Source organism: Syngnathoides biaculeatus, chromosome 23, assembly GCF_019802595.1.
Source record: "Syngnathoides biaculeatus isolate LvHL_M chromosome 23, ASM1980259v1, whole genome shotgun sequence".
Taxonomy (NCBI): domain Eukaryota; kingdom Metazoa; phylum Chordata; class Actinopteri; order Syngnathiformes; family Syngnathidae; genus Syngnathoides; species Syngnathoides biaculeatus.
This window is the reverse complement of record NC_084662.1, coordinates 15,248,885-15,381,830: the sequence shown is the minus strand read 5'-3', so window position 1 is coordinate 15,381,830 and position 132,946 is coordinate 15,248,885. Positions and strand designations below refer to the sequence as shown.

Here is a 132,946-nt window from a genome sequence, read left to right as displayed (position 1 = left end):
GGCCCCGCCTGCGTGGAGTTTGCATGTTCTCCCCATGCCTGCGTGGGTTTTCTACGGGCACTCCGGCTTCCTCCCACATCCCAAATTGCCCCTATGTGTGATTGTGAGTGCGACTCTTTGTCTCCGTGTGGCCTGCGATTGGCTGGCGACCAGTTCAGGGTGGACCCCACTTCCTGCCCGTTGACAGCTGGGATAGGCTCCACCACTCCCCGTGACCCTCGTGCGGATAAGCGGCAAAGAAAATGGATGGCTGGATGTATACATGAAACGAAGTACTTGCTTGAAAATTGACCTCATGCACTTCTCGCTGGGGAAGTAATATAAAGTAAAGTATATTCGGATGTAGCGAGAATCGATATGCTAACAAGATAATAAAACCATCATCATTTGACAACAGAGAGCTTGCGCACTTCGGGGATGAGGTGACTGGTAGCAGGTAAGCAAAAGAAAAAGCAAAATGAGTGACTTCCGTTATGAGATTTCTGAATAAAGCGTACCATTTTGTAACTAAGGTAGATGGTTTGCGCAGTGTACTTGAAAACAAATAAATATTAGAAACGTATATAGATAAAACTCCCACGTTTTTATAATGTAGCTATTTTCATGTGCGCCTTGATTGTTTTGGAGGCGGTAAAATGTTTTACTGTGAAGGCGTACGACTCGTTTCCGCCACATCAGCATAAACGCGGTGCTCTTCACTGTCTTGTGAGTCCCGATTTAAAGCAGATAACGGGTCCGGCCAGCTTGCGAGCGAAACATCACCGTTCACGCCACTGGATTGTTTTATCTGTGTCCCGTTGAACGCTCGTCGTCGCGACGCCTTCGTCTGAATTGGGGCTTCTCTTGCGCACGGAAGACGGGATCTCGACCGGAGTCTCAAGCCGGCGACTATCACGGTGATGATGCGCCGGTGAAATGATCACCCCGGCGTCTGACTGCGATGGAGCCGACCGCGCTCAAGTGGAGCTTCTCGCCCGCTCGCTGGCTAGCTAGTGAGCTAGCTAGCTAACGGTGCCCGCCGGGATTCGGTCGACCCCCTTGAGCGAGCAGCCCTGGATAACGTCGCCCGCCTCGATGGGTGTGATTGCTGTTTTCGGACACCGGGAGTGCAGCGACGACACAAGACCAACTGAGAGATGTCCCTAGTTTTGACCAGATCTGCGCGAAAATGTGCTAACCTATTGGTTTAGGTTTCCCCCCCACCCGCGCATGACTGCGTTTGCCTGGCTTCGACTCGTTCGCTTTTTGCTCCATCTTTAATGCTCTTTGGATGCTTCCGTGACATTAATTCGGTAAGTAACCACCTACCAGCAGTCAAGTCAAAAAGTGGGTCTGACTACATCCTGGAAGGGAAGTGCACATACGAGATAGCGCAATGGCTCAGCCTCGGCGCTTCCATTTCACGTCCAGTCAAGTATTTGCGCTTTGTTTTGAAGAGCCTACATGCCCATTTATCACGTGTATGTCCGCATTTGCACACACGGGATTCTTGCTCAGATTTTCCGCTATGCTAGCACGCTGGGAGCTAGCTAGCGTATGGTGAAGTCCTGTCCTTCTATGGGTCCAATCTTCTTTTCACGCATTACGCAGGCGCCAAGGCAGCTAGCGCGAACACAGTCTTAAATCATTCTCATTCATTTGCATTACCACGGAATCTTATCTATTATTGATGCCGCTTTTCCCACGAATCATTTATTCAATTTTTTTCCCCACTTTATTTCAATATTCGTTTTTTTTAATCGATCATTCATCCACTAATCAAATAACTGGATTTGTCATTTTATTTCATTTTTTTAATTTCCATTACTGTTTAATAACCCATTATTTATTTAGTATTGTTTCGAGATTAAATAAAACCGCAAAAACAAGCAATATATCATAAGAGGGAGCAATGTTGTACTCACCCACCTTTTTATTTTTGTAATAGATTAAGTTGACTACTTTTCCATACATCTATTGAACCACTTTATCAATAAAACTAGTGCTTTTTCCTATAGGAAATGAAAATTCTTAACATGAATCACAGCCATAAAAAGAAATCAAAAGAACAATGAATTCTAAAAATATTTGATCGTGGCAGCCCTAATCTTAAAATAGCATGGTTAGTTATAATGACAAAAATGTTAAATAGAAAGGAAATCTTTCTTACTGATGTTTACTTGGGAGCAAATGCAATTTCAAGAAGTTATTTGAGGCTAAGTGGCTCAAATAAGTGGAAGGATGTATAATTGTGTATAAGCGGTGACAGTATATAAGTTTTAACTCTTCTTTTCAAAAGTGGATTTCCTTTTTATGCGATTTGGCGTTTGTTCCCCTCATTTGTTGTACTGGTACAATTTTTTTTTATGTGAATTGTTATCGAAATGGTTGATTAATTTAATGATGTCGTTTAATCAGGTGTTTGTGACATCTATTTGAAGATAAATGTGAAATTATCAAGTTATTTATCAGATAAGCACACAGCTTGAAATGATAGAAGAGGTGTTAAGCAAGAAGGTCATTAACACGCTAAAATTTTATTCTGTCATGATTTGCTTGACACGTTGAAAGTGCGGTTATTGAGCACTGTGGATGGGATTCTTTTAAGTATGAGTAATCTTTTTAAAATGCATGGGGTTGTATGGTAGAAAAATGTATCCGAACCACTTGAGCTGAGGCATCAAGTTTAATCATACAGGGAGCCAAAATTAAATGTCCACTCAATTCGGTCGCAGACTGTGCTGGAGAAGCATTTATTGAACAGAGGTTTTTGGACTTAAACATGAATCGAAAAAGAGATGATACAGTATTATTCAAAATAAACAAACTTAAACGTCCATCCATTTCATATCTTAGAATAATGTGATAAATTTACTGTGCAATGTGGAAACAGAAGTTGTTATAACAATGGTGTGGCATCAATACGCTTCATTACATTCCAGTACATACAACTTCCCAAGTGCACAAATTGCTCAGTCCATGTGCAAACTCACACACTCGCACACCTCTCAATGTGTCCTTTTCTCTCGCCCAGACGCTGTGGATCACGATGGCCCAGCTGTTGGACGGGGCCGGCAAACTGGGCTGGACTCTGCTCAAGGCTGCGCTCCGTTTCGTATTTATGTTCATTAACAACTGTGTAGCCATCCCGTCCTACTGCCTGTACCTACTCGTGCTGCAGCCCCTGAGAATATGGCACAGCTCCACGTTCTGGCACGTTGAGGGAGTCATGTTTAAATGGCTGCTGGCCATGGTGTCGTCGTGGGGCTGGATCGCCGGTTACACGGGTAAGACCACAAATTCAGTGGAGATTTCCAGTCTGATGAAATATTTATTTTTTTTTTCCAATTTGTATATCTTGTATGAATAGGATATACTGTACGAGGCTTTACACATCGGGAATTTTGGGGCCCCCATCACAGATCAGGGATTTTGACAAAACGATAACCGCTTACCAATCCATTTACAAGATGGAGCAATCTGTCCATTTAAATGACTTCAGTTCTCTTGATTTTTAAATTTAAAATGATGAATAACTATTTTATGCTATATCTCCCCAATGAAGTAGTACTCAGTCAGTATTTAGGAACAAATGTCTGAATTCACTTTATATGGACTCTAACCAGCATTATATTTAGCAATTATGCATGTAACTCCTGTATCAGATAGAATAGTGAATGTTTTGTTTGGAAGACATGTCAGTGTTAACACTTTCACACCATCCCATGCTTTTTTAATGCAGTATCTGTTCCTATGTGATCATTGCACTTTTATTACATCTCCTTCTACTTGAACATTCAATAACTAGAGCCTTACTCGAGGCACTAGGCACAGCCCAACCATAGGAGCACTTTTAATTGTTACTCTAACCACCAACAAAATTAATTGGTGCGTACTAGGAGAGGAAAAATCACCAGGGTCCGTCTGTATTAATTCCCACCTCGACTGGGCTGAATGTCTTGGATTTGTTTCGTGCAGTCTGTGGTGTTTGGTTGCACGGGGGCTGTGAGCAAAATGCTTACTAATTGTAAGTGGTGTTCATAGGGAGTAACAAGATGTACTGATCAATAATGGATACTTGTTGGGTCTATAGAACACCTGGTTTTGTGTTCTGCTACGTTTGCAGGACAGGCTACGGAGGTTTAGACATCGGAGGGTCACAGGGTACCAATGGACACACTCAAGCTTAGGATCAAATGACTTTCTTTGGAAGACATTTTAAAATTGTGAAACACGGCAGAACCATGACCTGTTATAGTCTTCTTCTTTTTCTTTCGGCTTGTCCTGTTAGGGGTCGCAACAGCGTGTCATCTTTTTCCATCTAAGCCTATGTCGTGCATCCTCCTCTCTAACACTAACTGTCCTCATGTACTCCCTCACAACATCCAGTAATTGGAAGCAATTCCAAATGTATAATGTCTGTGATGTGGTTCCAACCTACTGTAGTAAAAAGAAGACAGAAGTTGTGGTTTTAACTATACAATGTCACCTCCAGACTCGAACACAATTTGTACAAGGATACGAGTGGACCTCCTGATTTGTTTGGATTTAGAATCTATTTCTCTGGAGATAATGTCAATTGAATTAAACTATTCTGTTGTGGGCGGCACGGTGGATCAGCTGGTAAAGCGTTGGCCTCACAGTTCTGAGGTCCTGGGTTCGATCACGAACCCGCCCGTGTGTAGTTTGCATGTTCTCCCCGTGCCTGCGTGGGTTTTCTCCGAGCACTCCGGTTTCCTCCCACATCCCAAAAACATGCAACATTAATTGGACACTCTAAATTGCCCCTAGGTGTGATTGCGAGTGTGACTGTTGTCCGTCTTGATGTGGTCTGCGATTGGCTAGCAACCAGTTCCGGATGTCCCCTGCTTCCTGCCCTTTGACCACTGGGATAGGCTCCAGCACTCCCTGGGACCCTCGTGGGGATAAGTGGGAAAACAAAATGGATGGATGGATATTCTGTTGTTATTTTCTTGAAACGTACAAGATTTTAACTTTTCGATCATAAGTTGTATCTTTGTGGTCCTCGTCCTCTGTCTGTTTTCGCTCCATTCTGCCAGGGGATGCGGGACTTCCATGCTGGAGGTGGGCCATAGCCAGCCGACTCGCAGGCCGAGCTGAGGGACTTATTAGGGTATAAAACTAAAATGAAACATCACTGCTCAACCTTTGACATGTCGTGTTTAAGTGATGACTTAATCGATAGTACTGTTTGACCTTGTAAACTGTCTTGAAGGTGTAAAATATTGACAAAGGTTTACACACTAGATACTGCAGTATCATAAAACGTAAACAATAGGTGTGTTCTTGTATTATCTCTGACTCTAGGTGAGGTACCCGTGAATGTGATTTGTACAGTCAGTGTTCCTGGGAGTTAGGTCGCTTCCAATAAATTAATATAACAAAATCAGCTGAGCTTCTGTTGAATATTGATTTTTATTTATTTAAAAAAAAAAATTAAAAATGGAACCATGTTCAAGTGAGCATCCAGGACAGTGATACTGATTTAATGTGTCGCAACAAGAAATATAGTTGCATATTAGTGGTTGATTTAGAGGATCGCCTAGTTTAAGTCCCACGGCATTGTCTGAAGACGATTGGCTGACACATCATCATGCATATCCACTGTTAAAGTGGTGTTTGTTTTGTGTGACTTTATTGGTTGCGAAGGAATCTGGTCCTCCAGTAATAACATCAGTAACCTCTTCATCTCGACAAGTATCAAAGAAAGTTGTTTGGTGATCACTGTATCCAACATAGGAACGGAAACCTTCACATGCCCTAAAATACAGGCTTCGTCTTTAATAATTATCACCACGTTCGACCAACTGAAGCCTAGCTCGTGCCCGATGTTCGTCGGTGTCTCTCCTTTTTACGTTTGTTTTATGATCTATGGCTTTGTTTCCATGGTAATTGATTTTTGTTTGGCTGCAGAAGCATTGCTTTAAGATAAGGTTTCTTCTTTGGTGCCGTAATGTCTAAAAAGGAGAGCAGAAAATGCGAAGATAATCTCTCCTAACAAACACGGATGAGCACTATGCGCACATTCGCTAGACAAAATGGCAGACGGGGGGCGGGCGTTGTTAAGTCAAAACGTTTTAGGTTGAGACAGTTTTAACCCGAGGACTCTGTGTAATTTCCTGGTTTCCAGATCATATGACCTAAAGTGTGTTATAATGAGGCCACTATCCAAGGGGCAGTTCTCAATTTGAAAAAAACAAAAAACAAAACAAAACCGTTTTTGTTGTACTTGTTAAAAAAGTCATCACGACTCACAGTGATAGGAAAAACAACCAAATCAGAAACACTAAGCATGGCTTATTGGGTGTCAGTAATTTGTCGCGCACTCGTAGGCACAACCGTGTGGGCTCGCGTCGACCTGTTACCCCGGACAAGCACCTTTTAGTTAATATGGCATGTACCATAACTAAATGTTGTAAGATTGAACGTTGAACATTAGGTTCAACGGGGGACGATTTCACTCATACTGCATAGTGTCTGCAGTGTCTGGTCAGTTGAAAGATGGTTGAGTCTCCTGCCAACTGATTCACTCGTGAAGATCTGTTGATGAAGTGTTGATGCTACAATTTGAGAAAGGAGCAACCAAAAAGGTAAACATTGCTCTTCACGCCCTTGTCTGAGAGGTGGACGCCCTAATCTAGTTGGTAAAAGCATGCAAAGGTGTCTCTGGAATGTTGGGTCCTGCTACGAAGTAAAAATAGTGCCTTTGAGTTTTCCTCTAAATTCTAGACTCCCTAAAGGCTTTGGAGACCTGTATTGCCTTCGTGGTGGGTTGGAAGTCATTAGACCTGCTGTTGATAAAAGCAGGGAAAATGTTTGAGGTCTCAGTTGTCTCTCTCTCGCTCTCTCACTCACGCGCACACACATTGGACACAAACAGATCCACCAAAGCCTGTGGGATTGAGTTTTTGCTGCATGTTACCTAAGCTTAGAGTGGTCTGTTTGAACATCAAAGATGCAGATGTAACATGATTTGTGTCACAAGACATAATTTGACTATGTGCTTATGACAGAATAGACTGATAACAGTAGTTTTTGCCCCAAGGTTTTATTGATTCAAGGCACATATTTTATCTATACATACAAGACTGAATAAATCCCATGCCATGCCACCAAACAAAAATATCATAAAAACTATATAATGTATGGTGAATTAATTCTGAGCTTGTCTCAACAAGTTCACTTGCGGTACTCTGTGTGAAGTCTGGGCCTGTTTAGTTGAACACAAAGCTATTGTTCGTAGGCTATGTATAGCTTGTATCACATGCAACAGGAATATACATAGGTTAATTGTGCCATCTCTTATTTCGTGGGAGAGTATTAATTGTTCACTGAATTACTGATACAAATGAACGAAGATGCATTTTCCATCCATCCATCCATCCATCTTCTTAGTCGTTTATCCTCACAAGGGGGCGCTGGACCCTATCCCGACTGTCAACGGACAGGAGGCAGGCTACACTCCTCAACTGGTTGCCAGCCAATCGCAGGGCGCATGGAGACAGACAACAGGCGCTCTCAAAATCACACCTAGGATCAATTTAGAGTACCGTATTTTCTGCACTCTAAGGTGCACCTAAAAGCCTTTAATTTTTTCAAAAGCCGACAGTGCGCCTTATATTCCGGTGCGCCTTATAATGCGGTGCGCCTTATATATGGAAAAAGTATTAAATATGCCATTCATTGGAGGTGCGCCTTATAATGCGGTGCGGCTTATAGTACGGAAAATACGGATGTGAGAGGAAGCCGGCGTGCCCGGAGAAAACCCACACAGGCACAGGGAGAACATGCAAACTCCACACAAGCGGGGGTTGGATTTAAACCCTGGTCCTCAGAACTGGGAGGCCAACGTTTTACAGCCACCATGCTGCCCAAAGATCCATTATTCATAGTAAATACTTTTTGGGACCAGTTAAGTATGTAGTGTTGTGTGGTGTGTACTTTGGTATGGACGGTAGTGTGCACACTTGACTAATCAAAAAGCGCTATCTGAGCACTGGGGCTAGAGATGTGAAAGGTGAGCACAACCAGTTACCAGTCCTCTGTGGTTTCTAGTGAGCTGTCAACCAGTGATCAATCCCACTGGATAGTACCAGAGCCTTGTTGGGTAAAAATGAATTAAAATATAGTTTTGTTTTTTTTTCCACCTTGCGGTGTTACCAAATGGTGACCACAAACTGGCCCACCAATGGGGATCTAGCACTTGGCTTGGCAAAATTTTGCGTGTGAAAAATGAATGCAGATGAGTTCCACCACTCGTCATTTGTTAATGCATCTGTGCAGTCATGCAACACCCACATGCATGTCATCAGTTACTTGGCTCGGATCTATTCTCTGGATTGTGTGAGTGTATACAGACTGTACTTGACAGACATTGCCCTCTTTATACAGCGTTTGCTGCACCTGATTCTTAATATGGCGATATCCATCCATTTTCTTTGCTGCTTATCCTCACAAGGGTCGCGGGGATTGGTGGAGCCTAGCCCAGCTTTCAACGGGCAGGAGGTTAGGTACAGCCTGAACTGGTTGCCAGCCAATCGGAGGGCAGATTGAGACAAACAGCTGCACTCACAATCACACCTAGGAGCAATTTAGAGTCCAATCCAATTAATGTTGCATGTTTTTGGGATGTGAGAGTAAACCGGAGTGCCAGAAGAAAACCTACGCAGCCATTGGGAGAACATGCAAACTCCACACAGGGGGGGCCAGGATCGAACCTTGGTCCTCAGAACTGTGAGGCCAACGCTTTACCAGCTGAGCCCACCGTGCCGCCAATATAGAGATAAATTATCAACTATGGATAATCTCTCCATAACTTCCCATTACCTGTATGATCAAACATGCAGATTTTGTATATGAGAATTTTAGACAAACAATTAAACAATAATACAATATTAAAGTCAAAATATTTAGCAATTAGTTCAGAATTTTACCACAATAAACTCATAAATATTGAGGGAAAAATATATCATTTGTAATTGACAATTTCACGAGAATATATTTGTAATTTATTGATCACTGATCACTGTAGTGGTACATTATGCGTGACTTTGATGTGGGGAGGGTGGGTTCGATTCCCGCTCCAGTGATGGTATGGATATGTGCCCTGCGATTGACTGGCGACCATTTCATGGTGTAGTCCGCCTTTCGCCTGAAATTAGCTGGAATAGGCTCCAGCACTGCTGTGACCTTTGTGAGGATAAGTGACTTGGAAAACGGACATCGTTGTGATTTATGAGAGCTTAATTGTATATTTCCAACCATTAACAGGGCAGGATGACTGTGAAGCATCTCGTCAAATTAAACTTTAATTGCACTGTTCCAAGAACAAATATTGTTGCGTCTATACACACGTTTTTACTTTTTATTTAGACCTTTTTTACACTGAAGTTCTATTTTAAGCAACTTTTTTTTGGGACACATCAACACCATCATCACTATGATCAGTTGTAATAACATTATCAATGTGTGTATGTTGCTCAGTAAGAACTACACATTCTGATCTAAAAGACGCTTGCTGTGCACCGATTTAGTGCCTGTATAAAAGGAGCGTTTATTTTTGGCACATCACTACTACACTTTGGTAAAACTGTATACTGTGACCTGCGTGTGAAAACAATCCGAAAGCTCAAATGTGTGAAGTCACTTGTTTTCTGGAGATGAGTAAAAATGTAAATGAGGTGGGGAAAAAAATTACATTACCCAGTAAAATGATCACAGCATTTTTTTTTTAAAGGCAAGAAAAACAACCAAAAAAAAAGGCAATTTGGCTCAGTCTTGAGTACAAAATCTCAAGCGCAAGTGGAATAATTAACATGGAAGGGCTTGATCCATTCAAGTGAAAGGTGCCTTTCATTTACTCACTGAATATCTATGATTCTGCTTTATTTAGAACATTTAGCTGTCACGCTGTTATTTACTCGTAAGGTTTTTTTGTTCTCCAGCAAGACTCCACAAAGAGTTGAATATTAATGACAATTTTGCCCTGGATCTCCGGCTTGCCAGACAAGTCACAACTGGGGTGAGGAGAGATTAATTTGAAGGGTCAGTAGCCAAATACTTATCTGCCTCTAGAGAGGGAGGAACGAGTGCCTGCGTAGGTTTAACTGACCACCACTATTGGATTAGACACTGTGCCTGTAGCACGGTTGTCACCCTGCTATGCTAACTGTGTCATCTCTCAAAGACAATTTCCCTAATGTATTCTATCTGACAGATGACCCATCTCGGTGATAGCGTAAATGCTCGTCCCCGGCGACATTGGGGACATCAGCGAGTAGGAGAGCACACTCCTTATGAAATGACATCGCCTTCAGGGCACACACACACTTATGCCGAGTGTCGCAGTTGTCATTTTTTCCCTCGCGTGAGATCTCGATTTTGTTTTCTCAGGAGATTTGGTCAGAGGGACAAAAGGTGAACGCTGGCCTTCCATCTCATTTTCACATCAGATTTTACCTTGCATTGTGTTCTTCTGGAGTGTGTTTGTCACAAAGCTGCTCGCCCTTTTCAAACTGCATGGTGCCTACTCTGTTTGCCATGGCTTTAGTTGCTGCTGTGCCAATGGAAAAATCAGCTACTATTTCGACTCCCTGGTCATTTGGGGCTCCAACCATGACCCATGAATACTGTATGGGTACTGTAAACCACTGTTGGTCGCTTATTGTAACACATGCTAATGTTCAATAAGCCTGTTGCTGCACCACAAGTCTAGGTGCTGCAGTTTTATCAGAATAATCTGTATTCCTGTTAAAACATACGAGGAATGTCTGTGGTAAATCGACTCAATGTTGTCTTAGCTTGTTCTTTGGTAAAATGAGTCTCTTTAACCTAACCGACAACCATGTTGGGTAGACTTTGACAGTAAAACCAATTGACCTTTCCGATGACAATCTTAATCTCCGCCCCCTTAGCCATGTCTCACAAGCTTTAAAAATGGCGATTGAACCGAACATGTTTGAAGTGGATTCTCTATTGCGTATTCCAGATAATATTGGGGTATGTTTTTTTCTAAATGCGTCAGACCTGTCCAAGAGAGTTCTACAGAGAGGTCTCAACTATTTCACACAAGGATATGTGCACGGAATTAAGATTTTGGACGGAGCAGGACGCATTGTCAGAGTTAAAGCGAAATGTTGGCGATTGATGCAAAAAAAGTTTGACGCCTCACAAACTTCATATTGAAATGCAACAGGAAAAAATAGTGGAATCGTACTAGGCATGTAAAGCAGGGTGAGTACTTTTTACTTGGAAAGATCACGAGTAATATCATTGTAGTTTTTCTAAGTGAGTGGGTGTATTCATTTGACTTTGCTCGTAATGGAACCCAGTGCTCTGTCTTAAAAATCTGATACGATACAAATAAGCAAATAGACATTTTTCTTGCATGACATGGCGCATTTAAATATCCCTAACTCGACGCTTCGCCATAAAACATTACAAACTTCATTCAGCAAGTCAGTGATACACTAACAAAGTGAAAGCTGTTCTCCTGCAATGTATAAAGCACTGATAATAATGAAATCAAACTCAGAGAAGATACTTCTTCCTCATTTACCTTCAAACATACAGCCTATTGTTTGTTGATATTGTCCACATTTAGTTGTACGTGCGCTCTTCCGCGAGGCTTAATGCATCGTCGACACTTCGTCAACTGTGTTTTAGGCTTTGGAAAATGAATCAACCGGGCCCCTTGTAACCTAGCCGGATATCTTTCATCAGAATTGCACGTTCACCAAGCACTTCTGAGGGCCATTTTCTTCGTAACATTAACTTTTCCAAGGGCACGACACTCACAACCAGCAATGCTTGATTGGCTATTATTGTACGAGTGATTGACAGGTCGGAAAGGTCCATTGAAAACGATTACTCAAATTTGAGCAAATTTGTTCCCGTACAAGTGCCATGTGTCCCGTAAAGCATGAAGCACAAATTTTGGTGTTATTTCTACTGAAAACCATGCTCTAAATAAGTTTATCCTATTTTGCCAGTCTTTTTGCACTGTTGTGTATCATCTTATGCGCTCACATCATTTAATGTGAAACTTGCTGACTAGAAAACGCAATTTTCTTCCAAGTACTGGTAATCCAAACTTTTACCTTCCCGTTTTAGTGAACATACTGTTTGCTGTTTGCTTAACCGCTGCAACATTCGCGTCACGCAACTTGAGCTGACCCACCCATGACCGTGGGGATTCCCCGCACATGACTGCATCTCAGCTGAATCCTTTCACCCTCGGGCTTTTAGCGGATCTCCATGGTTCTGTATGGTTCCATGGTAATATTCTGAGCTGCTGAAGTGTACTTTAAAATGCAAATGGCTCCGCGTGCTCTCCAGCAGAGCTATTGTTTCTGACCCCCGTCAGACATGAGCCACGTTTCCGCTTTTGTTTAAGGTCTTGCCTGTGTTGTCAACAATCACACACAGGCAATTTGCTTGTAAAATAGCACGTATGCTATGAATACATGCTTGACAATGTAAATTAGAAAAAGGCCACTTCAAATTTACTCCTTTAGGTGGTAATTCTTGTGAGTTATCATGTCAAAAGCTCTTTGTCACAAGGGAACACTGTTGCATGTTAATAATGGGTGCATGTTTTTCTCGTTGGCAAAGTCTTTGTTGGGGCACTGTGCCATTTCGCCTGAGGAAAAGAAGTTTTGAGCTGTATTTTTCATATTATTTTTATCAATTTGACAACAAATCACAGTGTGGGTTCTGTACTGTTGTTTTAAATGAGTATCAAATGCGGGGAATGGTTAGTATTTGACTGGTAACATGCAATGACACGCAGCTTTTTGCATGTGAAAATAAAATGTTCCAGGCAATGACAACTGACAAATCTAACATGTACACACAAAGCCCCTGTTGGAGCAGTTGCTATAATTATTAATAAAGATTAATATAGGACTGTGGTTAATTGAAATTGTATTTTTCACTTTCTTTAGCATTAAAACACAAATATGTACTCTTTATTTTGATTTCATATTATTTGGGCCTGGATCATTAGCACACTCGGCTTGCTGCTTCATTTGATTGAACAATTTCCCTGTTGACATTGAATGCTTCAATTGAATTCCATGCAAAATCTGAATAAAACAGCGATACGTTTATTCATTTTATCCCTAGTTGCAACAAGCCTTTAGAATAGGCTCCGTTATATGAATCGGTTTACCTCCAGAATTTCAAAAATGTTGGTAATTATTTGGAAAATATTCTTTTCTTAATAACTGTTTTGTTTTACTGATTGTCCTGTTCTGAAATGTCTTATGTCAACAAGGATAAAATATGGGTTTCCCGTGTCCTCTCATCTTTTTGTTAAAGACTGATACACATCTTACAAACTCTGCAAATAAAAATCAAAGTCACTTCTTAGTTCTTTGTCATGTTCTCAGATTTTGGTATGCAACAAGATTTAATGTAATTCAAAGACTATTAGGAAAGGCATTGATGTTGATATTGATTGCTCTTGATAGTAATGGGGAGTTTCTGTTTTCCTGCCATATTTGAAACAGAGTCCATGGGGCACCTGTCATAAAAGATGTAAGGTGAACACTTTGTATCTCATTTGCTTCCCAGTAACTGAGTGGGGTGATGATGTGCGGCCCATCTCCGAAGATGAAGCCATGGTCATTGTAAACCATCAATCTACAGGAGACGTGTGCACCCTCATGATGTGCCTGCAAGACAAGGGCATGGTAAGAAGACAGATGCTGCACTGAATGTTACCTTTATACAATTATAATGTTGGGGATGAAGGGAGTGGCAACAAAATACCGTAAATCATTCTGAAAACAAGAAATTAAAATTTGCATTAAATGGCATCACATACCGAGTGTTTACTGAGATGCTCCATCTATTTATTCAATCCGGTATTGTTAGAGCAGAGGCAACTATTTGTAGAAATACAGTAAAAAGATGCGTCTTGCGTCTTACGTATTTAGATTCTGAAAGTTTTTTTTTTTTTTTTTTTTTATTATTATTGTGGAGCAATTAAGGGGGCAAAGAGCAAAGCAGTTATTTTCAGTCAGTTAACAGCGGTTTCTATTTGATTTGCACAAGAAATGATAAGGGAGAGGTTAGCATCTACGAACTGTTACATGTTCAGTCTGTAGGACATACAGTATGGCATTTTCCAGTACTCTATATACTTTATCAGAACTGATAAGGACTGTTCAATCGAGTAGGGTGTACAGAATACATGAAATTATTGCACTGACCTTGCTGGGTCGTAAAGGACTGCAAGTGTACTGTATAAGGGCTTTAATTGTTTGTTTGTTTGTTTGTTTGTTTTATAGTTGCCTATAATAGTTTGTCTTCCTTTTCAGGTGGTACGAAAAATGATGTGGTTAATGGACCATGTGTTCAAATACACAAACTTTGGCCTAGTGTCCCTCATACATGGTGACTTCTTCATCAGACAGGTAAAAGCTCGTAATACTGTGTGAAAGGTGAACCTTCTAGTTTACTCCACCAACCCCTCCATAACGTACTACCACACCCTTGTTCACATATCATACCTTTGTTTATGGATAGAATTTTACCCAAACTAAAGGCTTCTTTATACTTGCACTGACTGTGACTGGGCTGAGATCACTGCGGCTCTCTCTGTTTACTTCCATACCGGAGTCCAACCCACGTGTGCAGTTTTGAAAATGAACTGCAGTTCTCCTCCAAGTTGGGGGTGTCACTACAGTTGGTGTAGGCTTGGACGTCACAGGATGGAGATTCCTCTACATTGTTCGGTCATTTCTGGTAGCTTTTTTTGCTTCCCTTCCCGTAATAAGGAACGAAGCAAACCATAATAAGGAACGAAGCAAACAATGGCGACCGTGGAACTGTGTTTGCTCGGACAAATGGATCTGCATGACCAGATGATACATTTACCATAATTTCTTGAAAATAATTTGCAATTTTTTCCAAAAATATTTTCAAAAAGTCAATTGAGCGCATTATATTTAGGTATGGATGAAAAATAAAAAAATACAGTCACATTGTATAGTTGTATAGTATACAGGTACATAGAGTGGTTAAAAAAAAAAGATATGCATCTAAATTTCTACAAGATATTCGATGTCTTATGTTACAGATTTATATATATTATGGTAATGTTCTCCACCAACCTGACCTCTGCACGCTGACCTCCTGTGGGGCGAGATTTGCATTTTACGATCGTTAGCGTAGCATATTTGTTGCTGCCGCACCACACATCAGAAACGACTGCTCATGAGATTTTAACTTTTACGTTTTTACGGTTGTTACAGTTTTAACTTGAACGACGACAAAAAATGTCGACTACCATGGTTAGTTGTGCAGCCGCTTTAAAAAGAAATGTTTCACCACTCCGGCCGATGAAGCGGCCAAACCGGAAGCAAAACAACGTGAGCTGAAACAATGTAGTACGATCGTATAATCATTTTAAAAAAAAGGATAGTGCACACAATTTAAATGCTCACTTTTTTTAAAAAGTGCCCATTCCGCTCATTTGTATATAGTTTGAGCTTTTGTTTTGATCGTGACCTGACGCTAAGAAAAGAGATTGTAGCCGAACAGGGGCAAGGTCTTTATGATTGTTTTTTTTTTTTTTTTTTTTTTTTTTTAGCTCAACTTTGGGGGTGCGCATTATTATTCAGGACACATTATACTCAAGAAATTACGGTAAATCTGCTGCAAAATCGATCTACAAGTTGGCAGGGTAGGTGGTTATATGGAGCCAGAAGGAATGGTGACTCCGTCATCATAGCATGTGACTACAACAGACCAATCACGAGAGGTTACCTCGGGTATTTGATGCACAACAATTTTTGTGCGCGTCGACCGACGCAGAGGGGCTCCCCGGCACAATGCGTCCCTCACGTGATGGAATTTTGTGCGTTGTTGGCTGCTGGAGTATGAAGAGGCCTTAAGATCTCTTCTCATCTGCCTACATACCAATTGTCCTAGCAGGCTCCAGGACTAAAAACAATAGTCCATAAGGCCATTGCAAAATTCCTTTTAACATCCCGGCTGCTATGAGTTTTTTTTTTTTTTTTTTTTTATTACACTCCACAAAAGTGTAGTCACTACCATCTGCTTGTCCCAGTTGGAATGCCTACACACGTTAAGGCTTCTGAAGGCGGTGGCGTCCTCTGTGAAGGTCATCCACTATGGAGGGTAGCGTGTGGAGTGGGGGGGGGGGGGGCTGTTCAACCCTGCTGGGTGAGACGAACCCTTTGTTGTGGGGGCCTCTGGAACAGAGCAGCAGGCCTTGACCACCCAACACACAGACACCCACTGGGAATATACTGTGTACGATATCTTCCCTGACATCCTGGAACATGACGTGTGTTTCAAGGCTTTATCGATTCATTTTTAGGAACAGTCTAGCATTCATTTACTTTAAATGATATTCTCTATTGCCAGTGCAATGCTTTCCCTCAAAGGCCCTCGTAGAGCACTGTGTCAAGGCCGAAGCATCTTGTGCCCACTACCGTGGGCAAGCCTGAATGGCTTTGGTCATTTCTGTGATCACTTTTGGCACCCGAGTGTGGATTGTTAACATCCTTCCCTAAAATATCTCACATAGAGACTGGCAGGCAAGCATCTGCTGTGCATGAGTGCTCACAAACTTGTCTCGCCACCATGTGCACAGCAGAATTGGGTGCACACTCACACGTGGGACAGAATCTTAATTTAAACACATTAGCTTGGTGTTTATGAATATCACATATGCCACTGGCTGTGATATAATATCCTAGTCAGTAACCTCCTTTTCACAGATAGTAGCCTGTATTGTTACAAAGACATTTTAGGGCTACTTTTATGCAAGATGACTGGTATACTATAATTTATGCCAAGTTGAACTGTAATTAATGAAACAAAATCAGTGCTATGAAGGAATGCGTGAAAACATTGAAAAGTGAGGTGGACTGGGCAGAAGTCTCTTCGCATCACCCACAACACGCAAGGAGTGATCACATCGGACTCTACTCAAATGATAATCGCTGCTAGACGCCACCTGAACAAAACATAACAATTTCTTAACCATTACACAGTGAACTCATAAACAACATGCTGTGAGTTTCCACACAAAAATTAATCTAGGAGACTTTAAATGCTTCAATGCTGCTGTTTTGGTTAGCAACAGAGTTCTCACTGTCACATCAGTTAACTACTAAGTCTCCATGTGTGAACAATTGCAAGTATGACATGAACTATAAACGCCTGTAGAGAATTAAAGAATATGCATTATATTATAACTAATAATAATACTTGGACTGCCTGGGCACATTTCAACCAAATACAATGTCAACATTGTAAAATGTATTTTTAGCCATAGGACCTGTAGGCCTAGGGTGTGTTTGTTGATGTGTCACCTAATGTTCCAGTGCGAGTGGACTTAGTAGGTGCTCCAGCCCTGACACAAAAATGATGCAGCGATCTCACGCAAGTTCATATTACAGTAAAAAGACTGTATGCTGATGCATTTTTTTTTGACCAACTGAATTTAGCTGGAGATAAATCGTCTCTTTTCCTTCCTGTCATCCGTAATGTTCCTAATCAGATCAGGAACTGATCAGAGTCCTCTGCAGTAGTGCTGGCACAAACTTTTGGTTATTGGTTGCTCCTTTGTATGCACACATAAATAAGTCCAAGTATGCATTCACACTAACACAATTGTTTTGATTGAGCGCTAGTTCATTTTCCACATTGCTACAGTTTCTTTGGATCTAGTGAGCAAAGCAGTTAAATTCAGTACAGGTATGCACAAACTATGACCTGGTACAGTGTAAAAGTATTTGCCCCCATCCTGATTTTTGTTTCAGTTTTTTTTTTGGTTTGTTTTTTGTTTTTTGCACATCTATTGCACACAAAGGTCTCAAATCATCAAACAAATTTTAATACCACTCAGAGAAAACCCAAGGAAATAAAAAATCGGTTTCTAAATGATAATTCAATTTATTAAGGCACAAGAAAAAAAAACCTTTCTGACCATCTCTGTGATAAAGCAATTGCCCCCCAATCACAAAGTCACTGTGACAAACTACAAATTTGGGAAAGGTGAGTTCAATTTCTCAAGCCACACCTAAACCTTCCTACCACTGTACTTGTTGAATCAAGATATCACTCAAACAGAATCTGTCAGAGAAAGTGAAGTTGGGTACAAGATCTCAAGAAGCAGTGGATCATGCCACGATCCAAAGAAATTCAAGAAGAAATCCATCAATCTGGGAAATGTTACAAAGCCATTTCCAAGGCTTTAATGATCCAGCGAACTACAGTCAGAGCCATCATCCACAAATGGAGAAAACTGGGAACAGTGGCAAACCTTCCCAGGAGTGAATGACCAACTAAAATTACTCAAGAGTGTAACGACGACTGATCCAGAAGGTCACAAAAGAACCTTAAACAACATCTAAAGAATTGCACATATTTCTGGCCTCAGTTAAGGTCAGTGTTCATGACTTTACCATAACAACGACACTGGCCAAAAATGGCATTGATGGGAGAGTTGCCAGGCGAAAATCCTGCTGTCAGAAAAGAATACAAAGGCTCGTCCCACATTTGCCAAAAAACATCTTGATGAGCCTCAAGCCTTTCGGAAGAACAGTGTGATGGTTTGGGACCGCTTTGCTGCCTCAGGACCAGGACAACTTGCTGTTATTGATGGAACAATTCTGAATACCAGAAAATCCTGAAGGAGACTGTCCGGCCATCAGTTCATGGCCTCAAACTCAAGCGGTCTTGGATCATGCAGCAGCACTATGATCCGAAACACACCAGCAATAAATGTCTTTTGAAAACTGCATTTTGCATTTCCTTGGGTTGTCTCTGACTGATTTTAAAATTGGTTTGGTGATTTGAAACCTTCGTGTGCGAATATGCTGGAAAAAACAGAAATGAGGAAGGAGGCGAATGCTTTTTTTACGGCACTGAATGATTGAGAAGAGCGTAAACTTGATCCGATCCAACTGACAAATGAACGAGGTTTCATCTTAAATATTATAATGATGATAAAGAAAGGAATAGGCATTGATAATCAATTTAAACAATTGTGTCAGATGTGTGCAGTTGATATGAATGAAATGTGAACTAGTTGGCTGCAAACGACAGGCGGTTGATTTAGAAGGTGGGGGGAAGCATTACCTATGAAAATTTGAAGTTATTTCACAGAGACATCCTCTGTTGTAACTTGTTCAGGAAGTATGAGTCTGCTCTTTACAACACTGCTATAGAAACAGAATTTCAAAACTCTGAGATGATGCCTTTCCCTTTGTATTAAAAACAAAACAAAACAAAACAAAACGCAGAACAAGATATTAGATCATGGTTAAATTTCCCAATAGAGTGAACCCCACTTCTCTGCGTTTTGTGAACAAATTTGCATACTTTTCTGTGAAACCTATCCTTGGCTATTTAATAAAAACAACTCACTGGTTCTGAATCTTTGCACATTTTTATGCTCTTTCTGGATGTCACCTAAAACCCTCGATAACAAGAAGAAATTGATATTAAAGAAGTTTTGTTCGGGTCATCTGTCTCTACTTTTTAAGGTCATTGTATGTCATGCAGGAGCTTATCCAAGTTTAACCTGGGTTGTTAGTGGAGGAGGTTCTTGAGAGTCTTTGGATGTGGTTTTACGCGTAGATTTTAGGTGGATTATTTAACAGTCAAGTCATTTGCAAGCTGTTTAGTTTTAAATGTAATCTTGTAAGGTGACTTTGAAATTATATTTTGTGTTTTGGAATTGTAGTTTGCGGTATGGGTATGGTACAGACTATTAATATAAGCAGTTATAACCCTTTTTAGGTGGATGTCAATTACTCGTGGTTTTTGGCGATTCACAGCAGGGCTCATTCCCTATCCCCCTCAAACCAGTGGGTGATCGTAGTGGATTAATTTCATTTTGTTTTAAGAACCAAAATTACAAACCCAGGTGAAATTGAGAAATCAAATGACCGATGCAACATTCCCGTGTGTCAAGTCATGTATTTGTTCCTCTTAGGGTAAAGCCCACCGAGACAAGCAGCTGGTCTATTTGAAGGAACACCTAGACAAGTATTACCACAGTCGTGACAGGAAGTGGATAGTGCTGTTTCCCGAGGGTGGCTTCCTGCGCAAGCGGAGGGAAACCAGCCAGATGTTTGCCAAAAAGCATTCTCTACCCCACCTGACCCACGTTACGCTGCCTCGCCTTGGTGCCACCCACGTCATACTGAAAACTCTATCAGCCCAACATGAAAATGGCAGCGTGGGCAATGAGAGCGGGACAACCAACCAGACAGGTAACTAACACGTACTGTAAATGTGCATATTAATACCACAGTGATTTCAATTTGAACCGACCTTGTGTGAATGGTTGGATTTGTTATGGATTACGTGATTTCTGTCCTCTGCGACTTTCAAACATTCAAACTGTGACATAAAGAAGTGGCAGAAATGACATCAATGTCTATGAAAGCTGTATGGCGTTTCCATGACCTAATAAGGACACTTACAAGAAAAGATGGATGAATGGATAGAAGATTTTATTCTTATTGAAGACATTTTAATCAACATAAACATTCATTTCTGTACAGGAATAGGTTTTGATGAAAGTCTGTAAGAAGAATGCAAGAATCTGTTTCTGTATCCTCTCCCGCATACTGTATGTGTGAAGCAATTAGCTCTCCTGCAAATAGGTTCATGACATTCTCCTGATTGACAGGTGGCACTACTGAGACAGAATGTGCTGGGCTAGGCTGTAGGCCAAAAAAAAAGAAAAAAAAAAAAAAGATGATGAGCACAAAAATAGATGCACCTTTTTATTTGACTTTATTTTTATTTTATATTTTCATTATTTTATAGAGCATTTTTCCCCCCTTCGGAAGTAATGGATATTGATATTTTCCGGAGTATAAGGCACACCATACTAGTGTCCCTATAAGGTGCACCACCAATGAAAGGCCTATTTAAAAACTATTTCCATATATAAGGCGCACCACATTATAAGGCACACCGGATTGTAAGGCGCATAGAATAGACGGCACCGTAGAGGCTGGGTTTACGTTATGCATCCATTAGATGGAACTGCACTAAAGGCTCAATATTGATCCATATATGAGGCGCACCGGATTATAAGGCGCACTGTCGGCTTTTGAGAAAGTTAAAGGCTTTTAGGTGTGCCTTATAGTGTGGAAAATACGCTAATCAAAATGGCGTCCAACATTAAACCTTTATTGACAGCACATTTCAATGTCTTTAGCAAACTGTTCATGTTTTTTTTCCTGTGAGTAGACGTGAAAACAGGCCAACACAGTAGCTTACAGGATAGCACGTCTTCCACACAGTTTTGGCATTTGAAGTTCGGATCTCTGTTATGCCTCTCCTGTTGTTGTTTTTTTGCATGTGCGTTTTTAGGTACTCCAGCTTCCTCCCACATCCAAAAACATGCATGCTTAGTCCATTTAAAGAGTAAATTTCCCTAGGGTGTGAAGGCTTGTTTGTATGTGTCCCCTCTAGTTGCACCCTGCCTGTGGCACAAACTCAGCTGGGGTAGCCTTCAGCTCACCCAAAACCCTGTTGCGATAGGTGGCGTAGGTTTGGATGGATGCACATGAAAGGAATAAAACAGGTTCTCAGGCTCAACTTTTGACATGCAGTGAAGAGGAGCCATCTGGATGATGTTAGTGCCATCCTTTTTTTGGGGGCGTGGGGGTGGGATTTAATATCGACCTTATTGTACTGTACTGCATGCTTCATATGCAAAGGAAATCTATGTAAAAGATGATTAGTTTTTGTTTAGTCTCGAGATTGGTTTGGCCAGCATTGTTAAAAAAGTTACTCCTGTTTGTGCCTTATAATCTTGACGCTTGATGCAAACCACAGTCAGTTCATTCCGTTTTAGTAAGAGAGTGTCACAACAAAGGAGATGTATTGTTTAATTGGCCACATGTGCATGTTCTTGTTTGGAGGCAGCAAGCAGGTTGGCGCTGGAGGGTCTGTCCTTCCGCTTGAATGTGGCTAATGGCATTTAAACATAAGGACAGGAAATAAAAAAACATACCCTAAAGCGTAGTATGTCCCTGTGTCCTGCGTGTGTGTTAATTTGTGCAAGTGTCGACTCATTCTGACCCACCCTGATGCTCTGCAGAGGTGCCCATGTTTTTGCTGACTCACTCGGAGACAAATGGGCCGCTTGCAGAAAAAAGGATTTAATGTAAATATGTGTTCCGCTGTGTAATGGGCATTCAATGTCTTAGTTTAACACACTGATAAGGGATATGTGATGGAGAAAAGATAGTGGGCACGTGGGCAAAGTTCATAGCATGGATTAGTTCATGATAAACCAAATGACCCTCCCAAACATATGCGTGCTTCTAGAGAGTGTTTCAATCTACTTTCGTGGTGTTCGGTAATTTCAACCAAAGTACCTTCCGCTACATTTGTCTCCCTGGAAGTGTTTGCTGAAGGACACACCTTTGTCGTTTATTACGGTGGTGTGGTTTGTCACTGTATCGACGCCTTGGCTCAGCGCCTCATACTTTGGCGCACCTTACACACAAGACCGTGGCTGCCTCTCCACGGACTAGGACAAAGCTCAGGATCCTATTACCCACGCTGTAATGGCTATACCCGTTCCCATCAATACCAAGGATGCCCGGCAAGTCACTTTATAGCTGGTCTAAATGAGCCAGCAACATGTGCCTTGGTTTTTAACTTTCCATTCTTATTCTTGGACACACAGGCTCAGTGATCACAGGTTTGCATACAATCCATAAAGTGTTGTGTAGCCCCAAAAATGACTGTATATAATATTCCATAGTCCAAATTGTCTATAGATGTGAATGTGAGTGCAAATGATAGTTGCGCTATATATGTGACCTATGACTGGCAGGGAACCAAATTCAGGGTGTACCCAATCTTTTGCCTAAAGTCAGCTGAGATAAGCTCCAGCTCAACGGCTAACCTCTTGAGGATAAGTAATATTGAAAACAGTTCCCAAGTGTCTTCATAACATTTCTGTTACATGCTTTTGTCAAAATATCACTGGAATTGCCTTGTCTGTGGCTGGTGTTATCCAGGAAAACAACACTCACCTCAGTCATGTTTTCATATTTCAAATCACACCCAATACTTGTTATATAAAGCTCTGCCTCTTCTCTGATGAGACCATTCGCCCATATTTCCCTTTTTCACGTTCTGCTTAACATTTCAGTTTTTATAAAACGCTGGGTTAGACTGACGCCGTAAAACGTTTCAGATCACAGGATCAGATCTTATTATGGCAATCTGACATTAATGTTCAACATTGAACAGTATTTGTTCTGGAGTTGTGGTTGCAAGTTTTAAAATTTCCTTACGTAAATAATAAATCAAGTTCATGATGATCATACAAGCAATGTTTTAACATTAATGGTCTGTATGTAAAACTGGTTAATCACTGTCCTATCTTTTATTTCATCACAAATGATATATTCAGAAGGTATACAGTATATAAAATTCACACATACATGTCAGTAGCTAGCTGAAGAAAAACATCAGCTAGCCACACCGTAATGCTGTTATGTTTTTGTTCTTGTGTGTCAGTTGCCAAGGCAGCTCTTCCACATGTTTGGAATTGCTTTGTTTGGTCTTTGACAGCAGTGGGGAACCTTGCTACTTTTGCCAAAACTAAAGGGATACTACCATTTTTTTTTTTCACCAGTGATGCAAATTCACTAGTATTGTGTAGCTCTTTCATACTAGCTCATTTAGAATCTTCATCGTTATGGTGTTTATGTCCGATCTGTTTCAGGCAAAAAGCGCAAAGGCCTGCAGTGGGTGATAGACGTGACCATAGCTTATCCCAAAGCACGGCCCATGGACATCCAGACGTGGATTTTTGGATACAGGTCTGCTACAGTCACACATGTCCACTACAGGCAAGTATTAAAAGAAAATCATTAAAATCATTAAAGCTGCACAGTTGGTATGTAGACTTAGAGACTGTTATTAGTGTCACTCTCCTAAAGTTTTCACTTCTATCGAGAGAGAACTTGAGTACTTTCATTGGAAAAATTACAAAAGGAAGTCCCCCACCAGCTTCCTTTCATACTTTGTGAGTCAGTTGAACGCACTCGTGCTAAAGAAGCTATTAGATGACTAAATGCACCCAGATGATCTTTTTTCCGTCATCTGTGTTTGTGTGGAAAATAATTGATAGGACGTATATATGGCTGCAGTGATTATTTGAATAACTCTAATATTTTGACCACCATCTCTTCCTCAAAGCATCACATCCAAATAAACTGTCGCTACAGACTCGTAGAAATAAGATGGTGTAATTACGTCATTCCAGGAGAAAAGAGTGCGTAACACGCACAAAATGTCCAGCGTTTGGGACCATTTTCACCCTTAAAAAGGAATGTGCGTGTGTGTGTACTGGAAACTCAACAGAACGTCTATGGTTGGTGGCACAAGGTGATGTAAACATTGTCAGCTCTTTTAAAATAGCCTACCACTAATAGCACGTATGGTAATGCCTGCACAGATGGTCATCCATAGATACAGCCGCCGGCGCACTTTCCGTGACATTATTGGAATAAACGGCTATAAATACACATTATTATGAACCTCACATCAATATTTTTTGATTGGCGTTGTTATTAATGCAAAATCAGTTGTTATCCAATTACTCAATCACTAGAATAATGGATTATAAAATATTTCATAGCCATGGCCCTAGTTCAATTTCAAAATCAGCTGTAAGTTTTGCTCTCTAGTCTTTTTTCAATGTGCTTTAAAGTTTTTTTTTTTTTTTTCTACAGTGCATTTTTAGTTACTCCTTTTGCGGTTAGCAAAAAGATACAAATGGGACTATATTGTCACTTCACACACTGCAGTTTGCTTGTGACCACCAGAGTAAAGATGTTTACTGCCGTTGTTAATAATACTGCTCCTCTTGGCAGAGAAAATGTCCTCTCGCTGTCCTTAAGGTCTCCTTCTGTAGTTAACCATTCACTTAAGGATATTATAAAGGTGCATCTGGATTACCTTTATCGCAGGTTCAAGATAAATGTCTTTTTACTGTGCATAATATCCAAGTGGTAAATTACAGTGGATGCATTCAGGGTCAAGCGGCAGCTGATAGAAGCCATGCTGTGAACACTTCAATGTGCCGGGTGGAAGTGGGCAAAGTAAAAGATGGTTTATGGGGCTTCGCTTGCGGATGCCTCTCCAGAGGTTTTTGTCCACCTACGTGGACTAAAGCCAAGCGCTCATTCAGTCTGTAATAAGAGGGTCAGAGATTCCATAAGTCCCACTCCTACCCCTGAGGCCCCCTGATCAGACATCGAAACAGTCAACTTTCATTGCATCGTCAGCGCCTCTCCAGACAGGCAAAAAAGGACTGTACTAAGCTCACGGCACAACTGTTAAATCTGCACACACACTCACAGTTCCAACCACAGTAGTCATAAACTATTTAGACCCATGCTGGTACAGGTGCAGAGAGAAGAGGATTAATGTGCCTTCTGATCAACTAAACATTGTGTGGGAGTGAGTCGCCTGATGCACTTTGGAATGCCACATTTCCACTAAGCAGAAGCGTTCAGATTCGCAGTTGACAATTTCAACCGCATTGAAAATACCGAAAATAACTTAAAGTGAATATTTGGTGCAGGAGTGAATGAGGTCTGACTACTGTCTGAGTTGTTTGGAGGGTAAATATAAGGTTTTTCAATTGTTTGAGCGGTCTGAGGGCATCTTTTAGCAAGATGTTTTTCAAGTGCAGAAAAAGGATAAACCCATTACCTCTGGAATAATCTTTTAAGTTTACAGCAATGCTGCTCTCAAATAAAGTGATTTTTAAAGGTCAGGTGTCATGAAATGTATGATTTTTAGTATGTTATTAATGAAAAAACGGCAGCGAGTATGGACCCATCTGTTTTTTCACCACAAAAGATGATTTTAATGTATATGGCTTTTTGTAACTCCCGCCATGAAAATCCTCTCGAGGGATTTATTTTCGACAAGAAGGAGGAAGTGACGTTCGAGGCAGTAGCGCGCTCAAGCGGATTCGTTTGTTTCTATTAGTTTTACCTGCGGGAACATGTATCGTTGTTTCTTCTTCGTGTTAGCCAAAATGCCGGTTCGTTGTATTGCTGGATATTACTCGAACACTCGGGAGGATGAATTTACCCTTCATAAGTTTCTAAGAGACCCGGTTCGTCGTGAAAAATGGATTGGACGGGTGCAAAGGACGAGAGCTTCGTGGGTTCCAAGTGACAGGTAGTTGTGTATACGGTGACTAAAAAAAAATAATAGTTTGGGGGGGACCATGTAATCCATCTCTCATAACGTAACAAAAAGGTCCGTGTATGTGTGACAGGGGTGCTAAATGTGTCGATCTGCGGGTCGGTGGCGAAGGCTGCCGCGTTGTGCCCCGCGGACGAGCACTGCTTTTCGTTTCTTATGAATGTCAGTGCTGGCTCATACATACTGTCTGGGACTCTGTTGTTAGTTAGTAGTGATCCGCATATCATTTAAATATGGCTCAAAACAATAGGGTAATATTGCCCCGGTAACTTCAGTCGATTGTGAGATTTTCTCTTCTTTGAAAAGAGCTTCAGTGTCTGAAGGGGCGTGTCCCATAGTCGGGGCCACAGCGTGTTTTCAATGGCGAATGTCTGGGGTGACGTCACGGGCAGTAGATGCAGCCAATATGGTGACCACTTGGATGCCAAATGACACTTCCACAACATTGCACATGGATGACGCGCTCTCCGATCATATTTATTTTTTCGTATAGACATTAAAGTAAATAATGTTATGTGTTTTTCATTTTAATATCTATTTTAGAAAATTTTTTAAATAGGGATGACACTTGTCCTTTAATGACAAAAAAAAACACTGAATTGAAAAAAAAATACAAGTGACTCATACTCTGATGAGTACCATGTTTCACATTTCAGTGGTTGTATATTTTTCACTTGAGCTAAAAGTTGGTTCTCTCAGATAAAGCAGCAGGAAAGACCTCAGTCCCTGTCTGTTGTGAGTGGTTCGCCCTGCCAAGTAAATCACCCACTTGCTGTGGGGGCTCCTTATTTTTATGCATCCGAGCATGTGGGTTTAAACACATTTAGAGTAGGATTAAAACGGTTTGTCTTTCGATCATAAACATTGCGCTCATGTCAGAAGTGGGTGGAACATTGTTCTTCCCTGCCACCCCTCCATTTTATAACTTCATTACATTATTTCATCAATGCTGACTCCTTCCTGTGCCTTTTGCCTAATGAAGCACTGAATCCTTTATCAGATGCCTTTGTGACGGGACTGGGATTATTGTCGGGCTGTAAATTAGAATCATCAATAGATCGTAATTAATGTTATGTAGTGCAATCATTGAAGCTCTGTTGTGGTGATTCAAGGGCCTAGAATCCACCTGCTCCAGCCTGTTTCTATGTGAGATTACTGGGGCTGCGTCTCTAAACAGCCAGCTGAGCATTGTGTAATATTCTTGATAAATCTGTGCTCTGCACATTTTTTTTTTTTAAATTCCTCTACCTTTTTCCTGAACCAGCTACCAGTTGTCACCCGGCCTTTGTCTCAAGCCCTCTCACCATATAATCACACTTTCACGGATCCTAAACCTACTGAATGTCACATGGGAGTGTTAGGTGGGTGTACAGAGGCAAAGCAAGGGCGATGGTAGGTGTTGAAGATGTTGCTTTTTTTTTTCCTTGCCTCCTTCTTCGTTGTTGAATGCTACTGTCTGCTTTTCTGAAAGCTACTCTTTGGAAAATAGCTGCAAGGTGACGTGATTTATGGAGGCTGTGTCTTGCCAGGTCATCACATAGGTGCTTTAAAGCTGCTCACCTGGCTGTTTATGACAAGACCCTGGACACATTCAAAATAGTTGAGTTTGCACTTGTAATGTTTTCTAAAGCTGTCTTTAAATATTTTTTTTTTCCTCCTGCGAAAAATTTAGCTGTCTGGGGCTCACTGTTTATGTGCGACACACTATATTTCCTACTTGGATTGACTTGGCTTTAGCGCTCCCACAATCAAGCTGTTACACCTTTTGAGTATAATGAGATCCTTGGGGTTTTTGTTTTGTTTTCTTATGTCCAAGCACAAGAAGCATCCCCTTTGTTAATTTCTTCTGAGCATCAGCATGGCTTTGGGTTCAGGCTAGTGACACAGTCGTATGAATTAAGACATTCAAAAGCATATCTGGAAAAGTATTTAATTAATTAATATCAGTGATTAATAAAACACAAACTAAATTTGCAACAACAACAAAAAATTAACATACAAAGTTCATGTTGAACAATGCAATCAGACTAAAATGCACGTATCGTAATTTCCGCCATACAGAGTGCACCTGATTATAAGCCTCACCCTGTACATTTGGTACATACATAAGACGCACCTGTGTAAAAGCTGCAAATGCCCACCTTGAAACATGAGATATTTACAAATAAATATGGTACACACAGTTTTCAAAGTTTTTATACCTTACCTTAGCACAAACGGGGCTGGTAAAAACAAAAACATACCAGTTACACAGTAGCAACATGGTAGGATAGCGCTAACAAGGCCAGTTAAAAAAAAACAACATACTGGTAAAAATCACTGAGACACAGCAGTAACACAGAAGCAACAGGCTAGCGCAACATATCGTTAAAAGTCATTCCTCCACACATATTCCACCGGTGTCACTCTTAACTTTTCCGCTCGAGTATCCCCTTGCGACAACGTTAGAAAAATTACACAAATTAGCCGCTCCACCTTATAAGCCACAGGGTTGAAAGCGTGTAAAAATAGTTGCGGCTTATAGGCCGGAAATTACGGTATTTCTGTCCTGTCTGCTCAGTGCCATATGTTTAAGTTAACAATAATAATATTAGAAGAATGTGAGTGAAGTATAATCTTTATATGAAGCAACGACACAGAAAGGTTAATGCTATTTCTTTGCTTGAGTTCTGTATCCATCCATTTTCTGAGCCACTTATCCTCACAAGGGTCACGGAAGTGCTGGAGCCTATCCCAGTTACCTTCAGGCGGGAGGCACACCCTGAACTGGTTGCCAGCCAATCGCAGGGCACATAGAAACAAACGAGCAATCACACATAAGGGAAATTTAGAGTCTCCAAACAATGCATGCTTTTGGGATGTGGGAGGAAACCCGAGTGCCTGGAGAAAACCCATGCGGGCATGGCAGAACATGTGAATTCCACACAGGTGGGCCAGGACTTGAACCCAAGTCCCCAGGACTGTGAGGCAGACGCTCTAACCAGTCGCGCCAGCATGCCGGAGTTCTGTATCTTGTATATAGATGTATCTGACCTTGAACTTTTACCTCAACAACTAGAAGTTTGGATTGATATTTCGACTATCAACTGTGTACATGGCATAAAGTTCATGACCACCTGTGACAATGACTTTTTAGTTTTTTACTCACGACCTCCACTGATAAGACGGTAAGACGATAACTTAGGCATTCATTAACGTTATTCCCACGGATGAGGTTAGATACATGTGGTCACAGTGACAAAGCGGTCATGGTCCAAAGACAAATACACTATGAAGGAATAATTGTGTAGTATCTTACTAGTGCAGTGTCAGTGCGCCCTTAAGGCAATAGCAAGATCTTAAGTTACAAGATGTTAGTAGCTCACTAAGCCGTTTCCTCCAGATGAGTCCTTTTACATCTGTCATGTCCATTATTTCTGAACAAACCATTTCCTGTTACATCGACAAGCTTGAGCCATAGAGGAAGCACATTATAGAGTTAATGGCGCAATTATTATGCATACATTCCTAGAAGTGTCCTTCAACTTCTTCCCCGTGATTGCAGTGCTGCCAAAGAATCAGCATGGATGACTTTTGGGGTTTATTAATGTACCCATTCCCTCAAAAGCAGAGTGGAAACTGAGATACACTTCAACAAAACATGTTTTTTTAAATATCTCTCACACCTTTAAGATTTTCAAATGTGTTGTAGTTTTACGAGAAAAAAAACACACTAGTAAGACTGATCGATGGGCAGAGTAAGATTAAGAAAAAGCTTTGAGTTTTTGGGACCTCATTGCACATGGGGTTTGGTGGGGGATCCTTATCTGAGCGGGACAAGTGACTTTGTGGTGCCACATCCCAATTTCTAATCTACATGTTTGGCTTTTATCACACTGTCATGTGGGTCAACACAAGTACAGTGATTAACATCTGTTACCTTACTTGGGCCTCAAAACAACCAGCATAATGATGTTACTTACAAAAGTTAATATATCACCCGGTTCACACGAAGAACGTTAGATCACCGTTATAGATCTTGTGTCCTAAATTCCAGCTTCTGTAAAACCCCCTTTGCCAATACCCAACAGAATTGGATTCAATTCTGTTTAACTATAAAAGTCAAATTCAATATGTTCCATGTGTCTGGTCAACTGCCTTTGCCAATCCAACTGATTTATTTATTTCAAGTGTAAATGGTGGAAACTGAAATAATCTGTTCGAGTGAGACTCTCAGCATCATCACTTCTTTAATGTCACGAGCCTCCGGTGCGGGGCTGGACCCAAATGCAGGACTCCGAGATGAGGCCATGTTGTTAGGTGTAGTTTTATTCAAAGCTGAGGTCATACACGGTGTGAGCAGTCCGAGAAGGCAGAGGCAGAATAACACTAGGCTATAAGCAAAATCCAAAAACATGAGGTGAGGTCTGATGGCTAGGAGGCAGACTTGGAAACATGAACTAAGACGGGACTAAACTCTGGTGGCACAGAATCACTGTGACGAGGATAGCTCACACTACACTTTCTCTCGCTTTTGGAGATTCTTGCTAGCAGTGAACGCAACTCACTAACTCAAGGCAATGAATTGGCAAATGCCAGTGACAAAACTCTTAACTTAAATACTTGGTCTAATCACAGTGCCTCATGAGAAACAGCTCTGACCGTTGACAGGTGTCAGAGATGAGACCGCCCAAAGCGGCGGCCAGGCCATGCCCCTCTTGGCTGTGGTCCATTCTTGGTCCATTTGCAAGCGACCCGACCAAGGAGTTTTTCACCACTGGCCATCGCTCAGTATTTTATCATGTGGTCTGAGCAATTGTTTTGGAGTTATGGGTTTTCCTCCTTGCCAGTGCTAGTACTTTTTTTTTTGTGGTGACAGATTTAGTTTAGACCTAGGGTTAGGGTTAACCTCTGACTGATCTGGTCTTCAACGTTATCGAAGATCGGCTGTAGTTGAGTGCATTGACCCTTGCCTCTTTTTGAATCATGTGCTTCACTTTTCTTCTGAAGCAAACCATTGTGAAATCTGAGTTGCAGAAGTATATTTTTGTGTGCTGTATATTGCTAAAATTACTCAATTGAACTATACTCGTTTCACTGGCTGTCCTCAATGAACTGATCACCCGTAAACTACCATGTGAAATGGTCGTTACCATAAAGTGACGTTACTGGAATCAGATTATTGTTGTCTGATCTGCACCGCAAGCTGGTCAAACCTTTCCCTGGAATGCTCATTGGCATTCCGCTTACTGACTCAGTATTTACTGTCCATCTGCTCTGCTGGGCTTAGGGTTAGGCAGCAACAGTATTTTGCTGCTGCTGCTGCTGCTACCAGTTTTTTTTTTCATGCCTATGAATGATTAATCGAGTAGTTATTTTCTAATTGATCATCCCATCCATTTTCTACCGCTTTTTCGGGTTGGGTCATGGGAGCAGTGGCTTTCGTAGGGATGGCCAGACTTCCCTTTCCCCAGCCATGGCATACAGCTCTTCTGGGGGAGATCCCGAGGCGTCACCAGGCCAGCCAGCGTTTCCTGGGTCATCCTTGATGTGTCCGGAACACCCAACGCCCCACCCCTGGCCACCTCATCTGGCTCCTCTCAATGTGGAGGAGCAGCAGCTAGACACTGAGCCCCTCCCTGATGACTGAGCTTCTCACCCTATCTCTAAGGGAGAGTCCGGAGGCGCTGCTGAGGAAACTCATTTTGGCCCGCTTGTATCTGGGATCTTTTTCTTTCGGTCACGACCCACAGCTTGTGAGGATAGGAATTTAGATCGACTGGTAAATTGATAACTTTAGCTTTGCCTTTTGACTGAGCTTTACCACAACGGACCAATACAAAGTTCTCATCACTGCAGACGCTGCACTAAACCAGTCGATCTCCTGCTCCATTTTTTCTCAGTCATGAACAAGACCCCAAAATACTTGGACTCCTCCACTTGAGGCAGGATCACATTCCCAACCTGGAGAGGGCACACCACCCTTTTTTGACCGAGGACCATGTTTTTTTTTTTTTTTTTTTTTTTTTTGAGACACGATTGTTTGTCTAACCAAGCAATTCCCAACCAGATTGCCATGACACCCAAGTGCGAGGTAATCATTGGCGCAGGAAATGATCCAATTTCAATTATTTTGTCCAAAGTTAATGATTAACTTTGAATGTACAGTATCTGTCTTCATCTAGCTATGCCCGACAGGACAAGGAAATGCTCTTCTAATAGATAGCAGAATATCCTCATACAATAAAGTTGTGCATCCACCTGTTGCCATTAATATAACAAAATAAGACACAACTTCCTGCAACTTTATCGGCTTTATGCTCAAACAGGATTCCCACTTGGTAATAAAATTAATTATTAAATTAAGACGCTATCATTGTTATTCAAATTTTTTTACTTTTTTTAACTGATTTGTTTGGTGGTCAGTAACCTATTTATTTATGTAAAATGGTTGCCTTGCCTCAATAAAAGTTGAGAAATACTAGTTTAACACTGCTTAGTTGCACAATGTGCATAATGCAAGACTTCTTATTTCTTCAACTGTACATCAGTGACTCATGTCCATATTCAGTAAGATTTTTTTTTTTTTTTTTTTTTTTTACATTTGGTGGCTCATTTTAGTAGCTAGTAAACTTGCACTGACACAGACTCAAGAGTGTTCTTCTTGGGTCAACAGTCATAACCGCCTTATCACAGCAGAGATTAAGAAACGTATTCAAGAGTCATTCTCCGATATAAATGGTTTAACCAAGGGGGTCAATGCTGTCTCGCCCGTTGCCTTCCTCTTCCCGATCCACTGCCCAGATGTCCTTTTACAATGGATATTAAATGGTCAGGAATATTAAAGTAACGCTGAGTGCAGAGGAAATCTCCTCTGAGGGGAGGAGACTGTCACCTCTATTTGAAGGTGACCAGGGGCTCCGCAAATGGTAGCTCACCGAGGCCCTCTTGTGGCTAGACTTTCATGGCCTAAAATGACACACACCCTCACTGACTGCTCATGTGAGTAGCATCACAATCCGCTTGTGACACTTTGCTAATGACCTACCCAAACAAGCCCAAGCTACATCCAGAGGCTCTCGTTTTAAATTGATTAGATTCTGTGCTAGATCTATTCACAGTTGCTTTTGTGTCTACCATCAGGATGTACCCCATTAAGGAGGTTCCTATAGAGGAGCAAGCACTGACCGACTGGCTGTATCAGAGGTTTGTGGAGAAGGAGGACTTGCTGTCCCACTTCTATGACACAGGTTTGTTTGCTTTCTTTTGATGCTCGTCTACTTTTGTGATAAAATGGGTTATGCTTGCGTAATAATGTCTGGTACACACGAGAAATTTTGAAATCACCTGCGATACAAATTTCGGATCACAACAGAACTGTTGGTCGTCAATTGGCTACTCATGAAAGTTAGTTGCACAACCCCGCACGGCTCAGTCACCTTCACCTGCGTTAATGAGATCTGAAAGATTAACAATAGACCAGATTGCTGTCAAAGAAAGCAAAAATGTGGGCAACGTTACGCCCCGTTTCCCGAGTCAAAAGACAACACAGCTTTTAATAATAGCTGAAAAAAAGCCTTAATAGAAGGCCAATGAAGATTACCATCCCAGATTGAATCCTTTGCTGCATTTGAATGAAATTATGCATAATGGAAGTTTTCCACTCTCATAATAGTTTCCCCCCGTTATTCGCGGGGGTTACGTTCCTTACACCCCCCACAAATACTGAAAATGGATGCCAGTATTAATATACCTACGTATGATATGTACCATATTTGTGCAATCATAAGATACACTTAAGTCTTAAAATTTTCTCCAAAATGGACAGCATGCTCTGTGTTCACAATTGTTGTGTAACTTGTCCAACAATGTATGATACACATAAACTCACTGGTAGCATGCATGCTACCAGGTGTTTTCGTGCGTATGTAAGCTACCATATGATGGCGCTCACGAGGCAGTAAGGAATAATTGCGTTTCCCATCTGTAAGCAGAAGAGGCTTGTTTGAGCCAGTGTAGGCAGGTCATTCGAGACGTTCACAGTCGGTGTCACAGCGAAACTAAAATTATCACGCCACAGCAAACAGAATAGCATATCGAGTAGATAATAAAACGAAAGTGATCCTAGAAATGTTCTTCTTTTCCTTTGAGCTTGTCTCGTTAGTGGTCGCCACAGCGTGTAATCTTTTTCCATCTAAGCCTATCTCGTGCATTTTCCTCTCTAAGAAATAGTCGATGAAAAAAAAACGTGCCGTTTAAATGCTATTTACACACTCCCAGCATGCTTTGTGGCACTCCCAGCTAGGCTAAGGACCTCCTTAGTGCTGCAAAGCATGCAGGGAGCATGTCAATAGCATTTAAAGTGCATGTTTTTTGTCAATTATTTTTGGACTCATTCTTTTATTATTTGCTAGTTGTGTTATTCAGTTTGCTGTGAAGTGATCATTTTAGTTTCGAATGACCTGCCTACACGGGGGTCAATGTAAGCGTCTTCTGCTTACAGATCCATCCATCCATTTTCTTTGACGCTTATCCTCACGAGGGTCGCGGGGAGTGCCGAAGCCTATCCCAGCTGTCAACGGGCAGGAGGCGGGGTACACCCTGAACTGGTTGCCAGCCAATCGCAGGCCACATAGAGACTAACAACCAATTTCACTGACAATTACACCCAAGGGCAACTTAGAGTCCAATTAATGTTGCATGTTTTTGGGATGTGGGAAGAAACCGGAGTGGCTGGAGAAAACCCACGCAGCCTCGGGGAAAACATGCAAACTCCACACAGGCGGGGTCGGGCTTGAACCTGAGTTCTCAGAACAGTGAGCCCAACGCTTTACAGCTGACCCACCGTGCCGCCCTGCTTAGATGAGGCAGTGTCAACAAATGCTGCAGCAACACGTGTAGAAAGACAAAAAAAAAAAACCCAAAAACTAATACTACTGCAAATTTGTAAATTATTTACAATAGTTGTGAATCTCTTGTTTATCTGGACGACTATAATATACTGCCTTGGAAGTGCCATGAAATAATCATAATGCACAAATTGTTTTGGGCACCACTGTTTCCCTAACAGGGCGGCACGGTGGATCAGATGGTAAAGCGTTGGCCTCTCAGTCCCAGACCCGCCTTTCTGGAGTTTGCATGTTCTCCCTGCGCCTGCGTGGGTTTCCTCCGGGCACTCCGGTTTCCTCCCACATTCCAAAAACATGCATCATTAATTGGACACTCTAAATTGCCCCTAGGTGTGATTAGGAGTGCGGCTGTTTGTCTCTACGTGCCCTGCGATTGGCTGGCAACCAGTTCAGGCTGTGCCCCGCCTCCTGCCCGTTGACAGCTGGGATAGGCTCCAGCACTCCCTGCGACCCTTGTGAGGATAAGCGGTGAAGAAAATGGATGGATAGATGCCTCGTGAGCACCATCATATGACGGCCTCAGTACACGCTAAAACACGTGCTAACAGTGAAACCAGTGTTTTTGAGTGTACTTTATTGAATAAGTTACACAACATTTGTAAACGTTGGAACTCAGTGTGCATATAAGTTGCACCACATTGCAAGGCGCCATTTCTAAAGTAGAAAAGAATTTAAGAAAAAAAAAAAACTTGGAGAGCAAAATCTGTGAATATGCGGGGATGCGAACGGTGAACTGCGAATGGGCAATCCAGGTCTAGATTACTGATCATGATTATATTTGTATTGGGAGTCTCTGATGTATCTCATCTTATACACAAGTGAGTATTTGTGGAGTTCCCTCAAGATTGCGTCACTGGCGCTCCTTGCTTCCGTGCTTCCCAACAGGAGCGTTCCCGCCTCCCGACGGCCAGAAGGAAGCGGTCTCCCGGCAAATGACCCTGGACCCTGTGTGGCTGTGCGTCATCCAGTCGTTCGCGTTCGTCTCCGGCTACATGTGGTACAGCCTCTTGCGGCACCTCTACCGCGGTATGTTTTGAGCACGCCGACGAGGGCGAGCGGGGAGAAAAAAAACGCCTCTCCGAGTCCACTGGCGTCATGCAACGGATGAATGTACATTTACAATTTGCGTGGCGAGACTAAAGACGGAGGGGCAAAAAAAAAAAAAAAACAATTATGTATACGACGTGTAGACAAACAGAATTCCAGCCCTGATGCTACACATGATCTCACACATCACAGCTCTCATGTTGATGTTTACACATAGCCCCCCCCCCCCCCCCCCCCCCCCCACGCCGTCATACATTCAAAGAGGCTCAGGACCAAGGACCACTGTAGTTTCATGGAGTGCGTATGGACGTGTGTGTCTGTGAATACTGTGAGAGTAGAAGCATCGAGTCCGCCCTTTAGCCTGCCCTCTTTCTGACGCCCAGCGGACATTTCGAAGCAGCTGTGTGGACCCGCTCCCCCCCGCCCCCCTTCCCTTTTTCCCTTAGCCCACATTGCACTAAAGATCCAAACTGCTCCCTGTCCCAGGATAAATTCCTGAATGGTAGCTGCCCATATGTGTTTTTTTTTCGTGTATGTTTTTATTTTTATTTTAATTTTTCGCCCGCGCATCTCAACAACGACAGCCAGCACATTTATCTTTTCGTTGTCGCCTGGACTGTTTACACCGGCGACGGCGCCTCAAGGTAAACGGCGTCAAACTTGATCACTTGAAAAGCAACTTGTGTGGACTCCTGTTTGCTCATATACACGCGCGCGCACACATCCTCATTTCAACAAGATGGACCCTCCCACCCACCACAAAAACAAAACAAAAAAGAGACAGCATAGTTTTACAATTATTTAAGCCATACGCTCATTGTTGTCCACAACACACAAGGGAACATAATTGTTTGTGTTGAGTGCTTTCCGTGGCATTCAAAAAAAAAAAAACAAGACTGTTCACTTTGGCTTTAAGAAGTGTAAGCATTGATACAATAAAATGAAGCGATGAAGTATGGGTGCCCCATTTTTTTGTTTTTAATCCCCTCTCGTGTCATTATGTATTGTTACCATGTGACGTTGGAAAATGAAGATTATTCTTTTTAAATGTTTTTTTTTTTTTTAATGACAAAATCCTCTGTACATAACAAACCTCAAAGTAATGTCCTTGACCTGTCTGCGATTGTTCTTTTTTTTTTTTTTTAAGAAGAAAAATTACCATAATTTTATGTTTTCTTCTCATTTGTGTACTGTCGTTTTGTTGTTATTATTTCTGGGTAATGCTACCCAAGCCCGATGTCATCCCAGAACATATTCGGTCATAAAGAGCCGCCGGTGTGAATCCTGTTTGTTTTAAACTTTTGCATCGAGCCGAAAATTTTGTTTCTTGGGCACGAAAGTGGGCTAAAAAATTTAATTTACAATATTCATCATGCCAACAGTAAAGATCCCTACGTACAAAAATATACTACAGCAATCACTCATTGCCAGGAAGTGTTCATATTGAATGTTTTTTTTTTTTTTTTTTTTTTTGTAACATTTTACTTTGACAATTGGCAACCTAAATAGAACTGAACAGAACACTATTTTTGGGAAACCCGGAAGAAGAACACCACATTCCCCAGTGATGGTGTTTTCCTAAGGATAAACATGATGTGTTCACGGAAATAGTTTTGGAGGGGTTGATCTAAAATTTGGCCTGCGGGGAACCCTATGGCAAAAAAAATGTTCTTTTGATTCCGAGTGCCCTTTTCTTAAATTTCCTTTTATCTAGATAATTCCTAGGCTTGCACCATCTAAGAAAACGTTTTAAAAAATGCATTTTAGGGGTTGCCAACACCAGTTCTTTCTCACTGTTGGTAGAAACTGTGTACGATGCAAAAAAAGAAAAAAAAAGTGCTACCAAACAATAGCTAGTCAAACATTTTGAATGTGTCATTCAGTGGCCCGGTTCAGATTTTTATTTTTTATTTTTCCCCAACTATGTTTCCAAAGAAAGGAGGGGATGTGATGTTTTAGGAAATGAACACAATAGGGGTGGAAGCAAATGATACTAGAATTTCCTGTAATTTCCCCATTTTGTACTTCTTTAAATTCCTAGTTAACACAGCCATTTTACAACACGATAACATGTGCTGGAATAAAACTTCAAAGACCCAAAACTCCTTGTTCTCCTTGTCCTTAATACTCTTTTAACCAAGTGGGATTTAATGATCTGGCACGGTGGGGAAAATGGTTAGAACATTAGCCTCACAGTTCTGAGGACTTGGGTTGAAATCCGACACCTGCCTGCGTGGGTTTTCTCCGAGCACTCTGGTTTCCTCCCACATCCCCAAAACATGCATTAATTGCCCGTAGGTGTGATTAGGAGTGCAATTGGGTGTTAGTCTCTATGTGCCCTGCGATCGGCTGGCGACCAGTTCAGGGTGTACCCCGCCTCCTGCTCGTTGACAGCTGGGATAGGCTCCAGCACTCCTGCGATCCTCGTGAGGATAAGCGACTCAGAAAATGGATGGATAGGTTTTTATTTCCGAATGCTGTGTTCATAACCATCAATTTGAATGTCATCTTGCCTCATGATTTTTTTTTTTTTTTCATTTTAATGACAAATAAGACAGACTTGAGTGTATTCACCACATCTCAGTAGATGACAGGTGTCATACTCAAGGCCCGGGGGGCCAGATCCGGCCCACCACACGATTTTATGTGGCCTGCGAACGCAAATCATGGGTGTCAAAATCTGTGATTCTTATGAAAATATGTCCCAACGTTTCAAATTGTCCTAAATCATAACCCTTTCCGGGCAGGGAAGGTTTAATATAATCAAAATTTTTAAGTCTAGAGTATCATTTTCTGAAAGTATCAGATTTTTCTCAAATCTCAAATTTTATTTGGTCCAGAGAGGGTTAAATGATACTGTTGAGATATTTTTGTGACCAAACATGAACAGTGGTGGAAAAACACATTACACTTGATTTCTGATTCCAAAAGGAGTTCATAGATTTCACGTGTGAATATGATGAGGCGATTTCAGGATTTCTGTGGTTTCACCATAACGGCCCTCTGAGGGAAATCCTAACGACAATGCGGCCCGCGACAAAAGTGAGTTTGACACCCCCACGGTAGATGGCGCTAAGTGTAGTGGAGCCACACTCCTCAAACAGCCACTGCAAATCCAAAAATCTAATCTGAAAAAAAAATATATAAAAGGGCCACACAACACAGGTGAAATGTGAACCCCCCCAAAAAACATTTTACAGATAAAGTTATCACCAGAGAAAAATCTCCTGTTATTGTTCTGAAGTGACACATTGAACCAGGTAAGGGCCCCCAAGGTCCTCAATATCAAAGTTTAGTGGGCACTAAAACATGCTTGTACCCTTTGCAGGGCCAATAAAGTACCAGTCTATCCATCCATTGTCAAGATTTGCAGTGAGGAAGAAAACTAGCCTGAATCCAATACTTTTACTAGCATCATTTTCTACGTACCCATCTCGGTGTGTGTATATCAGAATCATAATCTGCTTTATTGCGTACCGTGCAGCTGAGGCGGGGCCCTGTGAATTCAATCCCTGTATACACTCCAGTCCTCCACGAGTGGGACGTCTCTGTTGTTTCCGAGCTGCCTGTTCTGCCCCCCCCCCCCCCCCCCCCCCCCCTCTGCAGGAGTTACCTTTGAAGAGCCGGACTGACAGATCTGACCCCGGATGCTCTCCTTCCCTGCGCTGTGAGCGATGTGGGTTACGGACCGTCGCGGCCTGGCAGGGGGCCCGATGAATGAATCATTTGCACAAATGTAAGTGATGCGGCAGAGTGAACTGACAATGGTGTGGTATCAGTTTATTGTCACTTTGTGGAATGTACAGAGGGCCAAAATGCTCACAAATATAAATATATCGACCCTGTGTGGGTTCTCTCCGGGCACTCCGGTTTCCTCCCACATCCCAAAAACATGCAACATTAATTTGACACTCTAAATTGCCCCTAGGTGTGATTGTGAGTGCGACCGGTGTTTGTCTCTTTGTGTCCTCCGATTGGCTGCCAACCGGTTCAGGATGCACCTCACCTAGTGCCCAAAGATAGCTGGGATCACTGATCCAAAACAACAACAACAAAAAAGACTGGATGGCTTATTGGCCACCAAAACTGAAGTCGCCATCCGCCATCTTGATACCCCCATAACAACCATGCCGACCTGTGCAGCGGCACAGAAAACATTCCACAGGTAAGTTAGAAAGATTTACTTTGACACTGTTAAAGTTTGTTTGTAAAGGGTTTTTTTTTTCTGATGAGCTTAATTTACTTGAACAAAGTTTTGTTTACAGTTGTTGTTTACTGTTCACTCTGGTTCACCTTTATAGGCTGACGGTGTTTTGCGAAAAAGCAATGTAAATATTTTCCCAAACTTCATCAGTGGATAAGTGAGAAAACACATTTTCTGTGAAGTTTTTCATTATATGGAACTCTGCAAATTGAATTTGATTGACTTGAAATTTCATATTTTAATGACAAAAAATGCTTAGTTTTTCTTTGCTATGTTATGATGATCGTGCTTTACAGCATATTTTGGGAAAAGTTAACGTCACAGAAATCGGGCCCGAGGTAATATGCAAGGTTTCTTGGTAGTCACTGTTATGTCTTTCCCTTGCATTTAGCCTTTTTTGGCTTACCAAGTTGAATTAAAAATCATTCATGTTACCACACCTGAAAAATTGTCAAGCTCACAGGACCTATTTTAATTCTACTTGGCAAACGTTGAGAAATACCCCACCAAAATCCAACCTGTAAACTGTGTCAGCTACACGTTTTGGGAGTACCAAGATGGCGGCCAACTGGGTTCAACCGATCGACATACCACTCGATATGTATGCGCTATCCAGTTTTTATGTATTTATTTTTTAGATCAGTGAAAGGATATGCTCAAGCACTCCCGTGATCCTTGTGAGGTTAAGCGGCTCAGAGGTTTAATGGATGGAAGTAGAGAAGTACTGTATAACGACTTGACTTCAGTTACTCAAGTTAAATGCACGCTGGGTCTAGATCAATATTTGGCGTCCCCTAGTGGATACCCATTGGGTTTACCGCTATATTCTCGCGGGTCTAGGGCGCCTGGCAACGTCACCGCAGCGAAATCTCTAACCAATCACCACTCGTCCTGCCCAGGGACTCGACCAATCACAATGGAGATGTCTTTGTAACACGAGTTTAAATTGGCCAAGCCAGTTTCTGTTTACCAAGCTACACGGACACGCGGATAGCTTTCGACTTTTGTTCCGTAAACAGATGAAAGGACACCCTCTGAAAAAGTGCTAATGTAAGAGTTTAAGTTCGCGAAGGGGAACATTTTACCCGCACGTGAGCATAGTTCTCTAGTGTGGACAAAAGCAAGATGCCGTCCCAGGTTCGTGACTACGAAGTGCTGCACACCATTGGGTCCGGTTCTTACGGAAGATGTCAGAAAATAAGGCGGAAGTGTGACGGCAAAGTGAGCAACTATGGTTTATTTTTGTTTTAAGCACATTAAAATGTTGATAGTGCGTCGTTAACAGGTGCTCGATACACACGTGCTCGTAATTCTATGATAGTTGTGTGTTTAATGCCTACAAGTATGGATTTAACTCACAAAAAAAACTTTAAAACTTCAGTTGTGTTGATTGGAGCACGTCCCACTCTACTCGTGTATTTTTTAAAAGTACTGTACTATACAGTACGTACATAGGTTCTGTTGATGTACAACAGAGTCCCGGCGACAAATGTGTACCCAAATGTGACATTTCATTGTCTAACGTCAGCTTTTATGAAGTTATTTTTGTGTGTTGATCCGATTGGACCCAATGTACATCCACAATGAATTGTACTGCATTACCGGCGTACCGTTCCCCTCTCTGACTACAGTACTGTTTGTCTTTTCGTGATCGAACCCAAGGTTCTGGTGTGGAAGGAGCTGGATTACGGCACGATGGCCGAGAGCGAGAAGCAGATGCTGGTGTCGGAGGTCAACCTCCTCAGGGAGTTGAAGCACCCCAACATCGTGAGATACTACGACCGCATCATCGACCGCACCAACACCACACTGTACATCGTCATGGAGTACTGCGAGGGTGGCGACCTGGCCAGCCTCATAGCCCGATGCATCAGGGAAAGGTGACCTTGCGACCCTCACGACCATGAATATTACTGATTTGGAGATATGCAGTATTATTATTTATTTACTGAGTGTTGAAAAACTCACCTATTTGCTGCTTTGGTGCTGAGGCCAAAGTAACAAAAGTATTACTGTAATTTCTGGCCTACAGAGCGCACCTGATTATAAGCCTCACCCAGCACATTTATAGAGGAAATACCATTTGGTAAATACATAAGCTGCACCTGTGTAAAAGCCGCAAGTGCCCACATTGAAACATGAGATATTTACAAAGAAAGACGGTACACAGAAAGAGTTTTCAAAGTTTGAATACCTCATCTTATCTTAACATAGCAACAGCAAGGTAGCATGAACAGGGCTGGTTTTAAAAAAAAAAAAAAAAAAAAAAAACACAGCCACAGGAACTCCACAGTTGCAACACGGAAGCACAGGACTAACAGGACCGGTTGAAAAGAAAAAAAAAAAAAAAACCCATACCTAAATCATTGAGACGCCGCAGCAACACGCTAGCGTGACTAACAGGGCCGTTTAAAAAAAAAATATATATATACTGGTAAAAATCACAAAGACACGACAGTAACACAGCAGCAACACGCTAGAGTGGCGCTAATGCTCACGCAGCGCTAACAGGGCCGGTAAAAAAAAAAAAATACCGGTGAAAATCACTGAGACACGGCAGCAACACGCTAGCGTGGTGCTAACGCTAGCGCAGTGCTAACAGGGCCAAGTATGTAATTTTTTCCCATTGCATTTTCCCCCTTTGAAGTTAAGTCAAACTTAATTTTGTATTTTAAAAATGACACAGAGAAGGAAATATAGTAGCAAGTTCACTTTTCTTTGAAAATTTATGATTCTAAATGTCTTTTCTTTAAAAAAAACATGATAAATAATAATATATTTTTTAAACTTCTGCTGCTGGCATTCTTTTTCATGTATTTACTGTATTTATCATTTAATTTTGATATTTAGATTGACATCCTATGTTAAATATAAAAACTGTGCAAAAAAAGCACATTTCAAATATTATATACAGTACACACAAACTTAAACGTTTGCTTTTGAAATGCTAGATCTCTAAAAATTATGCCTGAGGTATTTATTTACTCAACTGGAAGGGGGTACAAGGTGTTTAGTACAAATGTGGTCTTATTCATGTTTAATATATTTGAAATAAATAATCATACTTAATTTGGTAACTTAAATTTGTTCTACAATTGCCAGGAATATTTGACATCTCAATACGACGCTCAGTGTTGCAAGAGCATTTTCCGAAGTACTCGATTACTCTGCGAACTCATTTTGTTCCCGTTTGCTCAGACGTCATTTGGACGAGAAGTTCATCGTGCGCGTCACGGCGCAGCTGGCGTTGGCGCTGAAGGAGTGCCACAGGCGGAGCGACGCCGGCCCCACCGTCCTCCACCGCGACCTGAAACCGGCCAACATTTTCCTGGACGTCAAGCGCAACGTGAAGCTGGGCGACTTCGGCCTGGCCCGGATCCTCAACCACGACACCAGCTTCGCCAAGACCTTCGTCGGAACGCCGTACTACATGTCTCCTGTGAGTTGCCGGAAATTGGGGAGCGGCGCCGCTTTTTGGTCAGGTTGATGGCAACGTTTTGATTTCAGGAGCAAATGAACCAGATGTCGTACAACGAAAAGTCCGATATCTGGTCTCTGGGCTGTTTGCTGTACGAACTTTGTGCCCTATCGTAAGTGCAATTGAGCACGTTCTCTCTTGGGCTGCCGAGTTTTTCATAAAGCGCTGCCGATGTCGTTTTTATAGCCCCCCCTTTACCGCCTCCAACCCAAAAGAGCTGGCCGTCAAGATCCGAGAGGGCAAATTCAACAGAATCCCGCAGCGGTACTCCGAAGAGATAAATGCCCTCCTCAAGAAAATGCTCAACGTCAAGGTTTGAAATGTAATTTTTTTTACATTTTCCTCCATGTATCATTCATGATGCTGCGTGTCGCCAACAGGACTACATGCGGCCGTCGGTGGAGTCCATCCTGCGGAGCGCCTTGCTGGCCGAAGCGGTCAGGAAAGAGCAGAGGGAGGCGCGGCGGCAGCTTCGGAGGCGGTCGGCAGCCTCCGACGGCGCCGCCGCCGAAAAGCCCGCAGAAGCGTCGGCCTCCGCGGAGGAGCTCAAACTCCGAGAGCGGGCGCTGCGAGAGCGCGAAAAGGCGCTGGAGGAACGCGCCGAGATGCTAGAACGTGAGTTTGGTTCCCGCTTGGGGTTCGCTCGCAGTTAAGACATGAGACTTGGCGCCAAACCCGTCTTGCCTTTTGTTTTTTTCCATTATTCAGTCAAACTTATCAATTTCAATTAATTTGCCTCTATTTTTAGGACGGGAATATGAGATGTGCGTGCGCGAACGCCTTGCAGCAGAGAAGCTATTGAGGTAATTTACTGAAGAATTTTTTAAAAAATGGCAGAAATGACTTTTGATCTGGCAGCACAGTGTGATAGTGGATAGAAGGCGGCACTGTGGCTCAGCTGGAAAAGCGTCGGCCTCACAGTTCTGAGGTCCCGGGTTCAATCCCGGGCCCACCCGTGCGGAGTTTGCATGTTCTCCCCGTGCCTGCGTGGGTTTCCTCCCACATCCCAAAAACATGCAACATTAATTGGACACTCTAAATTGCCCGTAGGTGCGATTGTGAATGCGACTGTTTGTCTCTATGTGCCCTGCGATTGGCTGGCGAGCAGTTCAGGGTGTAACCCGCCTCCTGCCCGTTGACCTGCGACCCTCGTGAGGATAAGCGGCAAAGAAAATGGATGAATGGAATTTGACACTCTAAATTGCCCCGAGGTGTGATTGTGAGTGTAGTTTTGTCTCTGTGCCCTGCGATTGGCTGGCGACCAGTTCAGGGTGTACCCAGTCTCCTGCCTGTTGACAGCTGGGATGGGCTCCAGCACTCCCCGCGACCCTCGTGAGGATAAGCGGCTAAGAAAATAGATGGATGGATGGTCTGCCCCACAGTTCTGAGGTTCGGCGTTCAAATCTGGGGTCTTCCTGTGTGCATGCTCTCATGTTCTTTTCTGCACACACAATAGAAAATGGATGGATTGTTGGACTTTTGATTTCATAATCTACATGTTTCTGTTTCAGAGCGGAGAGTTTATTAAAGAAATTCCACATGGAACATCTCAGGGAGCAGAACCCGCTTCACAATCAAAGCATAGGTATGCACGTTCGATGAAGACTCTTTGGACTTTCTTTACGAATTCATACTTTTAGGATAAGGGGTGTATAGATGGATTCATTGATAAGGATGTCAATAAAGATTTTAATCCAACTTTGAAAACTACCTCCTCCTGCGTTTAAATAAATTTGGTCGTGAATTTTCTTTTGGTCCCATAGAGGACAAGAAGAGGGTCCGTTTTGGAGGCGCCAACAAGGAGAACAGCCACCTGAATCGCTCCGCGACGATGCCGCCGTGTGACGACTTAGTCAGTCGACACGTTCAAGTCCTGACTGAGGTGGAAAAGGCCTGTCAAATCCTCGGAGTCCGCATCTGACTGCTGTGTTGTGACTGTGTGGAAAATTGAGATTTTTTTCCGTCTGCGTGTGTAATTTATAAGACTGAGTGCGGATGATATTCACAATATATTGGAGAAGTCTCAAAAAATGGATAGAAAATACAATACATGCCCAAAAATCAGGGCATTAATACCATCCAAGCAATACAGTTATTATAACGGCACCAAAAGCTAATGCTGTGACCCTGAGAGCTATTAGAAATTAAAGATGAAAATGTAGCGAAGTGATTAATAGAAATTTAAAATAAATCTAAATTACCATAGCAACGACAGTAAAATGACCCAAATGTGCCACAAGAGTTCGCTCGTTTTCCAAAAGCCTAATTTCCCTTCCTAAATCTGCCACACGGTGTCGCCAGTTCACCATAATGATCTGTTTCACATCAATAGTGCTTATTGGCACTTTAAATGTAATTTTGAAAAAAATAAAGCAAGACTTTCAATCGTGTATTATACTAGAGTAAATTTCCTGGCAACCTATTGATGAATCCCTCTTTTTTTTTTTAGATTACACTGAGTGGAATAAAAATAAATGAACAAATAAAAAAAGATGGACACCCTCAAACGTCTGCCAGCATGTTGTAGCGTCGTATGAATACCCAGAATGCCGAGCGGCTGAGCGAATAATTTGTAAAGTGTTATATAAACTGTGTGTTCTTGTTGGGGTCAGTTATCCCTGATAATGTGTTCATAAGCATTTTTTGTGTGTTCATTTCCCCACTTGTTGCTGTTTTGTTACGTTTCCGCCATGAGTCAGACAGTCGGATCGTGACCCTGATCGACTTTTCAAACCGAGTGACTGATGTAACTATTTATTATTTTATTGAAGCCATATCGCCACTTTTGAGCCGTCTCTGTGACTCACCGTCGGCGCAAAGTATGACTTTTGGTAACAGGGGACTTGGAAACGAAATCAATGTCTGCGTGCGTGACGTCATCGTATCGAAACAGTCACGTGCAACCGATGCACACATTCAAAGGACCCTTTTTTAAAAAATCAGTGTGCATGTCCTCTCCTGTGTATTAAAATAAAATGAAAAAGGGGGGGGGGAATCATAAGCCCCATTTTCTAGTGAGAAATCTTTATCCGGCTTTTATTCGTAGATCACATTTCCCATAAGGAAAACTAATGCGGCCAGGTTTGCTCCAGTCATCATACATTTTTATATTTTGCTTTTTTAAAAATTTGTATTTATATATTGCCCTAAGGGGGAATTCGCTTATTACGAAAATGAACATATCAATCATCGCGAGACTACGCTCGTGTGGCGTGCGTAGCAACCAGTGTTGCCCGGTTACGCCATCCCGCCCGTTTACGAGTGTAGCGACAAGCAACCAATCAGCGCGGACCTTTTGTCCCGTCGTCTAATCGGAACCCGTATTGGGCGTGGCGTGTTCCTCGTCGTTCTGGGTTCCGTGTGGAAAGTTTACCGGCTCGGGTGCAAAGTTTCAGCCCCGTCTGCAAACTGCAACTGGGGCGAGCGGACGTCGGATATGTGGCTGTCCTCCGACTGAGCAATTCTCGGATGAATTTTCTCCCAGTCGACGTGCCGTTGCCATTACGGGACGACCGTAGTGTGTGTGGGGGGGGAGGGCACGCATTGTCTTCTCTCGGGGAGCCAGTGTGCTTGGAGTTCTTCCTAGCTAGCTCGCTAGCTAGGGGGAGCTAGTTTTCTTCTTCTTCTTCTTCCTCCTACCTTTTAGAAGCTCGACAGCAAAAATGGCTTGCGAACCCAATCGGGTCCGGCTCCTATGCATGCTCTCGCTGACTTTTGTCTTCTTCATCGTTGAGGTGGTGGTGAGCCGGATCACCGCATCCCTCTCGATGCTCTCGGACTCCTTTCACATGCTGTCGGACGTCATCGCCCTGGTCGTGGCTCTGGTGGCGGTGCGCTTCGCCGAGAAGACCCAAGCGACCGACAAGAACACGTTCGGCTGGATCCGGGCCGAGGTGATGGGGGCGCTGGTGAACGCCGTGTTCCTCACGGCGCTGTGCTGCACCATCGTGCTGGAGGCCATCGAGCGCTTCACCGAGGCCCACGAGATCGAGCGGCCGCAGGTGCTCGCCGCCGTGGGCTTCGCGGGGCTGCTGGTCAACCTGCTCGGGCTCTGCCTGTTCCACGGCCACGCCGGCGGGGGGCACGGGCACTCGCACGGAGGGAAGAAGGGCAAAAGTGGCAAGGCTCACCGGGCTGGCAACGGAACGCCCGGGGAGACCAACAATCTGGTGGGCAACCACAGCGGCAGCGGGGAAGCCTCGCAAACTACCGGTATGGAACATTTTTTTTTTTCCCACCTTTCTTTTCAAATTGAATATAGGTGGAGTAAGTGGTTAGAGCGTTGGCCTCACAGTTCAGAGGATCAGGGTTCAAATCCCGGCCCCGCCCGTGTCTGCCTGGGTTTTCTCCAGTTTCATCCCACACCCCCCAAAAACACGCATTAATCGAACAGTCTAAATTGCCCCTCGGTGTGATTGTGAACGCGACTGTTGTCTGTCTCCATGTGCCCTGCGACTGGAGGGGGGGCAACCAGTTCAGGGTGTACCCTGCCACCTGCCCGAAGGCAGCTGGGATTGGCTCCAGCACTCCCGCCACCCACGTGAGGATAAGCCGTTGAGAAGATGGATGGATGGAAAAGATAGTATTTTATTGAATTAAAGTAAATTGAGAAGTTAATTAATGCTGTGAAAGACTACAAAATAAATAACTACATTGTAATGAACTAATTTTAAAGCTTACTAGTAATAATTTAATGCCATACAGAACATTTAAGTTTATGACGAGAAATATTATAAAAACCAAACAATGTGTTGCATTATTGCGAGGTTGATATGTCTGAAATCTGATTTTTCTCCTTGACAAAGCTCTAACTCATTTGATCTGATTTGTTCAATCGAGAGTCCTGTAATATTTCTCAATAATTGAGACATGATTTTTCAAAATATATGAAAAATCTGGGTCAATTACACCTTTTCAAACATATGTATTATCATGTGTATGACTTTTTTTGTGGGTCAAATGTTCCTCCTCCCTATGTGGCAGCCTGTTCCACGCCATTTTCATAGTCAGCAGTTCACATTGCATAATAGTACAATCTATTTCCCGCTAGCCTCTGAAGAAGCAAGCAGTCACCTGACAATTTTCCGTCTTATGGCTGTGTGTCGTTCTCACTTCTTTGGGCCTCGAAGGGTTAAAGGCGTTCTGAAGGCCCGGGGTTTCTCCCCCACGCTCACTGCTTGGCCTTGGCATTTTCAATAAATGGAGACTGTGTGTAGCCCCGGATCGTACATCAGTGTAATGGCGGCGTCAATGACCAAAACCACACCATTGGCCGCTGACGAACGGGCGACCCGCCATTTTCTTGCCTTCGTGCACAGACCCTAATCAATGATTGGATATTGCCCAATGTGGTCTGACTGTTATATATAAATTCCTCTTTAAAAGGTTAAAGGTTGTGGGATTATTTCAACACACCAGATACGATCACTAATGTCAATTGGTTAATGTCAATTGATTGTTGGAAAACGTGACGTTTTCCAGCAAACTCATTTTCTTTAACTCATGGTTCGAAATTCAGATTGGCATTATAATCGGTTCTTACTCATTCCATTGATTATATGGAAATGACTGAGCTAAAATTAGCATTGGAGCGAAACCCTCCTTTTATGTCGAGGGTTCAAGTGACCCATTTTGGGGGGGGATTTTCATTATGAAACTTGTTTAACTTCGCTTTATAGTGTGATGCGAAGCTAGTCATTCGAGCGCCCAAGGCAAACGCGGTCATGGGGCCCTCCGCAATCCGTGTTAGGACTGACAAATTTATTTTAACCTTAACATACCGTTGTTTGACATCTTAAGTTACTCCTTACATAATCATTCTTTCCCCTCTCCAGTGGATAATATTCGTCACCTGATAGTTTGAATATTATCATTGACTAACAAACGTCAAATGAAGAAAATTGGCCGATTTACTGAGCGAGATAAAGTCCTTAGTCATTGAAAGTACATTCAAATGATCATTTTGTTCTATTAACCCTACCTCTAGTCGCAAGTTAAATATATATATATATTTTTTTTTCGTTACGTATTTTCTGTACAAATAAAAAACAATTTGTCTTCCCCCCCCCCCCCCCCCATTATTGCTTGGTTAAAGGTACTCTGAACTTTTGTTAGTAAAAAAAAGGTTTACAAAGCTGGGGGCCGAGTCGCTGCAGGTATGGCAATGCACTCCCAGCCTAGCATACTCTACTAGGCTAAAGCATACATTTTAAGCAAAAAAATAAGTATTTCTTAAATGATTTAATTATATAAAGTATTTAAACTATACGGTGGCACGGTAGATCAGCTGGTAAAGCCTTGGCCTCACAGTTCATAGGTCTCAGGTTCAATCCCAGACCCGCCTATATGGAGTTTGTGTGTTTTCCCCGTTCCTGCGTGGGTTTTCTCCGGGCACTCTGGTTTCCTCCCACATTCCAAAAACATGCAACATTAATTGGACACTCTACATTGCCTGTAGGTGTGATTGTGAGTGCGACTGTTGTCTGTCTCCATGTGCCCTGCGATTGGCTGGCGACCAATTCAGGGTGTACCCCACCTCCTGCCCGTTGACAGCTGGGATAGGCTCCAGCACTCCCCGCGACCCTCGTGAGGATAAGCGGTGAAGAAAATGGATGGATTTAAACTATATACCTGTATTACTACAATCCAGTTTATTGTCAGGAAAAGCTAAAAAAGAATTGATTAAAAAACATTTTTTTTTTTAGACTTGGAACGCATTATTTCATTTTCCATTCATTGTAATGGGAAAACGTGCTTCGGTTTTGGAACGTTTTGGTTTTCAACTGGCCTCTGGAACGGATTGTGTTTGAGAACCGAGCCATCGCTGTATTTCAGGGAAAAAAAGGTCCTTTTGTTCACAATTATACGTCGTTGTGGTAGTTGAAATTTTATCTATCAAGTATTGTTCTTGTACTGGTGTCAGTCTGAAAAGTAAATTAATATCAAACATCCCTGAGCATATTTGTTTCCACTTATGGACTGTTTTTAACTTATTCCTTTGGATATATTCAATGTGATTGTTGCGTACGTGGGCCTCGGAGGAAAATGTTTCCACGCCCCCGATCGAACTTTCACTGAGGTCTCCGCTTTCCTTGGCAGACGCCAGTCCGAAAGAGAGCGCCGAGGTGCAGATCAACGGCGACGCCCAGTACGAGGAGCTGGAGCACGAGTCGTCCTCGCAGCTCAACATGCGCGGCGTCTTCCTGCACGTGCTGGGCGACGCCCTGGGCTCCGTCATCGTGGTGATCAACGCCCTCATCTTCATCTTCGTGTGGAAGCCCTGCAACAAAGACGAAATCTGCATCAACCCTTGCATCGAAAGCCACGCCACTGACCACTATCACAGGAACCACACGCTGCTGGACCTCCTGGAGGGCCCCACGGTGCCCAGCACCAAGGTGGCGGGGCCCTGCTGGGTGCTCTACTTGGACCCCACGCTCTGCCTCATCATGGTGTGCATCCTGCTGTACACCACGTACCCGCTGCTCAAGGAGTCGGCCCTCATCCTGCTGCAGACGGTCCCCAAGCAGATCAACATCCACCGCCTGAACGAGCGCCTGCTGAACCTGGACGGGGTCCTGGCCATCCACGAGCTGCACGTGTGGCAACTGGCGGGCAGCCGCATCATTGCCACCGCGCACATCAAGTGCCACGACCCCACGTCTTACATGGAGGTGGCCAAGCGCATCAAAGACTTCTTCCACAACGAGGGCATCCACGCCACCACCATCCAGCCCGAGTTCGTCACGTTCAGCTCCGATTCCCAGGACTCCCTGTGCGAGCTCTCCTGCCGGACTCAGTGCGCCCCCAAGCTGTGCTGCGGCGCCGGCGACAAGCCCAACCCGGCGGGCGACAAGAAGGCGGGCGTCGACCTCAGGGCCGTCGGCGAGAGTCCGGAGCCGGCCGCCGTGCCCCTGGTGCAGCAGCAGGTGGTGGTCATGTCGGAAGTGGAGTCGTCTCTGTGAGATACCGGACGGGAAGGTGGAATAACTGCTGTCGGTCAGTATTGGAGGGGGGGGGGGGGGGGGGGGGGGGGGGGGAACCGGCGCCGAGCAAGCATCCGTTCAGCCTCAGTCTTTTTTTTCAAGAGCCTCCTCAATCTGCATATCATTTTGGAAAAATGAAAAAGCGGCAGATGTTTTTTTTTTTTTTTTTTTGGGGAAAAGTTGACTTTTACAGTTTTACATTTTCAACCCTAGTTGAAAAATAAAAAAATTGAAAATAAGTAAATGGGACTGAGCTTGATGGTAATATGAATTGAAAAGTTTGGTAACATGCACCTGTAAAAAAAAAAAAAATAGTTTATGAGAATCCACCGTTGGTAAAGAGCAATCAAATGATGCTGTCAAAATTTATTTAACCAACAAAATGAAAACCCATCAAGACCGAAGTCTCTTTATTTTTTCCACCAGTGATGTGGCCAGTTATGTGTACGTCCGTGGCCAAATGCTTCGAGAATGACACAAAAATTAATTTTCACAAAAAATGTACTGCCCCATTTTCAATGATGGAAATTCAAATGTACTCCGGATGAATTGAAATGAATTGCAAAAGTCCCTATTGGTCCTGAAAATGAACTTCACCCCCTGCACCCGCAAATATTGATTCTTTGCATAAATGTCATTTGTCAATAAAAGCCTTTGACAGATGAAATTCTTGTAATTATACTTCAGTATATCAGAGTAACGTCTACCAAAAAGTATGAAAAACACTTGGGCTGCAAACTGTGAAAAACAATACTTGTCATTGTCAAAACGTTTGGCCACAAATGTATTTTTGAGCAGTGTTTCCCAACCGTTATGAAACCAAGGCACATGTTTTACTTTAGAAAGATGTCGCGACGCTTGGGAAACGTTTGAAATTGAAATGAAATGCTTCCCGTGGCGCACTGGTTAGGGCTCGCTGGTTTACACTGAAGTCATTTTCATTGCGGGCCATAAAGCTATATCCATAATATAAATGTAAGCTAATATTATTTTGTCATCTGTGTATGTAATAGATAGTGGTCATAGGGAGGATTGATTGTGGCGGCCATAAACTGGCATATCTTTTACTCATGCTCCTTACCAAACAAATGGTTGTGGGCCATTTTTGAATTTTATATTTTTAAACTTTACCCCAAAATTTATATCTGGAAACTCGCTGAAGTTTGTATGTTGGTCACAAATTTGAGTTCATCCATCCATCCATCCATCAAATATCTAAGCCGCTTATCCTCACAAGGGTCGCAGGAGTGCTGGAGGCAATCCCAGGTGTCTTGAGGCAGGAGGCGGGTTACACCCTGAACTGGTCGCCAGCCAATTGGAGGGCACACGGAGACAAGACAACAGTCGCACTCACAATCACACCTAGGGGCAATTTAGAGTGTCCAATTAATGTTGCATGTTTTTGGAATGTGGGAGGAAACCGGAATGCCCGGAGGAAACCCCGCATAGGCGGGGCCGGGATTTCAACCTCCATCTTCGGAACTGTGAGGCAGTCGCACAAACGTGCCGCCAAATTTGCGTCGCTTTTTCATTTTTCGATTACTAATTGTAAACGGAAAGAACAACTAATACACAGATTCTTATCGTCTGTGGCATGCCGGGGGGTCCCCGACTTTACAACCTTTGTCTCTGGTGTTGCTGTGCGAAAGCTTCTCTCTTTAGGACCTCAAAATGTCCTCGTTCGCAGCCAGTGGACTATTTGTGTTTTCTCTTTCTCTCTTCACCTAAAAATAGAGTATTGTATTTCCTAATTAAGTATTTAAGTTATTAGAAAAAAAACCCAATCTATTTCTCTTTAGATGCTGCTTTTCTTCTCATTTTTGGCCTAACGTCTATGCCGCTAGTTAGATTTAAAAAAAAAAAAAAAAAAAATTCTTCTTGGGCCTTTTTGGATAAGAAGCTGGATAAACACCTCTTAGCCTGCCTTGTGCTCACTGGCAATAGCACCGAGTGCAGTTGATGTAAACTTTGCGCGTTCATTCAAGATTTAATGCATCGCGTTGCCAAGAAACCGGCTCGCAATGTCGCCAGTTGGCTCCGGATGATGGCCAACGTTTTTTTTTTTTTTTTTTTGGGGTGGGGGTACTTCAGTTATCCAAACTGAGACCCGGTGCTCTGTTTAAGGAGCTCAAAGGTATGCCGTGCTGGAACTCTACGTGATGAACCAGATTATCCATGTTTTCAGTATATTTTTGATTGCTACATGTCGAACAAGTTGTCAGCCGTACATTCTCAGAAAACCAACAAGATCCAGATTTCATGATATACACTCTTAATTCTGTGCAATTGGGCAATTTGTTGAAAGGGGTGTGTTGAAAAAAAAAAAAAATAGCAGTCTGCCGTTGATTTTACAGATTCAAAACAATTTTGCACAAACTTTTTTTGTTGTACCAATCCGTTGAATCACAAAACTAATCCAGTGGTACCTCGGTTTTCGAACGTCTCGTTTTTTGAACAAATCAGATGTCAAACGACAATTTCGAGATTTTTTTTTTTTTTTGCTTCGGTTTTTGAATGAAAATCGGTACTTGAAAGCCCCTAACAAAACCCGGAAATAACAGAACGCACGCGGCCAGACCAGCTGACCCACCCACGACGCCCTTTGTTATTGTTCGAACGAACCCCCCAAAATAAACAGAAATTAACATAACTCACGTGACGGTTGATTCGGTTTTCGAACAAATCAGTTCTCGAACGGCCTTCTGGAACGGATTGCGGTCGAGAACTGATGCATCACTTTATTTAGTTGTATGACCGCAGTTTTGTGGAGTCAACCAACTTGTGGCACCTCCCAGCTGTTGCTCCACTCCCGAGATTCCCTCACGACATTCCACAATTTGTTCACATTTCTTGGTTTTGCTTCAGAAACAGCATTTTTGATGTCACCCCAGTAGTTCTCGATTGGATTAAGGTCTGGGGATTGGGTTGGCCACTCCGTGACATCAACTTTGTTGGTTTGAAACCAAGACCTTACATGTTTACTAGTGTGTTGGGGGTCATTGTCTTGTTGAAAGACCCATTTGAAGGGCGTGCCGTCTTCAGCGTGAGGCAACATGACCTCTTCGAGTATTTGACATACGCAAACAGATCCATGATCCCTGCTATGCCATAAATAGGTCTAACGCCATAGTAGGAGAAACACGCCTATACCATGACGCTTGCACCACCATCCGTCACTGTGGCTTAAATTCAGACTTTGGGAGTCGTCTCACAAACTGTTTGCGGCCGCCTGGACCCCCAAAAAATAATATTTTACTCACATCTGTCCACAAAATGTTCCTCCATTCCTCTTTAGGCCAGTTGATTTGTTCTTTGGCAAATTGTAGCCTCTTCTGCGCATAAAACTATCATTTTTGATGCCTCAATTTTAGTCTTGTCCTCTCTAATCAAAGTTCTGAACGTGTAGAACGACGCATTTTGCTCAGCTTTCAAGGAGAAATTCATGTTCAACAGGTGCTGGCTTCATCCTTAAGCCCGGGGCCACCTGAGTCACCCGTTTTTCACCAAATCGATGACCTCGCTGATTGAAAGCCACACCCCTTTCAAGAAATCGGCCAATTGCACAGCCTTAAGAATGTGTACACCACGAATGCTAGTTTTGTTGGTTTTCTAAGCGTCTACTGCACCTACTAGTAACTTGTTCATGTAGCAATAAAAAAGTATACTGAAAACGTAGATTAATGTAGTTAGTCACATTTTACTGCAATTGTTTTGAGCACCGTTGTACAAACCCCTGTAGAGAGTTTGGCTTTCCAGTGCTGTGGATGGCTGAGCACCGAAGTCCTTATAGTGGCCTTGAAATTGAATATATGGGGGGGGGGTAATCATCTCCTTTTTGTCACTTAAGGTGCAATTAAAAATTCTCCTGATTTTAATGTATATGCAATGTAAACAAATATGAGCTGGGAAATGTATTTTGCTGTGGTCCTTCATTTTTTTCAAATGTTCAGTCACTTCTACACTGTGTCACTGAGCACATTTTTTGTGGCTTTATGTGAGAATTTTTTTTTTTTTTGTTCGTTTTTTAAATTTGGGATATGACATGTCAGCTGATGTTTCTACGGTTGCTGTCTGCTTTGTCATTGTAAGACAAAAAAAAAATATATATATGGCTGTTTTGGTACAGTTGATGACCTCAAAATGTGTCTCTTGCTCTTTTGTATCTTCGAATGTGACCAATGTGTACGGCTCAAATGGAAGAAAAAAAATATATATACCATAATTCCCGGCCTACAGAGCGCACCTGGCATTGAAACACATATATCACAGATATCTACAAAGAAAGACGGTACACAGAGTAACGCTAGCGCTGCCGCGTGTGCTAATGCTAATGCTAGCAGCGCCGCCTTGCTAACAGTGCCAGTTAAAAAAAAATGAATGAAAAATGAGAGTCAGCGGAAAATAATGACACACCTGCCACCATTTAAAGTGCCTCTGATTAATCACAAATAAAGGTCAGCTCTTCTAGTCAACAATTCCCGAATTATTATTATGACTTTTTTTTGGAATCAGACGTCTCGAGGTTTGAACAACTGATAATTCCCTCCACCTTGATTAAAGCCCCGCTGACATGAAAAGCATGATTTTTAGTACGTTTTTAATTTCAATTTTTTTTTTTAAAATGGAATAGACCCATCTGTTTTTTCACCACACAACATGATTTTGATGAGGGATTTGTTTTGACTAGAAGCAGGAAGTGATGTCAGCAGGAGCGCACTCAGGCGGCCTCGTGTGTTTATACTTGTTTTACCTGCTGGAAGGTAGCTCGTTGTTCCTTCGTGTTAGCCAAAATGCCGGCTCATCTTGCCGGATATTGTTCGAACGCTCGGGAGGATGGATTTACCCTTTCCAAGAGACACGGTTCGTCGTGAAAAATGGATTGCACGGGTGCAAAGGATGAGAGCTTCGTGGGTTCCAAATGACAGGTAGGTGTGTATAGAACTACTAAAATAATAATAATAGACAGGGGGAGGAGGGACATAATCCTCTCAGAATGTAACAAAAGATCCGCATACATAAGTCAGGGGTGCTAAACGTGTCATTGTGTGGACGGCTCATATAGACTGTTGGGGAGTCTGTTGTTAGTTAGAAGTGATCCACATATCATCTAAATGGCTCAAAACAATAGGGTAATATTGTTATATTTATTTGTAATATTTACAATGTATATGGGGATCTCAGTGGGGCTTTAAGGACCCAACTTAAAACATGATGATGAGCACAGATCGGTTTTTGGCCGCAAAGTTCAGCCTTGGTTTATACTACTATCAGGCCCATCATTTAGAGATGTCAAAAAGGAGGTTCAAAGCTCAAATTCAGTCTTATGAGTGTAGTTATAGCTAAACAGCAATTTCCGTCCCTGGCAACTTTAGCCGCTGCAGCTAAACATATGTTATATCTTTGTTGTGCCCAAGGCCACATAAACAGTTTGTCTTCTATTTTTAAGTTGATTAGGACAATACATTTGACAGCCATGATAGGCTGCCACGCCTCGACAATGTTTATTCAGCAGTTTCGTGGCAGAGGAGTTGCTTTTACTTTCATAATAATTCAGCGAATGGGCCGGTTGTCTGCGAGGCCCGGTCGTGACTGAGCTTTTCATTTCATCACGGTGTGCAAATTCTTTAGGGTTTATGAATGGCATCAAACTGACCAATCGTATAACTTATGATCCCTGAACTGTACGACTAGGCACAGTGAAGTGTGTCGAATGAGCAGAAGAGAATTGTCACTCCTGTTGCACAAAACATAAATACATTTATCCATTTTCTGTAGCACAAACCCGATGTACAAAAAAAAAAAAAAAAGAACGCAGACCAATGTTTCCATTTTTTGGTTTTGTGCGCATTGCTGTCCATCTCGCGACGCCTCCCCGTGCGGCCGCAGATGACGCGCATGCCAGAAAGTGCCGTGATTACAGCTCGGCTGCTGACCATACGATGGGTCGAACAAAGGTTCTTACATAAGAGGCGGGCGCAGGGGGGAGGGCACTGCAAAAGCAACATGCGCGCGGGGGCTTTACCCGGCATTCCTGCGCCCCGGCGGGGTGCGCTTGTTTCACAAATATCCGCATATAGCACCCGTGCGGCTTTGTGCGCATCAGGTGTTCTTTGCGCCTCGCCCGCGGGCTGCTGTGGACGTGAGCGACATCAAAAGCCGAGTCAGCGTGGCGTCCGTGTTTTCACTGAGCCGCTTCCACTTCAGAGCTGAGTGTCGGCGGCAGGAATGAAAGATGATTGTTTGTTTTTGCCGAAAGCCGCATGAGCGGCCTCGCCCCCCCCCCCCCTTTTTTTTATGGCGAATACAATGAGTTTCACTTCAGCTCAGGAATCGCTTTTAGGACCATAGAACAAAAAATAGTGTTACGCCTCCCTCTATTCCACAGGTGTCCAACTCAAGGCCCGGAGGCCGGATCCGGCCCGACGGATGAATTTTTGTGGCCCGAGGAGTGAAATGATGTTTGTCAACTTTCTGTGATTTTTGTTGAAATCTGAACCAAAATTTCAAATTGTCTCATCATAAATGATAAGGTTGGGATATTGCAAGGATTTTTGTGTTGAAATAGTTGAAAAAAAACCATTACCCTTGATTTCTGATTCCAAAACTAGTTCATAAATTTTGTGTGTAAATATGATGGGGTGGTGAAAGATTTCATAACGGCCCTCTGGGGGAAACCGTGAGTACAAAAACATTTTTTGTCACCCCTGCTCTATTCAAACACATTTGAGCATTGTCAAAACATTCTTAAACTAATCAAAACACTTTAAAATATTCCTGAATATGATTTCCGACTCTCATTAGCACAGTTCATCAAATAAGAGAACGCTTTATGGCGGCAAGGTTATTTTTAGGCCATGTCTGCAATACACGGTTGAAGTTTACTTTAAAACTGACTCAGAAAATCGAACATCGGCATTGTAACCATCACAATACAATTTATTTGAAATTCAATCTAAAATAATAAATAAATTCTATATTATATTTATATTTTCAAGACTTTTGTAAGACTATATAATGGTGTACCGATACAAAAGTTGAACCATGATTTTTTTTTAATGCTTTCAAAAGGGTCAATTTGACCTGCAATGTAAAAGAATCCATCCATCCATCCATTTTCTTTGCCGCTTATCCTCATGAGTGTCACAGGGCGTGCCGGGGCCTATCCCAGCTATCTACGGGCAGAAGGCGGCGTCCACCCGAACTGGTTGCCATCCAATCGCAGGGCACATAGCGACAAACAGCCACACTCGCAATCACACCTATGGACAATTTAGAGTGTCCAATTAATGTTGCATGTTTTTTTTGGGGATGTGGGAGGAAACCGGAGTGCCCGGAGAAAACCCAAGCAGGCACGGGGGAGAACATGCAAACTCCACACACGCGGGTCCAGGATTGAACCGGGGTCCTCAAAACTGTGAGGCCAACGCTTTACCAGCTGATCCACCGTGCCGCCCCATCTCCTACATTGTTATTTATTATTATTTAATCTAAGTCCTCACTGAAGCTATCGCTACCGATATAGATTTTTATAAGAGATGATTATTTAGACTGTGAGATTGTGGACCAACACAACCCGCTCCTCTCCCACACTCGCTCAGATCTTTTTTTTTTTTTTTTAAATATTAATCTGACCACGTGGTAGGTCGGTGGTCTCCACCAAAGAGCTGCCAGTCAAGGGGGAGCCAAAGCCTGCTGGAATGTTAACTCCTCTGACCTAGATGACTTATCATTATGGTCTTATATATATTATTTTTTGTGAAGGTGTGTGTGGGGGGGGGGGCGGACATCCCCAAAAACTTTCAAAGGAAATAAAGAGGTAAGAAAAATTTCCTTTTTTAAAAAAAAATTCACTTAATTAATCAAGCAACTTATGGCTGTTGGGATTCGAAATTGGCCTCAGAGGGCCATCTAGCCGGCCCGTCCTAACGTCAGCTCCCCCCCCCCCCCCTTTTTTTTTTGTCCGCTGATCAAATTACAAGCTTTGCCTGTGGAACTTTGACCCCTTGCGCAGAAAATGCTAATTTTTAAAACCCGATGAGTAAGATAAGATACACAGGAAAAGGCTGAAGATGTGTCACAGCACGTATAGATACAAATATATTGTATTTATGTAACCCGTTGAAGTCGTGAACGAAGAAAGTGTGGGTTAATGTATCACTTCTTACTCTCAGACTTTGATCAAAGGGGTGAGTGGGTCCAAGCGGCAATAATTAATAGCCCATTACTCATCAAATACGTTGTTAAGGGCGAGAGGTGGCAAGAAAGGATGACAAAGCTTCAGTTTGCGCCGTTGTTGGCATGCAATCTGCATACAGTCGAGATATGAAAAAGGGTCTTAAAATGCACAGAAGCTGTTATGAGTCGGGTGAGCAGCACCAGAAGACAGTTAAATATTGTCAATGTTGATCACTTTTAAAAGTGGTACACATCTGCGCCCTCCTGATGAGGATTGTGAGGCTAAAACATTTACAGGACTAAGAAAAAAAAAAATATTTACCCCCATTTTCCAGTTCAGATTTTTAATTTTTTTTTGCAAAATGTCTACTGTTATCTGGCCCTGTGTGGAAAACTAATCAAAAGTGTTAAATTCTGGATTAGCTGTGGCTAATCACATCTTTTTGGTTTATTTTACCGACCACACCCGAGTCTGATTACATCCAGACTGATTTAATCAACAACTCCCTTAAATAGAACCTCTCTGCCAACTATTGTCATCCAAAGTGTGAGAAATCTATTAATTGACATCCGTCAGTATGGAAAAGGTTACAAAGCCATTTCTAAAGTGTTAGGACTCCAGCAAACCACAGTGAGAGCCATTATCTGTGACTGGTGAAAACGTGGAACAGTGGTGAAGCTTCCAAGGCCTACTAGAATTACCCTAAGAGCACAGAACCTCGTTCAGGAGCTTTTGGTATTTTATCTGTCATTACATTTTGCATGCATATATTTATTTATCTTCTTGATATTCCAAATGTATTTAATACAGCTCATTGTCATCTTGTAGTAGCAACACGAGGCGCTACATTCCATACGGTATCTGTTTCCTGAGCATTTGTGCTGGGGTGTAGCGAATTATTGTCGACTGAGCGCTGGGACTATCGAGCTGTGAGTGTTGGGAGAGGCGGCGGCTTCGGTCCACAGCGCTTTTCAATTCAAAAGGGGGAAACTGGACAAAGGCCAGTGAAAAGTGGGTGTCAGCACATCTGCGGGGGTTTTTTTTTTTGTTTTGTTTGTTTTTTTTCCCCCCTCCTCTGCGCTCATGTGACCAAGTCAGGGCTTCCTTCCGTATCTGCCCTGTCGTGTTCAAAAGAAGCAATGCCGTGTCATTTCGAAACTTTGTGCCGGCGGGCGGGATTATGCAATAACGAGAGCAAAATAGGGCGAAGTTTGCGCTTGTTGTCGCACTCGATCCTTATTCCACTTCGCCCTTTCTGACCTCTTTCATTCTTTTGACTGTACTAGCGCCACACGGTGAGCTGGATGCGAAACCCGCCCATTTGAGGCAGAAGGCGGACTAGATTGACTGAAGGATTCTCTGTATGTAAGACCTTCTTGTCATGGCACACGTTTGTTATGTTTGTTCGCTAGTGATGTCGATCATCTTGAGAAATCCTAAGGACGTGGTTTCAGGGCAGGAAAATCTTTGGAAGGAGCTGCAACGCCGTGTTTCTCAGTGACAGCCCGGAAAACTGTCTGATCTTGACAAGATCTGTGTGGAGGAGTGGGCCAAAATCCCTCCTGCAGTGTGTGCAAACCTGGTGAACAGCCACAGGAAACGTTTGACCTCTGTGATTGCAAACAAAGCGACTGTACCAAATATTAACATTGGTTTTCTCAGGTGTTCAAATACTTATTTTGCTGTATCACACAAACAAATCGTTAAAAAAAATCATACATTTGTGATTTCTGTTTTTTGCTTTTTAGATTATCTCTCTTACGGTGGACATGCACCTATGATAAAAATTTCAGACCCATCCATGATTTCCAAGTGGAAGAACTTGCAATATAGCAGGGTGTTCAAATACTTATTTTCTTCACAGTATTACTTTCCAAATAGTAGTAAAAGTGTGTTGGGCAAAATACGCACAAAAAAATCTGAATCAGAATCACATTTAATGGCCAAGTGTGTCGGTGCTAACTCCTGAAGTCCACGATCATCTCCACAGTCTTTAGAGTGTTCCACGGCAGTTGTGTCGACCTCACCAAAGCTCCAGTCTCGCCACTTCCTGTCGATACGGAGACTCGTCGCCGTCTTTGATGAGGACTATGACCGTGGTGTCACCTGCGAACTTCAGGAGTTTGTCACTCGGATGCCACGAGGTGCAGTCGTTCGTGTAGAGCGAGAAGAGCAGAGGGGAGAGGACGCAACCTTGGGGTGCCCCAGTGCTGATCGTACGTGTGGATGAGGTGGTGTCCCCCAGGCTCACCTGCTGTGTCCTGCCAGTCTTGAAATTGTAGATCCACCGGGAGATGGCAGGCGAGACCCTGAGCTGGAGAGGTTTGGAGTTCAGGGATGATTGTGTTAAACGCAGAGCTAAAGTCCACAATCAGGATCCTCGCATATGTACCTTCGCTGTCAAGATGTTCAAGGATGAAGTGCAGACCCATGTTGACGGCATCATCCGCAGATCTGTTAGCTCGATAGGCAAACTGCAGTGGGTCCAGTTGGGGACCTGTGACGCTCTTGAGGTGGTCCAGCACAAGGCGTTCAAAGGACTTCATGACCACAGATGTCAAGGCAACAGGCCTGAAGTCATTGAGACCTGAGACTGCTGCTTTTTTGGGGGACCGGTATAATGGTGGACTGTTTGAAGCAGGTTGGTACTTCACACAGTTGTAGAGACCTGTTGAAGATCTTTGTGAAGACAGGAAAAGTTGGTCTGCGCGGACTTTGAGGCAGCGACGGAGACACAAGGTCTGGGCCCGGTGCTTTGTTGATCGTTGCCCAAGTGTGAGCGCAAAGGACTTACTAGCAACTTGTCCAAGGGCTTCCACCCAAAACCAATGGGGATGGAGTCCAGCTCACCCCTGACCCTAATGAGACTAAGAGCTAAAGCACACTTGTCAAAGTCCCGGCTTGGGGGCCGGATCCGGCCCGCCACATGATTGTATGTGGCCTGAGAAGGCAAATCATGCGTGTCAACTTCCATGATTCTTGTGAAAATCTGTAGTCAAATTTCAAATAGTGAGATCATAGATGAGAACGGGGAGGATATTGCAAACATTTTTGCGTTATCAAACGTGACCCATCATTGAGAAACCCATTAGTCCAAAACTAGTACATCAATTTTATGTGTTAATATGCTGATGCGGTTAAGCAATATTTATGGTTTTTATGGTTTCACGGCCCCCTGAAGGAAACCGTAACTACAATCTGGCCCCCGACAAGAAGAAGTTTTGACACCCCTGCGCTTAAGGTATAGAAAATGGACAGATGGTCATCCAGTTGAATATTAGTCGCCCCGTGATTAACTGACAACCAGTCCGGGTTGTGCGTCGCCTTTCGCCCAAAGTCAGCTGATATTTAGACTGCGCCACAAAAGTGTGCTACAAAACAAAAACAATAACTATTGTTTCATAAATTCCCCGAGGCCCCTCCCATAAGCTTTGGCCGCGGCTTTGCACGACTCCTATTTGTTCTGTCGGTGGGGCGCCGTTCTGCTCGTTTTGAGCTCGCTCGCAATGTTTGTTTTCACAGTAAAAAAAAAAAACAAAACAAAACCAAAAGTTGTCTACACACCCGAAAACACTCCTTTGTTCACCCACGTGAGCTACCTGAATTGTAAAAGTTAAGTACGCAGAATGACTCTGACCGAGTCCAACAGTCATTGCTGGGAGACGGGGAAACGCTGCTCCCCGGTGGATGGTTTGGGAAGTCGCATTGCCGTCCATCCATTTTCCAAGCCGCTTATCCTCACAAGGGTCACGGGTGGCAAGTGTAAAATCCCAAGACATATATATATATATATATATATATATATATATATATATATCCTGATTATTTTCCCATAGCAGGGGTTCTGAAACTTTCTGAGTCCAGTCCAGGGTTGACCTCACCTTAGCGTAACAGTTACGGTATGACACAATATATCTCTCGTCTTCTTCTCTCTCATCTGTTTTTGATCCGATTTTTGCCCAACAGCAGATACGCACCCCGTGCCAGCTTCTCTTACGATGCTGTAAGCGCATCCCTGATAGAACTTGTCTGAATTGAATGAAGGCCAAGTGGAGCACATTCAGAGAGGGAATCACTTTAAAGGATTACACGTCGGGTTTCCAGGGAGCGGCTTACCATCCCATCTGTTCTCCTGGAGATGAGCGAGATATTTTCCCACTTTGGGTTGACTGCTGTGAAAACTTTGAATTTTCTGAGATGTTACGCTGTGGCGACCTTTAACGGGACAAGCCGAAAGAAACTCACTGTACAGTTTGTGCAATATGTGTAGAGCACGTGGAAAACATGATGCCAGGTCGTCCCCAGGGTCTCTTTCCGGTGGAACATGCCCAGAACACTTCACCAGGGAGGTGCCTGGGAGACATCTGGATCACATGCCCCATCCACCTCGTCTGACCGCTCTCAATGTGGAGGAGTAGTGGCTGGACTCTGAATCCCTCCAGGATGATCAAGTTTCTCAGGGTCTCTTTCCAGTGGGACATGTCCAGAACACTTCACCAGGGAGGTGTCTGGGAGGCTTCCGGTTCAGATTCCCCAGCCACCTCATCTGACTCCTCTCAATGTGGAGGAGTAGCGGCTGGACTCTGAACCCCTCCCGGATGATCAAGCTTCTCAGGGTCTCTTTCCACTGGGACATGTCCAGAACACTTCACCAGGGAGGTGCCTGGGAGACATCTGGATCACATGCCCCACCCACCTCGTCTGACCGCTCTCAATGTGGAGGAGTAGTGGCTGGACTCTGAATCCCTCCAGGATGATCAAGTTTCTCAGGGTCTCTTTCCAGTGGGACATGTCCAGAACACTTCACCAGGGAGGTGTCTGGGAGGCTTCCGGTTCAGATTCCCCAGCCACCTCATCTGGCTCCTCTCAATGTGGAGGAGTAGCGGCTGGACTCTGAACCCCTCCCGGGTGATCAAGCTTCTCAGGGTCTGTTTCCAGTGGGACATGTCCAGAACACTTCACCAGGGAGGTGCCTGGGAGACATCTGGATCACATGCCCCACCCACCTCGTCTGACCGCTCTCAATGTGGAGGAGTAGTGGCTGGACTCTGAATCCCTCCAGGATGATCAAGTTTCTCAGGGTCTCTTTCCAGTGGGACATGTCCAGAACACTTCACCAGGGAGGTGTCTGGGAGGCTTCCGGTTCAGATTCCCCAGCCACCTCATCTGGCTCCTCTCAATGTGGAGGAGTAGCGGCTGGACTCTGAACCCCTCCCGGGTGATCAAGCTTCTCAGGGTCTGTTTCCAGTGGGACATGTCCAGAACACTTCACCAGGGAGGTGCCTGGGAGACATCTGGATCAGATGCCCCAGCCACCTCGTCTGACTCCTCTCAATGCGGAGGAGCAGTGACTGGAATCTGAACCCCTCCCCGATGATTTAGCTTCTCACCCTCTCTCTAAGGGAGAGCCCGGACACCCCACGGAGGAAACTCATTTGGGCCTCTTGTATCCGGGATCTTGTTCTTTCGGTCGCGACCCAGAGCTCGTGATCATAGGAGAGGATAAGAACGTAAATCAAACGGAACCATGGGAGGTCGCCCAACCAGTCTACATCTGTTTTGTGGACTGGAAAAGGCGCTCAACCATGTCTCTTGGGGAGTCCTGCGAGGTGTCCCTTAGGAGTATGGGCTACCAAACCCCCTGATACAAGCTATTGGGTTCTTGTATTCCCGGTGTCAGAGTTCGATCCACATTGCCGGCAGTAAGTCGGACTCATTTCCGGTGAGAGTTGGACTCTGCCAAGGTTGCCCTTTGTCACCAATTCTTTTCACAGGCGTAGAGGGGGTCCGGTGTGCCGGCCTCAGTACCGCATCTCTGCTCTTTGGAGATGATGTGGTTCTGTCGGCTTCATCAAGCCGTGATCTCCAACCCTCACTGGAGCGGTTCGCAGCCGAGTGTGAAGCGGCTGGGGTGAGAATCAGAACCTCCAAATCTGAGACCGTGCTCCTCAGTCGGGAAAGGGTGGCGTGGCCTCTCCGGGTCCGGGATGAGATCCCGTCCCAAGTGGACTTTTACCATAGTCGTTCCATGCGTTTAATACTCATGCACGCCTATTTCCCAAAATATCCGTTTTTATTTGTCAAATTCTTTCGACACATCTGCCAACTGCGGCGTGATTCAACAAAGTTCAGAGTTCACGCTAGCAGTGTTGGGCGCGCTCACGCCTACGCACCAAACTAAACCTTGATGTTGCATCCGCAGCACAACTGCGTTTGCAACGTGACCGACGCGGCATCCCATAACACATCGCCGGGGGTCACCGACACGCATTATGCGCCGGGGGCTGATTTGCATATGCATGACCTCAAGGATGTTTGATCATCCACGACATCATCCATTTCAATTGCACTCCAACGGCCTTTTAAATGTCTTCTTCCCCTTTATCTGCCTCTCCATCGCTCGTCCCTCAGCTGATGGGAGCTTATTGTGGACAAATAGGTTTACGCTGGTCGCTATGGCAACTAGCAAATGGCACCCAAAACTGAATAAATAAATAAAAACAAAGGGACGTAAGCCCCTGTTCATCAGGGGCTTCGGTCTCCCCCTGGAGATGTTTGAGCCCCCCCCCCCGGCCTGGCACAACAAGTAGAGGCAGGCCAGGGGAGGGGAGGCGCTGGGGAGGAAGAGGAGGAGGAGGAGGAGGAGGAGGAGGCGGAGGAAGAGCAAGGATACGGCGAGGTGAAAATAATGGAGAGAGAAAGGATCCATAATATGTCAGCCGAGATTCTCACAACGTCGGACTGACGCTTTCGCTCATAATTTCGTTTCATTTTTTGTGAAGGTGTGTGTGTGTGTGTGTGGGGTGTGGGGTGTGGGGGGTGGGGGGGGAGACATCCCCAAAAACTTTCAAAGGAAATAAAGAGGTAAGAAAATTTTCCTTTTTAAAAAAAATCACTTAATTAATCAAGCAAGCAGAGAAATGCCAATCAAAGCAAACTTGACAGTATTGTAAAGCTCTGAATATTCCTCGGCCGTCTGCCTTTTATTTACATATCTACATCGGGCTATAATTTAAATGATGGCACGTTAAATTGTGACGATTCCCTCATATCTATAGGAGTTGTGTTCTCCCGATTAAAAAGAAAACATAATAGTGGTTGTATTAATACAACGTAAGTGTAGTAAGGCAGGCGCAGCGTTATGTATGTGAGGCGCGCTATTTGTGTGGACTCATCATGTGAACGGATTAACCGCAGATTAAAAAGGACGCTTACAAAACGCAGACGCCTGAGTGCGTTCGCGGACAGATGGAGCAATTACCGTCAATTCGGGACAATGGGGTATTATTATCTGATAGGTTAAGTCGAGTGTGTAAAGTTCCTGTCCTAAAAATCATTTTAAAATGTAAAAAAAACAAACAAAAAAAAACCAAACTCACTCGATACTTCATGAGGGACACTGGCCATAGTATAGAAAAATCCTGCCTTTATAATAATGTTTTGATGTATGGCAAATTAGGAAAAATGCTTTGTAGAATATCCTTCCATCCGTTTTCTTAGCCGCTTATCCTCACAAGGGTGGCGGGAGTGCTGGAGTCTGTCCCAGCTGTCGTCGGGCAGGAGGCAGGGTGCACCCTGAACTGGTTGCCAGCCAATCGCAGGGCACTCAAGTGGATAGATAGATAGATAGATAGATAGATAGATAGATAGATAGATAGATAGATAGATAGATAGATAGATAGATAGATAGATAGATAGATAGATAGATAGATAGATAGATAGATAGATAGATAGGCAGGAAATCAAGCATACAGAAAGAGACAGATAGATAGATAGATAGATAGATAGATAGATAGATAGATAGATAGATAGATAGATAGATAGATAGATAGATAGATAGATAGATAGATAGATAGATAGATAGATGGACAGGCAATCAAGCAGATAGATAGATAGATAGATAGATAGATAGATAGATAGATAGATAGATAGATAGATAGATAGATAGATAGATAGATAGATAGATAGATAGATAGATAGATAGATAGATAGATGGACAGGCAATCAAGCAGATAGATAGATAGATAGATAGATAGATAGATAGATAGATAGATAGATAGATAGATAGATAGATAGTAGATAGATAGATAGATAGATAGATAGATGGACAGGCAATTAAGCAGATAGATAGATAGATAGATAGATATAGATAGATAGATAGATAGATAGATAGATAGATAGATAGACAGATAGATAGATAGATAGATAGATAGATAGATAGATAGATAGATAGATAGATAGATAGATAGATAGATAGATAGATAGATAGATAGATAGATAGATAGATAGATAGATAGATAGATAGAATGGTGCAGCAACACATGTAGAGAGACAATGCAACAATACTCATAGGCATATATTCTTTATCTGCAAAGAATCCCAATACTACTGCAGATTTGCAAATGATTTACAATCGTTGTGAATCTGTTCTTTTTCTGCACAACTATGAGTGCCATGAATTAATCATGATGCGCAAATTGTTTAGGGCGTTACTGTATCCCCAACATTTGTGAGTAGTGAACGTTATTTTCATAATTTTACTGCATCTTTGTAAACAGTGGGATGCAGCGTGGCCATCGACAAGTTTGAATCTCTCGGCAAATATAACGTTCATCTACTGACGTGATGCTCTTTTATGACTGTCTTTCGGTCCCCGAGGAGGGTCGGCCTGGGGGGTGCAGTCGAAGAGGAGCACGCCATGGCCTCCTGGTTCGGCTGGAGCGAGCCCCACCGGCGGATCCCCCGCAGGGAGCCGGCCGACGTGGTCACCGACACGCTGATGGTGGAGCTGAGCTGGCAGCTGAAGGAGGCGGAGAGGCAGCAGAGAGAGAGGGAAAGCCAGTACCGGCGCCTCAAGACCGGCGTGGACTACAGCTGGCTGGCCAGCGCGCCTCGCTCGTCCTACGGCATCAGCACCGGGGAACGGCTGGGCCTGGAGGACCTCTGCGCCAAGGTGCCGCCATCTTGCTGCGGCCTGGTCATACTCAAGTACGAGCAAGCCTTTTTTGCAGTTTGGTCTTTTTTCTTTGCTTATTCAAGAGTTTGAAGGGTTAAAAAATACTCATAAATATTTCTTGCAGTTGTTTTTTTTGACACCCTGAGCTTGTAATATTCACACTACACTGAGGCCTCGGGTGTCTCGTTAAGAGCTTGTGAAACCGAGGTGCTAAAAATTTTATTTGTAAACAAGAAAAAAAAAATGTCTGCCCGAGAGACACGATGGTTTCACGTGATCCGTCTTCCGCAGGTTCCGCGACGCGATCCGGACCGGCGAGCCAGAAGTGCAGGAGGTGTCGGGGCTCTTCCGCTCAGTCCTCCAGGAGGCCGTTGAGCAACTGAAGGAGGAGGAGGAGGCGCAGCGGCTCGCCCGCCAGTGGAGCAACAATCGGCCCAAGAGCGTCTCCCTAGTGAACTTCAGGTCGCGCATCAAGATCAACCCGTTCGGGAGCGCGGCGGGCTTGAAGTCCACCGACGGGGCCCGCCTGAGCGACCTGAAGACGGTGTCGGAAGATGTGGAGAGAGGGACCGAGAGGGAGGACAGGGTGTGGAGCATGCCGGACTTCAGATACAAAGGAACCAGCGACGGTAAACTCGTCTGACGGGACCGCGAAGGACACAAGGCAGAGGTGACGTGGAGTGTAGCGGCCACATCTCTTCGATCGGATCCAAGGATTATCTTGTCGAAAAAATAGGGTAAAATAAAAATGGAAACTCAACTTTGAGGGACAACTGCAATATTTAACTTGGGCTGTCACCGTGAAAGCGGCAGACTCGGGTAAGCTAGGTTAGCTTGTTTAGCTCGCGGTTAGCCGCTCATTTACAAAACTTCATGTCACTCGCGTGTTCAATTGAAATGATAAAAAGTATTTGAAAATATGTAGAGTGGCAGAATATTAAGAAATGTGAATTTCTAAAGTGTTAGTATAGCTATGTACAGAGCGGCTAATGTGCGAGTACATGTTTGCGACTGGGCCAGATTTAGAAATTTTAGCAGGTTGTTGACATTTTGAAGTAGTTTGGAACTCGGACACAAATGACTTACTCCCAATTCTGTAGTTCATCTGCAGCATGTTCACTCAGTACCATGGCGATCCTCCACAATGCTCCCTTCAAATATTATCAATATCACTTTATTGATACGTATGCATGAAACTAATTTCAACACTGTTAAGCCGTTTTCCATGCACACAAACTCCATTTTAACGTTTTTTTTTTTAAATTTTCAAAAAAAAATGTTTACAAATGAGTTTGCATGCGTGTCACCTTATGAGCCAAATTGCATTACTTTATTCATTTCTATGCTCATATCTGACATCCTAAATTTGTGATGTAATTCTCTTACTAATTGATATTTTCGTAATTCACCAGCTAGATCTCGGTTTTGATCGCTAACTGCAACATGCGAGCGGCTCATAACGACACAAAATATGAACCTGTTCCAAATAAAAACTTGAATGCCTGAGCTTTTCACATTTTGTGCAGTGTTTCTACGTCTTTTTTATGCTCAAGTGGGAAATTATTTCCCACCCCCGTCACTGCGAAGACGACCTTTCATTCAGCGGCCGTGCGCAACGCTAACCCACTCAAGGTCGGCCACCTCGAAGCTCATCCCTCTGTACTTTTTCTTTACAAACGCGAATACGTTCCAAATGAAATACTCATAAAATACTCCGAGACGAAGCGATGGAACGTTTGATTTATTTTCCCGTCCTGTCGCACGGCTCCACAGATGCATTGAGCTGGTTTGACAAAAAAAATAAAGGACTCATTTTACAGATTCATAAATGGAACCACTGCCGAAGACAAGATGGCGACGTTACGGTGTAGCTTCAAGCACGTGTAAAATATTTGTTACATTTAGAACTGTTATCGACACACATAGATGACAAGCAAAACTCAAACTGTTGACGGAACAATAAACTAGCTATTCATTTGTACATAGACACTTCCTGTCCACCTCATTAGGTACACCTGAGCTGCAAATCACAATAACAAAAAATTGTGAAAATAAAACGTTTGACAGTGTTAAAATAAAACATTTTTTTTTTTGTGATTACATTGCACAGGTGTACCTAATATTGATCATGGCCATATTAGCAGCAACATCGACGACATCCGATGAGGCCGCTCCTCAACTTGGTCTGAATTCACTCTTAACACCAGCTGACTGTCCTGCACGTTGTCCCTAAAACTGGGTACACACACACTAAGAATCTTTTTTTTTTTGTGCGTGTGAATTTTTACCAATTTCATATCAAAGTCAGCAAAAGTGTCTGAAATACCATCCTGCGGTGTGGGGGTGTCTTTAGAAGGTCCCCGGCAGAGAAGACCTTGCAACTTCTATTTAGTTAGCAGTTAGCCTAGCTTCTTCTTTTTTCTTCTTCTGCACCACGGCGCCACACATAGGTCAGCGCTGGTACGACAACAAACATCCGCAAGGAGAGGGGAGAGACTGGCACCCGCTGTTGGAGATCCGGTTATGCGTGCGGTGTTCCAGTCAGTCAGCACAAAACTTGTTTTTTTCCCCCATCGCCGCGCGTGGAGTCTCTCATTTAAAAAGTCCGTGAAGATGTTAAACGTGCGTATGTGTGTACCCCGCTTCGAGCTGTGCTCCGGTTTGACTTTTAGCTTTTATTTACATTTCTCCCCCCCAAAGACAGCTCGCTTGTCGTTTCCTGAGGTCGGCTGTTGTGTCCACTCGGGGGCATCACAAGGTCGAGTTCAAGAACTCCAGAAGTTCAGCTCGATTTTTGTCCCGCTGTGGGAAAAAAACACGTACAGTGTGCGCGATGCAGATATCGCAGATTAGCCGCAGACTGAGACAAAACTCACCTGTTTATCTCTTTTTGACTTCTTTACTTTCATCTTTATCTCCTTTCCCGAAATCATGCTGTACTTCCTCCCTCTCTTCCTTTCTTTCAAGTACTGAGGGAACAAGCGAGGAGATGCGTCACGTCACCGTGAGATTCTTGAACATTTACCGTCATTTCCTGCCTATAAGCCGCAATTTTTCCCCCACATGCTTTCAACCTTGAGGCTTATGCGGTGATGCGGCTAATTTGTGCAATTTTTTTTTACGGCCACAAGGGGGCACTCGAGCAAAAAAAGGTAAGCGTGAGACCGGTGGAATATATGTGCCGAGGGAGTTACTTTTACCGGTATGTTTTTTTTTTTTTAAACTGGCCCTGGTAGCACTGCGCTAGCATGGTGCTAGCGTATTGCTGCTGTGTTACTGCCGTGTCTCAGTGATTTAGTTTTTTTTTTTTAACCAGCCCTTTTAGTGCTGTGCTACCGTGTTGCTACTATGTAGCTTCCGCGGCTGTTTTTTTTCCTGTTTTTTTTTTTTTAACCAGCCCTGTTCATGCTACCATGTTGTTACTATGTTAAGCTAAGATAAGCAAAGGTATTAAAATTTGAAACCTTTAAAACTCTGTGTACCGTCTTTCTTTGTAAATATCTCGTGTTTCAATATGAGTAAGACCGGTGGAATACATGTGCCGAGGAAGTGACTTTTACCAGTATGTTTTTTTTTAAAGTGGCCCTGGTAGCACTGTGCTAGCGTTAGCACAGTGCTAGTGTGTTCCTGCTATGTTACTGCCGTCTCAGTGATTTTTACCAGTATATCTTTTTTTAACTGGCCCTGTTAGCACGGCAGCATTAGCAATAGCGCAGCGGCGCTAGCGTTAAACTCTCTGTGTACTGTCTTTCTTTATAAATATCTGGCGTTTTAATGTGGGCACTTGCGGCTTTTACACAGGTGCGGCCTATGTATGTACCAAATGGTATTTCCTTTCCAAATGTACTGGGTGAGGCTTATAATCGGGTGCACTCTGTAGGCCGAGAATTACGGTAAGTCAACAACTTGGGTTTTTAGGATCACCCCGAAATTTGCCCATCTCACTGTGAGCAAGGGGTTATCATTCACGATAGATTAAAAACAAAATTAATGAAAAACTTGCACAACCTTGGATATCTGAACCGGCCCAGAGTTTTCCTCGCCGGCTTTGGATTTCTTTTCCTTTTTACGTTTATGCCGCTTTTCTTTCCTCCCTTTGTGCTGCACATGAAAAAACAAAAACATGTATCACTATACATATAACTAATGAACAATAACCGTAACATGAGATAAATACCTTTTTGGCTTTGTCCTTTTTCCTCTTCTTTGATTGCTTTCTGGACTTACTGCGTGAGTCTAGTAAGAAACGCGTGAACGTGTTTTTTTACGGCTCAAGAGACCAATCACATGGGAGCATCTAATTGAGCTCACCGCTGCTTCTGGAGCGACTCCGGCTGCTGCTGGATGAGGGCGACGAAGAGCCCGACGAAGAGGACGACGCTGAAGATGAAGACGAACTGGAGGAGGAAGAGGAGGACGACGACGAAGATGAGGAAGATCTACTACGGCTACGTTTGCGCTTCTTTTTTTCTCTCCCTGTGTAAAGAAAACATGGTAATTCTCTATAGTTATTCAAAACAATACTTCCTGCAGACCAGTAACAAATAAGCGACACATAAATAACACCACGTCGTGTAAATAAATAGCGTCTGGCGACGTAGAGCATACAGTAATTCCCAGCTTACAGAATGCACCTGGTTAAAGCCTCGGTACACAGAAAGAGTTTAACGCTAGTGCGGCACTACCGTTAACGTGGGGGTAGCATTAGAGTGGCACTAGCATTAGCGCGGCTCTAGCGTTAAACTCTTTCTGTATACCGAGGCTTACAACAAGGTTGGCTAACGCTAGCACCATGCTATTCCTAGCACCGCGCTAATGCTAGTACCGCAGGGTTGAAAGAGTATGAAAAAAAAAAAAAAAATCACGGCTTGTAGGCCGGAAATGACGGCATATACTAGTAAATCTACCTGGTTGCATATTTTGTTATAGTACTTTTTAGTACTAGAGTAACACAAATAACATGCGTATTTTCAATCTTAAAACACTTGATGATTCTGATTTTATTAGGAAGGAAAAATGCTTTTGCAACTCCATTTGCAAATGATTCATCTTTTTAGTTGATTGGTTGATCTTAGAGTGTAGCTGACTCGCCTCTGCTCTTGTCATCCATCCTGGAGCTGGAACTGGAACTGGACACTCTGGATTCCGTTTTTGTTGACTGGAAAGAAAGAAAGATCAATATTGATTATTTAGAAAGATGGAGAAAATGAGTGTTTAAAAGGTACAATAAGGAGGGGGAGAAATGAGAAGTTACTCTGACGATACATTTTTTCTGTTGTCTCAGGGGGGAGCGGGTTCCAGAGAGCAAGAATTGTGGATGTTTTTGCTGTATATATAGTATTATTATTAGATTAGCTCAGCATCCTCCATCCCCATTTTGAACTCAGGCTGTGGTTTTGCTATGTTGATAGCATGTTGCTATTGTTTTGATTTGAACTAAACTGAACTAAAAAATAGAGTCCTCTTTATTTATGGAGAAGAAGGTACCGATTTCATCTAACATCTTTTTTCAAAGTTGCAGTTGGGCATTTAACAACATGCACCAAGTATCATAATCACAGTCATAATCTATCGATAAACAGTTTTGCATTCTTAATTTAGAAATAAATCTACAACTCGTCATATAAAACTCTGTTCCAGCTTCTAATACAATTGTGTATAATTCTGCCCATTGGCAAAATTTTTATGAGCAGGAATATTATTAAATTGTTTCATAGAACCTTGATTCACAAAATTTGTTGTTACGCTACTGTTGTTTCAGCTTCTAATACAATTGTGTATAATTCTGCCCATTGGCAAAATTTTTATGAGCAGGAATATTATTAAATTTTTTCATAGAACCTTGATTCACAAAATTTGTTGTTACGCTACTGTTAGATATTTTTGTGTTGTTTTAGTAGGTGGACAATGCACACTCTGGATGTTATCTAGTTGTAACACATATGTGAATATTCTAAAATCTTCAGCAAACCTTGCAACAATAATTGCCGTTCATGCTAAATCGAGGTAATCTATTCTAAAAACTATAACCAAGAGATGTCCCGGAGAAACAACGAAATATACTACAGGTGAAAAAAAAATATCTCTAACGGTTCTGTGCACCAACAGATTGAAATCGTTAGCTAACGCTACATCGTATTTGCACAACATTACGCACATATTGCGCTTAAAGGATAACAGCGTTCGGTACTTACCATGGCAACAGTGCTGTATCGTTTATTATCCAAGACACATTGACAAGGCTACAACGTGCACGCGTCTGAATGTATTCGCGGTGACGCTCCGGAGGTTAGCAAGAACCCACAGCCACAGGAGACATGTTGTATCCCAGCATGCACCGCTTCACGCTTTCTTCACAACAAGGAAGTGGAGTGAAAATTAAGATGAAAAAACAAGACCAAAAAAAAAAAAAAAAAAGAAAAATAAAAACAAAAACAAACCTTCTTCGTGTTTTAACAGTGGTGTGACACCACCGAGTACTTTATTGCCACCTGCCATTTCGAAATTAAAAATTAAAAAAGGGTTGGCTTTAAATGGTAATGGTTTGGGAAGGTTACACAAAAATGGAAGACTTTTATGTCTTTAATACATTTTAGTCATTCCAAATGGTGTACTATAAAGAATCGTGGGGGAATTTAACGCACCAACAACTTCTGTATGACCTAATCAACATACAGCCTCATGGATGTCAAAGAGACCACTAGTGATAATAAAAAACGGTATTTTTTTTTTTAATGGAAAATGAGTACATTAGAAAAATCTTTGGATTTAATTACTTTTAAGAATAATTTTACTGAACAACGCAAGATTTCTTGAGGAATCAGGAAAAAAATGAACACAATGAGTTTTTGCAATTAATGTGGATTTGCTTTTTTTTTTTTTTTGTTGGCATCAAGCCGAAAGAAAAAGATTTATGCAAGGGAATGTGTGGACTCTTTTTTTTTTTTTTTTGGGAGGCAACCTTCACTATGGCTGCCAACCTGTCATGATGTACCAGGTGTGACGGTCTGAGTGCTCCCCCGTGCTGAAAAGTCCCCTTGGGATCAATGCGCATGCGCGTAGAATTTTTTGCAATTTTCTACTTTTTCTACATCCGTGCCAGTCTGAAACATCCCCATCCATGCTTCTTTCGCGTGTTCATTTCCGCTCCGCTTCCGTCTGTTCATTTTCGCTCCGTGTGCATTTTGCTAGAGACGTCTCACAAAGCCAAACACAGCGAATGAAAGAATACAAAAACAAATGCGAACGTATTGTTTGTTATCAACTATAAAGCACGTTTCAGCATTAATTAATGCGCATGCGCATTTGTCCTAAGGGGACCTTTCAGCACGGGGGAGCGCACAGACCGTCACACCGGGCCTCTCGCCCAAAGTTGTGACCCTCGTGAAAATCCCCACAATAAAAAATGCATATGGTAGTTTTTCACAATGATGCCACAAAAGACACAAATTTGTGCATTAATGTACAAAACATTTATTACGGCAGTGTTAGTACAGTATACAAATACATGTAGCACTGTGTAAAAACAAAAAACTTCACTGTTTTAGCCATCGCACATGAATCCTAAAAATGAAAGTTGATCCTAACTATAAAATGTAGTCAGTTTGATGGCACTCGCACATTTTTTGGACATAGAACATAACGCAACATATATTTTCATTTGCGTCAAAAAAATGGTGGCAGGATGTATGATGTACGAAAACATAAAAACATGTTCCTCTAGTTATGTAAAGACGTGGAAAAATCAAATTAGTGTACCGGTTCTTCTTTTTTTTTTTTTTTTAATTTTACACTGCAGGGTTACAACCAAACTGACCATGTCCAAACAGAAAAGTGTGAACTTATATGTACAGAGAAGAATACATTTGATATAATAACAACAACAACAAAAAAAGTAACACACATTGGTTCATCACAGGAACATTTTCCTTCAAAAGTTATAAAGTTGAGGTCACAAGAAGCCGTGTTCCATCCCTGTCTTTCCCCAAAGTGTAGGTGAAAAGGATAACATAATGCTTGAAAACAAACAAAAAAATACCCCTGTACTTACATGTAAAAACAACAACAACAATGAAAAAAAAATCATGCTTCTAGGGTTATTTAAGTAAATAAAGAAAAGGTTTACAGGTGTTGCTGTGTTCCAGCATTGTGTAATAATTCACTTGTGAACTGTTGAGTTCAGCGTAAAAAAAAAAAAAAAAAACACAACTCTTTAGGATAATTTGATAAAATGTAAAGCATTTTTGGTACGCGTGTAATTTATGAAAAAAAACCCCGAATCATTCATTTCGTTTTATTCTCTATTTTAAGACTACGAATATGAAATTAACAATAGTCTCCATGGATGCGCCTTCGTTCTCCGTGCCGTGCTTCCATTACTAACAATCTAGCGTAATTGAAATATAATCAACGGCGCCGATGCCGGCTGCAACCATGAAGAGCGCACAAATTTGCCTCCTGTTTCAATTTCGAGTTCTTGACGATCAATTAAGTGACTAATTATGCCTGCGGCGAGTATTTGAAAAGGATTCCGTCGGGACGTGCAAGGAGCTCGACGGCTTCTTTTAAGGCCTCGACTCGCACTGAACAGCAATTAAGAGCTTCGCGGCGCAATAATAATCCCTGCTATGTTTGTTTGTCCCCCCCACCCCATTCCAATTTTTAAACATCTGCTTTGTTCTTTGAGTGATCCGCGTGAGCCAAGCTCTCCTCATTCTCTTCCTCCTCCGCGGGGACCTGGAAAAGAAATATTTCCAAAATATGTTTGTAAAATCTTTATCCTGAAAGACTGCATGTGCATAATAGCGAGACCGCCTCCTGACTGTTATATTAATATTCAGGCACTGCCGTGAATACAGAGCAAATACGGGGCGGAATTTCGAGTTCACTCATGTTCAATCATTCATCATCAATTACCCTAATTTCCGGCCTACAAGCCGCGACTTTTTTCACACGGTTTCAACCCTGCGGTTTATGCGGTGATGCGGATAATTTGTGCATTTTTTTCTAACGGCCGCAAGGGGCCACTCGTGCGGAAAAGGTAAGAGTAAGACCGGTGGAATATGTGCGCAGGAAGTGACTTTTACTGGCCCCCGTTAGCGCTGCGCTAGCGTTAGCGCTGTGCTAATGTGTTGCAGCTAAGTTTTATTTTAACTGGCCCTGTTAGCGTTAGCGCAGCGCTAGCATTAGCAGTAGCGTTAGCGCCACGCTAGTGTTAACTCTTTCTGTGTACCGTCTTTCTTTGTAAATATCTTGTGTTTCAATATGGATTTCAATGTGGGAACTGGCGGTGTACGTACGTACCGAGTGATATTTCCTTTACATAGGCCGGGAATTACGGTATTCTGTTCAAACTACAATTTTCAAAACTCAAGTAGGATTTCTTTACCTCCCAGTAAAGCGAGTCATCGAAGCAGTTCTGGTCAGGCGGTTGTCCCCAAATAGGAAGCTTCATTATTAAACCTGTGAAATAAAGGAAACACGTTTCAAAATCTCAGCAAACAGTTTTGTCACAATTCAAACCAAACACTGTATGTAGTATATTGTAAATTTAATCTAGGATGCTCAGTTTTTACTAACGAAGGCAAAGGCCCTCGCGGACTGCATGATTTGTAAAAGGAACATGCCTGAAAACTCGAGCAGTTTAGATTTAAAACATCTTTTAGCAGCTTCCAGACAAGACCCTTAATGTAATATCTAAAATGCAATCATAAAAGTCGTAAATGCAAAAATGCACGTTGGGCATGCATGGTTATCGCGACGCGACGTATAAAAAAAGCTTCTTGGGCCCTCGCCCGGAAATGAACAGGAAGTTAGCTGTTTTTGGTTTGAAGCCGCCATTTTGGGACTCGTTCCATGGTAAATTCCTGCCAGGGAATGTGTCCAAATGTTGCCCACGCAAAAACAGATCTGCTGCTTTCATTTAGACAAAAATCATAAAGTCTGGCTTGTTCAATGTGTAATTCCACAAATTACTCTATAGCAGGGGTCTCCAACGGGCGGCCCGAGGCCCAATTGGGGCCCGCGAGACGACATTTTGTGGCCCCCACCTTAGTAGTGAAGTTTGTTCGTGCGGCCCATGGGTTTTTGTGCAGAAAAAATACATTGGAGAAGATTGGATTTTTTTTTTTTTAGATTTCTAATTTTAATTGAGTTGCTGCTCTATAGGAAGAGCAACTTCAACAAGCATCGTTATTACTAGGCTATTTTATTTTGTAGACACCAATTGTGCTGTCACATACTGAATTGCATTAGGTAGAAATTGGATTAAATCATCATTTTGGATCTTAATATGCTTTGCGGTTATATCAGCAAAGTTGCATTTCTCGTCTCCACCCACCTGTGATGGCCCCGCCGACCAAAGCAAAACCGAGGGACGAGGCCAAGGCGGCGGCTTGCATGGTGGCACGCCCTCTAAGAATGAACAGTCGTGAATGAAGACATTTCTAAGAAAATGGAACCATTTTTGAAAGCTCACATTGATGGGCCTTACCCCTCCTTTTTCCCCAAAGTCACAGCCACGATACCGGCCAAGCCTCCGAGGATGCCCGGCATACCGTGCAGATTGTGCACGCCGCAGGTGTCCTGGATGCCCAGATTAGATGCCAGAATAGGCTGCACACAGAACAGAAATGGAATACTATCATTGTACGTATGTGCTGCGTATTAATCAGTTGTCATTTCCCAACTCACAGTCAGGTACTTGAAGCCCAGAGTGGAGATGATGCCGGCCACTAATCCGATCAGCATCGCCCCAAAGGGCCCGATGTTCATGTCGGCGCACGTTCCCACGGCGACGCCACCGGCCAGTGTGGCGTTCTGGATGTGCACCTGTATAATTTAGGGGGAAAAAAAATGGTGAAACATACGCTCCGCTGAAGTTGAAGTCACAATTCTGAGGCACGAAAGTTGTCTGACCATGTCCAGTTTTCCTTTGTGCTCCACCAGGCTGGAGATGGCGTAGGCGGAGAGTACGCAGGCGGCCAGGGAGAGGTAGGTGTTGATCACCGCGGTCAGCTGGGTGAAGCCCGGCTCGGCAATGGCTGAGTTGAAACTGGGCCAGAACATCCAGAGGAACACAGTCCCTGTTCAAGAGCGATAAACTCAGTTCATCTCATTTAAGGGGCAAAGAGTCACTCAGTTTAGACTAAAACTGGTTTAGGTTGCGAGTCCCAGGCTTTTAATCCCCCCCCCCCCAAAAAAAAAAAAAAAAAAAAAAAAAAAAAACAACAACATCTACAGTATGAAGTGCGTTTAAACTGCAAGGACATTTCTGTCCACGAGATGAAGTAAATTGACAACAAGCAGGGCTGTGGAAATCCACATCCCAGTCCAGGACAATTGTGCAAACGTCTTTTAAATTACCGATCATGGCAAACAGATCAGAGTGGTAAACAGAGCCGTCGTTCTCGTGGCCGTTCCTCAGACCGGGCCGGTAAAGAACTCGAGCCACGGCCAAACCGAAATAGGCTCCGTAGGCATGGATGATCATGGAGGCCCCCACGTCATTGGCCTGTAAAGAAAAGGGAATTCTTACATTCACTTCAACCACGTTCAACATATGAATCCACTCTACTGATTGATATTCTAGTTCCATTTCATATCCTTGCTGATCCACAAAATGAAGACCATCCAGTATTCCTCTTGGGGTTAGTTGCAGAACCTGAACCCACCTGCATGATTTCTGCCACCAGATGCTCGTTGATGGAGAAGATGCTGATCTCCAGGATGGTCATGATGAGCAACTGGACAGGACTGGTTTTACCGAGAACTGCCCCGAAAGAGATCAGGACCGTGGCTGTGCTGAAGTCCGCATTGATGATCCTGCAACGCGAGCGGACGGGTTGTTCGGAAAAGAACTTACAAGCGTGATTGTGAGCGATGCGAGTACGTTTCCAACTTAAATTTACGGCAACTTTCTTTTGGAAATTGAACGCCCCAAGAGATGATTTGAAAAGTTATGAGAAATTCCTGTTGATTCCCGCGGAAAGTCGGAACATTTTGAGAGGTGGAGAGGCGCCGGGCTCACTTGAAGATGTTGATCTTAATCTTGCCGTCATCTAGGTGCCATATGCCCTGCATGAGGAGCCCCCACTGCAGGCCGAAGGCGGCCAGTAGCAGGTTGACGCCCACGCTGCTGAAGCCGTATCGCTTCAGGAAGGTCATCAAGAAGCCAAAGCCGATGAAGATCATCACGTGGACATCTTGGAACACTGGAGGCGCACAGGAAAGGAGGGAGGTAAAGTGCCGTCCCGTAATTAGCCACAGATAACCGGTCGGCGGTGCCGATATTGGAATAGGCGGAAGCATTTTCGATGCGGTGTTTTCAATTCAGAACGCACCTCCTGCTCTTCATTTCCTGGACTCTCATTTGAGCCGTTGAAATCATTTATTGGGCCCCGGTGGGGATCCCAGGAGTCATTTCCTTACAAAGGAGCTGTTTTGTCAACCGTGAACTGCAATTCAATCACGCACTCGAAGAGATACGCTGTTCGAGTCGAGTTAGCGGCGTTGCTCCGCTTCATATGACCCTAATAGGTTTAGGCGGGGTGTGGGGAGGATGTATGTATTTTTGGGACAATCGAAACATCTTATCCAGTATGGAATCTGTTTTTTCACTCATACATGGAGAGTTTGATTGATGGGAAAAAAAAAAATCATAACTCCATTCACAAATCGGGAAGGTCAGTGTAGGTCAGGGTTGATGATGAGATGATGAGCGTTCCCTCAAAGACAGGAAATTGAAACCTTCAGCTTGATCATGCAATGAGCGCCATCCATGGAAATAACATTAAACCACAAAGACAATAGAAGCATAGATGCCAAAGACAATAGTGTGTATGTGCGTGTGCGTGTATATGTATATATAACCAATCTTAGAAATAGCAAAATAAATTATGACTTTATTCCGACAACAACTGCAACTGCTGGCACACCCAGTTTACTTTAAAAAATACAAAATATTTCAATCACGGCGTGGCAGATGACGAGCGCTAGCCAGCTAGCAAAGCAGCTAGTTAGCGAGCTAGAAAAGCAACCCAGTTCAACTTTTGTCCACTGTACGGTGACGGATCCTGGTTTAAGTAAGCCGTTTTAAACCGAAAAGTGCCAGTTGCAGCGATACAGTTGCAAAACAGAGACCCAACCGTCCATTTCTGTGCCGCTTTACTCGGGTCGCAGGTGAGCTGGAGCCAACAGCAGCCCACTTTGAACTAGTTGTCAGCCGGTCGGAGGACGCGCACAGACAAACAAACAATCATACCTACATTCAGACTTACAGACAATTTAGAGTCTTAATTGAACCAAAGAAAAATGTTTTTGAAATGCGGGAGGAAGTCGAAGTGCCTGGACGAGAACATGAAAATGGCACACAGAAAGATTTTAATGTTGTAGTTTCATCCTCGCAAAAACAAAAATTGATACACATCTTACCGCTTGTAGATTTTTTCAAGGGAAACTTAAAATAGCTAAATTGATACTGAATAATATTTAGGTGATAATCATAGCAGCACATCCATTAGCGGCCACTTTTACACATTTATGCATGTTAAATGGAATCATTCATTCGAGATCCAAATTTCAAACAAAACAAAAACAAATGCCTTACAAATGCAATGGGTTAAAAACAAACAAAAAAGAATAATAATGAAAAAAATCATAATTTTTGCGTTACAGCAGCGCACCGAATGTAAGGTGCTAAAGTTGGGAGGGAGCCACGTTATCTGGCGTCCCGCCCAGACGTTAGGTAACGCTCGCCGGTCGGGATTGGAGACGAAGGCGGTGCGCTGTGAATGTAAGGAAGGATGCTTGAAATCATTTTGCGCCATAAAAATGTCATAATTTTCCCCTCATTTAATTCTTATTCACTTTCTCAGTAGTTGTTCGCGCATCAAATAAACTTTTAGTCAGGACCTAGGAGACTTTTCACTATAAAAGTATTTGGAACAGGTGCTATGAATATGGCCTCTTGCGTATATTTCATCGATTATTGCAGAGAATCTCAATGTGGGAACCAAACCGACAATCACTGGGATGTCATATCATTCAAATTTTTACATTATTGACTGACTGTGCGTGAGTCATTTGCATATTTAGATATTGCATAGGAAGCAGGAAGTCAAGAAAATTAACTGTAGCCCGTGGGTCTCGAGTGTGTCATCATAATCTCAAATGAACTATTAAACGATGATCAAATTTGAGGCAAAAGCAATGCTCGAAATTTGAAATGTTGCCCACTGAGCTTATCTCGGTGGCTCACATTCGCCACACCCGACCGCCGTCAAGATGGAGTGCGCGGAGTGGCTTTCAATGTCTCAAATGAGCTTCCTTCAAGAGCATTTTTCACCCGCGTCACTCCATGACAACGTGCAGCGACGAGGCACGAGTGGACGGAGGAGAGTGTTGACCCCGTGACTTCTGTTATTGCGCTCAGCAGATCCGGACCGAACCAAACAGCGTGTATTTTTGTTCTCTCCTAATTGGTCACTACATAGAATTCACATTACTTCGATTAAAAAGTGACCATATTTGGCCTCGCCCTGATTTGATCTCACAGATTAGATTGTAACACCAGACCAGAAAACTCTAACCTTTGCCCTCTTCAGGTTTTCAGAGCATCCCTCAGCGAGCCAGTCGCAAACCCAGTCAGACTTACTCGGATAGAGCTCCATCGGCGGCTCGTGGTGGTCCGTGCCGTTGGCGCCGTGCCCAGCGTGGCCGTGGGCCCTGCCGTCATCGTAGACCACAAAGACGGCGAACAGGATGATGGTGATAACTTCCAAAGCCAAGGCCACGATGGGGAACTTGAGTCTCATGTTGGTGGCGTACGCAGGCATCCCGGGTCCCGCCTCGAAGTACTCTATACGGTTTTTGTCTCTCTGCGGCGCTCGCACGTACACGCGCACACGGGCGGGCGTGCGTGGGGCGGGTTATGGGCCTCGCTGTCCCACTGAGTGAAGGGAGGGAAGAAAGCGGCGTCTGCTTTTAAACTGATAGCAAATTTCGGCGTGACCAATGACGGGGGCCTCCTTGGGCCTCTTGGATGCTCAACACCCACCCCGCTTCTTTCACCGCCCCCCACCCTCGTGCGTTTACAGGGATGGGTTTCCTCTCTCTGGATGACTGACGCGACGAAAAAAACAAAGTGTAACGACTCCCTTTGTTGTGGGATACACTTTACACCAAATGTAACTTCTTCTCCACTCGCAATTTTATGAAAGAGGCAGGCTTGCATTTATTAATTTAGCTTTGTACAAATTGGTGTAACAAAAAAAAATAAATTGTTACTTTTCTATTTCGGTTCCACCGTTTTCATAAACGGTACCTTATAGTCCTCAACGCGCCTGCCGTTTCACATACATTGCGCCGTTCATGTATCAACATAAATATGCGAAAACCTTTCCATGCGTCAAGTATCAAATTTATTTTCTAAACATACCAACAATCGTGCTGATGGCCTGCTTTTGTGTGGAAGCAGTCACTGTGATTTGACGGGCCATCGCATTCGCAAATCGCCACAGTCGAGCACAACAAAGATCACGCGCGTAAAATTTGTTACGAGTACAAATACATAGATATTGAAAGATGTCGCTTATTTTGTATTGTCTTTACCAATCTTTCCTCTAAACCGCGCAATTGCGCACTTGTCACACACTCTCGGGGCACATTTTTTCCCTTAATAACGAGCAACGAGCTCAGCCTACTTCTACTTCCTACTTTACCTGACACCGGTCCCCTCCGCTCTTAAAGGGGTACACTCATAATTACAAACCGAACACACACCTGCAACTTTATACCTGCGGGCGTCTGACCACACCTTGCACATTTTTCGAATGTGAGTGACTGTGAAAGGATGTTAAACTGTGATGGTTGACTTCGTCTTTTCTGTTTAGTTTTCAAAAATCTTTTCCGTTTCAGTTTTGCAATTTTGCAGTAGCTTTGAAGCTGCAAGATTGAAGACAAAATCTAAAATTTATGAAGGGAACGAATATTGATACAGATCTTGATTAGAGAATGAAGACATAAACAATACATCCAAGTTACATTGAATATAGGTATACACACATTTCGTCGAAATGTACCCACCCACCCATTTTCTTAGCCACTTATCCTCACAAGGGTAAAAATCAGTCCTCAAGGACTCTAGTGTCAAAATCATGGCCCGCGGCATGGCAGGTGTCAACAGGCAGGTGGCGGGGTACACCCTAAACTGGTTGGCAGCCAATCGCAGGGCACATGGAAACAAACAACCGTATTCACAATCACACCTTGGGGCAATTTAGAGTGTCGAATTAACGTTGCATGAGGAAACTGGAGTGCCTGGAGAAAACCGAGGCAGGCACGGGGAGAACATGCAAACTCCGCACAAGTAGGGCTGGGATTGAACCCGGGTCCTCAAAATTGTGAGGCCAACACTTTCCAGCTGCGCCACTGTGCCGCCTTGCCGAAATGTGCGTGGGTTTCCTCCCACATCCCAAAAACATGCAACATTAATCGGACACTCTAAATTGCCCCTAGGTGTGATTGCGGCTGTTCATCTCGATGTGCCCTGCGAATGGCTGGCAACCAGTTCAGGGTGTCCCCCGCCTCTTGCCCGTTGACAGCTGGGATAGGCTCAGGCCATCCCTGCAGCCCTCGTGAGGATAAGCGGCTCAGAAAATGGATGGATGGATGAATGCAATGCATGTTTTGGCGCTTGCGTGGATTGCAAATCACTCCTTCACCATCCAGTCCCGTTCTCGAGGCTTCATTCCATACTGTACTTGTCTGCGTTTCCTTTCCCACGTTCGCAGGCTGACAACTCTGAGTGGGCCCACTGGTTCTGATCCACATCTCCCACAGTGGACTCGGGGAAAAACAGCAAGCCAAATTGGCCCAAGTGCAGAGGTCGCTCTCTTTTTTTTTGGAGGGGAGGGGGGGGGGAGCCGAGAGACTTTCGTGAATGAGCAGGGTGTTTAATCAATGCCAGCAACACATTTCTGTTTACGTTGGAGCCGTTTTTGCAAGCGTTTTTTTTGGGAAATGACTTCCAAACATTGACAGATAGCTGAAACATTTATTACGCCACGAATGCACACGCTAAAGTTTTTCTGTGATATTTGGCAGTGAGTGTGCGCATTGTTTTAAAGACAAGCTTGAACTGCAGGATTTACGGTCCACTTATCACACTCGTTCATCCTTGACCGTGACAGTTACGCGCGGATCGTTTCGAACGCTTTTAATTGCGTCTGACTTTATTAATAATAATATAAACAGTGCATGTTCCTTATCCAATTTTGACAACCATTATTGCTGCCCTTTTAGAACCTCCAACTATTGCAATCTTTGGTTAGTCTTGTGTTTACTGAACATTCTGTAGGGACCTGCTAAATGAGAGAAAAGTTGACTTTTCATTTGTTTGGCTTTAGAACTCCCCCCCTCTCTCTCCCATAGGAACTAATGGAAATGGTATTGTTCTGTTCCAGGGTCAAACTGGGACCGTCATAAAACTTACAGTACCTAGAGAATGTTTTAAGGAACATTTTCATATTCGGGGGGCATGGTGGGTCAGCTGGTAAAGCGTTGGCCTCACAGATCTGAGGTCCTGTGTTCGATCCCAGCCCCCCGTGTGTGGAGTTTGCATGTTCTCTCCGAGCCTGCGTGGGTTTTCTCCAGGCACTCCAGTTTCCTCCCACGTTCTAAAAACATGCAACATTAATTGGACGCTCTAAATTGCCCCTAGGTGTGATTATGAGTGTGGCTATTTGTCTCAGTGTGTTCTGCGATTGGCTGGCAACCAGTTCAGGGTGTACCCTGCCTCCTGCACGTTGACAGCTGGGATAGGCCCCAGCACTCCCCACGACCCTCGTGAGGATAAGCGGCTAAGAAAATGGGTGGATGGATGGATTTTCATATTTCTATTGTACATTGAATAACTTCTACCCATCCATTTTCTACATTGGGGAAGCGACTGTGCACCATAGTAAGAACCTATCCATCCATTTTCTGAGGTGCTTATCCTCATAAGGGTCATTTGAGTGCTGGAGACTATCTCAGCTATCATCGTGCAGGAGGCAATGTACACCTTGATCTGGTTGCCAGCCAATCACAGGGAGAACCTATCCCTGGTTAAAATGAAAGGTATTACTGGCTCAGTTCTTCAGATGCTTCTTCATGTGCCAGATCGGTCGTCTCCGGCATACCACACCACACGCACGCGTGCAAGCTTGTTTACGCGACACCTCGCTCTCTTGCCAGCTGCTCAAACAGTCACAGCGGCGACCCTTTCAGCTGCAGAGTCCGTTCTGTTTCCCAAGAGCTGTGACGATCACTGAGCACCACCACCAACAACGCACCTAGCATTGAACCAGGTATGAAAAATAGTTTAGGAGGCCGCCGTTTCTGCTTTGAAACCTGCAACCAATTGAAAATTTGGACTCCAAAACTAAACTATAGTGGCTCACCTGGAGAAGAACTCGGAGTAAAAACTGTGTGCACTGTCCAACACGTGTTGCCTCTCCATCATTGATTAATGGAGAGACTGCCAAGAACGGGCGTGGGTTTTTTTTTTTTTTTGTCTGTCACAACAACGGCTTCTGGCTCGTGTCGAGAACATACACGCAACTTTATAAGTAGGCATAAGTAACCCTTATACTTAGGAGTGCTAAGTAAGGAATGTTCTGTTGACCCCCAGTGGATCTATGAGTGCCGCTTCGCACGAACCCACAACAACCCCATCTCTCAAGGAGGACCGCACGTAAGGACTTTGTGTTCCTCTGTAGGATAACATTCAAGACTTTGCTGGCAATGTTTTATAAATTTTGATCACATCAATGTGCTTTATTACTTTTTTTAAAAAAAACTTTGTTTTCTGTTTTTAATCAAGAAACAATGAGAAGCAAGGCACAGAACATCCATTTGACCCCCACATCTGGTTTGTTGAAGTTTCTGCAGTGACATCCCAATGCAAAGACGTTTGAGCCATCAGAAGACTCCCAATGCGGTTTGGACCCTCTGAGTATCGAATACAGTAAGGTTCATCTCTCCACCAGATGGACCAAAGATCACGTGATCTATTGTATGCCGTGTCTTCTTTTCCTTTCGGCTTGTCCCGTTTTCGTGCATCTTCCTCTCTAACACCCACTGTCCTCTTGTCTTCCCTCACAACATCCATCAACCTTTTCTTTGGTCTTCCTCTCGCTCTTTTGCCTGGCAGCTCCATCCTCAGCACCCGTCTACCAACATACTCACTCTCTCGCCTCTGGACATGTCCAAACCATCGAAGTCTGCTCTCTCTAACCTTGTCTCCAAAACATTCAACTTTGACTGTCCCTCTAATGAGCTCGTTTCTAATCCTATCCAACCTGCTCATTCTGACCGAGAACCTCAACATCTTCATTTCTGCCACCTCCAGTTCTGCTTCAGTGCCACCGTCCCTAATCCGTAGATCATGGCCGCCCTCACCACTGTTTTGTAAACTTTGCTCTTCATCCTGGCGGAGACTCTTCTGTCACATAGAACACCAGACACCTTCCGCTAACTGTTCCACCCCGCGTGGACCTGTTTCTTCACTTGCTATTGTTGACGCCAAGTATTTGAAGTCGTCCACCCTCGCTATCTCTTCTCCCTGGATCTTCACTCTCCCCCCTCCACGCCTCACATTCATGTACATCTATTCTGTTTTACTTCGGCTAATCTTCATTCCTCTCCTATTGTATGCCGTGTAATGGCACCCCCCCCCCTCCAAAAAATGAGCGCATTTAGACCCACGATGTTGGGATTCTGAGTGAACTGAGATAAATACCTCAACTTCCAAGATCCTCACATAACCAGTCAGTGTAGCAGGTTTAACAAGTTCCTACTAGGAAAAAAACATGCACTAAAGTAATTTTGCACTCTTTTATGATGAATTATTAATTATTGCCGACATTTGGAATGTGGATTTAAACGAATGTTTGAGAAAAGGCCTGGCAAGCAGTTGTCCTAAATGTCTCGCGAAGGGGAAGATGAACAATTCAGATTCAAGAAGAAATAAGCGCTCTAATCCACGCTCTGATTTACGGTCTAAATTATTTAACTGATGTGTCTTGGCACTTAGCCTCTTTAGCCTGTGTACTCTGAGTACCAAATTTCCTGTAGAGGTTTTCCAAATATTTTGTTTCAGAATTGCCATGACTTCACCATTCCAATACAAAAAAACAAAACAAAATGTAGCTGGTGCAAAGCAGCCGTGGAAGCAACTTCCTTAAATAACAGCCGATTGTTTTCTGTACCGTTTCAACCTGAGCGTTAGATTCTTTTCAGGGGTCACATCAGATGTGGAAGCGGTCCAATTCACGTTGCACCCAAGCAGGATTTGCCTTGCAAGTTTGGAGTAGGAACTGATCAAAATGCATAAACTGACATAAACAACCCGGTTTTAACTTGGATGTTTTACATGAAGTTTAGAATCACGTCCATCTGGTTCAGATGTTCTCTTGACGCGTCCCTGGTGAGATGTTCAGGGCACGTCAAACTTGGAGGAGGACACGGTGGAGAGACTACGTCTCTCGGCTGGGCCGGGAAAGTCTCAGGATCTGCATTTACTGTGGATTCTGACTATGACCAAGGAACCCCAGTCCAATACATCGCAGTCAAGTAATTCCTCGTGTCACTTTGTAAAGAAACACGATAAACAGATGAGCCTGATAAGCATTGTATGCACAAATAGAATCACAACGGCGGCCTATTCCACTTCCTGTTTTGGTTGTGACATCAGGATTGTTTTCACAAAAACAGCAACACTATTGTTTTCCACAACAAACTCTGAACCGGAGGTGGGGAAAGCACTCACACGCTGTACTTAAGTTCAGATACTTACTGTAAAAAAAAGTACTGGTTGTAGTCCTGTACAGAAGTAAACGTACAAAAAGTACAGCTTTTACTAATGTTGTGCACTGCATAATTGTAAATGATGGTTGAGTCCCCTTTGGCGGCAAGAACCTCCATCAAACGTTTTGTGTAGCTGCGGATTTGAACATTTGTAATCATCAGTATGACATTAGGGCTTTGGCTGAGCTACTCCAGAACACATTTTCTTCTGAAACACATCCTTTTCTTCCTTTGCTTCTGTGTTGTGGATCATTGCACTGTTCCAACACCCTTTGACCTGTCTTTTGACCTTCAGCTGCTGCACACATGGCCTCTGGGTCTTCTGCGAAATTTCTGGATAAACTTGGGAATTCACTTTTGGAGTGATGATGGCACGCTGTCCAGGCCCTGAGATGGCAAAGCATCCCCTACCACGATACTCACGCCACCATGCTTCTTTCTCGCTAAGAATTCAACGTAACATAATGTTTTGCCAGTAGAGCTGTGAAACAACCGACTGCTCTTGAGCAAACGTCTAACGTTGTGTTTTTTGACAGCACGGGCTTCCTCTTTGGTGTTCTCCTATGAACCCGATTCTTCTTTCATATTTGAGGTTAGGGTCAATTTACCAACAGAGATATTGCTCTGAACTGAAGGCGATCTGTCCAACAGTTGGTGTTTTTTTTTCTCTCTCAGTCACTGTCACATAACGGCTTACTGACTTACTTAGGTTCTGTAAATACTTACTTACCGTAATTTCCGGCCTATAAACTGCGACTTTTTTTCACACGCTTTCAACCCTGCAGTTTATGCGGTGATGCGGCTAATTTGCACATTTTTATAACGGCCGCAAGGGGGCACTCGAGCGTAAAAGGTAAGCGTGGGACCGGTGGAATATGTGTGCCGAGGAAGTGACTTTTACTGGCCCGGCCCTGTTAGCGCTGCACTAGCATGTTGCTGCCGTGTCTCAGTGATTTTTACCAGTACATTTTTTTTTTAACCGGCCCTGTTAGCACGGCAGTGCTAGCGTTAGTGTTAACGCGGCGGCGCTAGCGTTAAACTCTCTGTGTACCATATTTCTTTGTAAATATCTCGTGTTTCATTGTCAATTTCAATGTGGGCACTTGCGGCTTTTACACGGCTGTGGCCTATGTATGTAAAAATTGGTATTTCCTTTACAAATGTGCAGGGTGAGGCTTATAACCAGGTGCGCTCTGTCGGCCGGGAATTACGTTACATATTTACTTACTTTTCTAACGGAACACCACAGCTCTGACCCATAACATGTTCCTGAAAGAATAAGCATAGCAGTTGTTTTGTACCAAGCAAATGTCAACTGGAAGACAAAGGATGATAGCAAATACAGTATTACACTCCTCTTTTACCCCCCCCCCAACCCCCCACCCTCTCACCACGTACATACTCCAAAGCCCGTTTCCTGTGTCAGGAGCTGAGGGGAACAGTTGCCCATCCTGATAAGCAAACTTGTAGTTTAGAGGAAAGCCTCGGCTGGTGGCTAATCAGTGTGTTAAGTGTCCGTAATCAAGAACAATCGCCAGAGCTCATTATGGTGCAGTACCCATTTATGCTATAGACGCTGTCCAGTTATCTCCTTTGTTTATGTAATCCGCGTACTGTCATTTGTTGGATTGCCTCGGAGAGTTTTGATATGCCACCCTATCGGTTTAAACTGCAGCTATTTAATAAAATCGGGAAATCATGCAGCAGTCAATGGAGCATAATAGCAATAGGCCGCGGTCACATGTTGCATCTTTCTCCCATAAACGGGCCTTCATGCCACTTGCAACGCGTTGAACATTCAAAACTTTGCAGACTTGTCCGGATGGACTTTGAGGACAACTGAGAGCTTTGGATGTTGAACAGGTGCGCACTTGAACTTGGAATAAAGTTGGAACCCTGCTGTGGTAGCGTTAAGGACAAGTATCAAGAAGAAAAAAAATCAGTCCTCAAGGACTCTGGTGTCAAACTCAAGGCCCGTGGGCTCAAAAAGGCAATTAAAGAGTGTCAACGTCATATTTCATAGGTTTGTTCCTTTCATGCATTTTTTTCTTTACTTTTTGTCATAAGCAAGAATGCCACGCCACCGCTCACAGCTGTTTCACATTGGGACTGTAATTGAACAGGTATTTAAGTTAGTGAGTTGCATTCACTGACAGTAGGAATCTCCACCACTGGGAATAGTGTAGTGTTGCGTTATCATTGTCACAGCGTTTCTGTTTAGTCCTGTCTTAATTTATGTTTCATAGTCAAGTCCTAGTTCATGTTTCTTAGTTTGTCTCCTAGTCATCAGACCTCGCTGCATGTCTTTTGGATCCTGCCTAGCGTAGCGTTTCTGTATCTCTGCCTTCTCGGACTGCTTACACCGTGTATGACCTCAGCTTTGAATCAAACTACGCCTAGCATCATGCCCTCGTCTCGGAGTCCTGCATTTGGGTCCAGCCCCGCACCGGTATTAACCGATATTACAAGCATTTTTTTTTTGTCACTAAATGACTTCATGTCATGTCAGTGACTTCTGGTTACAAATTCATTTCTTTGTTGGCAATATTTACGCAGCGAGCCATCCATTTTCCTAGCCGCTTATCCTCACAAGGAGGCGGGGTACACCCTGAACTGGTTGCCAGCCAATCGGAGGGCACGTGGAGATAGACAACGGCCACTCTCACAATCACAACCTATGGACAATTTAGAGTGTCCAATTAATGTTGCATGTTTTTGAGATGTGGGAGAAAACCCACGCAGGCACGGAGAGAACATGCAAACCCCACGTAGGCGGGGCTGGGATTGAATCCTGGATCTCAGAACTGTGAGGCCAACGCTTTCCATCTGATCCACTGTGCTGGCAATATTTAGTAGTTACTAAACTACGGTTTTGGGAAATATGACAAAATGCATGATAGAAGTCCAAGTTGTCCTTTTTTAGAGCACTGCAGTACTGGATTTTGTCATATTTTGGGCTCATTTAATTAATTGTCATCCACTTGTATGGCAGTTAAAAATGTTTACACTTACTTGTTGACACATTATTAATAACGCTTGATGCCACCAGTTTGATCAATTTCCATTAATTGGTGGTGGGAAATGAATTTGTATGAATACATTGGAGGTTGTCCAGGATCTTATAGCTTAGAATTTCCTCCATAGTGAGTTAGAATTATGTAATACCTTGATTACAACAGCCAGTTCCTGCCTGTTGAGTCTACAAAGACATTTCGACCCTTGCTTACTGTTTGCGGCCCATTTAGTGTGTGCGTGTGTGTGTGTGTGTGTGTAACACGGCAGCTGTAGAAGCGGCGGGCAGGATGGGGAGGTCTTAATTTGCAGCGACGTGGGACTTCTCGTGTTTGCTCGCGCACGCAGATAAGCCGTTGCTTTACTTTCTAGTTTCCTCAATTAGGAAGATAACACAAGCCGAGCGCTGGTTTCAGGCCATTGCAAGCCCGAAATGCACGATAAGGTCCTCGCGTGGTTTTAAGATGACATTTTATTCATCTGCGTCAAGTGACAAAATGTAACCGGGGGGGGAGTTGACAGGTTGTCACGGTGATCAGATCTGTGTGTAAATTACATTTTTGGGCTGCGTTGAATGTTACATTTACTGGAATTCCACAAGCAGAGCCTTGAAAATGTTTTTTTTTTTTTTACTTTAAATGTTCATCCGAGCTTCCCCTGCATCCCATCGTGACATTTAACACAGAGCCTCCTCGTCGCAGCGGCGCGTAATTGCTTTATCTCGCGTAGCATTCTTGAGACGGCCCCTAATTGGGGGCCCCTTCGCCGCACCCTTTTCCTCATTTGGCTCCACGCGGCAATCAACCTGCCACGTTATCGTTGCATCCTATTAAAAACTCCAAATGATTGGGCCCCGACCCAAAAGTCTTCCCATAGAAATGAGAAACATGAAGGGAAAGGGTTGGGTGGACGGGGGGGGGTAAGAAGAAGAGGAAAAAATAAAACATCCTGAGTCCAATAGCGTGGGGAGTGGGCTTTCAATGCACAGGATGTGGAGAGATTGGTGGACGGAGGCATAGGGGGCAAGGGGGGGATTTTTTTTGTCACGCAAACGTCAAGGCGGAACATATCATTGGGAGAAGCCTTGTTGCGTATATCCTTTTTATTTTTTATCCAATTTCTCCTGCAACTTTTGGCTTCTTGATAACTTTTTTTGATGAATGCAAATTACTGACTACAGCAGTGGTCTCAAACTCAATTTGACCTGGAGGCGGAGTCTGGCTGAGGCTGGGCCGCGGCCTCGGCGCACACGGACTTAGTGGAGTTAAAAATTAGAAAAACAATGCTATCGTCTGAAACATAATAAGAAGTGTTTACAACTTGTGTGTAAAACTCTCCTTGGGAACACTGCTGTAACTTATTTCTCTGCTTGCATCAAGCCCCGATCGACGTCACACGCCCGATTGCCATCTACCCAACTGTGATTGGTCTGCTCCGCACAAAACACTATAAAAGTGCCATCCTTATAAAACTCAAGGGCCACACTACTATGATGCTTTCATATTAAGGTGGGGGCCGCAAAATGTCATCCTGCAGGCCGCAAATGGCCCACGGGATGCATGTTTGAGACCCCTGGACTATACAAACAATGGGATCATATTGATGATCGCTAAAGAGGTGACAGCACACGTCCCGAGTGCTAGTTTCTGTAGCCACCTCACTTTGCACGGACCCCGATGGCGCCTCTCACAGGTGGTGAGCCCACGGGAAGGGGGAACCATGTTACCCTTTCGGGCTGTGCCCGACCGAGCCCCACGGGTGCAGGCCTGGCCACCCTCGACCCCTACCTCCAGGCCCCGATGACCCACGTCCAGGCAAGATCGGATTTTGTACTCATCATAGGGGTTTTGGAGTCGTACTTTGTCTGGTCCCTCACCTAGGACCTGTTTGCCATGGGTGACCCTAGCAGGGGCATGAAGCCCCAGACAATGTCATGGTCCTGCCGGTCCCAGCCCTGCCGGTGCAGGTCCCCTGCACACCTGCGCCTCATCAGGGATACTTAACCCCAGTATATATAGGACCCAGCAGACGGTCTGCATTTGCCAGATTGTTGCCACCCATGCGCCGTTCCCGCACTTCCTCGTTCCTGATCCTGAACCCCTGTTTACCGACCTCTGCTTGTCCTCCGACCAACCCCGTAAGCCTGACGCTCTTGATACTGCTGCTCACTCTGACTGACTCTCCGTCTTACGACCTTGGAACGAATAAAGATTTTCCTTTAACTGCCTCCCTGTCTACCGAGTCGTGCATTTGGTCCGTCCTAGCGTTCTGGTTATGACAGAGAACTGACCTTCTGGTTTCCTCCACAGGGTGTCCGGGCTCTTCCTCAGAGATAGGGTGAGAAGCTCGGTCATCCGGGAGGGGGTCAATGTCGAGCCGCTGCTCCTCCGCATTGAGAGGAGCCAGATGAGGTGGCTGGGGCATCTGATTCGGATGCCTACCGGACACCTCCCTGGTGAGGTGTTCCGGGCATGTCCCTCCGGAAAGAGAACCTGAGGACAATCCAGGACACGCTGGAGAGACAATGTCCCTCGACTGGCTTGGGAACACCGCGGGATCCCTCCGGAAGTGCTGAAAGAAGTGGCCGGGGAAAGGGAAGTCTGGGTATTCCTGCTGAAGCTACTTCCCCCGCAACCTGACCCAGAAAAGTGATAGATAATGGATGGATGGATGATGATCTCTATTTGTTATTTAAAGGGATTTACATATCCTGATCGACATTCCAGAATTCCATAAGTGCTGTATTCTTCCAGCTGTTCTCGTGACATTGAATCAATTGATCAAAACATATTCATAGATATTATATATGGTTGCTTTTAACACAGCAATTTCATCCAACGATTTTGCCAAGGCAATGTTTTGCCCTTGGCATGCAGCTAAATAGATCACATTTGTGGCATCCACTGTTGTCAGCCATTGGAAAATGTCCATTAAAAAGTCATTCAAAGGTGGGGCAGGGTTTCCTTGTTTTGCTTTGTAAAGGCACCTATTGTCTTTTTTATTACATGTTTATTTAATCAGGAACCAGACAATATTTTCCATTATATAAGAAAGGCTCAATACAGTGAAGACACCAAAATGATCACAAACGAGGCAAGGTTTTATGTCATATTTTAACTTTCTTAATGGCTATATAAGTTGTAGTTAAAGCTGTTTATTTTTAAAAAAATCATCTTATTAAGAGCTTCCAGTATAGAAAACCTGTTACCGGTCTGAGAGAGACTCAAACCATTTACTCCCTAGCAAGTATCTACAGGCTAGGAATGCCTCTGAAATAACGAATCCTGAAGGTTTGACACCCCCACCCCTCCCGCCCACCCACGTGCACACTAGTTGGGATCACGCTAATAGATGTGCTCCGTACATGTGTCTGAAACAAGGTAATGGCTACCAGATTCACTAGGATGAAGCAAAGGAATGTTCTCCAACATCCAGCATGAAGAACAAACCCCACCGCCCCCAACCCCAACCCCCGAATGTCAAACGTCTGTGTCAGATTACTATGTGGCAGCGGCGATAAACAGATGTAAAGACCCGTGGGGGGGGGGGTATTTATTACTTAAGTCAAGAGCTTGCGGAAAGTGCAGTGAGAGCCTGGGAAAAAGAACTGTAATCTCATGCAATATTCATAAGATATTTCTAAGACCGTTTTCAAGACCACCTGTGACCTCAAGTTTTCCCAAATGTCAATTTCAAAACATATTGCGTGGAAACAAGCAAGTCAATATTTAGACATATTGTCCATGACATTTGCATGCAGTGGACTTGTTATTTGTACATTTACAGTGTCTGGCCATGGACTATATAATATTGAACAATAACCAATGCTAGCAATTAAATATTGATTATATATTATGAACAACATTCCTTCACCAAGCAGAAACAGACAAAAGAGTCATTTAGACACTTGCTATGGGGCTGTTTTGATTTGGCCAGAACAAGGCAGATATAGACATACATACTGTAATTCCCGGCCTACAGAGCGCACCTGGTTACAATCCTTACCGAGTACATTTGTAAAGGAAATACCATTTGGTACATACATACGCCGCAGCTGTGTAAAATCCGCAAGTGCCCACATTGAAACCCACATTCAAACACAAAATATTTACAAAGACGGTACACAAAGAGTTTAGCGCGAATGGTAATGCTAGCGCGGCGCTAACGCTAGTGCTAACGCTAGTGCTAACGCCGTGCTAAGGCTTGTGCCGGGCTAGCACTAACACTAACAGGGCTGGTTAAAATAAAACTTACTGGTAAATATGACTGAGACACGCAAGTATCATAGCAGAAACACGCTAGCCCAGCGCTAACGCTAGCGGTAACAGGGCCGGTAAAAGTCACTTCCTCGGCACATATATTTCACCGGTCTCATTCTTATCTTTTCCGCTCAAGTGCCCCCTTGCGGCCTTTAGAAAAAAATGCACAAATTAGCCGCATCGCCGCGTAAACCGCAGGGTTGAAAGCGTGTGAAAAAAGTCGCGGCTTGTAGGCCGGAAATTACAGTACATACATACATACAGTTGTCTATCCTCTCGTCGTGAGTTTCATTTTATTTTCAATAATGGCAAGATTTTCTGCTCAAATAGCCATTTGGACTTAGTGCATCTTGCTTCTACGCAAATGCATACGGTCCATTATGTTTGGCCTGTAGCCGCTTTAAGCATTTCCAGTGTTTTTAGGTTTCTGGCCCCTTTTGCACAATTTGTTCACGTTACTGCACAGCGTGAAGGTTGCATTGATACGTAGAAAAACAAAAGAAAAACAACAACAAGACCACTGGCACGGCCGATGACATGACACAAAGCAGCCCGGTTCTAAACCGAGCGTCCTTGGGAGGCATGACGCAGAGTGACGTTTTATCCACAAAACGATCACATGACTTGAACTTTAGGAAGCACTGCAAATATGTATCATGTATACTGCACCCCGAGTCCTTCACTTATGCAATTTTTCGGACAATATATGGAAGTACGTGTCTACCTTTATATCCAATAATCCAACAGTGTCATTTTCCTCTTTATCAATTAAGTTTCTCTGACATGCGACCCAGCTGTCGTGTTTTTGTCAGGCTTATGCCTGCCCCCCCCCGCCCCCCATCTTAAGAGGAAAATGTTGTTCTCCCCGCATCTCGCAGCATACCAATAGAAGGAAGGAAGTCCCACGCCCGTCACGTTTTGCTTTCATCAGAGGCGCGCTTAAACGTTTTCCTCGCCACTCCCGCGCGGTTGAGGATGGCGGCAAGCAGGTGGCAGCTGCTGCATGGGTGGGGGGGGGGGGGGGCTCGCACATCTGTGGCAAGACCGTTAGACGTCGGGGCTGTAGAGGTTACTGGGTCTCGTACCTTGGAGGCCCTGCAACATTATTTGCAGTAGGAAAAAATAGGATAACAAATATTGCAACAAGTGATTAGTTACTCAGCCACTTTGTTCAAAGACCGTCTTGACTCCTGAGCAAGGCACAGAATGTCTACTGGATCCCATTTCGCTGGCTCCTTCCTTTCAATAAGAGTTCCTAATTGTTTGGAAAACAACAGGAATATGAACACGCCTTGCTAATTGTGTGCAATTTGTCACTGGTCATGGCAAACTCGTGCAAAAGTATCTCTGGGTAAGTTTTCAGGGAATCAATGCCGATTTACAAGTCATTTAAATCAAATAGAGTATGCTAAACGGAGGTTTTTAAATGGAGTCAACTGTCTGTTTTCGTCCCCCCAACTACCCACCCGACATCCTGTTTCTGATCCATCAGGAGATAGCACACCAGACTAAATGACCATGTCTTCTTCAGTCTGGACACACTGATCCTTAGAACTGATCTGCCTCCGTCTTCCTAACTTCTATCTTTTGTCTTCGAAAACATCTAGAAGAAATTTCAGGCCAACCTTGTTTACAGCGGCTTGCGTCTCTGTCCGACGAGGGCGTCGTGTAAGACAAAGAGGACGCGCGGTAGTGCAAGGAAGACAAAAGCGATGCGACCGAGTCCCGAACGTCCCGTGGCCTTGGCACCAACAGTCGCCGCTCACTGTCGGAGGCCGATAAGGCCCGCAGAGTGGCACGGTCGGCCTTATCGGCCCCCGCCAAGCGGGAGGACGTCCGCTATCAGCGGACACACTGGCAGCGTCGAGACTCGCCCACTTATCTCCTTTTCTAACTCCGCCCACTTCAGGTGGTCCAGTTGCAAAGTATTTGCACTTGGTAAGTTAGATAATTCACTTCCAAATTATAATTTCTTCCTCCAACACATTGCTCGGGACTCGGACTTAGAGCGGCGATTTGATGTTGAGATCGCAGCTTCAAAACTATTGCGATCGTACACGCGCTCATATTAAAGAGAATCGAGTATTTGTTGTTGCCACGACAACCAGGAATAACCCGCCCGAATGGTTTATATTATGTTGTTTTTTCATCGGCAGTGGCCTTTGAAACTTATTGAAATACATTTGATTTAAATTTGAATGAAGAGTACATTAATAAGAGTAACAATTTTATCTTTAAAGCAGCATTCCAACGCAACACTGAATTTTACTGGCCCGGCCCTTCGAAGCTATGCGTGTCTTTTATTTCATTTTTTTTTACAGTTTCTTGGAAGAGTAGCATCGTTACAGAGGGAGTAAAGAAGACTCAAGTACCTCAATAAGGTTCTGCCAGTCCTTCGTTTTCTATGTCCGAATGAAAAAAGTGAAACTTATCACCTTATAGCTCGATAATTTATCATGTTGAAAAATGAAACTTATCACAAACTGTGAAATTCATCACGTTATAACATGAAATGTATCACAGTTAAATGTCAACTTTAGCACTCTATTATGTGATACAGTACAGTTTTTTTTCTGGTTTGGCAGGAATACACTCGTGTACATGGTCTGCCTTTTATTTATACAAAGAAATCACAACTGTAGTGTAAGCACTGAAGCAGATAATCTACTACTTTAAAGGTCCACTGTCATGAAACGCATGATTTTTAATATGTTATTAATAAAAAAATGGCAGCCGGTATGGACCCATCCAAGTGTATGGCTTTTTGTCACTCCCGCCATGAAAATCCTCTCGAGGGATTTGTTTTCGAGAAGAAGCAGAAAGTGACATAAAGGGCAGGTGCGCGCTCAAGCGGACTCGTTTGTTTCTATTAGTTTTACCTGCTGGAAGGTAGCTCGTTGTTCCTTCGTGTTAGCCAAAATGCCGGCTCGTTGCATTGCTGGATATTGCTCGAACACTCGGGAGGATGGATTAACCCTTCATAAGTTTCCAAGAGACCCGGTTCGTCGTGAAAAATGGATTGCACGAGTGCAAAGGACGTGAGTTTGTGGGCTACAAATGACAGGTAGGTGTGTATACAGCTACTAAAAAAATAACAGTTGTGGGGGGACGTAATCTGTAAGTCAGGGGTGCTAAATGTGTCGATGTGCCACCCCAGCCGAAGCTGTTATCGGTGGAAGCGGTGCCGCGGGGGGTAGCTCATCTCCGCTGAGGAGGTGGATCGGATGGGGAGGCGGTTTGGCCGCGTTGTTGTTGTCGTTCACGGTTGTTGTTGTTTTTATCACCGCCGCGCGCAGGTGGATGGGGGGGGGGTGTTTTGGCCGCATGCGGTTTGGCCGTAATCCGTATATCATCTAAATATGGCTCGAAACGATAGGCTAATATTGTCCTGGTCGCTTCACTCAGTTATGAGATGTTCTCTTCTTCGAAAAGAGATTCCGTGTCAGAAGAGGTGTGGGAAAAATCTGAATATCTGTTGTTTGTCTCACTTAGTAGGTGGCACAGCGTGTTTTCAATGGCGAATGTCACGGTGTGACGTCACGGACAGAAGATGCAGCCAATACGGCGACCATTCGGATGTCCAATGAGACTTCCTCAACTTTGCGCATAGATCATGCGCTACTCCGCTCATATTTATATTTTCGTATAGACATTGAAGTGAATAATGTTATATGTATTTGTCATTTCAATATCTATTTTAGAATGTTTATAGAGATGACACTTCACCTTTAACAAGTCGATAAAAGTAAAGGATGACTTCACATGCATGGAAGACTTTTTTTTTTTTTTTTAATTCAATGCCACATTTCAGTCTGAGCAACTCAGATAATCTGGTTGGTGCACTTGCAGGAGGCGGGACACCAAGAGGCGACGTTGCTGTTGTTGCAGCCGTGCTGCTGCTTCAGCTCAGGGCAGTTGCTGTACTTGTCTGTGTAGCGACAAGGGTTGGCTGCGGGAGGAGGACGCCGTGACGGGTCGATGTGTTAAAAGTGGAAACCGGTGGGCAAAAATAAGGCTGAGGCTAAAGCTAAGAAGGCAATGGCTCTCTGCTCCTTGACAGTGTCATCTTTGTGACTGTGCTAATAGGTGTGCATAGAATTGCGTTTTGCAGCATTTGCAAAGCCGCGGCACATACTGTAATTTCTCGACAATAATGCGCAAATTTTTCCAAAAATATTTTCAAAAAGTTAATAGAGCGCATTATATTTAGGTATGGATGAAAAAAAAATACAATCACATTGCATAGTCGTATAGAGGTACATAGAGTGGTAAAAAAAAAAAAGGTATACATATACATTTCGATATGATATTCGATGTCTTATGTTACACATTTATATTTATTACGGTAATGTGTGCCCCCCCCAACCTGAACTCTACGACCTCCTCGGGGAGCTTGCATTTTACGATCATTAGCGTAGCATTTTTGATGCTACTGCACCAAACAAGATCAGAAACGACTGCCCATACGTTTGTATTAACTTGAACCAAGACGAAAAATGTCGACTATAACGGCTAGTTGTGCAGCTGATTACAAAAGAAATGTGTCATCACTCGTGCCGATGATGCCGCCACCCGGAAGTTGCGCCGCAGTTTGAAAAAAAACGATAGCTCGCCTCATTGGCTTCAGGTGGGTATCAAAACAACGTGAGCTCAAACTACGGAATACGAGCGTCATGGGCACATTAAAAACAAAACTGGAGAGCGCACGCAATTGAAATGGTTGCTTTTTTTTTTTTTTAAATGTGCCCATTATCCTTGTTTCGACATAGTTTGGGCTCACGTTGTTTTGATAGCCACCTGACGCCATTGGAAAGCTATAAGCTTTCACGCACAAATATTTAATGCAAAAAATGTTTCAATCAAACAGCGTTAAATTGTTTATTTATTTAAGACTGTAATATGTGTAATCAACGGGATTAATAAAATATTATGCCATCATCGAGCATTTATTTTAGTTGACAAGCTCGTCCTGTGGCCTGTCCTGAGATTATATTACGGCTACATTAGCACGTGCACAATGATTATTAATGATTGTTTTTTGAAAAACAATACAAACCTAACAAAATATAAATACAGATAATTCCTAATATTTTGGTAGTGCGCATTGTACATGGGTAGAAGTTTTTTTTTTTTTTTTTTTTTTTTTTGGGGGGGGGGAGGGTCGACTTTGGGGGTGCGCATTATACTCGAGAAATTACGGTATTTTACATGAAAAAAAAATCTCAGCACACAACCAATTTCAGGATAGACTTTCCTTAAATGTACTTTTACAGATGAACTTAATTCCATCTTTTATAAATAGAAGCAGGAAATTTTTGGGCCAAACACCTTTTGTGAGTTTTGCCATCCAGTTAGGAAAACAGAAAGTTGTGCAAAAATTAAAAAGTACTGAAACAATAAACAGTAGGACACATGCATTGGAATTGTTAAAGGCCAAAGGGGTACATACATCTGTACAGGTAAATAGATCATCTTAGGCGTCACCCTGAAATCTCACCCAAAATGTGAAAAGTCCAAACTTTTTGTGAGTAGTGCATGGTGAAAAAAAAATAAATGATGATCTTGTCTCAATTTGTAGTTGATGCTACTTACTGCACAGTTTGTTCTCACAGGCGTTGGGGCAGTCAGCGCAGGTGGGTCCGGACTTGTAGGGGCGGGCGTACTGGTAATTCCCGCTAAAATTTAGGTCACAACATCAAATATTTAGTGCGTGAAGGCTCTCATTCGCTGGCTACCAACCCAAATATGTAACAGATCCCCTGGAGTCACTATTAAATGATTAGAAGGAGAGCATTTTTATTTATTGGAGTAATTAGTGCATATTTTCAGTACTTGCAACAGAAACATAAAGAAAATGAATGGACTTGGGAAAGAAACCTAAACCCCCAAAACTTTGCTTATTTCACAATTTTCAGACCTTAATGTAAAATTTAAGATATTAGTAGTAGTAGTAGTAGTGATGTTTTATGTACTTACGGTGGGCAATAGTGGCAGACGTAGAAGTACTTGTAGCGGGAGTTGGGACAATAGGCCATAGCGCAGCCAATCTGGTTGGAGCGGTACCAAACAACCTAGAGAGGGGGAAATGGTTTAAGATTACGAAAAAAAAATAATTACATAAAATGTTGGATTTAACCGGGCCACACACTCTACTTCCTAATTTACCTGACACCGCCCCCTCCGCTCTTAAAGGGGTACACTCAGAATTACAAACACCGCCCACCGCCAGTGCTTTAGTTAGAAACACAGTCTGGGCAACGTAGAGCAAAGACGAGTTAGACATGCTGCTTATGTTTACTCTCGATCTTCTTCTTCTTCTTTTCCTTTCGGCTTGTCCCATTAGGGATCGCCACAGCATGTCATCTTTTTCCATCTAAGTCTATCTTGTGCATCTTCCTCTCTAACAAGTCAAATTTATAGTTCATAGTTGGCTTGGTTTGGTTAGCAATGTATTTTTTTGTTGTTGACATTTTCAGTGTAAGTTAGCAAAAAACACAAAATTGTTCTTAAAAATGTTCTGATGGGAATGTAACCTGAACCTTTTAATGAGCCATGTAACTGCAATGGACGACACTGATTGACCACAGTGCATACGTCCGATGTTGCTCACGGTGGTCAAAGGGGGCGCTCACGGCCTTAGTGTGTAAAAAAATTAGAGGGAACATTGCCACAAGTGTAATCTTTATTCTCAGTAGACTATGTACTGTATAGTGACAGCTCTTGGTAGGTCGAGGGGCGGGTGTACTTTAATAAACAAATAATACTGCGTGGTGATTAAAGGCACTACTGGGATTCCAACCCAGGATGTCCTATTTACTAGACAGGCGCTTTAACCAACTAAGCCACAGCACCACGCCAGGTTGAGGGCTGGTACCTGTGTGAAATGTCCGACGACCCCTCCGTTGACCGATCCCACTCCGTAGCGCCAGTCCTTGACCTCGTCGTACCACGCCTGGATGGCGTTGCTCCAAGTGTTTTTGTAACTGGCCATGTACAAGTTCTCGCCGCAGCCGCTCGCTGCAGCACAGAAACGAGAAGGCGACGGTCTTGCTTCACACCCGGATCGAAACTTTGATACTCTGAACTGTCATTGGGAACGTCCACGAGGCGGTCCAGATGATAAATGCAAAAAAGCCGTGAAGATTTCACAGCGAAGTCCTAATTTCACTCCCAAAATTGAAGTATGAAAAATAACCGCTCTTAGTGGATCCTGGCTAATAAGCAACTTACTACTGATCTCCCTGGAGCTGGCCGGGCTGTGCTTCATGGAGCAGGTCCTGGCCCACCGCTGAGCGTTGGCTGCAGCCTCGCTGTTCCAACTCTGTGCGACAGCGACACGCGCGCCTCGGATTCTGGTTCTTTATTGCCTCGACAACGGCGTCGTTTACCATTTTCAGCATGTTGCTAGCAGTGGGCTTGACGTTTCTCCTCAGGGCGTTGTGCTTGTCCACGATCTCATTCTGTTCCGAGGACGAGGCCAGGACGCTCTCTAAAGTCGAGCAGCAGGGAAAGATTTGAAAGTTAATAGTTTGTGCGGGCTGCTTGTGAGTTGCTGAGCGATGGCGACACACTCACCTTCCTTCATGTCGGTCGATCAGAAACAAGAGAGGAAACATTGGAGCATTAAGCAAACAAAATGTGTCGGACAGCGTTGATTTTTGAATTTGTACTCACGGCTACGCTCGCCACCTCCTCCTCCGAGCCGGCTGACACCTGAAGGGCGGCGCAGAGGCCCGAAGCGCACAGGAAGCTCAAAAAGAACCAGTTCATCGCTAAATCCCGGACTGATACCCGCTCAGGGCCGCCCGTTGGGTTTATATATGGCGGTGCCACGCTGCCACGTGACCTTAAACACATACAGCCTCAAGGGCATCTCGCTGAGTTTTTCCCCGCGGCGTGGCACCTGTGAAACGACCTTGACGACTTGAGTGCTGCGCTGTTTGGAATGACTGACAAACTGTGCGTCCTAAATTGACCTTACTTTGCCCTAAGATACTTTTGCAGGATCGGAATCGGAATCTCTTTTTCGGATCTTTGTCATTTTTGTCAATAGTGTGGAATTTCTTCAAGCGACAGTCACGAGAAAACGGTTGTACTGTGTTGTACTCTTAAAGGGGATCTTTGGATTTTTTTTCTGTACAATTATGAACAGCTGTGCTGTCTTTTTTATTGCTAATTCAGGTTGCAGAATTGGCGGCTCACACCAAATAGGCTTTAAATCTTTTTTTAAATTTTGTTGAAACGTGTAGGCGGCACGGTGGATCAGGACCCGAGTTCGATCCCGACCCCACCTGTGTGGAGTTTGCATGTTCTCCCCGTGCCTGGGTGGGTTTTCTCCGGGTGGGAACTCTGGTTTCCTCCCACGTCCCAAAAACATGCAACATTAATTGGACACTCTAAATTGCTCTAAGGTGTGATCGTGACTGCGACTGTTTGTTTCCATGTCCCCTGCGATTGGCTGGCGACCAGTTCAGGGTGTACCTGATGACAACTGGGATAAGCTACAGCACTCCTCGTGAGGATAAGCAGCAAAGAAAATGGATGGGTGGATGGATATTGCATAATTTTGACTTTGTGATGTGATTTTTTTGAGGAATAAAACATCTCTCCTCGCCTAAAAAAACGAGAAAAAAATCATAAAAACATATTAGAAGGAATAAAATGTACATCGTGTAGTGCATTCATGACATGATGGATAAGAATATAGAAAGTGTTAATGGTAAATGGGGGAATGGAGAAGATTAATAAGAGTCTGGGGAGATTCACACAGCTTTGAAATATGCATAAATAGTGAAAAATATGTGGCCACTACTTCACGCATTTCACTTACTGCGCGGGTGTTCCGGAACCTGACATTAAACAATAATCGGGGGGCGATTGTACTGCGGCTTCCTCTCACATACAAAAAAAAAAAAAAAAATGCATCCTTGCTTCATTGAACTTTTTAAATTGTGCATAAATGTGAATATTTGTTTCTATTGACTGGTGACCTGTCAAGAGTATACAGCACACTGCATCTAGAAACAACGAGATCTGGGATTGGTCATCAGCGGCCCTTGATTACGTTCTTGTATCGAAAAAAGACGAAAATGGACAGTTTAAAATCTCAGATGGTATAACTAGACTCTCAGTTTTCAAAAATAAATCCCCCTTGTACCCACGTCAAAGTGACCACAAAATCCAATATGTGACGCTTATCAGGAGCTAATGCCGATAACACCGTTAGCTCATGCTAATCAGTGCAAACACTCAGTTCCATCAGTCGTATAGAATTCTGAATCCCTCCCTCACGGAGTCATGTCATGTGATGTCATTATCCAAGCCGCTTATCCTCACAAGGGTTGCAGGAAAGCTGGAGCCTTTCCCAGCTAGCTTCAGGCAAAAGCCGGACTACACCCTGAACAGGTCGCCAGTCAGCCGCATGGAAGATATCGACACCATTACTGAGCGGGAATCGATCCCACGCTTCCTGCAACAAAGGTAGGTGTGTGTACCACTAAGCCATCGGTGAGTCCCCCCCTTATAGAGCATTTACAAAAAATATTTGAGAGCAAAATACAGTACTTACATGGTTACTTCATTTCATTATCGATAATGGGGCAGGCACTCCAGAAATCCAACTTGTGTACAATCACTACAAAACACATTTTGCATAATACGCCTTATGGTTGCAAAAATATGCTACTTTATTAATGTATATTGTGACACCTGGAGCATGAGCCAAAAGAGGCAGGTAGAGCTTCCTCCATCCATTGTTCTCCAAAGCAGGATGTCCTCATTGCCGTCTATAGGTGAAGGGAAGCCTCGGCCCCTTTTTCCCCGACATGGCCGCTAAGTGAAGTCGGTCTCACGTCGATGCTATAGGGATTTTTTTTTTTTTTAATGTCTTCCACACTATTGTCAAAACAATACATCCACATCAGCACAATGGAGACTTGTGGGTTATTATCGCGCTCGACTCTCCCCCCTCTTTGGCTGTTGCTATTAATGTACAATTTCTTATTAATATCCATCCGTCCATTTTCTTAGCCGCTTATCCTCACAAGGGTCGCGGGGAGGGCTGGAGCCTATCCCAGCTGTCTACGGGCAGGAGACAGGGTACATCCTGAACTGGTTGCCAGCCAATCGCGGGGCACGGGGACACACAATCACACCGAGAGCCAATTTAGTGTCCAATTAATGTTGCATGTTTTTTGGGATGTGGGAGGAAACCAGAGTTCCCACCCGGAGAAACCCCACGCAGGCAGGGGGAGAACATGCAAAGTCCACACAGGCGGGGCCGGAATCGAACCCGGGTCCTCAGAACTGTGAGGCCAACGCTTTACCAGCCGAACCACCGTTCCACCGACATGTATCAACAAAATAAAAAGAAAATTTCAAACCTACTTGATGTGTTGTTTGCTCATCAAGAATGTGTCAACGCAACTCTTATTAATATTAATGTTAATAAAACATGCATGTATCCTCGATCCATTTTTTTTTCCGCTTATCCTCACTAGGATTGTGGGGAGGGCTGGAGCCTATCCCGACTGTCTACGAGCAGGAGACAGGGTACACCCTGAACTGGTTACACAGGCGGGGCCGAGATTGAACCTGGGTCCTCAGAACGGTGAGTCCAATGCTTTACCAGCTGAGCCCACCGTGCTAACTTCATGTCTAAACAAATTTTTAAAAAAGTATATATGATTTGCTCATCAAGAAGGTGTCACAAGAGCAAAAACGCCATTTTGATTGGTTTCAAGAGCTATTTTATCATTTTAATTAAGACTGGACTGTTGCATTTCGTCTCAGGACAGCTCACAAGTGTATGTCTTGAACGAGGGGGACACAGAATGCCCCCAGAAGTGACCTGTTAGTTGCATTGAGCCGGGCTTGCCCGATTGCAAGGCTCTGGAGGTGCGCCATCCACGGCGCATGCGCGATCCCCCATTTTTTTTTTATTTATTTATTTTTTTTTGCTCCCAGACATCACCACCATCACCATCCTCAGCATCTTCGTCATCGTCACAGGTTGCAAGCGAACATCCGCCTCGTCGCGCAGAAAACAGCCGTCCCCTCTTCCTCCTCTTCGCGGCCCGTCGCGGCGGAGGACGAACAACCCCCCCCCCCCCCGGAAAAAAAAAAAAATCAAAATAGGGGGGGCGGCGGGCAGAGCAAGAAAGAAGAGGAGACCATGAAGAAACGTTACGTGGACGCGAGCAGGCTGCGAAAGATGAAGAAACTGAAAATAAGCGAGCGGCTGTCGGAAAGGTAGCCGGGCTAGTGGCGGCCGCCGCTTTTGTTGTGGTGCTGCCCGTCTGCGTCTTTGTGTGCATGCCAGCTCCGCTCACCTGTCTGCATCACGTCACCTCCACACTCGCTGCCACCTCCTTGTTGTTCTTGTTTGTCAACGCGCGGGCCGCCTCATTGTCCACCATGACCAAAAAAAAAAAAAGATGCGTTCACTTCCCGTCGGCCTGCGTCCATTTCTGCTCACTCGACGCGAGCCGTTTCATAGTGAAGGAACAGTTGGATTCATAATTCATAAAGTGTGATAGTTGGCGTGCAATGTCACCTGTTTTGACGCACATGCGCGGCATTAGTCATTGTTTTGTCCTTTGTTTATAACCTGCCCACCCAAAAGTCGACTAAATTAAAAAAAAAAAAACATTTGAAAATACCAAAAATTAAAATGAGCAAAAAATATTTTTATATACTTCTAAAATATACTTATAAATTTATACAAATATAATTATACAGGTATTTCAAAAGTAACACTACACTGTACAGCTATAGTTTGAAAACTGATTAAAAGGACAAAATAAAAACTAAAATTTCTGTTGATACCACGCAATGTTGCCAGTTGAAAAAAAACCTGCTTTGTTAAAACAAACAATTATTAATATACTGAAAAAGTAGTTTATTTTTGGTTGTTCATGATTCAAGTGTAGTAAAGAGATGTAATTTCCCCCTCTTTTTTAAAAAAAATATTTAAACACATTTGAAACAAGTGCAAAAAATGTAATGTTCAAATTAAATACAGATGATTTCAGTGTATTACATTTTTTGTTTTTCTTGATTATCGTGAAGGCATTTTTTTATTTTTTGCAGAAAGAGAATTTGATATTGCATATTCCAGTCGATTGTGGTGTCTTTGCTCCCATTGTGGAACAGCGTATCAAATTACTTATTTAAAAAAAAAAGTATGGAGCTAAAGCCTTAATTTTTGGACTCCCCACGATTGAGATTCAAGCCAAACAGTTACCGTTGAAAGTATGTGCGGGAGGGAGGATGCTGCGTGGCTCTCCCCGTCTCGCTCTCCTCCAGATGAAATATCGCCATGGTAACCAAACAAAGAAGGTAACAGCAGCCGATGGATGAGCAGAACAAAGGGAGGAAAGCGCGGCTCTCGTCGCGGGCTTTGTGGTGGTCTGATAAACAAAACAAAAAACCGTCATTGTTGGCAAAAAAGGATCTTGAAAATTCTTTGGTTGACGTGATTTGGAATAACTGGCAGTGCTGTTTGATTTCTCCTTATTGACGCATTTGCAGCGCGTGCACCTTCCTGAAGGTTATGGCCATGTGGATGTTGGTCCTGCTGGCAGATTTTCTCCTGGAATTCCGTCTGGAGTACCTGTGGCCGTGCTGGCTCTTCTTCGGGAGCGTCTACACTACGTTCCACTGCCACGGGCTGGTGAGCAACCCCACAGTTTCTTTTTTTTTTTTTTTAAATTATTATTATCAATGTACTATGCTTGGCTGTGATACACGTTCTCAAATGTTTAATCTATTGGTATTCCAGATGTTTGTTGTACTGTGCAAAAGTCAGTTTTTTTTTTTGTTACTCATCATTTTTGAGGAAAAACTGGAAATAGTAGGATAGATGCAGCTATCTGAATTGCACCAAATATATACAAAATAAGATTTAAGGAAACATTGCAGAGGGTTGGTCCATCCATTTGCTTTGCCGCTTATCCTCACAAGGCTTGTGGGAGTGCTGGAGCCTATCCCAGCTATCAATGAGGAGGAGGCGGGGTACACCCTGAACTGGCTGCCACCCAATCGCAGGGCACATAGAGACAAATAGTCGCACTCACAATCACACCTCGGGGCAATTTACAGTGTCCACTTAATGTTGCGTGTTTTTGGGATGTGGGAGGAAACCGGAGTGCCCGGGGGAAACCCACGCAGGCACGGGGAGTACATGCAAACTCCACACAGGCGGGTCCGGGATTTGAACCCGGGACCTCAGAACTGTGAGGCCAACGCTTTACCAGCTTAGCCCACCGTGCCACCTAAATCAATATCCCAAAGGAATATTTGAGGAAAATACTGCTTCCTCTAATCTGTACTCTGTAGTAGTTACTAATTGATCATAACTTCTCACATAGATAAAATACATTTTAGACTGAGTGATAAATCAAACAATTTAACTGTCTGATCATGGTTTGTTACATCAAAAAAAAAAAAAAAACTTAAAAGTTGTGTTCACTACGGTTTGCCATTCATAAAATGATGCACATAATTTACTGTTTTAAAATTGTGACATGCTTCTTCTGAGATTTTTTAAATAATCAGCTAAAAAACAAGAAATTATTTTGGATTCGTTTAATTTTTGTTTTATGTTGCTGTGTCTCGATCAATTTGTGTTTGTGCTTGTAGCGTGCATGTTTTTGGGATGTGGGAGGAAACCGGAGTGCCCAGAGAAAACCCACACAGGCATGGGGAGAACATGCAACTCCACACAGGTGGGGCCGGGATTGAACCCAGGTCCTGAGAATTGTGAGCCCAAAGCTTTACCAGCTGATCCACCGTACCGCCTGCACATCAACATCACATAGAAAATATAAATATATTGTACGGTATTGGTATTGGACACTCTAAATTGCCCCGAGGTGTGATTGTGAGTGCGACTGTTGTCTATCTCTATGTGCCCTGCGATTGGCTGGCAACCAGTTCAGGGTGTACCCCGCCTCCTCCTCATTGATAGCTGGGATAGAATCCAGCACTCCCTGCGACCCTTGTGAGCATAAGCGGCTAAGAAAATGGATGGATGTACACCAACTGGTGTGTACAATTTTTCATTACCGATTGGCTGCCAACCAGTTCAGGGTGTGCTTGTCGACAGTTGTGATTGGCTCCAGCATTTCTGTGACCCTTGTGAGGATAAGCGGCTAAGAAAATGGATGGATTTTTTTATTACAAGTCCAATTGGCAACCAACTACAAAAAAAGGAAATAAACTTGGTTCTGAATATTTCAAATGTTTTAAATATGTATTTTATTTCAAGGTACGACTACGTTGTGTTGTTTTATTATGAAGGGGCACCGTGTGGCGTGGTGACAAAATAGGTTTTTGGACACCGAACCATTGACGGATGTCTTTTGAACGCAAAGTGTGCCGCCGCATTTCATTAACAACCAAACCGGTGTGCTTGCAGGTTATTTGTGTGGTGTTTGTGTGCGCCGCCTTCACGCTTGACATCTTTTGTTTGATTTTCGTACCTTTGCACTGGCTCTTCTTCGCGGCCAGCACCTACGTCGTATTCAATTATATTTGGCACACAGGTGAGCATGCAGAGCGTTTCAAAAATGCGCAAAACCTCCATATTTTTCACCAGTGATTTGTTTTTTCTTTCTCAGAGAAAGGCATCTGCATTTCCACAGTCTCGTTGTGGATTCTTCTCGTGTACACGGAAGCGTCGCTTCGACTCAAAGACCTCAAAACCTCACATGCCAATCTCTCTCATCTTTTTGCCGCTCATTGGTATGCGCGTTTCAAACAAAATTGAGCTCAACTGTGGATTTTCTTACAGCACGCACACATTCACACATACGCCACTGACTAAATCTCATTTCGTTTGGTGTGTGTGTGATTTAGCATCGGCTATCCGGTGGTCTACCTGGGCTTCGACGCCACCTGCTACTTCACCAACATCTTTAAGCTCCGGATCCAGAAAGCGGTGCAGAGCGACAACGATTTCCACATGCACCTTCTGCAGCACTCGCTCCCGCCGGGCCTGCAGCTTTACCCCAAGATGGCGGCCGACAATGGCCGTAAGTCAACGAGGAGAAATGAGATTCAACTTAACTTCAGGAAGAAGAAAGAAAAAAAAAACCCTGGACATGACTAATAGTTTTACATGTTTTGGTTTTTCCAGCTTCCAAATGGAAGTCAAAGCCAGAATCCAGTCAGTACCAGTGTCAGAACGGTGCTGTCCTCGCTCAAGACGAGTCCCACATCGTAGACTGCCTCCAAATCCGGAGCGAGGAGCGAGCCGCTGAGAAGGCAACACAGGAAGTCCGGTCGGTGGAATCCAACCGGAAGCCGACGATGTCCAAAGGCGGCTCGAACGAGTCCAGAGATCCGGCCCGCAACGGGTCACCGGGACCAGAATCCTCCGCCACCCCAGACAAACTACCTCAGGAAGAGCAGGCCGGCAAAGCCCCACGTGTGGTGAAGAACTGCTCGCCCAGAGCCCGCCGGGCTAACGCCGCCACGCTTTCGCCCCCTGCCGGCAGGACGGAGAAAAAACAACGATCCGGTGGGAAAAACGTCAGCCCGAATCGGGACGGAGCCGACAAAAATACCGCAGTGGTTCAGAATCAGTACGCAGAGCAGCTGAGCAGGTGAGCGGTGGTCCGCAGTTGTGGGAAGTAACCAGGAATCGGATCTAGTACTTTGACTTATAAGTGCCTCAATATGCGAGCTTTTCAAGTTAAGAACCTCACTTGGCAGAAACTTGGAGGTCTTGAGATACGAGTTTAATTTGTTCCGTTACTACGTTCGTAATGCAGAACACTTAACATCTCAAATCATCTTTTCCCTCTGAAATTAATGGAACTGCCATTAATCCGTTCCAGCCTTACCACTATCCACCCCCATCCCCCCCCCAAAAAAAAACAAAAAAAAAACACAAATTGTTTTGGGAGGTACGGTAGTACAATTGAATAGAGCATTGGTCTAACCAGTTCTGAGGACCGGAGCTCAAATCCTGGCCCCGCCTGTGCGAAGTTTGCATGTTCTCCCCGTGCACCAAATGCTGGACTGACGTTCTCCGCTTTTATGTCTGCGGGCAGGCTGGAGCAAGAGCTGAGGAAGCTGAGGGGCGAGCTGCAGGTGAGCCGACATGGCGAGCAGGAGCTGAGGAGTCACATCTGCAACCTGACCAACAGCGAGAGGAGCCTCAGGCCTGAGGTGGCCCTGCTGCGACAGTCCAACATCCTGCTGCAGAGCAAGTGAGTGGATCGCCACATCCATCCCATCTTCTAAAGAACCAGTCCTCATTAGGGCGCTCAGGAAAGCGAAGCCTATTCCGGCTGACTAGTGGGTGAGAGGCGAGGTGGACCGTGGACTGGTCAGCAGCCATTTTCAGGCCACACATACAGTATGCAGAGAAATGTTCATATTGACATTCGCACCTGTGACTTTTGAGTCTCAGTTAAGGCTGCAGGATATTTTGTTTGAGCCTCGTCATCACGATGTCGATGTGCGGCGTCATCACATCGCAGTTTGCTGCGATGTTGGTGTGCTGTCATATACAGTGACTCAGCTGGAATATTAAATGTCAAGTGAATGTGTTCTTTTCAAATACAATACATCCATGTATCCATTTTCCATACCGTTTATCCTCACTAGTGTCATGGAGATTTGGCGCTTATCCCAAATATCTTCAACGGACACCAGTCAATCGCAGGGCACATAGAAACAAACAACCATTCACACTTACATTCACACCTACGGGAAATTTCAAGTCTTCATTCAACCAAGTGCGTATGTTTTTGGGACGCGGTAGGAAGCCGGAATACCCGGAGAAAACCCACGCAGGCACAGGAAGAACTTGTTTTTCTTTTTTTCGCTTCACAGGATTATGTGCTTGAGCAAAACCAAGCAGCGGGACAAGCAGACCAGCGCCATGCTGGAGAAGAAGATGCGGGCGGAGACGGAGGCGAGGCTTTCGCTCGAGAGGCAGGTGGCCGAGCTTCAGGCCCACAGACCGGACGAGGCGGCCAGCGCGGCCAGGACCGTGACCGCCAGGTACAGAACGCAACCGGCGTCCTGTACCGTGTACAATAATCAATGTACTACAGTGGTACCTCGACTTGCGAGGGCCCCGATTAAGGAGGTTTTTTTTTAGATGCAAGGCATGGCAGTTCCAGTGATGTGAAAATAAAAATGACACAATTAAATTGGGACCTCTTGGTGGTTCACTAACAAATGGGTTGAGAAAACAAATAGGTGAGACTAATATTGCCCAGGGGTCACGAGCTTCACTTCCTGACATCCGAGCAGAAAGCACTGCATCTCTCATATTTCAGGTACTTTTATTTGCTACCAAAAAGAGAAACGTGCAAGTACAGTGAAGAAAATAAGTATTTAAACACCTGAAATTTTCATCGTAGATGCATGTCCACAGTGAGAGAGATAATCTAAAAGGAAAAATCCAGAAATCACAATGTATGACTTTTTTAATGATTTGTGTGATACAGCTGCAAATAAGTATTTGAACACCTGTCTATCAGCGAGAATTCCGACCCTCAAAGACCTGTTAGTCCGCCTTTAAAAGTCCACCTCCACTCTATGTATTGACCTGTGTGTGAGGTCGTTAGCTGCATAAAGACACCTGTCCACCCCATCCAATCAGTAAGACTCAAACTTGTAACATGGCCAAGACCAAAGAGCTGTCCAAAGACACCGGTGACAAAATTGTACAACTAGCACGTCTTACGTTTCCCAATGACCATTTGGATGATACGGAGGAGTCATGGCAGAAGGTTTTGTGGTCAGATGAGACCAAAATGGAACGCTTTGGTCATAATTCCACTAACCGTGTTTGGAGGAAAACGAATGACGGGTTCCATCCCAAGAACAGCATCCCTACTGTGAAGTATGGGGGTGGTAGCATCACGCTTTGGGGGTGCTTTTCTGCACATGGGACAGGACGACTGCACTGCATTAAGGAGAGGATGACTGCGGCCATGTATTGTGAGATTTTGGGGAACAACCTCTTTCCCTCACTCGGAGCATAGAAGATGGGTCGTGGCTGGGTCTTTCAACATGACCATGACCCGAAGCACACAGCCAGGAAAACCAAGGAGTGGCTCCGTAAGAAGCACATCAAGGTTCTGGCGTGGCCTAGCCAGTTTCCAGACGTAAAACCAAAAGAATATCTTTGGAGGGAGCTGAAACTCCGTGCCCAGAAACCTGTCTGATCTAAAGAGGATCTGTGCGGAGGAGTGGGGCAAAATCCCTCCTGCAGTGTGCGCAAACCTGGTGAACAACTACAGGAAATGTTTGACTTCTGTAATTGCAAACAAAGGCGACTGTACCTATTATTAACATTGGTTTTCTCAGGTGTTCAAATAATTATTTGCAGCTGTATCACACAAATAAATTGTTAAAAAAATCATACATTGTGATTTCTGGATTTTTTTTTTTCTCAGATTATTTCTCTCACAGTGTACGTACACCTACGGTGAAAATTTCTGACCCCTCCATGATTTGTAAGTGGGAGAACTTGCAATATAGTAGGGTGTTCAAATATTTAGTTTGTTGTCTGTAATTGTGCTACAAAGATATCCTACAAAGTCAGCTGAGACAGAGCTACGAGGCACTCACGAGGCCACGCCATCACACATCACAAGAATGTACTGCTTTGTGTACATGTGACACTTACCACAGTTAATTCTTTTAGGTTTGCTTTTGTGTGTACTATTCCTCATTTACAATATAGTGCTATTTTTCTTGATTAAAAAGATCACCCCCCAAAAAATTGTGTTTCTCGGAGGGGCTAGAACAGATTAACGGCGCTCTCATATACTTCAATGTGGAAAGCTGATTTGGGATACGAGTGAAAGTAATTTAACGTGGAAGTCATGGGCACCACTGTACTACTAATGTGAGACGTGACAAAAATCACGTGACTGATCTGTCCGTGTCTCGCCGCAGGCAGGAAAACAGTGAAAGCCAAATGTTAAGGAAAAGAGTTAAAGATCTAGAGACAGAGTACAAGCAACTCCAGCTGCAGTATCAAGTCAAAGAGAGTCGTGTGCTAGATCTAGAAAGTGATGTGGAGGTATTTATTGTCATCTTCTCATATTCTATATTTGACAATGCACGTGTGTGTGTGTCACTGGCGTGAATTGTTTATCTGCATCTGTTTTCATTTTGGATTGAGGTCAACATGCCGTATTTCATCAAATAGCGCAAGAGTGAGTGCGACTGTTGTCTGTGTGCCTTGCGACTGGCTGACAACCAATTCAGGGTGTACCCCGCCTCCTGCCCGATGACAGCTGGGATTGGCTCCAGCGCTCCCGCGACCCTCGTGAGGATAAGCGGCTCCGAATCTGGATGGATGATTCACATCATTTTACTTGTTTAGCTTTTTTTTTTTTAGGTTTGATGATTTTCTCCAGTGTAAACAAAAGTATTAGTATAGTTCAGCCTGTCCTGTCCTGTCCTGTCCTGTCCAGTTCTGTTCTGTGCACATTGCTGTTTGTTTGCGTCAATTTGATCCTGTGCTGGTTACGCTGTATAAAACGTATAATAAATATATTTGGGGCTATTTAGGTAGTCAACCAATACAAAATTGGTTTAGATGACACCAGTCAAATTGACCCGAAACAACATGTCCAATTGGGGACAAGACAAGGACAGACTGAAATATATCATCATTTTTGTTTTACCCACTTCTCCACATTATATTAAAGATGAAAAATAATGACAATGAGTAAGCCTTCAAAGATGGTAACAAGAGGATTACAGTTAAACGCCAAGCTTGTATGAACTCTGGTGCTAACCAAAACAGTAGCACCAAAGCCATATTGTATAAAAAGTCTCTCAAATGATTTATATGGAGTCTGGTGTTGTAAATGACACAGTATTTGAGTTGTTTTTAGGTTGAATGGTGTACTTGACAGAAATTGTAATTCACATATTTCAAACAAAAAAAGCCTGCCCTGTCTGCAGTTGAGTAAACAAACAGCCGTGGCCAGCCACTATTTGTGAACATACGGCAGCTGTCACCACACGCGGCCATGCACGACTTGTGATTATTGTTGTGATGTGTTTCGGGTCATCCCCATCCTCTCTGTGTGAAGCACGTAAGCATGCTGACGTTAGAGCGTCGCTAAACAACACGAGACCGCATTATAATTTGGAATTTTACCACCCCCTCCTCCAGGCGTTGGGGAAGTACCGCGGTGTGGAAAAGGACACGGACATGCTGCTGTCTACTCTGTCGGCGCTTCAGGACAAGGCTCAGCATCTGGAGTACAACCTGAGCGCCGAGACGCGTATCAAGCTGGACCTGTTCTCAGCTCTGGGGGACGCCCGGAGACAGCTAGAGATCGCTCAAGGTCTGACACCTTTTTCTTGTTTTCAAACCCACTTGTCCATTTTCTATGGCGCTTCTCATTACGGTGGTCATGGTTGAGCTGGAGCCGACCTCGCCTGATTTTAGCCGGAAGGCATGCTGGACTTTCGGCCAGTCCCTTACAGGGTAATTTATCTGGGTCTGAATCACACCCTCTTGTGGTTATTACAAGAGTAACAAGTCTATGTCCATCTACTCTACCGACAGCCTAATACCCATACCAGGTATCGGTACCCACCCATCCCTATTAAAAACACATAAGAGTTTTTGCAGAGGACTGGAACTGATTAATGGCATTTCGGTTCAATTCAATGGGGAAAATTGACTTCTTATATTAGTAAAAATACACTTCCATGTATGACTCGAAATTTGTTCATCTGTCAGCCCCCTCTTGTGGTTATTACAAGAGTAACATGTCTATGTCCATTTACCCTACCGACAGTCCGATACCCATACCAGGCATTGGTACCTGCCCATCCCTATTAAAAACACGTAAGAGTATTTGCGGGGGACTGGAACTGATTAACGGCATTTCAGTTCAATTCAATGGGGAAAACTGACTTCTTATATTAGTAAAAATACCGTTCCATGTATGACTCCAAATTTGTTCATCTGTCAGATAAGCTCCTGAGGCAAGAAAAGGAAATCAGCAGCATGAAGCAGAAAATCGCCGAGGTGATGGCGGTGAGCCCCGCAGTATCCTACGCGGCCCCCCGGCCCCCCGTGCCTCAGTACCTCACAAAGCTCCTCAGCTCGGAGCGCTACATGCTGAACCCTCGCGCCCTCATGTACCAGTGTCTAAAAAAGTAGACCAGCGCAGTGGACGGGCCTGACGGGATCGAACATCAGCCGTCGACATTGTTGTCTGCTTCCCAGCCAGAAGAGGACACGGTGCGGCCTCCCTAAGCACGACAACTTGCCTTCGGACCGCGCTACCGGTGCTAAAATAATGTTTGTAATAACTTACTTCACGAAAAAAAAAAAAAAAAAAAAAAAAACATATCATCAGTCAACGGTGCAATTCTAATACAGTGGTACCTTGATTTTGTGTTTAATTCATGACCATGTCCTTCGAAGTCATTTGGCATAAATATTTGCATAAAAGGCGAACCACATGAACTGAGAGTATCCGGATGTTGTCGAGTTTGCGGATGCCATCTAGTGGCAGAATGCCTGAAGCTCATTCAAAGGTCAAATTTGAGCTCGAGTCACAAATCCAAAAATTGATGTAGTGATGCTCAAAACTTGGAAAAACCAGCAGGTCAAGGTACTCCTGTATTAAAATGGCCATCTGATAAAATAAATAAAAATCATGGAGTTGAAACACACACACATAAACATACGAGTTGAAAAGCACAAGTTTTGCAAATTTTAAAATCGTTGAAATAATGTCAACGGCAAAAATGGAAACTATTTCAAGCTTCAGTTATATTTTTAACGGTATTAACATAATTTTTACATATTGTCAATGTCCAGTGCAAAGCATGCATCTCCACATTTGGGATTTTATTGTAGACTTGTTTTATTTTTTAAATCACAAACATGTGGGGAAATATTTTTATATTTCAGTTTTTCCAGATCAAAATAAGCCACAAAATTTGGAGGTAAAAAGTATTTCACATAAAAAAAACTAAAAGCAGACGTTTTAGGTTTATAAAAATCAAAATTCGATGTGTATCAAAAAATTATGTGGTAAGTATTTATTGTTCTTCATGCAAAACATAAAAACTCCTAAATTTTGGAGATAAATATTTTTAGGGGAAGACACAAATTAATAATTCCTGCCAGGAATGTAAAATATATATTATTCAGATTTTCAAAAACTGACATTTACAGTAAAAAATGTTGTCAACAAGAAATATGTTGATTTTAAACAGAATTATTTAAAATGAGGGGCCGAAGGCAGCTGACATCAAATGAGTACATCGTTTTAAAAAAAAAATAAAAAAAAAAAATTAAGTGCTGCATTTTTTTCTCTCTCTCACCGTTTTCCCTCTATTTGAATCAGGAAGGATACTTGCAAATTTCAACTCATTTTCCATTCACATCAATCATTTTCATGCAGTAATTACAAGGCCGACAAGTCATTTTGAATGAAAACTGAATTTACTGCTGGTAAATGTTTCATTCGCCTCCATGATACTGATGCAAACCATAATGCTCCATAACTCTCAACATAAGGATATCGACATATTGTCCAATGACGAGCATGTGCACCCAATTTTGTGAACTTTTTATACTTACCAAAAATGGGGTTTCTCTGGTTTTGGGGCTCCATAAATAATACAATTTTACAAAAAAAATTGTCAAAATGTGGTTATATATTATCTGAACAGGAGCATTATGGCCTCAGAAATTGTTTATATATTTCCAAATATGTACAGCGTGTCCCAAACTACAAAAGAGAACGTGCAGAGGGTCTTTGGGACACCCTGTACTGTGTCAGGTTTGTACCACAAATATAATATTTGAATATTCTACCTTTTCAAGGCAAGTATGCAACAGTGTGTTTTTTGTCTATAACTATTTGAATGATACTACATTTGACACATATGTCGCTTGGTTGAAGAGGAGAACTGTAACTCTCAACCTTCTGGATTCTGAATCTTGGACATTGCGGCGAGACCTCGTCCGGGATTGGAACCCGCCGACTGACCAGACGTGGTCCACGTACTGAATTACTGTGCCTAAAAACGTGACTTTCAAACAGGGACGAGAAGACGCAAAATTTAATGTGAACGAGTGCCGTGTGTGAACTGAAGTGCTCTGTACTGTTTTTGTAGTTCTGCTTCTTCTTCTTCTTTTGTTTTTTACTTGCACACATCATTGTACAGAATGGATATTTCAACCAACAGCTGGATGACGCTCCAGAGAACTGTGATGTCGCCATTTTTGGGGGTTTAGCTTTTTATTTAGAGCGTGTTTCTAGGGTGTTTTATATCAAAACTATTTTTTAGTCTCGCTTTACTTTTATGATTATGATTATTATACCTCTTTTGTCAATTTGTACCGCAACGTGTTTTGTCAGCATGAAAGTGTATTAGAGCACACATTGTGACATAAGGTACGTACAAGAGTATACAGTACTTGTACAAGGGCTACCCTTTCTTAAACCAACAGAGAATGGAGAATTCTTTTTTTTTTGTATAAACAATTGAATTTTGTCTCATTTGCTTGCATCATTTCAGTCACATATTTTCTTGTAATGATTATTAAAGGGGGGGGAGAAACCACAGCACGGTGTGCAAGCGGTTAGTTAGCACATCCGGCTCAATTCTGAGGTGAGGGGTTTCGAACCTGGGCTGCAAAGTTCCTATGTGAAGTTTTACTTGGGCAGATTTTCTCCAATTAGTCTGGCGTCCTCCTAAATTCCATGCATAGTAGGGTCAAGACTGCAGTGTTACACAGTAACTAATATGTAATAACATTACAACATTTGAAACTTATCATTACTGAGAAAAAATGTGTAATTGAACAGTTTTTGGAAATGTCCACTTTTCTAATTTTAGTTTCATTAAAAAAAAATATCCACAATCACCCAACTGTATATGAAATAGTAAACTTTGAGTCCCCAAGTGAGAATTGCTTCAAGTCTCTGGTGGTTGCAATTTATCCCATCAAGTTGTAACGGTACAACAGAGAGATGCTCTAAAGCACCTGTAAGTTATTGTGAAGCCCATGTACACATGTTGGCTGTCAAACTCTCCCCGACCCCCATTCTACCACTTTTATGAGTGACATGCACGCACTCGCAGCCAACAACGAGGCACTCTATAGAGCTCGTACACGTGACGTCAGTTTGCACGGCGCCATATTGCACTGCGGGAGCCGTTGAACCAGAGATTTTTCGAATTGCCTGAGACCTGTTGTGCTGTTGGTTGTCACAAAAGATGAGATAGATATTCAAAGAGATCATTCTATGGAATACCAGCTGAAAAGTGCAGAAAATATCGATGGATTTCACCAATTAAACATGATAGATTGTACCCAACCCAAATATACACACGCCTGTATACCAATCGCTTCATTTCAGGTAGGAATTATTCTTCTCATTTTTCTATTCTGCTCATTTGAGAAAAATGCATTAAAAAAAAAAAACTGTCGCACTGGTAGGGTCTCTCATCCCTGTGGGATTGGAGGTTTATGGAGGTTAAGTGTGGCCGCAATCGCTTCCGTGTACGTTCCGTAGAGACGACTCCAATCATGGTGAATGAATGAGTTGGTGTAAAACCAGGGGTCATTTATTTAAATATTGGTATTTGTATTGAATTCTAGCTGAAAACATCGATGGATTCTGGCAAAGGTAAACGTGTCGCCGAACACAGTTCCGCGTTCACGAGCCGTCAACCCGTCGCTATGTGGGATTTATTCCTGATAACAGATCCAGCAACGAAGTATTTGTATGCAGCCAGACTTTTATACGCTTTCAAACTTTTCCGTGTAAATCTTGACGACTTACTCACCAGATGCGCGTATATCCAGTTGTCCTAGACAAGCGGAAGCGAATTAACAGTCCAATTTCTTATCGGCGACAACATCGACTTTGGCATTAAATACAGGTCCTCTATGCAAGTGATTCCCAAACAGTGTGCCACGGTACATTAGTGTGCCGTGAGCACTCTTCAGGCGTGCTGTGGAAAGTTATCCAATTCTACGTAATTGCTATAAAAAAAAACATCTCCAAGAAATAATGTATCTTTATTCATCTATTTGTCCCAGTGAGGCACAATGACAGACAGAACAAAAAAGTCCTCTTCTGTTAGATGACAGGAAGTACATACAGTAATTAATCTATCCATTTTTGGTGACATTTACCTTTGTTGGTGTGCCGTGGGATTTTTTCAATTGTAAAATATGTGCCTTGGCTCTATAAAGGTTGGAAATCACTGCTCTATGCCAAGTGTCTTCCATTTTTTCATGTACCTTTGTTTATTATCACCTTCTAAATGTTTAATGGTATCGGACAAAACTCTGGATGTCGTGCTATAAGACATTTTCCTTTCGTCTCAACGGACTTGGCGTTGAACAATGCTTTGTTTGACCGGCAATATGGCCAGTCACGTGACTTCTGTGACGTAGGTGCACGAGCTCTATAGATGCCCGAGTTTTTATATTGCGGGTGAGGGGCGACTCGTGCAGAAGCACATCACTCGGCCCCGTCATAGCAACTTCCCCACCCCCGCAAAATCTGACAGATTTTAATGGTGTAAAATGGATCATGAACTTTAACAAATACCACTAATGATTTCAAAGAAGCACACTTCATCCAAGTGAGCGCTGATTAGTGACGATTTTTTTATTTTCAGGGAGTGGAAAAAAAAAAAAAAAAAAAAAAGGTAAACAAACAGATAGCAGAAGGAGCAGAGAGCGTCGAGCCCCCTCCCAGTGTGTTCACACCCTGTGAGACATTTGCACCAAAGGCAACACAAATATTCCCCTTATGATAGCCTTTTAGCTAAATTTGGATCTGTTGTCAGAGGCTGCGGGACATTTTCATTCAAAGTAACAAAACGAGTGGAGAAAAAAAAGTGCAAACTGTGCTGCTTTTGAAGAAGCCGACTATTCACAGCCACAGACATTTGAAATACTGTACTTCAGACTCGCTCACATTGCTGATTCTCGTCGCCTAGCAAAGCACGTACAGAGTAGACAAGTGTAAAAAAAAAAAAAAAAAAAAAAAGAATAATAATGTTCACATTGATGGAAAGCAGCCTCTCGTGTAAAATGCCAACTTCACAGACATGATTAAGAGTTCGGAGCTTGTGTAGAATGTAACAGCGTGAGGAACCTTTTTTTCCCGATATGGGCCGAACTACATATATAAAGTATAAAGCCAAAACATTACATATCACAAGCATGTGTGGGTCTTAACATTTTTGATTTTTTTGGAGAATTACATGAAAAAAATAAGGAGTTGAAGCTTCCGTTCAAAGGAAGCGACCGGAACAGGTGTGCAGAAAGTGAATTACAGCCAAACACAAATAAATAGTTTGGATACTTTCGACTTACATGACTACACGCTTTCTGCAGTTGACAGCGAGCTTGACAGCAAAGCGAGCCATCCAGAGTTTAAAAAATAGCCGGCAAGCCAACTTGACAAGACTTCAGTAATCTGGCAGGGGAGAAGACAACTATTGAACAGTAAAAATGGTAAAAATACAGTTTTAATACTGACTCAAAGAAAAATACTGGGCTTTTCGGACTTAAACATTCCATGAATTTTAAGCTAAAGAAATAAACCCAAGTTAAACTTTTTTTTTTTCCTTCTTTTTGCAATGAGGCATAATGGCTGAACTGCTTGGGAGAGAACAATTACATTTAAAAAAATGACAAAAATAAAGAAAGCTAGAGAGAACCACTTAGTGGCAGCTTTGTCCCACCAGAACATACAAAGACTACGATGGGCCGCAGTCGAAAGCAAGGCCTTCCTCCTGGAGGAGGGAAACGGCGGGCGGGTGGGCGGGCGGCCCGGGACGCGGCGGAGGGGTCCGCTGGGGGTCCTCGGCTACGAGGAGACCGTCACAGGGTTGAGGGAACCGTTGCGGCTGTAGAACTTGGAGAAGGCCTCTTCAAGAACGCAAGCGAGACGAGGCTGATCGCCCTGCGCACCAAAAGTCACAAAAATGTCCTCTTCAGAACTGATTCAGATGGATTCAATCATAACCTTGAGATATTTATTCAAGTGGATGACGCACACGGGGATTTTATTTAGACGGGGCGTCCACTAAAAGGGAATCGAGTTCAAGGAGTGAGCAGAGGCGTGTGAAATGTATAAAAAGCAACTCACCTCACTGATGAAGCCGAGCTGAACGAGCTCCACAGCCAACTCTTGCACATTCTCATCTAAAGCAGAGGACACACACAATCAGGTCCGTTGGAAGCTCCGTGCATCGATCGCGACATAATAACGTACTTGGTAACAGATCGCAGCTCAAGTGTCGGTTGAGTTTGTCCTCAAGTTTGAGCAGTAAAGTCAGCTAAAGAGTGAGACAGTTATGAATTTCAGGGCTCGGGTGTGTGTGTGTGACGTCGGGATGACGTGGACTCACATGATGCTTGGCGCCTTCGTCCACGGGCTCAATGTTGCAGTGCATCTGAAGCACCTGCGGACAGTCGGCGATGTCGTCAGGAGACAAAAAATGGCTTCCATAGCGTTAGCCGCTGTGCTATTTCTCACCTTCCGGGTCTCAAGTTCTGCAGGTTCTGGGGTTGGCGTCTTGACAGAGGGCGGCACGATGGGCGACTTCACCGCCTCCTGCTGAGGTTGCTGTGGACACGGGATCCCGAACGCGGTCAAAGGGTAGATCCCATTCCTGATAGCCACAAGAGGGAAGAACTTGGAATTACTTGGGAACATCCCAGTAATAGATCATCGCTTCCATTTACAAATCCAAAGGTCAAAAACTACACAGGGTCGTGATTTTTTTTGTTTTGTTCTGTTTTAACTCATTCGAAATCAAACTCTTTGCAATGCTTTTGATGTGGTTGATGTGATGTGATTCTTTGTTTTTAAATATAATAGTTGTTCCTCCCAAAAAAAAAACTGATCGTTGTTGCATTTGTAATTTAAAGGGCCACTGTCTTGAAATGCATCATTTTTAGTATGTTATTAATGAAAAACTGTAGCCGGTATGGACCCATGCCTTTTTTCACCACAAAACATGATTTTGACGTGGATGGCTTTTTATAACTCACTCCATGAAAATCCTGTCGAGGGATTTGTTTTCGAGTAGAAGCAGGAATTGACAAACGGGGCAGGAGTGCCCTCTAGCGGGCTAGTTTGTTTCTATTAGTTTTACCTGCGGGAACGTAGCTTGCTGTTCTTTCGTGTTAGCTAAAATGCCAGCTTGTTGCATTGCACGAACACTCTGGAGGATGGGTTCGCTCTAAATTAATTTGCCAGAGACCCGCTTCGTCGTGAAATATGGATCACACAGGTGCAAAGGACCAGAGCTTTGTGGGTTCTAAATGACAGCTTGGTGTGTATACAGCTACTTAAAAAAAACAAACAAACAAAAAAAAAAACAAACAAAAAAAAAAACAATAAGCCTTGTGGATCGTTACCGGCCTTGTCGATAAGGCCGATCCGGCCGCCATCCTTGTCGGTCGGTGTGGCTCATCGCCGCCGCAGAAGTGGCCGTTTATCACAGTCGTGCGGGGAGGTGGTTTGGCCGTGATCTGCATATCATCTACATATTTGCCCAAGACACTTCACTCAATTGTGAGATGTTCTCTTCTTAGAAAAGAGTTTCCGTGTCTGAAGGGGCATGTCCCACAGTAGGGGCAAATGTCTGGGGTGACGTCACGGACAGCAGATCCAACCAATATGGCGACCACTTGGATGTTGAATGAGACTTCCGCAACTTTGCGCATGGATGACGCGCTCTCCGCTCATATTTATTTTTTCGTGTACACATTGAAGTGAATAATGGTAGATGTATTTTTCATTTCAATAGCTATTTTAGAATGTTTATAGGGATGACACTTGACCTTTAAGGCACATTTCGATCTACTGACAGAAATCTTACCTGACGTCCTCAAGGAACTTGTCCAGCTCAAGAGCAGGAAACTGAGATAGCCTGAGAAGGACAAAAAAAAAAAACCCCTGTCAGTCTGAAGTCAAGTCCTCAAGCAACCACTGAAGAAGCACACTCACTTCATCTGAACGCCCTCCTTCCCCTCCACAATCACCAAGTGGGGGTCCATGTTCTTTGTCATCTCCTCTAAAGCATTCTCTGGAATCATATCTACAGGAAAGTACGGAGATGTGAGGACAACTGTGTACACGTTTACTTGAGAGCGCGTCTGTCACCGTCTCCACTCACGCTGGTGGCTAACGATGCAGTGTGCGGCCAGCAGCTTGAGCAGAGGAACCTCGAACAGGGCTTGGTGAAACAGGAGCTCCCTGGCTGTGGGACGTTTGCCTGGGTCCACTTCCAGACACTTCTGGATGAATTCCTGGGTGAACATGAAAAAAAAAACAAGATGAAAACTTGAGGCTCCATTGCGCCAACAGTCCCCCCACAGAAGATCGCTTACCCGTTGCAAGGGGTCCTCGAGGGACTGAATGGCACTGTTTATGGCTTCTTGGGAAACATACGACGAATCTCCGTTACTCTGGATTTCCAACACCGCCATCTGTGGGATGACAAAATTACACGACAAATTTAGAATCAGCATGATTGGAATCCGCTATTAGCAAAATCATGTTAAGATCAATTGAAGTCTGACAAATTAGTTGGTCACAAACCTTTCACACAAAGTACCACCTCAGAGAATATTGCAAAGTCAAAGTAGCACCAAAAGGTCAAATATTAAAATAGAGGGAGAAGTTTCATCCTAAAAATTATTTAACGTAATTTCCGGCCTACAAGCTGAGTTTTTTTCACATGCTTTCAACACTGCAGTTTATGAGCAAAAATGATCTATTTCTATGTCTACCCTGATTGACTGGTGACCAATCCAGGGTGGAGCCTGACCAGAGTCAGCCAGGTAAAGCCATACAGTAGCTCAACTGTGACCCTAATACAGATGAACTCTGCAAAAAAGTGCATGAAACACATTAATATTACATGCACAAAAAAAGGCTCAGCTTTAAGATCGCCCTATATTAGCTGATACTTAAAAAAAGTCTCTTGGCTGGCAACAATATGAAGAACACAATCAGAGTAAATATGGAACAAACAACAGAACAAATGAACCTTGTGATCAAGTGGCTGGAAAGCAGATTGAATGCAAGCCCTCACCTCTAAGGCGCACATTCCAAAGGAATAAATATCCACCGCTGTGGTGACATTGGCAACAGCTGAGAAAAAAATAAAAAATAAAAAGATCAGATATAATGTAATTAATCCGATGTAATTTAATAAAACAGAAGCACTTGCCTCCATATTCTGGAGCAAAGAAATGAAGGCTCTTCTGCTCTTCCCGGCATGTTTTTACATGGTTATTAATCGTGTCTGGAGCCACTAGAATAAATGAAGGAAACGATGAGCTGCATTCTTTCGACATGACAAGTTTCCCTGACCGTCCGTGTCGTCACTTTACCGGAGCCGATCTTGATGAGGCCGTTGTGCTGGATGAAGATGGTGTCGCAGGTCAGGTTCCCGTGAATGATGGGAGGTTCACACGAGTGCAAGTAGCTGTAATGTTAAAAACAATAATAATAATAATAATAATAATCGCTTGTCAACAAAGAACGGCAGACACCAATGTGTCCGATTAATGAAGACTCACCTGAGAGCAGACAGAATCTGTGTGCACCAGCGCTTCCAAGCCTGACACAAACATAAACAAACAAAATCAACCGGAAAGTTAAAAATAATGGGAGCCTACTGTAGAAATTGCACTTTTTAATACACTTGGTTGGAACTCTATAGGAGCTGCCTACAGAAGGTGAAAATGATGTGGGGATGATGTGTGTGTCACTTAATAATCTGCAGTTCACACCTTTTCATTCATGGTCTTGTGGTTCTTCTTAGTCTTCTTCAGAAACTGTTTGAGACTTCCCGAAGACATGTACTCGGTGATGAAAATGACCTGCGGCAGGAAAAACGTGACAAGCAGACGTCAACATCGCGTGCGCTACGGGAGAAGAGCCCTTCCGCGAGCGTTGTCCGAGTACCCGGGCTCTGTTCTCTTTGACGTCGGCCCAGTACTTGTGGAACTTGACGATGTTCAAATGCTCCAGCTGGATCAAATTGTCAAACACCGCCTTGACCTTTTCCTGTCGGGAAAAAAGATGAGATGTTATTACAATGTCCGAGATAGCGTAAAACTAAAGTATGTTCGCTTATTTGTCAGACTTATTTTGCTTTATTACCTTCCTCCCACGCTCAAAATACGTATGAGTCAAGAGGAACAACATGTTCTTTGCTATTGTGCTGCAGGCAATAGGTCTGACCACTATTTTGAAGCAGCAATGTTACTGCAAATGTTACTGAAGGCCTTCAGTTTGTTGTTAGTGAATCGAACAGGCTGTTGCCAAATACAACATACGGCTAGGTTCGGAAATGTCCTCACAAAGCAAAATTGAAATGAATGCTGAATTGATGTAACAGAACTAAAATGATCATTATTAATATGCACACAATACCTAGCAACATGCAGAGTTCATTTGCTGTATTGTCATGCAATATTTTGCCAACATCAACACAATACAGTGGTAACCATAATCAAAATATCATCTCAATACTGTGTATATGAAGGGACCCGCATGATCTTTCTCCTTATCATCACTCATGGCAACATGACTTGGCACAACCAATGGTCTACCACATTTAGCATGAATTTGAAATAAATAATGAAGATTTCCTCACGGGGCTATAACTCTGTAATTACACTTGTATACAGACAAGGTATGAAATACACGTGTCCAAATGAAAGTCTACTGCGACAGGTATGCAAAATAAAGGTCACTAATCAAGCTCATTTAAAAAAAGGGTTCTTTTATAAAAGTTCATCCAGTGAGGTCAGTGGGTTATGAATAAAAATGAGCACCAAGCAACAATTTCTGGTGCTCCCGCGAGAACCAGACCGTCATAGGCATGCACACACCCACATGGACTGCAAAAGCTCCTGCACTTGTTTGAAACTAACCATTAAAATAATAAACTTCAGGTGCAACTATGTAATACGAGATAGAACAAATATTTGGGACCCCACACAAAACATATGAGGTAAGCGACAAGAAGTCGAACTGCACCCTGCTCTAGTCACACGCCTGGTCCAAGAACACAATTTTCCAGATGGAGCCAGAGCAAAAACAAATGTCATCGCAGCATAATCACTACCACAAGAGCAAGAAGGGGCTGTCATACAGTACTTTCAATATTTTGTGACCCACAGAGAAAATAATTATCTACGTGTATGCGCTGTATGTCTTGTTGGATCACATGTGGTGAAGTACAGTTGTTTGAAGGTTTAAAATTATCCTAACAAATGCACTAATTTCTTTTAGCGGCGTATTGCATGATGTAAGCATTATGCATTTCATAAGCTGTGATCATGTGGTTTGGTTGGGCATTATGGCTTCAACATATTTTTAACTCTTCCGCACTGTCACTGACTTTTACCCATCGGAGGTGGGTATGGAAAGCAGATCAAGAAAAGTGATACTGGCAAGTTGCAGTTTCATGGGAGCAGACAAAGAGGCAAATGTTGAAAGACGTCCACCAACCTCTTGTAACTTGAAGTTTTTCCTTTCTGAGAACATGACTTCATTCCACACCACCTCGACTCCCTCCTCGGTGTCCATGGCCAAGTAGGCGTTATCGATGCCCGGTACATTTCGCTGATTCACCTTCAAGTAGGACAAACAAACCACGTTACTGTCATGTAGTGGTTTTATGTAACAAAATAAAAACACTTCATTACTGCAGTCCAGGTCACTTTTCCAGGTACCTTTTGAATTCTGAAACCTTTTACTTTTTACCCTTGCATTGGGAAATGCAATTGTCATAACGAGGTGTTATTTATTGTTATTATGGATGGCCCCATTGCTCAGTGATTATAGCAGTGGTTTGGTAACATATCTCTAGTATGTAACGCTTCACAGAACTGATAACATACCAGTCCCAGTTTTGAGACGCTGCCTGCGAGAGAGTACATCTTTTTTGCCCTTTGTTTTATGCGCTAAACGAAAAAGAAGTGTTATTTCCTTGATTGTGGCCTGTTAGGAGACTTTTATCTCAATAAGGCAAAAAAATTGCCACCCTGCCCATGAATGGGTTAAGGGGAAAAAAAATTATAAGGCCACCTCACCAGTTCATCAAAAAGAAATAATCAAGTCCATTCAAAAGAAATGTCTTTGTTCATCTGTCAGTTTCCATCTATCTTCCAATTGAATTTTTATCTATAGAAAGTCCTAAATAGTGGTATCAGTACTCAGTAACAGGGAGTACTCAAGAGTGAATAGGTTGCACTGGTATCTGTTATCTAACACCCCTAAAAATTCTACTTTTAGAATGAAGTACATTTTAGTCAGTTTTTTTTTTTTAATTCGACTTCACAACAGGAGCTACTCAGTATTTCTTTCACCGGTCTATTTCTGACAAGTATCTCTATTTGTACTCAAGTACTGGGAGTGATTATTTGCTGTGGTTAGTGGGGCGGAAAATGGCTTCTGTGCGAATGTACTAAAGTGTAAGATGACAGTCAATGACTAACCTCTTCTCTGCGCTTCTGCCAGCGTCCACACGGACTCTCCTCCAGGATCTCGGACTCGTCCTCGCTTTCCTCCTCCTCGTCCTCGGTGGCGGCGGGGGGCGGCTGGTTCAGCGCGGACACGGGGGGAGACACCGACGGCACGCCTTGACCCGCGGCCGCGGCGATCGGCTCGGGCTTGCTGGCTTCCTGGACCGCGTCCGGGGCCTGCTTGCTCTCGGAGCCTTCAGACATGTCGGCCGGTCACGCCGAACAGCCTGCCGTAACCACACAGTGACACCACCGAACGTTATCATTGGCTTTTAATTTATTTACACGGCGGAGTCTTGCACAGCGCTAGCAAAAAAAAAAAAAAAAAAAAAAAAATCTAAATAATCGCCATAAAGGACAGGCCACGACAAAATGGAAAGAAAATTACGAGCCCCAGCACGTAACACTTACGTGTTAAGTGAAGGAAATGTGACACCGTCAGCTCCAGTTTAACAGACTTTCTCCGCCGATCCCAAGATTCCTTTTTATTAGCTTCGTTAGCTAACAACAAGCACAAAAACCAGCAATCTTCTGGGTTCCTCGGCGAAGTTGCGGCTAGCTTCCTTAGCTAGAGTACGCCGGCGCCACGACACTTAGTTGGAACGGTTAGCGAAATCGCGAGCTAACTGGCGTTAGCATTCGGAAGCAGCCGACGCGATCCTTGGGGCTTAACCTTGCTGCTACCCAAGATTAGACCACCGGAAAACTGAACCCACGATTGACGCAAATTACACGCGACATGGCAAAATATTCATTGGAAAGCCCCCCCGCAAAAGACTCGTCAACGATACAATGAGCGTGGCATAGTGCAGGTCTGCTCAGGGCGAGTTTTCACACATAAACGCTTGTGACGGCGACAAGGAGCAGACGCACACTGACTGCTCCGCTCAGGCGCCCTAGCTACGTCACAGCAGGCTGGGGTTGCCACGTCTGCCTGGCTTGCGTACACAGAAAAGACTAAAGTGCTCAAATATTGTAGAAATATTTCACTTTATTGCGCTTTCTGAGCCCCCTTGAACCCAGATTAACCATAGCAATCTAAATTCCGTTATAAATCCTGATATATCTCATATTAAATGAACGCCATTTAATATGGTTTAAATGGACCAGTCCCTGGCGCACTGCTTTGCTGAATATAGTCTGGCAACCTTTAATTTGACCCATTTTATTTCTGTTTTTTTTTTTTTTTAACGTGGGACTTTTTCCACAGAAAGGAAGTAAAAGCTGCAAAATACACAATCGCAACGTTTTACGGTTGCTACAAGCACAAACACAAATTGATCGAAACACAGCAACATAAAACAAAAATTCAACGAATCCAAAATAAACTCGTTTTCTTGTTTTTTTTAGCTGATTAGTTAAAAAATCTCAGAAGAAGCATGTCACAATTTTAAAACAGTAAATTATGTGCATCATTTTATGAAAGGCAAAGCGTAGTGAACACGACTTTAAAGTTGTTTTTTTTAATGTAACAAACCATGATCAGACAGTTAAATTGTTTGATTTATCACTCAGTGTTAATGTATTTTATGTATGTGAGAAGTTATGATCAATTAGTAACTCCTACAGAGTACAGATTAGAGGAAGCAGTATTTTCCTCAAATATTCCTTTGGGATATTGATTCAGGTGGCACGGTGGGCTCAGCTGGTAAAGCGTTGGCCTCACAGTTCTGAGGTCCCGGGTTCAAATCCCGGACCCGCCTGTGTGGAGTTTGCATGTACTCCCCGTGCCTGCATGGGTTTCCCCCGGGCACTCCGGTTTCCTCCCACATCCCAAAAACACGCAACATTAATTGGACACTGTAAATTGCCCCGAGGTGGGATTGTGAATGCGGCTGTTTCTCTCCATGTGCCCTGCAATTGGCTGGCAACCAGTTCAGGGTGTACCTACGCCTCCCGCCTGTTGACAGCTGGGATAGGCTCCAGCACTCCCCGTGACCCTCGTGAGGATTAGCGGCGAAGAAAATGAATGGATGGATAATGATCAATAAGTAACTCCTAAAGAGCATAGATTAGAGAAGCAGTATTTTCCTCAAATACTCCTGTGGGATATTTATTCACTCAACTGCAGAGAGTACAAGGCAGGGAAATGTGTTTATCAGTGGAGGCCATTATGGCACAAATGTATTTTAAAATGATCTTTTTTCAACAAATGAAAACTATGTAAAATAATATCAACTGTGCCACGTGATTGCCTGGCGACTGGTTGAAGGTGTCGCTTGCTGTTTCTCCCCAAAGTCAGCTGGGATCACTTCTAGCTCACCCTTAATACCGATGAGGAATGTTTTTACAGT

At 43.5% G+C, this 132,946-nt stretch overlaps 9 protein-coding genes, 2 long non-coding RNA genes and 1 other non-coding gene across 13 annotated transcripts; 6 read left to right on the top strand and 6 right to left on the bottom strand.

Annotated features, from left to right (window-relative positions):
• The first annotated feature begins 725 nt into the window (after positions 1–725).
• Positions 726–38,290, top strand: lpgat1 (lysophosphatidylglycerol acyltransferase 1). Its single transcript, XM_061812951.1, has 8 exons — positions 726–1,292; positions 3,014–3,266; positions 13,576–13,694; positions 14,325–14,420; positions 19,982–20,261; positions 23,753–23,879; positions 33,376–33,482; positions 36,027–38,290. Exons 1-8 carry the CDS (start codon positions 1,260–1,262, stop codon positions 36,176–36,178), a joined length of 1,167 nt encoding a protein of 388 aa, XP_061668935.1. The 5' UTR covers positions 726–1,259; the 3' UTR covers positions 36,179–38,290.
• A 3,028-nt stretch (positions 38,291–41,318) lies between these two features.
• nek2 (NIMA-related kinase 2) lies at positions 41,319–46,809 on the top strand. 2 transcript variants are annotated; one of them, XM_061812348.1, is made up of 9 exons: positions 41,319–41,529; positions 42,055–42,272; positions 43,591–43,831; positions 43,900–43,982; positions 44,057–44,183; positions 44,251–44,485; positions 44,619–44,673; positions 45,382–45,455; positions 45,634–46,809. In XM_061812348.1, exons 1-9 carry the CDS (start codon positions 41,518–41,520, stop codon positions 45,789–45,791), a joined length of 1,203 nt encoding a protein of 400 aa, XP_061668332.1. In that variant the 5' UTR covers positions 41,319–41,517; the 3' UTR covers positions 45,792–46,809. The 2 variants fall into 2 exon arrangements, with proteins under 2 accessions (XP_061668332.1, XP_061668331.1); XM_061812347.1 differs by having other exon boundaries at positions 41,321–41,613; positions 45,634–46,804.
• Positions 46,810–47,091: 282 nt separating this feature from the next.
• slc30a1a (solute carrier family 30 member 1a) lies at positions 47,092–51,886 on the top strand. The gene is made up of 2 exons (XM_061812346.1): positions 47,092–48,082; positions 50,969–51,886. The coding sequence occupies exons 1-2, from the start codon at positions 47,533–47,535 to the stop codon at positions 51,832–51,834; spliced, it is 1,416 nt and encodes a 471-aa protein (XP_061668330.1). The 5' UTR covers positions 47,092–47,532; the 3' UTR covers positions 51,835–51,886.
• Positions 51,887–68,589: 16,703 nt separating this feature from the next.
• Positions 68,590–70,485, top strand: rd3 (retinal degeneration 3, GUCY2D regulator). Its single transcript, XM_061812634.1, has 2 exons — positions 68,590–69,019; positions 69,279–70,485. The coding sequence occupies exons 1-2, from the start codon at positions 68,667–68,669 to the stop codon at positions 69,628–69,630; spliced, it is 705 nt and encodes a 234-aa protein (XP_061668618.1). The 5' UTR covers positions 68,590–68,666; the 3' UTR covers positions 69,631–70,485.
• A 224-nt stretch (positions 70,486–70,709) lies between these two features.
• si:ch211-22i13.2 (uncharacterized protein LOC553945 homolog) lies at positions 70,710–73,904 on the bottom strand. Its single transcript, XM_061813121.1, has 6 exons — positions 73,895–73,904; positions 73,299–73,514; positions 73,165–73,223; positions 72,996–73,088; positions 71,864–71,956; positions 70,710–71,789 (listed from the first exon to the last, which is right to left on the bottom strand). The coding sequence occupies exons 1-6, from the start codon at positions 73,902–73,904 to the stop codon at positions 71,739–71,741; spliced, it is 522 nt and encodes a 173-aa protein (XP_061669105.1). The 3' UTR covers positions 70,710–71,738.
• Positions 73,905–74,077: 173 nt separating this feature from the next.
• On the bottom strand, positions 74,078–75,468 carry LOC133497055 (uncharacterized). The gene is made up of 2 exons (XR_009793924.1): positions 75,182–75,468; positions 74,078–74,145 (listed from the first exon to the last, which is right to left on the bottom strand). It is a non-coding gene; the product is annotated as an uncharacterized LOC133497055 (long non-coding RNA).
• A 988-nt stretch (positions 75,469–76,456) lies between these two features.
• On the bottom strand, positions 76,457–85,878 carry rhag (Rh associated glycoprotein). The gene is made up of 10 exons (XM_061811679.1): positions 83,641–85,878; positions 81,016–81,199; positions 80,660–80,810; positions 80,352–80,499; positions 79,905–80,071; positions 79,680–79,817; positions 79,480–79,601; positions 79,327–79,400; positions 78,376–78,449; positions 76,457–77,723 (listed from the first exon to the last, which is right to left on the bottom strand). The coding sequence occupies exons 1-10, from the start codon at positions 83,819–83,821 to the stop codon at positions 77,649–77,651; spliced, it is 1,314 nt and encodes a 437-aa protein (XP_061667663.1). The 5' UTR covers positions 83,822–85,878; the 3' UTR covers positions 76,457–77,648.
• Positions 80,745–83,722, top strand: LOC133496292 (uncharacterized). The gene is made up of 3 exons (XR_009793768.1): positions 80,745–80,873; positions 81,051–81,225; positions 83,591–83,722. It is a non-coding gene; the product is annotated as an uncharacterized LOC133496292 (long non-coding RNA).
• Positions 85,879–87,968: 2,090 nt separating the features above from the next.
• Positions 87,969–119,157, top strand: si:dkey-12h9.6 (macoilin-1). Its single transcript, XM_061811678.1, has 13 exons — positions 87,969–87,993; positions 107,605–107,714; positions 108,071–108,355; positions 109,637–109,778; positions 111,525–111,651; positions 111,727–111,850; positions 111,965–112,140; positions 112,245–112,713; positions 113,164–113,322; positions 113,951–114,121; positions 116,033–116,159; positions 117,267–117,441; positions 118,078–119,157. The coding sequence occupies exons 3-13, from the start codon at positions 108,279–108,281 to the stop codon at positions 118,266–118,268; spliced, it is 1,938 nt and encodes a 645-aa protein (XP_061667662.1). The 5' UTR covers positions 87,969–87,993; positions 107,605–107,714; positions 108,071–108,278; the 3' UTR covers positions 118,269–119,157.
• Positions 100,888–105,929, bottom strand: LOC133496497 (serotriflin-like). The gene is made up of 7 exons (XM_061812166.1): positions 104,776–105,929; positions 104,494–104,594; positions 104,336–104,426; positions 103,980–104,122; positions 103,082–103,176; positions 102,698–102,780; positions 100,888–101,054 (listed from the first exon to the last, which is right to left on the bottom strand). Exons 1-7 carry the CDS (start codon positions 104,960–104,962, stop codon positions 100,927–100,929), a joined length of 828 nt encoding a protein of 275 aa, XP_061668150.1. The 5' UTR covers positions 104,963–105,929; the 3' UTR covers positions 100,888–100,926.
• On the bottom strand, positions 103,884–103,957 carry trnat-agu (transfer RNA threonine (anticodon AGU)). Its single transcript has one exon. It is a non-coding gene; the product is annotated as a tRNA-Thr (tRNA).
• Positions 119,158–122,267: 3,110 nt separating the features above from the next.
• Positions 122,268–131,547, bottom strand: nrbp1 (nuclear receptor binding protein 1). The gene is made up of 18 exons (XM_061813216.1): positions 131,064–131,547; positions 130,626–130,879; positions 129,637–129,759; positions 128,083–128,184; positions 127,908–127,997; positions 127,695–127,735; positions 127,506–127,600; positions 127,343–127,426; positions 127,205–127,263; positions 126,498–126,596; positions 126,284–126,416; positions 126,115–126,205; positions 125,987–126,037; positions 124,636–124,771; positions 124,508–124,561; positions 124,372–124,435; positions 124,246–124,301; positions 122,268–124,059 (listed from the first exon to the last, which is right to left on the bottom strand). The coding sequence occupies exons 2-18, from the start codon at positions 130,854–130,856 to the stop codon at positions 123,964–123,966; spliced, it is 1,605 nt and encodes a 534-aa protein (XP_061669200.1). The 5' UTR covers positions 130,857–130,879; positions 131,064–131,547; the 3' UTR covers positions 122,268–123,963.
• Between the last annotated feature and the right edge of the window lie 1,399 nt (positions 131,548–132,946).

Excerpts from the sequence above, each read along its gene's own strand:
- lpgat1 (XM_061812951.1), top strand. The coding sequence starts at position 1,260 with ATGCTCTTTGGATGCTTCCGTGACATTAATTCG. Across the intron at positions 1,293-3,013 it reads GCTTCCGTGACATTAATTCG|ACGCTGTGGATCACGATGGC; the intron begins GTAAGTAACCAC and ends TCTCTCGCCCAG. Across the intron at positions 13,695-14,324 it reads GCCTGCAAGACAAGGGCATG|GTGGTACGAAAAATGATGTG; the intron begins GTAAGAAGACAG and ends CTTCCTTTTCAG.
- nek2 (XM_061812347.1), top strand. The coding sequence starts at position 41,518 with ATGCCGTCCCAGGTTCGTGACTACGAAGTGCTGCACACCATTGGGTCC. Across the intron at positions 41,614-42,054 it reads GGCGGAAGTGTGACGGCAAA|GTTCTGGTGTGGAAGGAGCT; the intron begins GTGAGCAACTAT and ends ATCGAACCCAAG. Across the intron at positions 42,273-43,590 it reads GCCCGATGCATCAGGGAAAG|ACGTCATTTGGACGAGAAGT; the intron begins GTGACCTTGCGA and ends CCGTTTGCTCAG.
- LOC133496497 (XM_061812166.1), bottom strand. The coding sequence starts at position 104,962 with ATGTGTTTAAGGTCACGTGGCAGCGTGGCACCGCCATATATAAACCCA. Across the intron at positions 104,595-104,775 it reads GGTGGCGAGCGTAGCCGTGA|AGAGCGTCCTGGCCTCGTCC; the intron begins GTACAAATTCAA and ends GCTCGACTTTAG. Across the intron at positions 104,123-104,335 it reads CAGCTCCAGGGAGATCAGTA|CGAGCGGCTGCGGCGAGAAC; the intron begins GTAAGTTGCTTA and ends TCTGTGCTGCAG.
- nrbp1 (XM_061813216.1), bottom strand. The coding sequence starts at position 130,856 with ATGTCTGAAGGCTCCGAGAGCAAGCAGGCCCCGGACGCGGTCCAGGAA. Across the intron at positions 129,760-130,625 it reads GGCAGAAGCGCAGAGAAGAG|GTGAATCAGCGAAATGTACC; the intron begins GTTAGTCATTGA and ends TCCTACTTGAAG. Across the intron at positions 127,998-128,082 it reads TCAAAGAGAACAGAGCCCGG|GTCATTTTCATCACCGAGTA; the intron begins GTACTCGGACAA and ends TTCCTGCCGCAG.
- rd3 (XM_061812634.1), top strand. The coding sequence starts at position 68,667 with ATGACTGTCTTTCGGTCCCCGAGGAGGGTCGGCCTGGGGGGTGCAGTC. Across the intron at positions 69,020-69,278 it reads TGCGGCCTGGTCATACTCAA|GTTCCGCGACGCGATCCGGA; the intron begins GTACGAGCAAGC and ends CGTCTTCCGCAG.
- slc30a1a (XM_061812346.1), top strand. The coding sequence starts at position 47,533 with ATGGCTTGCGAACCCAATCGGGTCCGGCTCCTATGCATGCTCTCGCTG. Across the intron at positions 48,083-50,968 it reads GGAAGCCTCGCAAACTACCG|ACGCCAGTCCGAAAGAGAGC; the intron begins GTATGGAACATT and ends TTTCCTTGGCAG.
- rhag (XM_061811679.1), bottom strand. The coding sequence starts at position 83,821 with ATGCCTGCGTACGCCACCAACATGAGACTCAAGTTCCCCATCGTGGCC. Across the intron at positions 80,811-81,015 it reads ATTAAGATCAACATCTTCAA|GATCATCAATGCGGACTTCA; the intron begins GTGAGCCCGGCG and ends CTCGCGTTGCAG. Across the intron at positions 79,818-79,904 it reads ACAAAGGAAAACTGGACATG|GTGCACATCCAGAACGCCAC; the intron begins GTCAGACAACTT and ends TAAATTATACAG.
- si:ch211-22i13.2 (XM_061813121.1), bottom strand. Across the intron at positions 73,224-73,298 it reads GAGTCGCTCCAGAAGCAGCG|ACTCACGCAGTAAGTCCAGA; the intron begins GTGAGCTCAATT and ends GTTTCTTACTAG. Across the intron at positions 73,089-73,164 it reads AAAAGGACAAAGCCAAAAAG|CACAAAGGGAGGAAAGAAAA; the intron begins GTATTTATCTCA and ends TTTCATGTGCAG.
- si:dkey-12h9.6 (XM_061811678.1), top strand. The coding sequence starts at position 108,279 with ATGAAGAAACGTTACGTGGACGCGAGCAGGCTGCGAAAGATGAAGAAA. Across the intron at positions 109,779-111,524 it reads CGTTCCACTGCCACGGGCTG|GTTATTTGTGTGGTGTTTGT; the intron begins GTGAGCAACCCC and ends GTGTGCTTGCAG. Across the intron at positions 111,652-111,726 it reads CAATTATATTTGGCACACAG|AGAAAGGCATCTGCATTTCC; the intron begins GTGAGCATGCAG and ends TTTCTTTCTCAG.